At 43.9% G+C, this 122,713-nt stretch overlaps 1 protein-coding gene across 4 annotated transcripts; it reads left to right on the forward strand.

Annotated features, from left to right (window-relative positions):
- The first annotated feature begins 11,793 nt into the window (after nucleotides 1-11,793).
- IQSEC3 (IQ motif and Sec7 domain ArfGEF 3) lies at nucleotides 11,794-115,268 on the forward strand. 4 transcript variants are annotated; one of them, XM_021535076.2, is made up of 15 exons: nucleotides 11,794-12,345; nucleotides 58,270-58,350; nucleotides 76,760-77,048; nucleotides 83,086-84,164; nucleotides 88,336-88,497; nucleotides 98,096-98,218; nucleotides 98,866-99,032; nucleotides 101,118-101,257; nucleotides 102,036-102,161; nucleotides 103,241-103,340; nucleotides 105,381-105,542; nucleotides 106,261-106,353; nucleotides 106,795-106,838; nucleotides 106,922-107,001; nucleotides 109,035-109,149. In XM_021535076.2, exons 1-14 carry the CDS (start codon nucleotides 11,852-11,854, stop codon nucleotides 106,994-106,996), a joined length of 3,135 nt encoding a protein of 1,044 aa, XP_021390751.1. In that variant the 5' UTR covers nucleotides 11,794-11,851; the 3' UTR covers nucleotides 106,997-107,001; nucleotides 109,035-109,149. The 4 variants fall into 4 exon arrangements, with proteins under 4 accessions (XP_021390751.1, XP_021390750.1, XP_021390749.1 ...); XM_021535075.2 differs by having other exon boundaries at nucleotides 109,018-109,132; XM_021535074.2 differs by lacking the exon at nucleotides 106,922-107,001 and having other exon boundaries at nucleotides 109,018-115,268.
- Nucleotides 115,269-122,713: the final 7,445 nt, after the last annotated feature.

Consider the following 122,713-nt stretch of genomic DNA (forward strand, 5'->3'; position numbering starts at 1 on the left):
AATTAAACTCTGCTTTTTTTCCAAAGACATGCCCAAAACATTGCTTTCAGTGTATTTGGTAAATAATAAAACTTTCATAGTTTCAGGCTAAATTAGTTGCTATTTTTCTGTTGTAACCAACATTAGTTCTGTAACCTTTTTCTCCAAATATATGCAATAAAAGCAAAGGACTAGATTCATAGAACAGCCTAGGCATTACATTCAGAGATTTTTTCCCAGTTTCTACTCAAATGGAAATTTAGTGAAAACTCAAAATTCCTACCTGAAATATTTTCTTTCTGAATGAAAAGTGAAATACATGTTAAACATTTCCAATGAAATTGTTAGTTTTGTATTTCAATCTTTCAGATATTTAGTATTGCTCTTCAGTATTCACATCAAGCTTACTCTATGAGGCTATTATAATACTTCACATCAAACTTACTATATGAGGCTATTTTAATTCCTCTGTGCTGCAGGCCAAACGTCCTGGTGGTCTTTAAAATTATGCCATATTAACTGCCTTGTAATAGCTGTATGCCAAGGTGAGATGTTAGTTCCACAGGATTTTTCTCTAGAAACATGATTTTTTTTTTTTTTGCATTTGTGTTATAACATCAGATCCCTACTTAATTCTAAGACCTACAGATGTAATTTTTCTTTTCATTTACAAAGCAGTAGGATGCATATCTCCCACTTCAGCCTTTAATTCACGTACCATTTTAGAGTGATGTAAAGAGGCCAAAATAGTAGTGTGCAACACAAAATATATTTTAACAGCATTTTCTCATTGTTTCATAATAAAACCAGTGCATTTGTTTAGTAAGTACTTCTATTAGTATTTCTATTAGTATTTCATTTTTTAAAAAAGTAGTAGAGCTAAGCATCTATAGATTACTCCAGGCTTTAATTTTTTCCTGTTCCTGGGAAAAGACAAAGGGCTTAGGAAAAAAACCTCATTGTTTTAAATCTCAAAAGTATTCAGTGAGTGCATCCCAAATTCACAAATAACTTTTCATTCTTCAGTTTGACAAATAAACAATTTATAACTACATTCATTTTATCATGGCCTTCAGTTGTAGATGAGCACATCCACTAAAATGAGCCAGGAACCCAGGGTTTTCATTAGGAAGGCATGGCCACAGCCAAGCTCCTATACTCCCAGCTCAGGCTGAGCTTCAATCAACAACAAAAGACTTGTCCTCAGAACTACACAGAATGTGAGTATGACATTGAATTTCTCACTGAGTCCTGAGCATCAGGGTTGAGCCCAGAAATCCTGTAGGTTTGTGTGAGGAGGCCTGTTTGGTTTTATCCAAGTATTTTGCTGCCAAGCAGAGGTGCTGAGTTGGATTGCTGCAGACAGGCTGCATCCTGCCCTGCACAGTGAGACAGCACCTGTGTCCTCTGCCTGAAAAGCCTTGGGGCACTCCTGCCTTTGACACGGGTGCTTGTGGACGTGTCTGTGCATGGAGCAGGGACTTGACCTTTCTGGCATGCAGGGAAATAGGTAAGCCCAGAGATGGACAGGACAGGGCAGTGCAACAGCAAGAATCTGGATTGTAAGGAGGAGTCTAAGGGCTCAGGACCATCACAGAACAACTGCTACAGGGGAGAAAGAATATCTGAAAGGATCCAATCATATAAACATAAGGAAGAGAAGGATTTTTGAGTGTACCTCAAAATGAGTATGTAGGACTTATCAGAAGGAAAATAAAAATATAAACCAGCTACAAGAATATCCCTTAAAATTCAAATTGGTCTAGTAGTGGTGGCACTATATCCAGAGGACAGTTGGGGCAGCACCTACCTCTTAATATGCAACTGGATTTACAGCTGAGAGGTCCTGACTATATTTTGGGCTTAATTCACAGAATCACAGAATGGCTTGGATTTATAGGACCTCTGGAGATAATTTAGCCCAAATTCCCTACTAAAGCAGGTTGCACAGGATCACATCAAGCTGGGTTTTGAATATCTCTAGACGAGACTCCACAGTCTCTCTGGACATCCTGTACCACTGCTCTGTCACTCTCAAAGTAAGTAAGTTTTTCCCCATTTTCAGATAGAACTTCCTGTGTTTCTGTTCATCCCCTGTGCCTCTTATCCTGTTGCTGTGCACCTCTGAGGAGAGTGTGGCCCCATCCTCTTGACTGTATTCCTGACAGTCATGCAAATAGTGGCACAACATTCTACCTTGTCTTTTTCATTGCACAGTAGTCCATCTGGACCAGCACTAGCAATAGTTTTGCTCCTTTTCCTCTTTGGAAATACAGCCAGGACAGGCAGACTATCACATTAAGAGTTTTGTATTCTGCCTTTGAATATAGGCAACAGGACACACCATTACCTTCACAGAAGGGAAGGAAATGCAAAAAAAAATAATGCTAAGCCCAATATTGTTTCAGTCACATTTGGTATTTTACAGGCCTGATTTGTTCAGTTTGGTATAGTACTGTTTATGTCCTGAAATCTATGGTCTGAAATACAAGAATGTATATTATGGAAGAATCCCCCCTGCTGCAGAATCTCAGCCTCTCCATTTCCATTGTTGCCATTTCAGGACAACATGACAAACTAATGCCAGGTATGTATTAGGAACTAATGGTTTTATTTAGATCCTCCTGAAAATTAATTTTGGTCTTTTAAAACTGACTAGCTTCATTTCATAAGCAGAGTTAAAGAATAAATATAATATTTTTTGCATTATATCAAAACTCAGGCCATATCACTGAAGTGTTACCTGCCTCTGCAAGACTGGCAGAAGGAGATAAGTAGAAGTTGGCAGCTAATGCTTCAGCTAGACAGACTTTTGTGCTTGGCTTGAACGCACTGATTTGAAAATGAGGCCTCATGCACCTGCTTGCCTGGAGCAGCTTATAGGATTGGGGTCAGAACTGCGGCTACCAGGAAAGCCTCTTCCTCAACCCTGCCTCCAGTTTTTTCTTATCATTATCATGCTTATATCATGTTTAGCAAAACTAATGCAGCCTGATCTCTCTAAACTATGTCACATTAGTGGAAAAAAAAAACAATGCTTGTCTGCCCGCTCCTCATTCTTTTTATTTATTATTGTTGTTACTATTGGTTTTTTTTTTTAAATGATGACTCTGTGAGAATGCCAGATTTATTTTGGCAGATATGGCTACTAATTCATATCTGCTATCACTGAGAGACATGATCTGAATTTGTGATGTCTCTGTATTTACAATCCATTTGTTATCTTAATAAATATTTGTGATTTGTTTATCTGACACAGATGACATGTTTATTATTACAAATAAGCTTCTTGGTCATGATTCACATTGGTCTGTGTTATTTTGGACTGTTTTCATTTATCTGTAGGCAGCTCATTCTGTTTTATATGTCCTGTCACAGTTGGTTGTGCTTTGCCTTTTTTGTGCTGATCTCTGTAAAAAAAAAGCCCAAAATATCACAAAAAGTTAAAACCCAATGAGAATGTGTCCAAAATCATGACTCTATGACTACCATCCAGCAGTAATTTCAATGTGAAACAGAGTACAAACCTGAACAGATGGGAAGCTTTTAAACAAATCATAACAAATAGCTCTGACTCCTTTACGATCCAGACCTATACGTTCTTCAAATCTTACAGAATGGACTTCAACCCAACTTTCAAGTTTTGAGTTTTCCTTTTGACTGTACTCAGCATGTCTTTATAATGAATATTCAGCCATTCTCTTCAGCTTACTGAGAGCACTTTGTGCCTCTTTTTGCACATTTAATTTTCTTCCACAGCTTCCACACCAGTCTTGCCTGCAGACCAAACATCAGCCTTCCCCTTGCCTCAGTTCTGCCCAGCATCATGACTGACAGCCTTTGCATCCTCAGTCCCTGCATTCTGTCCCTTCCACTGGTCTCCCTGTGTGTCATGCTGCCCAATTCACATCAGTTTTTGTTCCTCATCATCCAGCCACTGTTACTACTTGTGGCTTCTTAGCCCTCCCTTCCTCTAGGGACAAGACCCTTTGTCCTTTGCCATTTCTTTGCTTCCCAAGGTGATCACTGCAGAGAGTGCTGCAGAGGGAATGAATAACTGAACTGTTATCTCTGCAATGGATGGAACAACAAAGCAGTGCTGCTGTGAGCTGTGGGGATTGTTTTCTTTATTTCATCTTTTAAAAATTACTGTAGTGTTGGTTTAGAAGATACTTCTGCTCACTATCTGAAAAGATCTGCTAGGCTGCTCTTACTTGAGAGGTGTACAAATAAGGTAGCCAGAAAATCAGTGGGGAATTTCACTCTGGACAAGGTAAATATTGTGAGTTTTCAGCTGCTTGCATTATCACCAAATTGGCTTCAACCATTGCTAAAATCTCATCAGTTTTGGAGAAATTCACAAGACTGAATGGCTTGCACCTTACGTTAAGCTAATGCATGCAACACAAAAGCTAGACTTGTGATCTGCCACCATTTGACCTATCTCCTGCTCTTTATGGGTCTCCCAAAACAGAGGGTTCTTTTGTGTCCTTTGCAAGAGGCAGAGGTTCTGCCCTGTGGAGTCAGTTGCAGCTGTGTGGATGGTGGTGGATGTCTGAAACAATTCTGCAGTGTTCCTCAAAGAAAAGTCTGGAGCAAGTTCTTTCAGTTTTGAGTTTTGTCAGTTCATATGCTCCTTGAAATTCTTTCAGACACCAAAATAGAACACAGAAATACTTGTCACCAGACAGCATGTCTGAGCAGAAAGGATCCTGTCTACAAGCAGATTGGAAGACAAAAGCTGACCTGAGCAAAAGCCTGACCCCATAAATAATGAGCAACAAGAGGCAGGAGCACATCTCAGCAGCGACCTCTTCAGCAAACATTTGGGCTGCCTCTAGTTAGACCATGCTCCATAGCAGGAAGTCTGAAAGATTACCTCAAAAGCCAAAAAACCCCAAAGACTCAAGGTTTTAGAAAACTGCATAATTTAAAGAGATCATTCAATTTATCTTGCTAAAAATAATATCATCGGGTGATTTGATCAGTCACCTTCAAGGAGAGAAAAAACTTTAGGACTAAGGAGCTCTTTACCCTCACAGAGAATGGCATAATTACTCTTGTCTGGAAAATAAAAAGAATAACTTAATATAAGAAAAGTATTCCAAGTTGTCAACTATGACAGAGATTAACTACAGTGACAAAATATAATGGAATGAGACAAATTCTCTACCTTTTACTATCTTTCTAGTAGTACCAGAAGCATTTCTGGAGATATATTTTTCTTAAACTCATATTCCAAGCTGCATGAGATTATACAGTATGTAGTACATCAGGCCAGATGCTTTATTGATTTGTCCTGGCCTTAATTTCCCTGAGAAGTCAGCATCTGCTTACCCCTGTTATGAAACCTGAGCACAGACAAACAAACCACACTGTCAAGGTGAAACAGGACTGCACTGAGGGTCTGTAACCAGAAAAGGTTCTTTCTGCTTCAGATGAGGATTGAGTAAAGGCAGGAAGAGTCCTCTGGTATCTTCTTCTTTAGTCCTGCAGCTAAAAGCCAGGTGTTATGGTCTGCACTTACCTTCTTTAAGCTGAATTCTGCAACAGTGTGAATTTTCTTGTGTTGAGGCTGTTGAATTGTTAACTCATACTGATAGCACAAAATTAGAAGCAAAGGGAAAATGTCTTCTATATACCGAACACCGAGAGTTGAAATGTGGTAGGGACAAATGCTGCTTCTTCTGTCAAATTTTTTTCTCTCTTCAGTTAAGAGCTAAGCTGATATAAATATTCTAAACAGCTGCTCATTAGAAAAATGCTGTATTGTAGCCTGAGCTGAAATGCATCCTGTTCATGAATGTTTTTTGTTCTCTTGACAGTATTTGATTTCTACCATTATAGAAAAAACTTCTAATAGAAGTATGAATTACACTTACCAGTATTCAATTTCTTTTTTTTTTTCATCTTTTTTTTTTCACTGTGTATCTTAAGCAAGGTCAGATCACATGAACTTGTCTCCTCTGATATTTGGAGGAGCCAGTCAGATAATATTGGGAGAATCAAGCTCATATTCAGGGTTGGTTCTTTTTTTTCATTTTACTGCAGTATTTACAAAAGACTGAACAATTGTCAGCTCAAACAAAAACCTGACTGACTGAAGAAAATGTCTCTGTGTAGCTTTTGCTCTCTAGAATTAATCAATTAAGTGATCAAAGCTTAATTTCATGAAAAACGTAGAAAATAATATAACATTTAGCAACTGAAAAGGGGAAGCACTGTATGAAGAGAGACCTCGATTCCTTTTATTTTGCAGTAAATAACAGAGGGCTGCAGTAGCACAGTTCAAATATAGTCAAGATTTTAAAATGTGTCAAAACCACACATCTCAACTAAGCTTACAATCCAGAACTTGTACTTTCTCCTGATGAGCAGCTGTTTTAAATACTTATATTGCACTTTAGCTGTAATCAACTGAAGAGGAAAAAAACCCAACCAAAACTGAAAGAAACTGAAGTATTTGCCCTTACTACCTCTCAGCTCTTTATGTTTAATTTATAAATTGGATGCTTCCCACTGCTTCTGGTTTTATGGTATCAATATGAATTAACAATTCCACAGCCACAACAGAAGACAGACAGAGATTTCACCTTGTTGCAGATGTCAGGACTGCAGACCACAACACTTACTTGGCTTTAGGTTCTGGACTAGAGGGTGCCAGAGAACCACTGCCACCTTTACTCAGTGTTCACTGGAAGCAGAGGAAACACGACTGTTGATTCCAAAGTTTTCTAATTACAGGCACTGAGCAGTGTCCTGTGTGATTGTGGGCAACACGCTTCTCTTGTGTTAGCTTCATTTTATCCATCTGTTTAACGGGTGTCAGCAGATAGAGACTTGGCTTGGACTCAGGATGGTGAAACATCTCATTGATCTGAATAGCTCTGGATGCAGCCTCAAGTGAAAGAAGCCTGTGTGAAAGAAGCATTCAGGAGAAGCAGTTTTATTTTCCTCTGCCATAAATTATGCATGAGAACATTATTATTGTCTTGATTCTATCCTCTATTTTGAAATTATTAATCTAATTCCTGCAGAATTCTTTTTGGTCTGCAGGCTGCTTGCAAGCAGTTGTGAAAATCTTTACTTGAGCAGCTGCTAACTTTCAAGTGAGACTGAAAATGCCCCCGTCTTCCCCCAGAAATCGGAATGAAAGATGGAAATACAGGACCATGATTCTTGCATCTCTTACCTCCCATCTTTTACTCTAGTTCTGTAGGGTTTTATATGGTTTGTGCTATGCTTCCTTGTATGTTCTCCTTAAGAACTTAGATCTGGTGAGAAATACCAGCTGTGGGGATTTCGCTTGCCTTTTTGACAGGAAGAAGGGGAGAAAATATTAGCTTAATTAAGGTGAGTTGGCCAACATTAAATGTGCCTTTCCTTAAGTATCAAGAACTTGATCTTAAACACCAATAATCTTTGTTGTATTCTGTGTCCTTGTACACACCTTCCTAAATTCTCTTTCTTCTCAAACAAAGACAGTAGAAATGCAGGTCTTAATAGAAGTATAAAAACCTTATCATAAGCTTATGATAATAAGTCCACAGAATCATAGCTGGGAACCTAAGCTCTATATCCTGCTTCTCCAACTGGAAGCGCTTTGGATACTGAATTACCAGGGGTAAGTTGTTACCTTGCAAGGCTAAGGCATGGAAGGTGGTGGAAATTGGGATCAAATGCAAGAAATGAGGAAAAGACTACCTGGGTTTGCTGTGATGACCTCCTGTCCAAGAGGAGATAAGAGTGTAACTGAGAAGGGAATGCCTCAAACAGCATTTCAAATGGAAAAACACAGGAAGTCTCTGTCAAAAAGGCTGGACTGATTTGTTCGCATCAAGTTTCAGTGAGGTGTTGAAAATTAAAGTGAGATTAGGACCTCTCAGAAAATGTTACAAGAACATTCTGCAGTGAAAAATTTTCTGCAGTTGAAACACTGCATGTATCATGTATGCTTATTAGTATACCTTTATTTATGGATTAATTTTACTCTGAGTTAAACAGCTAAAGACATATAAAATTAAATCATGTCATATTAGACCTTTCCATTAAATCCTGGGGCTTGACTCATTTGCAATTTATAATGCATGCTTATTTTAATTACTAATGCTGCACTTTATTTGTAATTGTCTGTGCAATGCCCAAGCACCTTGCTTGCTAAGTGGATAAGGAAGCTACTTTATTCCATAAGAACATAATTAATCCATTATTATTAATGATTATTTTTTCTGGAATGGAGTGAAAATAATCAGCACTTTGAAAAATACAATACCAAGGAATTATCTAAGGCAGAAGAATTTTAACAGAACTCAGGCTTTCCTTATCTTTGCCATTGCTTCCTTCCAGATAATATCTCTCCTAAGAGAGAAGCAGCAACATTTAATGACCTGAAGTTTGTGCTAAATGCCAAAGATGTTTGAAATCAGAGATCTGTTGCGTTGTGTGTGTGTGGTGTCATCATATGTTTCTCCCCCCTTGTCCCTCCTGCCGCATCCTCTCTCCCAGATTCCTGCATGGCCTTGGACAAATAATTTAACCACTCTGTGTCTGCATTTCCCTTTTTTTCTGATGGCTACAATCCTACCATTCACCTTCTACAGAACAGTACTTCACCAGTGTGCAGAGCTTTGCAAATTATGTATGCTAGGTATTGTGGCTGGATAAAAGAGAAGGCGTTTTCCAGCTATGGAGGATCTTTCTCACAGAGAGAAAGAAGACATTCAGTTTCTGGTGATGTGCTTGCAGATTCCTCCTGGATGAATACTCCATCTTTACTAAATTTTCTTATTACAGAGGATTATGTAACTCTATTTACTCTTGAAGTTTTGTAAGGAAATCCTTGCCTAGTCCTCCCTCACATTAGGCACAAAAGCATTCTGCTACGTTTCCTTTGGCACATGTTCTCTTTAGAAACCTGGAAGATCGGGGCTGGTTGTAAACTTTTTGTCCACCATTTACGACACCTGCACAGAAAACAGGTTTGTTTCTTGTTCTCCTACTGCTTGGTTTTACCTTTCCAACACATGGTCATAGGTCTCTGTTTAATTTATGACAAAGATTTATTAGTACAAATTAGGCTAATAAGGCTGGTCAAGCAAACTGAAGGTGCAGAAGCAGGGAGTGAATATATCAGGTTTGCTCTGTGCAGTAAAAGTCACATCTTCTGACAGGCATTGAAGTACCATGACACAAGACTTCCAAGCTGTTTTGCCCCAGCCTCAACCATCAAACAAGATTATTTTTTCTTTTTCATTAATATTTTCTTAATAATCCATGCCACATGACTGACTTTACCTAGATAGGCCAGTGTGATGTCTATGACCCTTATTTCTTCATCCCTTTTATCCAGCTGAGCTGCAAAGGAACATGATATCTACTGCAAAACCAGAACTCTGCACAGGGCTTGCCTTAAGATTTAAAACAGCCTCCTCTGTTCTACCAAACAAGCAATCTGTGCCTGAAATCTCTCCTACCAATACTGTGTGTGTGTGTGTGTGTGTGTGTGTGTGTGTGTGTGTGTGCGCGTGCACGTACATGTATGAGTGTGCACATAGCCACCCCTGTTTGTATCCCAGAATCTACCAATGCCTAAAGCCTGTTATTTCCACTGCTGTCCCTGGACTCTGTTCCTGTCAGGCAAGACAGAAATACTGCTGTTCAGTAGTGCCTTTGAAAGCACACAGCATGCCAGCACAATTTCTCAAATGATCACTTCCACTCTTCCCCAAATATAGCTTAGGTGTTTTCACCTCCTGTTTTCCTGTGTGTGCCTTTTTTCATTTATTCCCCTATAACCATCCCTCCCCTTGCTAAACAATACCAGTTTCCTCTCATAAAACATCAACAACACACTAGGCAATGAGATGGAGGAACATTTCCCATACAATTTTCCAATAAAATCATAACTGTGTCAGATTTGAATGCTCATATCCTTAGAGTTCACTCTGGGGTGTTCCCCCAACATACAGGAGAAATGTGGCAATGTTGGATGATACTCCAAATCCACCTCTAAGTGCTTGCAAGAGAACTGTGAATAGCAGTTCTGGTTTAGGAGAAGTCTGTGAACAGTTTCTAATCCTGGTGATTCTGTTTGCATCAGTTTACATTCCTAAGGCTATCTGTGAACAGAAGAGACTGGAAATACACCTTTCAGTTCATCTGAAACAGATTCTCTTTCACATTTCTTCTTTCCTTGCTTCATTAGATCCCTGCTACAGAGGAGGTCTTACTGATCTGAAAAGGCAAAATAAGAGTAGCTATACTACTTGTAGAGTATTTGTACTGTGAGTCAAATCTACTGGCATGCTTGTCTAAAACCTGACTGTTCTTGATGCCTCCTGGATCTTCTGCACTCACAATGATTGGATAGGATTTTACCCATCACAGAAGTAACTTCAAGGATCTACACAGAAATTACTGAAAGTAATTTTATTACCCTTAACCAGGTTATTGATTGATGAATGTAATAGAAAGCACAGTCTCTCAAACTCAAGGCTGCAGGTTGGCAAATACTTATGGGTGTGGATAAAGAAGGGCAGGAGAAGGTATTTCTTGAGAAATTAAGAAAAGTTGCATGGAGTCTAATAGCAATGGCCCTGCCCTACAGCTCTCACATCTACAGCAGCTACACCCCTAGCAAAACTCTGCAATAAGCCCTAGCTTTCTTCCACAGAACCTAAGGGACACAAAAAATTCCAAGCAAGTTCTTTAACATCAATTTTCCTCAGAAATCTCTCTGCTTCTGAGAGATTTAACCCAGCATTCAGGTTACACGAAGGACATTGAGGTGCTGGAGCAAGTCCAGAGAAGGGCAATGAAGCTGGTGAAGGGTCTGGAACTGAAGTAATGTGAGGAGTGTCTGAGGGAGATGGGGTGTTTAGCCTGGAGAGGAGGAGGCTCAGGGGAGACCTCATCACTCCCTAAAGCTCCCTGAAAGAAGGCTGTAGTGTGATGGGGATCAGGCTCTTCTCCCAGGAAACCAGTGACACGGCAAGGGGAAATGACCTCAAGTTGCTCCGGGGAGGTTGAGGTTGGATATTACAAAAAAATTTCTTCACTACAAGAGTAGTTAAGCATTGGCACAAGCTGCCCAGGGACGTTTGGAGGTCCCAAATACAAGCAGACATGGCTCTAAGTGCAATGGTTTTAGGGGGCATGGTGCTTTGCAGTCAAAGGCTGGACATCACGATCTTGGAGAGCATTTCCAACCTTAATGATCCTGCTTCTAATCAGGTGGGCTAAAAACAGGGACGTTATCAAACACGGCAGCCAAAACTCGACACAATTACTTAAGTCACGTCGGGAAAAAAAAAACCCAAAAGAAATCACCAAGCCGCCCCGGACAACGAAAGCACAGCAACGCCAGAGAGGGAGAAGGAGTAGACCGGGTTCTGGAGGGGCTGCGAAGGGCTCGCCCCGGCAGCGCAGCCAGGCGGCACCGGCAGCCGGGCGGGCAGGGGGCGGCGGCGGGAGCGCTGCCGAGGGACCGGCGGGACGGGACCGGCGGGACGGGACCCGGCACGGACAGGCCCGGCTCCCGGCACTCGGGGGCTCCGGGCACACGGCGGGCCCTGCTCCCGGCACTCGGGGGCTCCGGGCACACGGCGGGCCCTGCCCCCGGCACACGGCGAGCCCTGCCCCCGGCACACGGCGGCTGCCGGCACACGCACCGCCCCGCCTGCCGCCCGGTGCCTCCCGCGCGTGCGCGGCCCCTCCCGCCGCTCCCGCTCCTGCCCGTCCGCGGGAGCGCGCGGCCGCCGGCGGCGCGGGGGCGCGTGCCCGTGCCAGGCTCGCTCCCGCAACCCGCGCCGCTGTGGCCGGAGCGCCGGCGGGCGGGCGGGCGGGCGGCGGGGCCCGCGCCGGCGGCCGGGGTATGGAGAGCCTGCTGGAGAACCCGGTGCGCGCCGTGCTCTACCTGAAGGAGCTCACCGCCATCGTGCAGAACCAGCAGAGCCTCATCCATACCCAGCGCCAGCGCATCGACGAGCTGGAGCGGCGGCTGGACGAGCTGAGCACCGAGAACCGCAGCCTCCGCGGGCAGCAGCAGCAGCAGCAGCCGGCCCCCGCCGAGCCGCCGGCGGCCCCCTCCGAGCCGCCCCAGGGTCCGCCGCCCGAGCAGCCCCCGCCGCCGCCGGGCCAGTGCGACCCGCTTCAGCACCACCAACAGCTCCCGGCGCAGCCGCCGCCGCCCGCGGGCAAAGCGGCAGCGGCGGGGCCCGGCGGGCGCGCCGGCCACCAGCACCCCGCGGCGCAGCCCCACCAGCACCCCGCCGAGAAGGACGGCAGGGACAAGGGCTGCTGTGCCGCGCTGCTCCAGCACAAGACCCCCCAGGCCATCGGCAAAGGCGTCCTGAGCCGGAGAGCGGAGTAAGTGCGAAGGGGAGAGGGAGCGGGCAGGGGTGGCGGCTCTCTCCGGGCCCGCATCCAGCCGGGAACTGGGTTCTACCCCCCTGCAGCCTCGCAAGGAGGGAGAGGCAGTGTGTGGGTGGGTGGGGAATCCCTCCCTCGGTGCGTTCTCGTGGAGAGAAGGCAGAGCGCAAAGAGGAGCCAGGATGCTGCTTCCAAGACGCATCAGCCTCCCGGTTGACTGCGCTCATTCCTCGGGAGAAGTGTCTGTGGCCCGTTTGGAGCCCTTCGGGCAGCTCACCCGCGCTGCTCACACACGGCATCGTGCCCTCCTTGTCTGTCAGAAATAAATAAGTCCGTGATCGACGATGAGTGCGGTTTAGCCAGGCGCAGAGAAGCCTCGTAAAGCACAGCAGCGTTGTGGTCCCTTCTGCTTGCCTTAAGTTGCTGGTATCTGTCTAGAAAACCCCATCCTCCCTGGAGTGAGCTGGGGTTTTCCTGCCCTCACTGATGTAAGGGGTGCATTATTGCACGTGATGTATACAGATGCTGTACTTAGGTTTGACATTTATAGTTCTTATCAGCCTTGCACGTGGGTTTTTTTTTTTTTTGGTGGTTTATTTTTTAAGTTCTTTTTTTTTGTGTGTGTTTTTTTTTGTTGTTGTTATTGGTTTTTGGTGGTTTTTTTTTTTTTCGTGTATGGCATCTGACACCAATCCAGCTCTCCAAAAGGACAAAGAATTTTTTGCTGTTCTCTTGTCTTCAGTGAAGAAAGCTTGACTACTAGTACTGGATACTGAAATGTATTGTGTGTGCATGAATGTATAGTAAACAAGAATGAGCATTCCACCACTATAGGTGGAAAGGGCTACTACTGAAGAGCAACATTCTCCTGGATTATGTATTCAGTATATGCCATCAGTTCACCAGCTGGTAATTACAGCTGCAGTCAGTATTGTGATTTCCTTTGTTTAGGCACTTGGAAAACAGGGGAATGTTTTCTGGTTAACAGCCAGAGTTAGTAAAGTTAGAAGGAGAAGGAGCATACTTTCTGCTGTGGCTTCTTTTAGAGAAGAAAGAAACTAACATAAGTAGTAAAACTAGATCAAAGTCTTTCCTAGAATCGTCTCTATTGTCTTTGTTATCATGATGTCAAAACAATTGAAGTGCATAACACACAAGTACATATGAAGTACACAAATGAAGTACACAAGCCTAAAACGTCTTCCTTTTCTCTTTCGACAATTTAAATAAAGGGACTCTTCTCTCTCATGTTCGTTTTGAATACACAAGCAGAACTACAGCGTGGAGCTGGATTTTCCATAGCAGAGTTACACCATAACACCTTCTTATCACGTATCATGTGATTCTATGAAAATCAGTGAAGATATTGCTAATGAAAGAAATGCTATTAAAGGAATAGGTACGGTCAAGGCATGTTTGAATCCCAAAAAGCATATGCTTGCTTCTAAAATACTGCACCGTAGGACTCAATTTTTCAATCACAACTTAGAGGAAGTGAGTGGGCTCCTCAGAGTATTAATGCAGGTAGTAAGCCTTTGCAGGATCTGGCTCTTATTCATCATGAAATAGCTGAAGTTTAAAAAAAGAAGTGAGGCCAGATTCTGAACTCGTGCCAGCTGGTGTAAATCCAGAATAGCATGGTTTGAATCCCTCCAGTCAAACCACTAAGAAACCCAAATAAAAATGCATAATCAACCTCATTGTTTTTAAAGGAGTGACTCCCTGCAGTGAAGGCTCTGTAAGAAACATCATCTCAGCAAGGGCTTTCCTTGCTTCTGCACAGAGTTTCTAACATACGTCATTACACTGACTGAAGAATCAATTTCTCTGCATAAGACTAAATACTTTCTCCTTATCTGAGCTCTTTTTGCAGTGGGGTTTGACTGGGGGAAGAATCATAGGGCTTTTTTCTTCATGCCAAAAAGCACAAAGAGAAGTGCATTAAGAACAAAACTGATTGCTGATATATCATATGATGATCTTTCTGTTTCAGATAGATAGATAGAAGGTTGGATGGAGCCTTTTTTGTGGAAAGTCAGGGCTGCTGCTGGGGATAACAGAGCAATCCCTGCAGCGTTCTTTGCTCAGGAAGATTAAAATAGACTGCTTCTGTTTCCTTCTACAGCTTAGGCAACCCAAAACCTTTGTATAGAAAAGGAAATATGAGAGATGCCAGTCTACATTTCTCATTTCTGCAGGTTCTTTTTTTCCCCCCACTGATTGTGTATACTGAGTTCCATACTCTCCCATCTCTGACTGTTAGAGGGAAATCAAGGAGACTGCAAAATCTAACTTAAAGCCAGCTTGGATGGAAGGTGATGAGTCTTTCACCACGAATTGACAGGATGCCCAATATACCTTATGATTCAGCTCTCTAACCAGTGAATTGTATTTTTGCTTTTGTGCACAGCAGGGGACCTATATGTTAATACCTGAACAGACCAGGTATCTGCTCTCTCTTCCTTCTTCCCCTCCATGTCCAAACATGGTTTTCCCTGTTATAAACTCTGAAATTAAATGTCATCTAATTTTTTTCTTAGCCAAGAATAGAGGACTGACTGCTCACTACAGAAAATGGCCACTCTAAGTAGAACAAAAAGGATATTTAACATGTTGCGATACAGTGGCTAAAAGCAGGGGTTACAGCAGCACCCAGGCAGCACTGTCGTCTCTGCCCAAGCATGGAATTTCCTCTGCCTTCACAAAACAGGAGGTTCTGGCAATGTCTTTAAGTGTGGATGTGTGCTGGTCCTTCTCACCTCAGACACAGCCCATGAATTTTGCTCATTTTGAGTCAGGTTTGAGTTTTTTTGCAGCCCAGCTTACCTCAGGTTCTGGATAGAAGTGTAGAAGTGAAGACCTGAGCTTTTGGACATTCAGGTCAGCTAGAACAGTCTTCTGCAAGAGATGTTTTCTGCAAAAGAAGCATCTCTCTTATTTTAAAGAAAACTTCAGCCTTATTTTTGCTGTTCGTTTTTGTAAAAATGGACAACTTTTCTTTCTTTAAAGCTTAAAAAAAAAAAAAGAAACCCAACCCAAACCCAAACAAAACCAAGATTATCTCTGGAAATGGAAGAATTGCAGACCTATGCAGAGACCCCTAATTATTGCTGCATGTCTTTGTGTGGGAAAGGTTGTACTCAGCTTACCTATGAAAAGAGGGGAGGAAAAGGAGAAAGATTTTTGCAGAGATTTTCAGCAAGAATTAGGCTGATTATTATTCCATGGCATCTGTCTCTTTCTACCTTAGGAGGCTATTGCATAAGCACCTCACAGTTTTAAAAACAAAAAAATAAGGTCATTCGTCATGGAATGTTTTACTTCAAAAACACAGGTTGCTAAATTAGCATAGCTCAGATCACCCTTACTAGGCAGCCTCTTGTCTTTAGGGACCATCCCATAAATTTTTCATCCCTTCTTTATCAGAATACAACCTTCTTAGCCAATCCCCAGTACCCTTCACTGAGTATCAGGGAAATGCCACAGGGTTGAATTTAGCAGATTAAGTCTAAATGACCCAAATTCTGCTGTTTTTTATCAGAGAAACTCTCAGTAGGAGCTGTCTATGGAAGGACTTCTGTTCTGAGCCCAGGCATTAGAAAACTCACTCTGATAAATACAATTAGAATAATAGCTAATAATCTGTTATAGTTCCTTCCATCAAAAGACATGGCTGCAATTCACAAACATTCTGTATTAAAGTGGCATTAAAGTCTTCTTTTAACCATGTCATCAACAGTGAAAAGAAGACATAGAAACAGTCTTTGTCTAGCATGGCATAATGGATCTCAGTATTGTCTTTAAATTATTAGCCTGTGTTTGGTCTACAAGATAACTCCTCATGCCAAACAAAGTCCATGAACTCTTAGAAGAATTTTTCTACAGTCACATTTTCCCAGAGGTCTTAAAGCTCATTTTGGATTTGCAATAGACTGAAATTTATATTATTTTATTTTGTACTGAATTAGGATAAAATTTTTTATCTTAGTAAAGAGCCAAGTTTTAAAAGATGATGTTAAATTCACTTATTGCTCTTGTGTTCTGAGACTCTTTGCTGGTTTTTTGTTAATTTCAAAAGCTCAATTATGTAACTTTAAAATGAAGATATTGCATATGCAGAGGTGCTGGTTTCCATAATCTTTCTTTTTAACTATGCGTTGATGTACTATTCTGTGGATTATCTCCAGGGCAGAGACATTAGAAAAAATCCTACTGATTTCAACAGGAGCTAACAACAACTGTAAATATTATGGTTTACCATTAACATATTTTGCTATATTTGCGCATTGCACCAGCACAAAAAAAAACCTGCAGCAATTAAAAAAAAAAAAGATCAGAACAATTCCAAGTGGCTCGTGTACCCCAGATATCCATTCTTTTCACTTTGGGCACACAAGGAATGCTACTTCTGCCCTCTTCTTCTTAGCATCTCCGATTTCCTCCATCATATTGCAGGGTTTAACTCCCTTGAGCTTTCACACACCAGAAATAGTTGCATTGGTGCTGCCCTGGGTTCTGCAAATCCCTGCTAGCAATGTACTGTCTCAGCATCAGAAGTTCTTTGGAGTCGAGTGCTGTAAGCAGGTTTCAAATGATAGAGGTCTGCATTGGCACAGCTTCACAGATGCTAAAGTCCTGCTTAGATGATTTTGGCATAAAGAGCACACTGAGAGGAAAACAGAAAGTAGACTCTCCTTGACTACATCTAATTTAAAGATATATCCATAACTCTTCCATTGCAGTCAGCTAAGACATACTTTATAACACACATCTGCATTCTACCTACAGCAGGGCCTGTAAAATCCTGGGCAGAGGAATATGGAGTTAGTGATTCACGACAATATTTAAGAAATAATAGATGAAGTGAGAGATGGAAAAGGACTTCACTTAGGAAGAGTTCAGGATGAAGTTCTAGCTATAAAATTGCTGAGTAAGGACAGCACAAGGACTTCCACAGGGATAAGACTTCAGTAGGATGCTGTATAAAGTCCCAGCCAGAGCAATTGTCAAGGCTGAAATGTCTATTGTGGGAAATCTTCCTGGTGGGATGGGAGCATCAGGAAGTAATATCAAACAATATCTAGCAGTGCTTTGGACAGACACCTCCTCTCTATCTGTTTCCTGAACCTTTCCTGAACAGTTAGAGCTGTACCTGGAATAGCAAAGACTTGTACACATCATTTAGCAAGAGGAGCTGGAGCCTGAAAACAACACCAAAAAGCTACAATTTAAAATCCTTAAATAATAAGGGATGCAAATGATTTTTTATTTTTTAATTTTTTTAATAAGATGGTGATATTTTTATGTCACTCAGCTGTATGTTCTGTTGCAACCAGAACTGCTGTGGTGGCAAGGGTACCTTTCTTCCATATGCTTTGTATCGACCCACTTACTGTCATTTTCCAGGCAGATCCAAGTTAAGGCTCTGTGAGAAGACTTTAGGACCAAGGGACTCACATGGCAACACTGTTAGCATTCAAAATAATACACACGTGGCTGTTTGGAAAAGTATTAAGGGAAAAATGTCCCAGCTGAATAGGTGTTAACAATGCCCTTGAGGATTTCTGCCAGGGCCTCAGTGCCAGGTGACTCTTGGGTTGGCTGTCCCATTCTTTGCAGCAACTGGCACTTCCAGATCCTTCATTAAATGATGTGCACAGTTTAGGCATGGTTCAGACAGTTTATGCATGCAGCAGGTGGCTACTTATATGAGATAGACTGCACACATTCCCACCAACACCATATTTGAAATTATTTACACTTTTAGTCAGAATAAATCAGAGAAATCTCACCTCAGGATGCTCATCAAGTCCTTAGATAGTGCCAGAACAGAGCCTGTCAGCTGGAATTTGGGTCTTCTATTAATTATGACATCTACTTACTCATTAAAAAAAAAGTTCACATGATAAAATGATGTGCACTTCTGCAAGCTAAAATACCTCTACACAAATATATATATCTATTAGACTGTAGAAATTTCTTAGCCGTATTTTTTCCCTTTTGCCTTGGAATGCAAGTTGAAACAGGAAAAAAGATCTCCTGCCTCTCTTTCATAATCTTTCTGTACATAGGGTTTATTCATCTTCTACTTTCCTGTTATTTTCCCTATAAATGCCATTTTAGGTTGCTTGTTTTCTTCTTTCTTTCCTAGTTCAGCAGTGGTTTATTTCCTTTTTCCAGTCTCAGTTATGAAACCTTTTGTTTTTCTCCCTTAGGAAAATGTTATAGAAAGCCAGAAATAATTCTCTGTTTAAGAGATGGAAAATATTTTATTTGCTTTAGAATTACTTGTAGCCTGTGCTTGTTACTTGGTCCACATTCCATGGAACCACATAAAAAAAATAAGAAAAAAAAAAAAAAAAAGAAAAGAGTAATTTCTAAAGACAGAGTCTGAAATGTGACCATTTTCTCTTTTTTCTTAATTTTAAACATTATATATATATACACATTCCCTTTTTTATTCCCTCAGAGAGATGTACCTTGAAACAAACAGGTATTATTCTTGTATTCATCTATTCTGGAATATGTAATTTCATTTAGTTAAGCCCTAGGTGAGAAAATGATAGTCTTGGCTGTTGGATTTTTTCTGCCCTATGGCTCTATTTAAGATCACAGTTCAAGCATTGGACTAGCAGTCCTAAAATCAAACTTTAATGCCTCCTAAATTTATTTTTAACAGACTTGTGATGCTGGACTGACCCTTTCATCTCTGTGTCTTTTAAGATCTGTGACAAAGCAGTTGGAAATCTATTGTTATAGACAGGAGTGGGCAGGTAGATCAGGAACAATCCTTTTTCTAAATTCCAGCATAGGAAGCAGCCTAAAGCTCCTGTCCTTTCTTGCAATGTGTACTGCAAGGCAATATGTATATTTGCACATAAAAAAAGAGCATATTTGCATGAGCATTTGTCCACAGAAGTGCCTCAGAGCCAAGCTGAAACAGCACCTAGTTTCTGTGTTTTTTACATACAGAAAAGCAAATAATCTGCTGGAGGAAATCAGTGCATCTTTACTGATGTCAGTACAGCTGTGACAATTTATGTCACCTGAGGCTCTGTGCCAGATTTTGTGAATCTGTCCTCACACAGAAATACACATCCCTCCACTGGTGTAAATGAGTGCTGATAATAGCAATGGATAGCAATGTATAGAGATAACAGTGAACAATGAGAAAACCATTAAGCAGCATTCTCATTCTTCCTGTAATAGGTTTGTGATGTTCTCTTACAGTATTTTAATAGAAGGTGGTAGGAGTTTTGTTGCTCCAGGGTTATAAAGATATATTTGCTCTTTAGATAATGATTTTTTTTTTCCTTTTCTCTGTGCTATGTTTGCACAGCCTGCTTCTCACACAGGTATTATTGTATTATTTTATGCTTGTTGCTTATCTCTTATTTTCATGTGGTCTGAAGTTGCACTTTCTGAGAGAGATAGAAGTGGATCAATATCTTCCATGATTAATCACATCTAAGAGAGAACATTTTGATAAAATTGAAGTGATTTTAAATACAAAATTAAATCTTATCCTCCCTGCCCTCTTCTAGCTGAAAACAAGGGGATCTGTGATCTGCAGAACTAATAAAGCTTGGCCTCCAGAAGATTTGTGTCACAGTTACATTTTCTGATGCGTAACAAGATGAGAGTTCTGATCTAAGCTTCTCCTGGTATTGAGGCTTTTATAACATCTCGCTCCAACATGGAGACTTCTCTGTGGAGAAATGGCTTCAGTTCACTCAGCAGCCTTTTCCTCATAGAGAACCTACAAAGTTCTCTCTGTTACACCCTGCCAACTACTTTTATGGAACTTGCTAGAGGTTAGTATCTCTGAAATCACTGTAACTGACTGAAACTTGGTTGAAACTCTCTGTGGGATTTGCAGTTACAAAGCAGAAACCAGCATAGACACATACACAGAGAGAGAGAGAGAGACACGCATAGGAGGAAAAAAGGAAAATATTATATGATCACAGAAATCACATTTTGCTTAGGAACCCGGGGAATACAGACCAAGTCCTAGATGTTTTCTTGAATCAACGTATGTCAGATGGCTGAACAGTCCACTCCAGATCTGTGACCCTGTCTTGAAACTGGTGTTCTGTTTTAATAGCTGCTTAGAAGTCTTGGAATATTAAAGTTAATAAATAATTGGGAATTACTGTAGGAACTTATGGGACACACCAGTAGAGGTTTAACACCAGCAAATGGAGTCTGTTGCTCCTCCTGCCAACACTTGTATGGGCATGGGCTACTGCTGAGGAAGTTATTGCTAGAGAGCTCATATTTGCTGAAGCTCACTAAAGCATCTATGTCATTTTCAAGAGAAGTAGAAAATTGACACTGAAATTACTACAGATCTTAAGGAGGCTTGGGATTTTCTTCAGGTTTTGCTGTACTTTGGATGTTTCTTCAAATTCTGACCTTTTTATTAAAATTCAGGATATTGCTGTCAATCTGTTTGCCATGTTGGTTTCTAGGCACTCTTCTGAAGTGGTTCACATTATCTTGCTCCAGTGTGAGAATTGCTCTTACACTGTTTCTCCTTGAAACTCAACATCCAGCATCTTGGTATTGCAGTTCCTGTGTGGACCCTGCCTCCATGGAGCATCCTCCAATCTGCCTCCTGGAGCAGTGTTGTTTGGCCTTAAGGTTCTTCACAGACTTTTTAAGGGATAGCATTTTTGAAAAGAGAGGTATCTCTCCATATTTGTAGAGATTATTTCCTTTCTTTTTACCTCAGTTAAGGAACCAAGCTCAACCCTCTTTTCTTGATTCTTTCCCCTCCCTTGCAAGGAATCCTGATTCTTCCTCTTTTGGGCAGTTCAGCTCTTCAGTCACTTCAGAATTCTCACAGATGTCCTTGTCTTTAACTTGCTGGTTTTTAATTTGCAAATCCATTGCCTGTAAGGCACTGGTAAATTGCCTGTGTCTGCCTAGGTACTCACATGGCCCCCTTTACCATAGTAGCTGAGTGTCTGGATTTGTCCTGATATTTGCCCTGACACTGGATAACTAACCTTCATCTGAACTAGCAGAGAATCTGAGGAATCACCTACCTTTGCTCTGAGGATTCACAGAGTCCCATGCCAAAGACCTCTCTTCAAGTTATTTTCATCTATAACATTCTGTGCTTATAAGTCTACGTCCAGTTAAACTTCTGAAGTAGATAGACCGCATGGCTCAGTAATTCATGCTATTTTACAATCTAGGTAGGTCTAAGAGCCAGATTCTGTCACTACTTAAATGCAAATCTGCTTGGCTAAATTCACTTAACTAGGTGGCTTCAAATTGGAAGAGATGTGAGATAACATCATACACATATTCTGATGTTACAGGTGTTCTTGAGCTGACTTCTGTCCCACCACTGGAACTAGAGTTAGTTCTGCATACTGTCCGATTCTCTGCATACTTGCCATGGCATTCATTTGGGATGGCACAGCCAACTGCTGTAATGCTTCCCCCAAGAATTCTTTATTACTCATATGGGGACTGTGATGCCCATGTTAGCTTCAGGAACATCCAATGCTGTTCACTTGTTCCTGCTGAGAAAGGGGTGAGTTTCTCCTTTTTGCTAAACTGAACACAGAAATATTTTCAGCCTTAGACATGCTCTGACTGAAACTATTATACCACCTTTATCACCTCATTTATCATGGCTCCTACACAGCCATGTGTACAAGCTGATAGGGAATACCAGATTGTATCCTTGTTGGAAAAAAAGTGTTGGCAACGAGTTTGAGTCTCATACATTTAAAGGTATTTAGCCTCCAAAAATGAAGAAAGAATCTACTAGTTTTTAAGGCAGGGATTAGACTTCTGCCAAACTATTTGCTTTCAGCAAGTTATCTTACAGGCAGGCAGAAGAAAGGAAGTACTGTGGCAGGGGAAGAGGAGAAGAAGAGGATGTGAGGCATCTACAGTGTGTCTCTACTCTCTGCTAAGGGCAACCCTCAGGCTGCCTTTAAGTCTATATTAACCCAGTCCTCAAATCCCAAGCCCAGAAGCACAGCTGGAGCATTGCCTCAGGAGTACATCCCGGCGGTGTGCACATCTGCATGCTCCCTGAAGCCTCTGCAGCAGAGACAGGATATGCCATAATTTGGGCTTCAGCAGAGATTATCTGTGCAGGAGGTTATGAGGTGATGGAAGAGTGGACAGCAGTGAGGAGGAGTTACAAGGGTAAAGGCAGAAGACCCAGTGAAACTGTAGAAGCAGAAGGGCCAGGGGTCCCAGCAGAGGCTCCTATGAAGTTTTTGAATGCGTGGTTCATTTACACGTGCCACTGTAATGATGCTGGGGGAGGGAAGGAATGACAGGGGTTTATGTTCTATTTTTATGAAGCCTCTCACTCAGGAGAAATTAATAATAACAGCAAACACTAAACATTATCCTTAACAGGTACCAATTGGTTGAAGCCCAGTAAGCAACTCCTAGGCATAAGGAAGGAGGCCACTATTGAATGCCCAGAGTTTATGTGACTAGTTCTCATCACTGTGAGGTGATGAGAGTTTATCAGATCTCATAAAGCAGTGCAGTTTAACCTGGCTGGACAATGCTTGGAAGATCTCCCAGGAATACCCAGAGTGCTAAGAAAGGTCAGTAGAGTATGTCTGCAGATAGCACGACTTTTGGGATGTCTCTGCCTGCCATTAATACCTCTGTTTTTCAGGTTAAATGTTGGGGTCCCCTCACAAGATACACACACACAAAACAAAAGTGTTTTCCCTGTTCACGTGCCAGAGTAATTGTCCTCACACACCTCTCACTGTTTTGTCTCGTTGACAACAGGCCTCCTTTATTGTCTTCATCTTGTGAACTTGTTTTCTTTTGTGTGATGTAGATTTGAAATGCTGACAAATCCTCACTAAGCAATTTACATCCTGCTGCCTCAAGCACAAATGGTAATATAAAATAAAAGGAATCAAAGCCCATGAATTTGCTGCAGTTCTTTACAAGGCTTCATTGCAGTCTGCTATGGCCAATTTTCAGACCTAACACCAGAAACACTTGTATTTAAGAGATGAGCACAAATACACATTAATGTTACATTTTAAAGTGCTTTAGGAAATAATGCACTTGCTCACATGTGGAATATTGCTAGTAAATGGCCCTACCAATATCTAAAAGTGCATCAAGTAGAAAGCATGTAAGCACTGGTATACCTCTAACCATAGCAAGATCTTGTGGCAGGATGAATAATAGAAATACCATGCAAATGTACGTAATGATAATAGCAATAATAATAATGTCTCTTATGCATTACTATCTAGCAGTAGACCCTTCAGTTGTTACAAAGGCAGTTCTCATTTGACGGGGGGAATGAAGACATGGAAAAGGTTTTGCCAGAGTACATCTAACTAGTCAAAGCTGAGAGTAAAACCTGTGTCCCAGGGCTCTGATCTGTCAAGTAGGCAGAGTGCCTTGAAAGAAAGAGACAAACAGGACAAGAGGAGTTGAATGTTATGAGGTCACTTCTGTGGCATAAATAATATTGCTCTAAATAATGAAATCTGATTTAGTCCCTGGATAGCTTGATAACAGAAATAATTTTGGCCAGTTAAAGATCTGTAATTTGGCCAAAAGTCCTTAACAGACATTCATGATCAGTGTCAGTTATGTACACTAGAAAGAATGAGCAGTGGAGGCTGGAAACAAAACTGAGCATTGAATTTGAGAGGGAACTGAGACACGTGGTTTCAGGTTGGCGGGGCTGTGAATGTGTATTACATGCAAGTCCAGCAAGATTTCTTGCAGCTATGAACCATTTATGAGTTGCACAGAATGATGAGGGGTAGAGAAAAAATGTAGGTTAAGAATCTGTTGTCTGCTGTTTCTGTCTGCTTTGATGGCAGAAAACTTAGCAAGCACATGGAAGACACCAGAAATATTCCTCTCATGTAAGCCAAAGGAAAATCCTCTTACAGAGGCAGGCACTACATGCAGCCTGGGGAAGCAAAAAGTAATTATCACACACAGAAGTGCACGTTAATAAGTTGACAGAGTACCTTCTTCAAAAAACACTGCCTAGCAAGACACAGTTTCTTCCTCCCAGTGCTGTATTTCCTCTCCCCTGTTCTCCTATTAAGTATAGAGACATAGAGAGAGCTGCAGCCTTGTCCCCTCATCACCTGGCACAATCACAGCAGTACATGCAATCACCAAGTCAGGCAGACAAAGTCTTGTGCTGTCAGATCTTTTTTGCCTCTCCCAAGAAGAGCTCTGGTATGATGGATATATCTGGCATAATTGGGTTCTGGGCTGAATTTTAATGTTCACCAATAAGAGCATTTGTGTTTACTCATCCCTCCTGGTTGTAGTACAGGGTTTGATGGTAACAAGTCTCATTAGTTTATCCTGATTAGCTTTTACCCAGGGACATCACTTTGAAATGGATCCTCCATCCTGCCTGATTTTTTGTTCTATTCTGGGGCAGATCCAGTGGTTCACAAACCCAAGTGCTCTGTGGCACACTCTGGTGCATGGATGAGAGTGGGAACACTGAAGGAATTCTTACAGAACTTGCACCACAGTGAATGGGTGTGTTCAGTGTAGAACCTAGGCTGCATTTGTTAGCAGCACAGGTGGCAAGGGAGGTCTGCAATGAGGGTGAACATGCCTTCACGATGTGGATGTGCCTTGGATGTTTATGGAATTTCTTTCTCTTACCAGGAAGATTTGTGTTGGTTGGTTAGTTACTTTTTCCTCTCAGCTTGTACTGTAGGACAATACTGATTTCTTCAATTTGAAAAGACTTAGGATCTTGGAGTACCACAATCTCACTCTCTCTTCATTATCTTCCAGCTCTATTTATTTTATTTCTCCATTCTGGTGTTATTTCCTGCTGTTGAATTCCCTGAGGTGAGCACTAACCAGAGGCACAATTGGTAACTGTTCTCCGGGGATCCAGTGTGGCACTAGTTGGAGATATTTCACAAAAAAATAGTTAAAATAAGACTAATTTAATGACTTTTCTCTATTACCAATCCTTCTGTTAAAGTCACAAAAAAAGTTAGGACCTGAGTGCCGCCTTATAGTACAGTGGCTTTTGTAAAGATAGCAAGAATGATACTGACCTTCAGGAAAAGACCTTAGAGTCGCTCTACAAACTTCACTGGATTCTTCCACACAGCACCTCCAGTTTATTCTTACTGAGTTCACCTTTGTTCCTCTTCTTCACTTGCTATTTTAACCTCTTTTTGCCCCAAACCTGCGTTCTACAGCTCTGCTTTGAGAGCAGAGTGTGAGAGCTACACTGTAGTGGCTGTGTTTGAATATAGCAGGGCTGAGAACAAGGCTGTGAGGAAGGTTTCTGCTGCTCAGCTCGCAGACAGCTCTTGGGAGGACAAGGAGCATGGTATGCCAGCATGTTCTGAACAATAGGATAGGTAGGATGAAGAGGCATATGAATGATACACCTGTATCCTAATTGGAATATGTCTTCCTTCCCCTCTAGATATACGTCTCTGGCAGGCAAGTGAAGTCTGAAGGAATGAGGGTTTCAAAAGTACATAAACATATATAGTCACTCACTATTGTCTATGAATTGTCTAAGTGAGATGTGCTTTATGTCACCTCTACTCAGTTTTTATAGCTGGTGACCTGCATGGGTTTCAGAAACCCACTGAATTAACAAAATCATCAGTAAGGAAAGATGGAAGGGAATATTTGCCCAATGGTTTTTTAAAATAACTTCACATTTAATTATTTTATTTAGTGGTGCAGTGATGAATACAGAAAAAGTCAGCTCTTTTGGTCTGTGTTTTCTGCTTCAAAGAGTAAGTGAGCAATTCTAAACCTGGGACTAAAAATGCCACAGAGATAGCTTAGGAGAAACTCTGAGTAAGCAAAAAAGTCATGTTACAGGAATGAAAAACTAAGTAAAGCATTATAAGCAAGAGGAGCCAAGCTTGGGAAACTTCTGACAGAGCACAAAAAATCATGGGTGGGAGTTTTCAGTAGGCAAGAATGCAGACTGAGGAAGCAAAATGCTGTCTACCTGCCACCCATTTCCTGCCCAACACTGAAACAAAGAGCCACAGTTACATATGCAACTCAAATCAAACATAGCCTTCCTCAGTATCAACCTTCAGGCCACAGTCTGTGGAGCTAAATGATTCATCTTTTAGGAGTCCCTCTCTCTCACTTCTTTAGAAATCTTCCTTTGCCCCGCTATCCCTGAGCTGTTGTAGCAGATGTGCTGTGGCAGGTGCTGCAGGATGAGCAGCAGCCATGGCTTTGCTTTGGCACAAACTTCAGAGGTGTATTTATCAATGCTGCAATGGTGGATTCTCCTATTTAAAATGAAATAGTAGGTTGTCTACTACCACTACCCTCTGCTAGCTGGGGAGATATACTATGGCAGACCATAGAAATGGCTACCATCCCAGGAGGCTACCATGCATTTGAATTAAGATAAACTAAAGTGAGCTTAGTGGTGTTTATCTACCCTTTATTGTGGTATTTCTGTGGGTGACAAATCCAAGTTTGCTCAGCAAAGGTGCTGTGGAAATCCAGAACTACATTTGTGAGGTTGGGGTTGCTGGGCAGGACTGCGATGATTGTAAGAGGTCTGCATTTTAAGGAAGAGACATGAGGAACTGGAGGAAGTGATGCTGCAGGACTCAGATGAAAACTGAGTGTTGTGCAAAGGACTAGCAAATGCTGCATGTGGCAAGTTGGGTGAAGGAGAAAGACTGGAATAGCACGAGAAAGATCAGGACAGGGTTCTAATGCATCTATCCACACTGGAATAACAAGAAGTAACTTGTATATCTTTCTGCATGAGCAGCAGAACTATATGGATGTGTTGGGCTGGGTTAGCAGGATTTGAGGGTACTGGCAGCAATATGGGTGCTCAGGACTAAGCTAAAGCAGGTACTGCAGGTGAGAAGAAGATGCAGAGCTGCACGAAGGAAACCTGCCTGCACTCTACTTGCCACAGACAGTTGCTATTAATCTTTTGCTTCCCCAAGCACTGATATTCATATAAATTATGAAGGAAAAAGAGAAGTTCCACAAATGAAGAGGGAAAGACCCTGTAGCTTCATATTTATGGACTTAGATAAAAGAGAACTTGATAGGGATCTGGAAAAGTGACATCTCAATTTTATCCTGTCTATCACAATGATGAGTGCAAGCGTTGGCTGATTACTTGCTACTGACCCCTCTCTTTCCCTTGTCCTCTGTGAAGTTCTGTTTCTAAGGGGCTCCTTTTCACTGAACAGTTCAGGTTGTTCTTTGTCCTTACAGCCTTGTGATCTCTACTTTTACCAAGCCAGAAATTGCCTCATTTGCTGATAGGTATTCTAGTTAATAATAGCAAGTCCATGCACTGAGGATATTCCTGGCCTGCTTTGCAAGACAGAAATGCTGCTTCAATGGCACAATGCTGGCATACATGTGGGGATGCTTGCACCCATTTGTGTACCTGCAGGTTGCACACAGTCCATGCACCCCTGAGAACTTGGGATGTCCCATGACGCTCACCAGGCTGTATTTATAATGCTGGAAAGTGCATAACAGTTCCATAGCTGGCTGAAAATCTCCTGGGTAGAATGCCTTGCTGAATTTCCATGCACAGGATTTCTCTGTGTGTGTATGACTGTTTGGGGATTTGACAATGAAGAATCTAAACCAATTTTCTCAATCAGTCTTTTGATGTTGTCGTTTTAATTATTAATTACATAAGGATAGGTTTTTAAGACAAGATAGAAGAAGCTATCTCCCAAACAGCATTCAAACCAGTCTCCAAAATAAAGATTTTCCACAAAATAAACTATAGACCTAAAAAGAAAATAACTCATACATTTTGTCTATTTCCAGTGTCTTCCAGATGCTCAGTGTGACATTTATGTTCTGATACCTTGGCACAAATGAAGAGTAACCATGGAAGGCAATGAAGCCAATCCAGTGGAAGTCCACAGCCACGAACAGACAGAAGTGAGGAGAGAGCAGGGACCTTTAATGTTCTAGTGGACAGGCAAGAGGTTCAGATTTAATTAAACTTCTAGTAGCTGGATTGAGCAATTAATAGCAAAAGTTATTTCAGCCTTGGTAGAAGTACAGGCTGCATTACTAACTGAAAAACAGATCTTGAATAAGCAAACATGAAGAAGGGTAGCACTGTACCAGAAAAAGCTGTTGTCTGTGTGAGCACAATTAGCTGTAGTAATGGATGTGGCATGCATCCCAATGTCACAGCAGGTTTCGGTGCACTGCTGCATATTTCAGTGTTCATGCCCATCCTGGTTCTAGCACAAGTGAGACAAAGATCCATGACTAAATTTTTTTTTTTTAACTTGGTGTTATAACTTTTAGCCCAAACAGATTTTTATTTTCTAAACATGATAAGTATGGAGCCTTTCCCTATTTCCTCCTTTTTGTTTAATTCAGTCAAGGATACCAGACAATCACAAATAGGGATGTCAACAGACTTCTTTCCTTCAACACTCCAATACTTAAATAACAATACCTCAAAGAAATTCATCATCACCAAGATCTTCACAAAATGGAATGTAAGTTACCCTGCCTTTATCCCTCTTCCCCTACTTCTTCCCTGACACACACTGCTGCGAAGGGCCCCAGGTTCCTTTCAGTAAGGATCTGACACAAAAGAAGGTAAATTTGAATAAAAACTTTGAGAGGAAAGGAGATACAAAATTAAAAAGACAGTGTCATATGAAGGCATCCTTTATAAATGCTAAAGAAGCAAAAAGCAAAACACTTTATTATACCTTGCATTTCCCTGCCAATTATTTAGAGGGACACAGGAGAGCAACAGTCAGTCTGTTGTAATACATGCATACTTAATCAGTTGCCTCTGTTTAGCCTCCTCCTCCTTTAACAGACTGAGGGTCTTGGGACAGACAGCAAGCCTTCCCAAGGACAGATAATAAAGAGAACATTGATACAAGAACTTGTTAAGAAAAATTGGTTTCAGGAGAGTGATTTATGTAAAGGGTCTGGTAATCACCTGAGCCCCAATGCTGCCTGACAACAGTGGTTTTTATGAAGGAAGTTAAACACCAGAATCACTGCTGCATGGCCCTGTCCTTCAGAAGGCTGGCATCATTAAACAAAGCAAAGCAAAACAACAAACAGCTGGAAGAAGGAGATGAGGCAGTAGCTAACGCTATCGATTGCTACATTTCAGAGACACATGCTATCCATGCGGGAGCCACAAAGCTCCAGCACATTGTGCAACGTGACACTTAGTCATCCAAAGTTCTTGCTCCTGCATCAGACCAGCTTACTGCTTTGCATGTTGAGCAGCCCATTCTCAGACCCAGCATTGTTGTTTTGAGGAGAGCTGCAGGTGAGGTGGCGACTTTCCCATTCTCAAATGTGCGAGTATTGCTTGATCCCAGAGGTCCACAATTACCTCACAACTTATGGAATTTCAAGTGGAGCATATTAGTTGAGGAGCCTATGGATTTGTCTTTGAGGACCAGCCTCCAGATGCATTTGAATTTCAGTTTGGTAAGATTGTACAATTAAATTTTTTTCTTTATTCTTGTATTTTCCTGTATTCTCCATTTCCTTCCATTAATAACAATTCTATATCTTACCATTCATTTGAGTACTCCTTGGATTGATGTAAAACCCTAACTTTATTAGTTTCCCAGGCAGAATTGGGATACCCAAAACCCATTTTAACACCATCCACCTCTGGTACTTCCATCACACTGTTTCCTTTTTTTGTTTTGCTCCCTGAAGGTTTTTCTTCCTATGAATCTCCCATTGGTCAAAACCATCACATAGCTAGAAAGATAGAGACATTTCATCTGATGTCAAACAGTAAATGTGAGTGTCATTCCCTTGATCTTTTTGAGAAGCAGAGACTACCACAGTCTTTCTGAACCATCAGCAGCAAGAGAAAGGCTGAGGAAGGTGAAGGAAATGCTGGCATCTCCTAATTTCATCTTGATGCTTGGAGCTCTCAGTACCAGCTGTAAAAAAGTCACTGGCTCTAGTTCCTTGCAGAGAAAAGCAGCTGTGCTGTAGATGTCTAGTGGCAAAAATTCAAAGCACTTTCATTCTGTGTGCACTGCAGGCAGCAAAACCCTTTCCAACAAACTTGGAGCCTCCAGCAAAAAAGCAAAAGAAAAGAAGCCAGAACTAGAAAATGTCACAGAAAGAGAGCAAAAGAAAGCAAGAATATTGCACAAATCTTAATTACTGTAAAAATAAAGGGTGACAGCTCAAACTCAATGATCCTGGAAAGCAAACCAAGCTGTCCACAGGAGAGAGTGAGGAGTGAAAAACACAGATGAACTGAGGAACAGCAATAAAGAATGCAACAAATGCTTTGGGTTTAGAATCTCCCAGAAGACAAATGGAAGAAAGGCACAGACTTAAATATGCACAATCAAAATAATCCCTCCCCAGCCATAACACCTCAGCAGCCCACAGTTAAGGAACCTGTCTATTCCTAGATATCCACAGAATTTTGTTCAGGGCACTTTGCACATGAAAACATCAACCTGTTGATTTGGACTTAGCTGGATGGTCTGCATCTTTCACATCTATGCAGAGACTATGAAATATTGAGTAGTATATAAAAGAAAAACCCCAACCCCATAAAGGTTCAAAATACCATTACTCCTTCTCCACTTGCTAACTTCTCATTGACACCTCCTGGCCTCAGCTGGGGTTTAGCTTATAAAATTTGAGTCAGTCTAGTTGCAGATATACCTTCAGAGGTTTAAGAGTTCAGCTGTGGATTATGGAGCAGAGTGATAGGAAAGGTCACAAATAATTGTCTTTCCCATTTTAAGGATCACGACAAAATTTCAGGCTATGACACTGAACTGTTGAGTGAAGAACATCAAAGAATATCCTTCCAACCTCTAATATGTTACCCATTCTAGCTAGCCACTGTTAGATTTCCAGAATCAGTGTAATATAGAGCTGTAAACAGATATGAAAATTCAATTCACCCTTAGTCTCTTTGCTATTTAATATTCCTAAGGAAAATCAGGCATGCATTTCATTTCTTCATGGCCCTCAGCAGTACCCATCCTCATAGGTCATCCCCAGAGCATCCCTTTGATACAACCAGGCAACACCACCTACTCCAAGCATGCACTCAAGGTGCCCATTACCATTCCAATGGATTCTACTTCTCTTCCTCTATGATCCCAGATCTATGGTCTGCTAGAGCCTTTGGTTTGCACTTTACAGGGGCTCTTACACAGTAGTGCAATTACATTTCCCTGTGTTTCAAATAGTTGTGTGAACTTTATCAGGGCGATGCTTAGCATTCCTAGCTTGCACTGAAGCAGTAGATGAAGCAGTTAAGAAATCGTCTCCCTCTATACCCTGCCTTAGCAAGGTTTTTCAGAAGCACTATTCCCCTTAGAAAAAAGAGTTTTTGAATTAAGGCGTTTAGAGCATATGCAATTGGAAACAGTTCCATCAAATAATGGCTGTAGACTGGAATTCCCCTCTTGCCCTGAGGGACATAGTACTTTCTTTTCCCAACCCAGAAGAATATGAATTTCCATTTACAGAATCCTTTTTCTTTCTGAGCACTCAGACTGACCATTATTTGCCACTGAGACATAGCTTCCTCTGGGACAGAAGGCTGCAGTTCCCTGTAATCAGAATTGCCATTTATTCCACAAAATCTGTTGTACAGGTGTCAGGCTGGCGAACTGAAACCAGGTTGTTATTGGTGCCCTGGTGATTTTTGTTAACTAAATGGAGTTTGACAGAAGACTCCATGTTTAGACACACAAGCATGGAACAACAATAACAACAACAAAAATCCATTTAGTCTTACCAGGAGTTCAAGTAGCTTCAGCATTCCATCTTGCTGGGGGCACTGAGCCTTACAGCACTATGCCAAGGCTCAGGTGCAGTAGTGCCTCAGAAGGAAGGGTACCACTTATTGCAATATCCCCTTCAGTTTTTGTTGGAAGTCTTCAATCCAGAGGCATGCTCAGAATGACTCACTTGTAACAGCCAAGGAAGTTTCTTCACCTGTGGGCCTCCTGCATATAGCTAAACAGACATTTCCAACTCGATGAAGAAGGTCTAACAACTGCAGTAAAAACTTGACACAGTCTTTCTGCTTTGGACTCACTTTGAATATGACCTTGCTGTGAGTTTTGTCATTCTAAACACAAGGATCTTACTCCAGTTCTTTCCAAAGGAGAGAAGCATTTATTTGAACATGGCAAGGATACAACACAAGTAATGCCCAATCTTATCCCTAAAACATTTCTAAGTGCCAGTCTTGAACTAGCTGAGCCTCAATCTGTGCCTGTTTCCACATTTTTTTTAATATAAAGGCTCCTAATTTTACAGTTTCCACTGCACTGTGAAAGGAAACAAAGCTATCAAACACAAATTAAAGGGTAATTTCCCTTTTTCGAATCCAATCAACTGCAACAACAGCCAAAAGTGCACAAAGGCTAGTGCAAAGTGATGAAGAATCACAGAGAAGCTTATGGAGGTTTAAAAGCAGTAGAATGGCATGCTCTTGTGGGAGCTCACAAAATCCAGCCTGTACACTTGCTTTAGGACAGTGAAATAATTTTAAGGAAACCAGCCATATTTCAAGGAATATTGGTTTCTGAGAATTTGCTGCAGTCATGTGTGATATCTTTAGCTTACCTGCAAGCAGGGCAGCTCTTAGTTCCTATCCAAAATAGCTTATTGATCTGAGCATTTATTTGCAAAGAGAGTTCTGTTCAAAGGCAAAGAAACTGTCTTCTCAGGGGGCTCACAGTGGAGCAGCACAAGTCAGATTTGGAATCTGAACAGCAGTGTTCCCATCTGCTCTGAATGACTTTAAAATGCTCAGTCTTCCAAAGTCACCAGGACATTTCAGGTGCTCAGTTTTCATTAACACTCATGCAAAAAGAGCAGTTAGATCTTCCCAGAATTACTTAAAACCTTAAATAATCTTCCAGTATATTTTGCAAGAGAAAATATTTGGATATTCCTGGCTCAAAGCTCCTCCTCATACGGCTCTGCAGCATACTGACTGCCAGATCACACATAAGAGATGGGTAGGCATTCAGTGGCACTCCCTCTATTTTTCTCTCCCCACTACCTGCCTCATAAAGCACTTAGGGGGATTCCTGGGAGTATTTTAAAAGTTGCCTGTATTTCTTATTCCGAACAGCTGCTCTACCTTAATTTTATGCAATATGTTAGTAGTGCCACAGAGGAAAATTAATTCACTGCTTTCTTTGGCCAGCCATGTCCCTCACACTGGCTGAAGACTCAAGATCCTCAAGTTTAGCATCCAGGCATTAATTTTTATCTCCTTCACATCTTCTCCAGCAATCGGGTTTCTAACACCTCCCCATCCTCAACAGAAATGCAGTCACATTTGTATCCATGGTCACCACTACTGAAGGAGAAGTGTTATGCCCTGGATCAGTGAATAGTTTTCTAATGTCTTTCTCATATCTATGGCATGGTGTCACAGTTTGATGCTGACACAATGCCAGTGCATCCATGAAAATATCCTTCTCTCAAATGAGTGTTGTGAGATGTGACCAGAAACATAACAGAGCAGGCTCAAGCTTAAAAGTAAAGAAAAGAACTTTATTAACCCATAACTATAATAAAAGACACACAGAGAATTCAGAATGAAAACCTTCCAAAACATTCCTCCTCCCCCCACCCAATTTCCAACAAAACACAGTGAGACAAAACCATGGATTTCTGATTATCACCCATCAGATAATTAATTCTCAGTCCATCAAGGGAGAGAGGAGTCTCTCTTGCACCATAGACTCCCCCAGGAAACACAATTGTGACCTCTTTGTGTTTCCATGTCACTGTCATGGTTTGACACTGGCACAATGCCAGTGCCCCCATGAAAATGTGATCCCTCCCTTGAATGCTGTGAAGTGGAATCTAGAATAGAGCAAAGCAGGCCCAAGCTTAATAACAGGAAAAAAACTTTATTAAACTACCACTACAAAAGAAAAGAGAAAACTAAAGAAGGGGAAAAAAACCACACAAAGATCCAAATGAAAACCTTGCAAAACATTCCTCCCCCCCACCACCCAACTCCAACAAACCACAGTGAGACACAATCTGGACCCCAATCAGGTTTCCACCCTCCAGACAATCGATACTCAGTCCTTTGAGGGAACAGAGTCTCTCCTGTGCCACAGACCCCCCAAGAAACACAGCTCCACATCCTGTGTTTCCATGTCACACATGGCACCGCCCGGAGAAAAAGTTTGCCATGGTGACCCTTCTCCTTTCCATGCACAGTGCTCTCACCACCAATGCATGGAGGGTCAGACTGCCTTTAGGATTTTTCCTTTCAAGGATGCCCTGCCAAGAGGGGAGAAAACAACAGTTCAGTTTTTCATTGTTTGGGACCACAGTCCTCCCCATCTTCCCCTGGGGCCGAGGGCTCAAGAACAGAGATCTTCTTCTCTTCTCTTTCCTTTCCAGGGCAAGGGGGCACCACCACAAACCCCCTAACCTTTTCTCTGTTCACTCCACTTTTGTCTTTTTCCCAGCTGAAGCAGGTCTCTTGACTCACTGGCATCCTCCCAAAACACAGTCCCTCTTGAAGGAGAAGATTTGTTTCAGGTTGTGGCTAACATGGAAAAGTCCAGCCAAAAGCCACTCCTTGTCCCCCTCCCATCCAGAATTCCTCCTTCCAACATCCCATCCCAGGGTCCAAGGTGTCTCTCTTCCTCTCTTTCAAACCGAGGAGGGGAAAGGAAAATTCACAAGCCTTCATTTCTCAAGGAAGGGTTAAAAGTCCGAACTCCCAGGATGGCTCAATGCCTGGACATCCAGCAACTCCCACACAACTGGACACCTTGCAGCAGCTCCCCCCGCTCCTCCTTCCTTGCAGCTTTCTCTCTCCCTCTTGGGAGAGGAACTCTGGGGGGGGAAATGGAGACATCCCAGATTTCTTCCACCCTTCCATCTGCAGGGGCCAGCCCGATTCCAGTCCTTTCACCACCCTTCGGGCTTTCGGACTACCTTTCTCAGGCCATGGGGCCTCCCCTCTCCAACCCAGCTCATTGCTGGGCAGGGGAAGGTCTGCACTGCACGCTGACCGGAACCAAAAAGAGCGAGTTCCCCTGGGAATTCTGCTTTCAACCCCTCTGTGTTCTCAGAGGCGTGTCTACTTTCAATTGGTCAATATCTAAATTGACCTCTTCCTTCCGGAAAAAATTATCTTTCCGTGTCAAACCACGACAGTCACACATGGCACTGTCTGGAGAAAATCTGCCAGTGTGACATCTTCCTTCCATGTGCAGTGCTCTCACCACCATGCATGGACCGAAACTGCTCATAGGGCTCCTTTGAAGGATGCTTTGCCAAGTACCAAAGAACAAGAGTTTCTCATTTTGGGACATCATTCCTCCCCATTTTCTCCTCCCCTGGGGCAAGGGTCTCGAGAACGGAGATCTTCTTCTTCCCTGAAGACTGAGGGCACCACCACACCCTCCTCATCTTTCTCTGTTCACTCTACTCCTGCACATGCAACCACTGCAGCCGGTTACTCTCTTGGCTCAAATGATTGCATCTCCCTAAAATGCAGTCTGTGTTGCAGGAGAAATTGGTTTGGTCTATGGCTATACCAGAAAAGTCCAGCCAAGTCCATCATCTCCCACCTAGGATTTCTTCTTCTGACATCTCAGGTCCCAGGCTGTCTCTCTTCTCTTTCAGATCAAGGAGAATTAATGTTTCACAAAACTTCTCTATCCAAAAAGGGGTTAAAAGTCTTGGGCTCCCAGGATGACTGAAATCTCAGCTGCCCAGAATTCTCATGGCTGGGCACCTTCCCCCCACTTCTCTTTCTCCTCTGCCAGCGGGGTACTGCTGGCACATGATATCAAAATTCCAGGTGGCTTCAGGCTCTTTGTCTCTCTCTCTCCCTCTGGGGGTGGGGAACAAAGACATTTCTGTTCCTCTCCACCCTTCCATCCAGCCCAGTTCCAGACCCTTCACCCATGGCCTACCTCTCTAGGCCACATGGTTTCCCCTCCCACCTGACCAGAACCAGAGACAGTTCTGGGGGTTCTTGCTTTTAACTCCCCGTGTTCTCAGAGGCGTATCCATGCCTTCAGTGATCACACCAGGTGTCAATATTCAAATCTGACCACTGATTGGTTTGATCCCAAATTCCCAAGAAAACTCAAACCAGGACACATGGGAACAGACATAAGAATGACAGCAGATGGGATGGGTGTGGGACAGAAAGTGAGTGTCTTCACAGGCAGTTCTGAGCTGTACTAGCAGCCTTTTACAGGAAAGTAGACTTCATTTCTCAGGTGAGGTACATCCACTCTAAGCCAAGCTGGATCATGCTGCTGAATGAGGGAGAAAACACTGCATTCAGTTAGTGATGATGGGATTGTGCTACTGCAATAACAGCATCTCTAGTGGCTAGTCTCCAAGAAGATAAGTTAGAATTCAGAAATCCTTTCTACTGAGCACAAGCATAAGTTTTTGTAATCTCCCTCTGTCAACATTTGAGAATATTTATGGACCCTAAAACTGGCTAAGAAACCACCCACACATTTTCAATGTATGATAAGGTCTCATGAGAACCTGTATCTTTCAATAAAATGAGATGCTTTCGAATCAGCAAACTGGTTTTTGTTCCTAGATTGTTCATTGGAAGGCCATTATAAAAACCCAACATTTAAAAGTCTTTTAGTGTTCCTTCTGAGCCAAACAAGCACTTCTTGTCAGGAGGCTATTTGGATTCTAGCAATTTCTGACTAGTTGTTGCTTAATGAATTGTCATTTAGGCAATACCCTGAAAACTATGATTTTGTTTGCTTCACCCAGAAATGATAATGGGTCATGGGATCTTTGGAGCAAGCTGTCAGAAAGCAACTCAATAATTTTGCCTCTGATTGGACCCCTTAACAGAGCAAGGAAACTTCCTACTCATTACTCCAAGAATAGTAACAATGCCTTTTGAAAGAGGATTAGCAGAGTATTCAAGTGTGCCAATACTCCTCAACTCTGAAAGCTCCTCCACTGATGCCAAGCAGCAAGATTAGTCTGCAGGAGGAGGGAGCCTGCACAGCACTGATGTGGTGGTGTTCAGCATGGGTGATATAAGTTGCAATAGGGTGAAAACTCATAGTGATTCCATGTGAGCAAGCACAGCTATAGCAATTCCTACTGGCAGGCTCAGCAGAAGAATTCCCATCTGCAAAAGCTAGCAGATCCCTTGAATGTAAAACCAAAGACAGGGCAAAATGCTAGAACAACATGGAAGGAGGGAAAAAAATCTGCTTTCTGTTCTATGCACATGGTTCAGCTTGTTGCTTTCATGTTCCTTCCTCATACAGTGAGTTCCATGTAAAGGAATATGTGTTGAGATCAAGCACAGAAGAGAATAAACCTCATTATTTGAGGGCTGTATTTTGTTTTTGTGTGTTGTTTTACAAGGAGAAAATGTCTCAAATGTTTGTGTGGAAATTTGTTGGTATTTGTTCCTGTTGGCTGGATGAAATTTCCATTTTGCTTGCTCTCCATTTTATTTTTCTCTTTGCTTGCAGTAGCTTTTAGGGAGGATCAGTTAGTAAAAGAGATTTGGTGTTGCCTGTTAGGGCATGCTGCAACTTTTCAGTTTGATCATTTTATTATATCAACCCAAATTAAGTATATTACTTATGCTGCACTTCCTTCTTCTTGAGATACTTTCTGCCTGAATGGAAGCAGGCAAGGTGTAAGACATAATTTTTTATGATACCATGAAATAGACTCAAGTTCTAGACAAGCCCTTTATTTCTGGTTTTCTTTGAGCGTATGTGCCATCTGCTTTTTTTGCAGTATAGTAGAATAGAAGGAGAGCGTTTGGTTTAAGTAAACCTGGAAACTGGAAGAAATAATCCTACACATTCTCAGAGAGATCTTTTATCTCAATCAGGAAAAGGTTCTTTCTCCATAAGAAGACATTAGGGCCTCCTCTCCTCTCAACCTACAAGCAGACGTTTAACCTTGCGCTGCTGCAAGGCTTCCATGAGCTTTAGGGATGATTCCAACAGAATGGTATTGCTTGCTTTGTGTGCTGAGGAATCACTGGAGGTTCTTACTGCATTATTGAGGTTCTGTGTTGTCTTCTGGAAAGGAGGAGACTGGTTAAGTCAGTGAAACCGGCTGTTAGTAACAAGTGAGCAGCACAGGTCAGCTTCGTTCCTGTTCTTGTGGTCTATTAGTGAGGTGAACCATTTCATTCCAGCTCATTTTGTGTTGCCTTTGCTACTTGCAATGAATGGCTTGCTTTGCTCAGCCTGTAAGCCCAGGTTTGTGCTGCTCAGGTTCAAGGCTTTTCAATGGTTATGTGAGCTCATTTGCTATCCCACTGGCAGATTACATAGCATCTGCAGCCCTGTCAGAGCAAGAATAATGCCTAATCCACACAGACACAGCATAACACTTTTGAGACAGACATACTCTGCTTGAACCACAGTTTAGGTTATGTAGTACAGCACCAGGACTCAGATGTCATTCTTGTCGCAGAGAGGTGCCCAGTTCTATTCCCTGTGCTGACTACCCAGTAAAGTAACTTACTTTAGGGAGACCTTTAGGGGAACTACTGGGCAGAAGTGACTTGCACTCTGCTCTATGGGAAATTTCTTCCTTATTTAAAGAGTCTTTTTGGTCTGCAAAGTATCACAAATCAGGGCAGAGGAAGCAGTATGGGAGGGCTAGATTTGACAGCTACAAGGTTTATCAGTTAAGTGTAGTTTATTTCTTTCTTTTAGTCATCACACAGCTTTTTCACCCCCTGACTTGTTTAATTCTTTGTGCTGGTTTCTTTCTCTCCTGTGAAATGAATTCTTTTGGCTCCTGTTCAATATGGTATTAAGTGCCTACTTAATCCTTTGCAGTAGTTTAAGTTGCTGAATAGAGAGGAAGCTTGGGTTATTGCTTAGAAACCAGGACTGAGCTGTTAGAAAGGAAGGAACTTCATGCTACAGCCAGGTTTGTCATGTGACAGTGGGCAAATTACATTGCCCGGTTTCACTTCAGCATTCCTGCATGCAAAATGAAAGTTACTCATTCCCCTTGCAGGGGTAGCAGGAGGGGTCTGCCAGTGGGGTTTGCAGAGGGTTTTGAGAATGCTGTCTTTGAAGGGTGAACATTGTTGCTGCAGTGAGTGCTGGACACGTTTGACAGTACACTGGAGCAAAAAAATTAGTGGGACTGTGATTTGTAACAAAGAAAAGACAGTTTCTGAGACAGCTGACACTTCTGTACATAATTTTAATATATTTTAATTTAGACATAATACAAGGCGACACAACTTCAGAAGTTATAGTAGGGGCTGAATCAGGCAGATGTACTGGAACATTCCTAGTGCTGTCCCAAAGCCAGCACTGAGATGTGGAACTTGAGAGTCTCAGATGGAGAGAATCACATACTGTACTTAACGACTCCATTTTCTCTTTGAGGCAGTTTAGGTGGAGCAGTTTGACTTATAAACACTGTTGGGCGAGAGAATTCTCAGGAGGGCAGTTTTAAATTGCTTACACATAATTCCTGGTTTTCCAGTGGCTCAAAGCAACCAATATAGGTGACAAAACAACTTTCTCTCCCAACAGGTGGTAGATGGAGCCTGAAAAGAGGCAAGGCTTGTAAGAGAAAGGCCAAGAAAAAAAAAAAAAAAAAAAAAAAAAAGGCAGGAAGAGCTTGTTTCTTCTATCTGCTAAAGACTGATATTAATTTTGGTATTTTTTATGTTTTGATGATTATATCTGTAGAGATGCATGACACTCCAGATGCAATGGTACAATTTGCAAGTGAGAATACTAAGAAAAAGGTGTGGAGGCTTAAATTCAGATCCAGCTTAGCACTTTTTGCAGTTAAGTTTTTTGGATTTAGAGCTCATTTGGGGAGGGAGAGAAGCAGAGGTTCAAGTTCCCACTGATTCAGAGCAAAGGTTTTCCTCTCCAGTCACTCAGAATTAGGCAGAAGAGGAACACAGCTCACTCAGTCTTCCACATGCCATATCAACAATTGGAAAAGCCTGTAATGCAGGTCATTTATACAACCATCAGAGGTCTCATTTTGGCCTTCTGCACACACCTGAGAGGATGATGTAAGACAAGATACAAGATAACTAAACACAGAGATCATTCCTACTGTTCTTTTCCTTTCAAATGGAATTTAGCCCTGCTGAGAAGTTCAGAGTTGACATCACTATGGTCAGAGGTTTCCTGTTTACCTCAGAAAACAAGTATAGCACAGGCTGTGGGGGCTCAGGCTTGAATGGAGTGCCTCCGCAAATCATCATCACCTCTCACTAAAGGGATGCACCACAGGAGCACAGGGCTATGTTCCTGCATCCACCATCACTTCCTTCTTTCAAAGTGTCTTCAGTCCAAGAATCAAAGATCTTTCCAGACACTCCTAAATCATGTTCCTGCCACCCACAAGAGGTTCACTGATCTCAGTGAGGAAGGGGGCATGTACTTTTTTTTTTTTCCTGAAAGTGATGTACTCACCCACCTCTTGCTACTGTCAACTGTGCCTACTCTCAGCATCAACTTGAGACACAGTAAGTCAGGTAGGACTTGGTAATATGAGCACACAGACTGAAGAGAGATTAAGTGGGACAGTTGATACCTCTCTTGCTGTTGTTTAGTCTTTTTGTGGCTCATACTGGATGAGATTGGCTCAGTTTGTTGGGGAATTGTGTTAGTAACACCAAGGTTACGGGCTCAACTTCCATATGGGCCATTCACTTAAGAGTTAGACTCGATGATCCTTGTGGGTCCCTTCCAAGGATCAGTATTCTATGATCTGGAAATCAGTTTTCTGATTTCTGAAATCAGTATTCTGACTACTGAAAATTAATATTCTGAATGCTGGGATCAGTATTCTATGATCTGGAAATAAATATTATGTATTGTGGATTATATGTGAGCCATGGATTTTTCAGAATTGTATGCCTTTCACACATAATCTCTCTCTAAACCTATGCTCTAGAAATATTCAGGATAAAATCATTAGGGGCTCTTAAGATCAGGCTGTTGATTCTGCCACCCACAGTAAAATATCCCCATTTGAAAGTGTTTAGTTACAAATGTAAAAAGATTGAAGAGAGGGAGGACAACATAGGCATTGCTATGAGAGGTTGCTGTGCAAGAAGCCATATTGTTTATTGATTCTCCCACTTGCAATGGCAATAAATTACATTTCTCATGCTACAGACAGAAGAATAAGATCTGTTCATAAGTAAGAGCCTTCATTTGGATGCAGATAGCATTTGAGTCAGGACAACCCTTAAAAGCTGAATTGGCTGGGATTCACTGCATGAGACTTGAAATCAGATTATATACAAACTCAGTGGAAATATGGTTTTAGTGGGAGCTGGAGGAGATCCCAGATGAATAACAATCAGATTCCCTTTCAACCCGTGCTCTTGGACAGCTGCTTCTTTTGTATGTGCTGGGAAAGATTAAAAAGTTTGGAAACAGAATCCATATGCTCATCACAGTTCTGGAGCATTCTCTGTCCTTCTCACTGCACAGAGGTGCTGCTAGCAGTTTAGTAAGGCCGAGGTTTGGCATTCAGGAGTGTGATGTTAAAGGATTGTGTATAGCCAGCCAGGGTACATTCCATTTCAATCAAACCCTTTCTGCCTTGGAAAAACTTAAAGGACAAAGGATGATTAGATGTAGAATCGATGCCTACTCAAGCAAGTAGGTGGTCAAAGACACTGAAAGTTTTATTTACCCTTCTTTGGCTGGCATATTGACAGCAGTTAATTATATGTTTCCTCTGAAAAGAGTAAGAATTCCATAGAGGCCTCCAAACTCCTCGCTTAGATTTTGTACCTTGGACTCGACATTGAGGTCTCGCTTTGTGTCATGGGAAAATTCTCAATCCTCTGAAATCCTTACAGGTTTTTTGCTAATGGGAAATCTCTCAGTGCATGTATGTTCTTCTTACATTTTATTTATGGGATAACTTCTAATATGGTTAACCTTTGCTCCAAGCAGTGCCTTAACAATGGCACCTGAAACATGCAGTGAAGTCATGGCCAACAGATACACCCCCATGGCTGATACAGCAAAAAAACCCTAATTTTTTTTCTCTACTGATGCCTTTTATACAATTCAGCACTGCTTTGCAAAGAGACTTGAGCTGTCCTATGGCAATAATAACTACGAGATCTCAGTAAATGCTAAAAAAGCATGATCCATTCAAGTGCAGCCTAACCACAAGACTCCAATCTGTAATGCAACCTGTTCAACAAGATGGGAAATTCTGTCTCCATCTAATGGAGAGTGGGTCACTGTTTGGAAGTGAGCATGGGAATAGAATCCAAGTCCTGCTATCATAAGACGTAATGAGACAGACCCTTCTTAACTTATTTCAAGAACATAACTTTGGCAAGGAAAAATATTGCTATTCTAAGATCTTGCAGGTTCCAAAATAATATCCTGCTAGAACATTGTAACGTACTCTTTCACTGAGTCTCATCTGTGCTGCATCAGAAGTAGCAATATGATCTTCACTGCCTTAGTGGTATATTAATGTAGAGACACAAGAATAAAATTGTTATGACAGTGGTTGATCCTAGAGATAAAGGAATTAATGTACCTAGTTATCAGGACATAGAAACAGGGTCTGAAATGTCTTATGTATTCCAGTTATTCTGGCAAATTACTTGGGAAAAAAAATAGATGGTGGTCTTCAACAAGCCTAAAAGGGTCAGAAAATTAAATTGTTTTGCTCAAAGGTATAAAGCCAGATGACCCCAAGTTGGGTGGGAGTGTTAATCTGCTGGAGGGTATGAGGGCTCTGTAGAGGGATCTGGTCAGGCTGGATCAATGGGCCAAGACCAATGGTGTGAGGTTCAACAAGACAAAGTCCTTGCTGGGTCCTTGTGTAACAGCAACCCTCTGCAGTGCTACAAGCCAGAGGAAGAGTGGCTGGAAAAGCTGCCCATTGGAAAAGGTTCTGGGGGTGCTGGTCAACAGCGGTTGAACACTAGCCAATGTGTTCCCAGGTGGCCAAGAAGTTTATTTTTTATTAAAAACCTATTTTGATGAGGTTCTTATTCATGCAAGAAGCTTCACTGTCTCTTTTGTACAGCTCTGGGATCTCTTCATGTACTATACACTTTTTATGCCACACAACTGCTGCCAAAACTGGAATTTCCCCCATCACACAGGTTCCAAGGCTAAACTAGAATCTAGGCAGAATGTGTTCACCACAAGAATCAAGAGTTCAACAGCTCCAAGTGCTAAAGTAACCACAGATGCATATACAGCCACTGCTGTTGCCTTTTCCCAAGATGGGAAATACCATCACATCCCAGCATGCAGAATCTGGAACCATCACTGATGTAGCTTCACAGCTGAAGTGTGAAAGCATGAATAGCACTGCCAGCTTATGCTGAGCCTCATGGTGTCAGCTTATGCTACAGCCCTGCTGGCACCAGGGTACTGAAACAAACTTGTTAAATCTCAGTTGTTAGAGGAGATTGCCCAGCTGTAAATTCAAAAAGTTCAAAAAGTCTGCATCAGCCATCTTGTTTCAGGAGCAGAAGCATAATCAATCCCACAGCTTCTTGCTCTGAATTCTTGTAATTGTTTATGAAACTTACCTGAAATATCTCTGCATAAATCAGGCTCTTGCAATAGAGGAAAATCTCTTATGTTTCTATTTCCAGAACCACACCTTAGAGTTATTTTTTTTTCCTACAAATACAAAGGGCTTCAGCCATGGTGTGAAGTTCCAAACTTCATTGAGTAGAGAACAGTTGTGGCTTTGTATGTGAAATGCTTAGCAAGTTAAGAGCCCCCACAAGGCACAAGTCAGTTGGAATAAGGCACTACAGAGATATCCAGTAGTACAGTACCGCTCAGTAGCCCATTTAATTCCATGTGAACTCTACATATGGTTGCAGGTGCAGGCTGTATAGGTTTCTATAATCATCACTGACTGAAGCAGTGCTCCTTTGGCCAGGTATATGTACATGTCTTTGGCCAGATATATATCTGTATCTACATATCTATATCTGAATGTTAGCCAACATTGGTGTCTTATTCTGAGATAGGGCATGGATGAACAATTACTGTATATTAAAGGATAAAAAGAGATGCCTTCTCCATTTAGTGGTAATTTTTTCCCAGTTTTGCTGCACCAGAAGAGTATAAAATAATCCAACTCCTGTGACTAAGACCAACCTAAACTGTCATTGTCTTGATAAATTGACTTGACAGAACATTGTATGTCCTACTAGTCATAAATCTCAGAAATTATCGAACAGTTAAGATGGGCAAAGGAATCAACTTTCATACATTTTCCAAATCTTAGAACACCTCATTAATTCCATCTGTTCTTCTGCAACTTTAGCAAGGTCACAATTTTATGAAGCTGGGAAATCTCCTCTTAAGTAAAACCCAAGTATCTGTGATGGCAATGTGCTGAGCATTCAAGTTGCATCCTCTCGCCATTTGCCTTGGTGCCAAATGGTACTTTCCAGGGCAACTACTTATGCAAATACAGCTGCTCTTGGTGTCAGCCAGCTGCTGTGTCCACAGCCAGCCTCAAATACTGCCTGCTTTCCATATGTCAAAGCATGGTGGAAACATGTGGGTGTGTGTGGAAGGGAAATGGGCAAATTAAATTTCCTCTGAAGTAGTGGTGACTATTGCTATCTGTCCTTTGAGGCATTAGATTCAGCTCTGCAACTGGGCCTGCACTTTTCCTCTGCTCTTCTCTTTCCCATACCAGAAGCAACTCAGCTCTCCCATAATTACGGAACAACACCATTTAGCTTGGGTATGCCAGCAACCAGCCTATGTCCAGTTGGAAATTAGGCATTCCTAATTCTCCTTGTGGTCCTTCCCCATTAGGAAATCACTTTCAGTTATGAGGTCACTGATGCAGCAGGTCCAGATACTTGTCGGTGTAGTGGTAATTGTGTTTCCAGAGCCAAGGCCCCAAAACAGAGCTCTAAAGCCAAGCCCTGATCATCCTCACTACAGTCAATGGTTAGAGATTTGTATCAAGCCTCAACAGCAAAGCTGGGGCAGCTCAGCCCTTGGCAGCAGGACTTACTGCACAGAAGAACCTGAAAATCCTTGCTGAGTGTGCAGAATAATATCACCATTCACATTTAGTGCAGCAGCCCAATGTGGTAGGAATGAGCTTTTCAGCCTGTCTTTAATTGCTGGTGCAATTCACTGTCACACTGTGCTGGCATCAAGCGTGGAACGCAGAGATGCCTGTAGGGGCACAGATCTACAGGGGTACCAGCAGCACATCTGGCCATGCAATGCCAGCCAGAGACAGGTCTGCAGCACAGTGCTGCCAAGGGGCACAGAAAGCTCAGAGGTGAGCTATGGATGGAGCTAATTTGCATGTTTATGAGATTCTGCATTACTGAACAGCACTCCTTCATTTACTTTTGTTCATTCTCCTGTGCTAGGGACACTTTGATTTTAGCCTCTGGAAAATTCCAGGGTGTTGTAGATTGCAAGGCAAGATGCATTCAGTTGCTATTTGTTAGAGGTGTGGCAGTTATCTTCTCTTAATTGGTCAGTTTTTTTATCTCTTCCACAATCAATTCTCCCCCTGGGGAGACATCTGCTGTTAATGGCCTACTGAATGTCACTGCATGGCTGATGAAAGTGGCAGCATCCCATTGTGAGATGCTTTGCCCAGGGAGAGGAGCCAAGCATTCCCACCTGGATATAATCTTGAGTTTCTGGCTTTTTTTCTGCACTGGATTTCCCAGAAGAACAGCTGCCTCTTTCACTACAGGAAGACTACACCCTTTTCTACAGCATCACTGCTCCGACAAAACCACACCTGACACTCCAGGACGACTGCAGCCATAATTTCCAATTGGACTACTGCCAACCACCCAGGCCAACAGGATGTCAGGCTGTATTCTGACTCTGTCAATGTTGTTTTGGTTCACTGCATTGTTTATTTTATATTTTTATTTTCTTCCCTAATAAAGAACTGTTATTCCCGCTCCCATATTTTTGCCTGAGAGCCTCCCTTAATTTCAAATTTATAACAATTGGAGGGGGGGGTGGTCTACATTTTTTTTCCATTTCAGGGGAGGCTCCTGCCTTCCTAATCAGACACCTGTCTTTCCAAACCAAGACACAGGGCTTTATTCCTGTACTAAGGGGTTAAGCATGAGTGAGAAGCCAGTAAAAAGTGTAAGCTTGATTAAAAACAGATCAAATATTCAGTCATAATAAAAATCCTTTTAATGAGTCCAATTCTGATACATTCAAAAGGTAAAAATAATTTGTTCTTACTGAGAAAGAGACGTAAATTCCGTTTATATTGCACAGTCCCAGTAATTATGAAAGGGGTTGCCAATTCCACAAACACAAGCCTTTCACTTGTTTTTAGTATTCATACATATTGGCCCAAAATAGGAGAGAAGAAAAAAGGTGTTTTCTCTGCTAGCAGAGCATTCAGGCAGAGTGCTGGTTCTGTATCTCTTCAGAAGGACCATATACTCATTGGTATGAGGCTGACAAACTATAATTATTATATGAAATACTGGAGGGGATTTGGAGAATGCTTATCAGTGTAATTAAATGTGAGCTTTTGTGAGCTATTTCCATTTTATATAGTTATATATTAACATATTATATGAACAAAGGTCTTTTGCATAGTACAAAACAGAAGAGGTATGAAAAGATGTTTTAAACTGCAGATCTCTATCAGCATGCATTTGCTGACATGTAATTATTCCATTACATATATAACCTTTAAAAAAATTATGATATTGTAGTTGGAAGTGAGGGATGTTGTCTTGGAAAAGGTCAGAAGTTATCTTGGAAAAATAGTTTTTATTAAGAAATTATTTGACACAGTTTCTGTTTATGGTAATTATTTAACTGAAATTATTTCAGGAACATACACAAACTCCCCCTCACACATGCTTTGGATTTTTAGCAGCTTCCTAGTTGTGATATCTGAAGTATAGTTTTGGCTACAACTTATGAAACCTCTGCTCACTGCAGTGAGTGCTGTGTGTGTCACTAGAGGATCCCCTCCACAAGATCAGATGTGTACACACACACAGAGTATCAGACTGCTCTTTATAGAGTAGGTGCTTTTCCTGAGTGCCACTCTCAGCTTGTTAGCAAGCCAAAGAAAATGATGTTGTGGCTTGTCTAGCACAAAAAGTCATCAATTGTTTCTACCACTGACAGAGGATCTGAGGAGTCTGAAGGCGCACATTGGATTGCATAGCCCAACATACAGTGTTTCCTCCTCCCATGGCCACTTTGGCCTTCCTTTTTGAGCTTACAGGCACCAATCCAACTAGCAGGCAGCCATGCCAATTTAAATGGAGTGAATGGACTACCAATTGACATGTGATTCAACAATATTTCAGGAGATGGAGGTCTGCAGTCCCTCTAGCAGCTAATGACAAACTCTCTTCTCCCCAGGAAGTTTTTTCCTGAAAATCGATTATCAAGTACTATCATCTCCTTCATCCCTGTTCCTACTGTCCCTTAGGAAAGAATAGCAAGAAAAGAAACTTCTGAGTGAATCACTTCCACTGGGCACATAGGAGAGGGAATATGAGAAGCATCCCCCATAAACCAAAAGAGTATTTAATCAACAAATAATTCTGTAAGAGACCAACACAGCAACATCAGAGATACGAGTACCCCTCTAGAGAGAGTTAGCTAGCTTTTCCCAGGCCATCCAAATGTCCCAAATTGGACTATTTTGTTCTATCCAATTTAAGCACTATTTCCAAATTGCTTCAGGCTGCTTTTTTTCATGAAGGCACTGCATGTGTACACAATACATTACATTTAATTGCTTTAAGGATCCAACTTTATACAGTAGATATTTGATCTTAAGTTTCCTCCTATGGACAATTTCTCTCATCTAGACTGGCTCTGGTTATAACAGAATTTGTACACAGATAAACTGAGAGTGAGTTGATCCTCCTTAGTTCACCTTGTTATTTAATCCTATCAGAGGTGAAGCATCAAGAGCCACAAAACTGCACAAAGTAATGCCCTAGCTAGCATGAGAAATGCTGAAAGTGGGTCCAAAACCTGGCCCCAGACTTTGCTTCTGGCTGTCACAAGGAGATATCAGTCAGACTGGATCCAGAAGCCAGTATGGACACTCTCCCTGCAGTTGATTCTTAAGCACATCCCATTCTCTTTCCCACTCCTGCCCATTTCCAGTATGTAGGAAAACCTGGCACTTAGCCCAACCATGCCTGGTAGACTTAACAAATGGATGAGATTTTCTTCAGGTGTTTCTGGGTAACTAAATGGACTTATAAGCAGCAATTTTCGTTGAATACAGTGACACGTGACATCTTTATGTCAAGTAACCTGTCACAAAAAGAAAACTGTGTTTAGGTCCATGGCAGAGGAACAGATCCTGCTGAGCCCTAATATGCAGCCACAGTTCATTTTCACCATTTACCAGACACATTTACCCAAGCCCAACACTGCCATCTTACATTGGTAGCATGTACACCATACACCACTACGTGCTCAGACCCTTTTTGTACACATCCACATGTCTACTGGTCATGTTCTTTGTACTGAAATTGGTACAAAGCACCACAATTTCTTTTTAAAATCCATGCACCCATCTGCCAGTCATGCCACATTTTTCCCCAAGAATTTTGTCCTGGGTTGTAAGATAAGCTTGTATTCTCTTTGCCATCTGTTGAAGGCAAACCTGTTGGGCAGGTTTGTTATCTTTTCCAAGAACCGGTTTTGCTCCTAAGAGGTAATGGTTTGTTAGTGGGCCATTGACTGATTCAATGCAGGGCTGGTAACGTAACACCATCCTATTGTGAGATGTTCCACCCAGAGGGGGAAGCCAAGCACTCTTTTATTGGATATAAGGGGGTACCTTTTTGGGGACAGAGCAGCTCTTTACTTTGGGGGATTGCCAGAGAAGCAGCTCTCTTCGGCGGCACTCGCAGCGAAGCAGCCAGCGCGCGCTGAGGCGACAGCGGCGGAGCTCGGAGGCAACCCCGGCACAGAGGAAGACCGGCCCCACTGCCACCAGATCTTCAGAGGAAAACTATACCCTTCTAAAGATCACCACTGCAGCTGCAGTTCATCAGCCACTGCAAGGGGAGCAATCGTCCCAGCAGGACTGCCACTGGCACCCCGAATCCTCAGGTTGTGGACTTTTTTCACTGGTTTTGTTTGTACCGATTGCATTTGCCTTTTTAAATTGTTGTCTAGTTTTTCTCCTAGTAAAGAATTGTTACTCCCATTTCCATATCTTTGCCTGAGAACCTTTTGATTTAAAACTCCTAGTAATTCGGAGGGAGGGGGTTTACCTTCTCCATTGCACAGGAGGCTTTAGCCCTCCTTCGCAGACTCCTGTGTTGTCGAACCAAGACAAATTTCTTCAAGGTAAAAGTGAAGATGAGCAGAAGAAATCCCTGCCGCTTACATGGACGTAAGCAGAGAAACCAACTGTTCAGGAAGATACGGCATTAATCTCCCCAGCCCTAGAAGCAGATGGTGATAAATGAATGGCACATTTGACATATTGGTTGTAGTCACCCAATGCGTTAACCAAAAAGAGATCAGATCACAGCAGCATTGGCTCAGACCCTCTTCCTCCAACACAGGAAATTCCATTAACCCAGCACAGTACTTTGTGCTTATCCTTCCAAGCTGTTCTGTTCTGAAAACTCCACAATGGCTCAGAGACACACATTTGTGTCAGTGTCACATTGGATTGTCACTTTCCAAACAGTAGTGTATGCATATGGTATTTTATACTAGCAAGGACAATTTCTTTTAAGATACTTTACAGGGTCTCTAAAATCGAGTGAGAAACTGTAAATACTCTAGCAATGGGAATCCCATCTTCATCCCATCCCCAAGTACTAAAAAAAGAAATTTATAGGAATGCTATGCAAAGGATGTATGATTTTAAATGAATTTTTGTAACAAAAAAAGAAGATGATGATTAAGCAGGTGCTAATTAAGTTTTAGAGGATGAGTGCTGATCTTTCAATAACCAAATATATAAACATAATGGAATAAGACATTTTCTCCAATACTTATGAGATGATCAAAGCAAGCCAAGTTCCAGACTACAAAACATATTTGATTTTTCATTTTTGGCAGGCAAGTAGAGAGAATAGATGCTCCTCTCAAGTTCTCCCGTCTTCCTCCCTCCTAGCATGACTTTGAGTGGTGGAGATAAGGAAGAACAGCTTTGAGAATTCTGAAGAGCTGTACAATGATAGGCACTCAGGTGGACTGAAAGAGGGGCTGCCGAGCATCCTGACTAGGCTGGGCATGTCTGTGTATGTCGTACATTTATCCATTGTGCTGCCACTGCACAGTGGGGTTCCTTCATCAGTTTGTTTTTGTTAGGCAGGACTGTGTTCTGGAATTTAGACAGCATCAAGACACATCTTCATTTTTGTCATGCCATTAACTAGATATGGAAGCCTGTGGAGGGTTATAGGCAGAACTAGACAGGCACTGGTCTGAAATAGTTATGAAAATGCTTCATTCCTGAATCCCAGCAACACTCAGGTTGGGATTGTAGTAGTTGCTGGGAATGTAAAATAAAATTATAGTGATGCCTAAATATTTTAAACTTTTTATATTTTTCATATATTTGTAGCTTTGTAGATTGCTAATGCATGGCTGTAGCTCCTATAATTTTTACTACCTTTTTCCCCTACATTATGGAACAATAAGTTAACCTTCTAACTACATTCCTGAAATACTATGTAGTCTTATTCCAAGAAGAGAACCAACTACAAGGACATTCTGTTTTCTAACCAGAATCTGGAAAGCCAAAATAAAGTGGGGCAAAGAAGCTCCTGGACTGATTCCAAAGAGGCAGTACCCAAGGAAATATTACCTAACCAACTACTCTCCTAATTGGACAATATATGATAGGTATACTAATCAACTAACCTGATAAAAATGGTAGAGTTACTGTGCCATGTGCAGGTTTTGCCATACTGCGTACCTGAAGGCTTTCAATTAAAGGTTTGCTTTTATATTATCATTCTAACATTGTTTGGGAAGCTTTGTTCTATTTCCAGGCAACAATAGATTAGGACTTGTTGCACCCCTACACTTCTTGGTTACTAAGGCCCATGCCCCTTAACACAGAATTTTCTCAGTCAGTTACTTTTGTGGTTCTGGCTTATATAACTGTTTTTCTGAGATAGCCAACATCAAATGTTCAAGAGGAAAGAATAAAAAAAGAGCTATGGGCTTTCTAATGCTGGTAAGTTTGAGTCCTACACATTTGCTTTGGGAAGGATCTGCATTAAGTACTCTAATAGGATAATCTTAAAAATGCCCAGTTCCCCTTATCAAATTCTTGCTGTCAACAATGTCCCATAAGAATGAGAAGGCCATCAACTTTACAGGAACTTAATGAACTTAAATTCCAGAAATTACTTTTAATTTCTTTTTAATAATGTATGTTTCCTTATAATATGAAGCTTGCCCATACTAAACTGCCTTCAAAACACTAGTCTAATGCCCTGCAATTGAGATGAGCCATTAAGACAGCTAGAAAATATTGTGGTATTCTGCAGTAAAGAGTGAAGAAGTGGGGAGAAGCAGATAGTTGTAAGACAGTACTCTGTGAAACAGTGCCTTTTTGAGATCTCATTTCAACTCTCAGTATCAGATTGACTGCAGTCAAAAATAGATCTATCACAGGAGGGAGGTGATAGAAGGAGTAAGGTCTGCAGCTAACCTTAGCTAGGTTTTGTCACAGCTCCATTGGTAGGTAGAAGTAGCATTGAGCTACATTTTGGGAGAGTCAGAGGACTGCAAATGGCCTTTCATTAACTTAGCATTGCTAAAAATTTCCAGTTTGTGGTTCTCCAGTGCTCATCTTATGAAAATTAACAGCCAGTAAACTTTATCTGAGATGACTTCAGTTCTTCTTTGATTCTTTCTGCTTTTAATCTTCCCCTCCTAGGCCATGATTTTCTGCAACTCCATCTGTTCTCTTGGCAGCTATCTGAAAAAAGATAAGATAGAGACAAGTGGCAAAAGACTCCAGGAAAGCTGAGATATCCAGCACTAAAACCAATGACTTTTGGTCAAAGTCTCTTGCTTTTCTTCAAACGGTGGAGTTTTAAAGAGAAACCAGAAAGGCTGCATGTGTTGGATTAGTTATTTACTGATGGAACATTGATTGATTCAGTATTGTCAGATTTCTAAGAGCTGCAGTGTGCTTGGGCCAAGGGCAAGGCTGCTGGATATGCAAGCCAGTAGGGCTCAAGGATCAGAATCCAGGCACTGGTAGGTATGGGCAGTGGGGTAACCCAGTAATCTCCATTTATGGAGCATGGCAATCCTACATAACTTACAGAGCAGTGGGATGGATGCAGGGGTGTTGCACCTGAGAACAATTTTCAGTCTGTCTTGTTTTGGCATTTCTTGTAGTCTAAAATCATTCATGCAGAAAAACACAGAGCTTCTCTTTATCTTTGGGAACAGGCCACACAGGATATATGTTTAATTAAAGCTGACTGCTGGAGAGCAGGGAGCACAACCATTTTCCATATGCTGTCTGGGGGTTTGCTTTTGTGGGGGTGCAGGAGAACAAAAAGAAGTAAGGTTTGTTTACCATAATACAGCTCTCAGCAGATGGGTGTCTCTATTTCAAGGCAGCTCTGATCAGTGCTAAACTAGTGGGCACTGATGCTTAGGGGGCAGCACTGACTGAGCAGAAAGCCCCAGGCACTTGTCCAAAAGGAAGATAGAGGATTAAGGGAATTTTAGGAAAGTTTTCTCCATTTGGCCCTGTGATGTGCAAGCTACAGAGACTTTCAGTTTTTTGGACCTCTATCATTGTTCCCTCTACAATACCAGTTTTTAAGAAGGAGAAAAAAAGCATATCTCCTTGGGATCCACAGATGAAAGACCAAGGCAGCATGAGTCATGGAGCCCCTTTGCTGCACAGTCCAACTTTCTAAGAAGCCAGAAAGGTGAGCTGACTCCTGAGCTCACTAGACAGCTTGTGTTAGCCAGGAGGTTTGGCACAAGCCTCTCTAAAGCTCATCACAGAGCAGGAATTGCTGTGGCTGGACAGTTCATTCACAGATACCCCTATCAAGGCTGCAGGCAGCTGGCTGCATGACACCTCTTGTCAGGAGCAATGTTAAAGACAACTGAATAAAATTCAGTCAGCTGTTTTCTCTCAGAGGAGAGAGGGCTAATGTTTCAATTGACAGCATGGGTAACTTCTTGGCCAAGCTATCTCTGCATTTAAGATAGGTCTGGACTGTCAAATCCTTGCCTCTGGAGCTTGCATCCCAGCGATATGGAGCAAGACACTGACAGGCTCAGGCTGTTCTCAGTCCTCCCTTTGCATCTGTGCTTACCCTTTTCCTCTGCTGCTCCTCCACACACTGGTCTCCGTGCTGGCAGCAATTACCCCAGCATGCCTCCTTCTCCTCTTCCTGGGCCCCTTCCTCTTTTGTGCCACCCAGCTCACCCAGAACACTTTTTCTTCTTGCTGGTTTTTTCTTCCAAGCTTTCATCAGTATACAGCCCAAGAGATAATAATTTGTTTATTTTTAAAGCAATACTTTGGAAAATAACTGTTCAACAGTATCCTCATAGATGGGGAGAAATCATCTCCACAATCACCTGCCTGATCAGCCTATGATAGTGTGTGCTTAATTTCAGTCTCTGCAACAGTTTGAGGGAGGCAAAGTAGAGGATGTACGGAAAAACGGTAGGCAAAAAAGGCCCTGAATCCACCCTCTTAATTGGTTGACCACTGCCACCTACCAGAAGTATTTAAAACGAAACAAAATTACAGATCCACACTCCAAAGTAATGAGGTTACATTGCCTCTCTCCCTGTTTTTCAAAGGCTAAAACAAGACTCATGCTTTCTGAGGTTTTAACTCCTCAGAGGCCACATGTTCAAGTTATGTAGCCTTTCTGGCTTATGAAGTAAGATTTGTTTTAAAACACAACAAAAAGCATAGAAAGGAAAAGAAAAAAACAACAAACCAGCATCAAAAGTATTATCCTGACTTATGCAGATAGTAAGCATCTCAAGGCTCACTTCAAACCTCAAACTTGCAAAAGCCGACAACACCACAGGGTGATAAAATCCAGGTAGCACCAGACACTCCAACACTGGCAGGCCCTCTTAAATCACAGCAACAAAAATAACATCTTATCTGAAGACTTCACAGCATTAGGAAAACAGTTGCTTTCCTGGAGCACTTCCTTGAGGCTTAGAAGTGGCAGTGAGGCTCTAGGACACTTGCCTTTTCCACCCAGATGAGAGCTGCTTTGTCCTAATAACAATTAAGAACACAACTTCTTAAGGTGGGAAAGGGTCAGCTTCTTCCACAGGTTAACCCTCTCCCTGTTCCTGTCTGAGTGCTATGATGAAAAAGTGAGGGCTTGGGCTTGAAAAATACCAGATATGAGCAGGATCAAGAGATGGAAAGAAAGAAAAAAATTAACAGGAGTAGTCCCCAAGGTGGAACCCAGTCCCTGTGGTGTATGCCTGGGGATCACAAAAGAGAAAGAGAAGGAAGTGGTAGAAGAAGAGTGCAAACAGCCCCAGAGCTCCAAATTCTCCTGGGCATTTGATGAACTTGGATTTAATAGGAAGAATAAGATACCCTTCCCTGCTTCCAGTCATTCAGGAAGAGCTTTTGGTACAGTCTTGGAATACCCATTTGCTTCCAGTCACAGGAAGAGCTTTTGGTACAGTCTTAGAATACCCTTTTGCATCTCATATATTTACCTCCATCAGGCAGTATCTGCTCCTCACCACCTCCCTGGTGGGTTCCCCATGACAGTCATCTCCCCTGGAGTGGGACTTAAGGATCCCAAAAGGCCTGGAGGCAGATTTCTGCCTTTGAGCATGATCAGCATCTGGTGATGGTAAGGGGCACAACTATTGCAGAGATCTTAGGATCTCAGAGGTTCAAGACAACTCTGCTTTGGGCAGAAAACACTCAACGCTGGTGTTGAGCACACATAAGAAATCGTGAGAATAACGGTCAAGAGCTGACTGCAGCTGCAATGCTCAGTGTGCCCACTCTGATAAGGATCTGAGAGATGTTTTTTTCTTAAAATGCCCAAAGGTGACTGAGCCTAAAATCCTGAAACTTCACACCACTCTTCCTTTCCCAGTTTCCCTTTTACTTTTCTTTATGTTTCTACCGTGATAATTAACAAGGCATTTCATCTATGTACAAGCTTCCATTTCTCAGTTTTTCATCCATCCTTGTTCCTTCTTCTTTTTCCCTATGTTTTCCCTCCCTTTTGTTTGCTTTCTTCGTGTATAGTATTGTAGTTGTGCATCTGCTGTTTGAACAAAAGCAGAGAACAGTGTAGTTCATTTAGGGAAATGCTTGAATTAGAAATGGCTGAAATGTGGGGCGTCTATTTTTTAAAAGATTCTCTTTGGTAGTTGTTGAAGGCTCTGGAGCACAAGTCTTACGAGAAGCAACTGAGAGCACTGAAGAAAAGGAGGCTGAGTGACCTTATCACTCATCACAACTCTCTGAAAGGAGGGTGCAGCCAGGTGGGGGTTGGTCACTTCTCCTCAGTAACAAGACAAGAGGAAATGGCCTGAAGTTACACCACGGGAGGTTTAGTTTGGTTATCAGGAAAAATTTCTTCACTGAAGTGCTGGTCAGGCATTGGATCAGGCTTCCCAGGGAAGTGGTGAAGTTACCATCCCTGAAGGTAAAAGACATGTAGATGTGATGCTAAGGGACATGGTTTAGTGGTGGGCTTGGCTGTGTTGGATTAATGGTTGGCCTGAATGATCCCAAGGGTCTTTTCAATATAAATGATTGATTGTAAGTGATAGGATGTAGGAGCTGGAGTATTTGTGTGAGCCTGCTTGAATATAGACTCAAATATGATCCCAGCACTTGTCCAGTCTCTCACACTCTCACTGTCAGCATTGGAGGGGAAGCAGGCTACAGTCACTGTGGAAAGAATTCACCATCACTGCGAGGCTTCATCTCCTGCTGCCTTCTCCTACCGCAAGTGAAGCTCTGCTCGTGGCAGTGTTCGTTGCACGGAGACCTTATTATTACCCTTCACCCCCTTCTCAGGTGCCTTAGGGAAACCCCAGGACCCCAAGCCCTTTTTCCCTCCAAGGGAGCCTCTCACAGCCCTCACAGGAGCCAGGCTGTGGCTGCCCAGTGCTGCAGTTTCTCTGGCCCTGCTCTGGATGTTTTGGCCCACGATAGGCACACATTATATACCTGCTGGGACACCCCGCAGCTCCTGCCACTGCAGCAGCCAGAGGCCCTGCAAGGCCTCCCTGGCGGTCACTTGCCCAAGGTAAGAAATGCCTTAGTCACGATGACTGGACCAAAGAAGCCCCTCTTCCGCCTTTGGACCCTCGTTATCTCTCTGTAATAGGTCACATTCACCTCGACCCTGGCTATTGCACAATGTCCAACACCCCGGTACCCCGTATCAACCCCCATTTCTGCCCAGTTCGGCACAAGAGCTTCACAGGAGCTGCCAATAAAGACACTGCTGTCTTTACAGACTTCTCCTCTCTCTTCCCTGTGTCTGCCAAGGCACTTAGTGAGCAAAGAACTGAATTCACCAAAGAGCTGAAATAACTTCAGAGCTGCTCACTAAGCTTGCCCACAGTAGGGAAGCTTGCCTGAGGGACCTGGACAGGCTGAGCCCATCAGCCCAGCGCTCTCCGGGACACCTACACCGCGCTCCCCTGCCCGCCCGGCGGCTCCGGGCAGCGGGAGAGGACCCGCCGGGCCCCGCGTGCTGCCTGGCTGTACGTACACACACTAGTAAAAAACTGCCCTTAGTCCTCTTCCCACGTCTTTGGCTGAAAGCCCCTCAAGTTCAAAGTCAGAATAATTCAGAGAGAAGGGGGTCACGTTCTCCATTCCAATGGAGGCTCCCACCTTCTGTGGCAGACACTTGTCTTTCCAAGGCACACTGACTACAGAACTGACCAAAACCTCCACTGAAACTGATGTATGGAGGATACGGAGAATAAAAAGTGGCAACCACTTGGTAACTGAACACCAAACCAATGAAGATCCCAGACCCCAATAATGCTGTTGATTTAGACTGTTGCATGAGGTATGGGGAGTTTAGCTCATGAGGGTATAATTGTTCAGGGATTTCTTTGTTTGACATCCCTCTTTTGAGGCATCAAGCTCAAGACACCAATACCATAATTGATTTCTTGCAATAAACCTATCTAATGGAAATGAGAGCCCAATGTCTAAAATTTCTGCAACACTAGGATTTCCAACTTTGGATGAAATATTTTGTCTTTTTTATCTGATAAACACATTTTTAGTGTTTTGTTTTCCTGTTTTGCTCAAGTTGATTACTTGTTTTGCTTATCTCTTCTATGGTTTCTTTCTCTTGTCATGTTCTCAGTCCTCCTACTTGTGCTTGTCCTGTCAGTTCTCTGCTACTATTCCTGGTAATGCCCAGTAGTGATCTGCTAAGGTCACTTCTGTGCTCTAGGGAGGCTTCACAATAAATGTCTGCTGAGGTAATTTAGCCACTGGTAAGAAAAAAAATCAGCTACTTCACAATATGTAGGAAATATATAAAAGAAAACACATTTAAGGACATGTTTCTGTCCCAAAAGAAATAGAATTAAAGACAGACAAAATTTTTCATGAGATGTATGGGATTGTGAAACAAATACTGTGAGAAGGAAAACTTTTGGTTAGTGCATTTTTGCCCCATTCTCCACAGGCTGACATCAGCAGCAGAACAGGTAAGGTAAGGGAATAGAACTGTTAGCCCCCTTCTCTCTGCTCCACTCCCCCTTGGAGTAAAAACTGTTCATGTAATAATTAGACTACTCTTTCACCATCACTGGGAGTCACTGTCCCCTTGGAACAGCTCTAAAAATAGCATTTTCCCTTGAACTTTCTGCCAAGTGACATGAACACTGACCCACTGTGGTTTGTTTTTTCTTACAGGAATGAAACTGTTTTACACCAGTTCTGTTGTCCAGCAGCTGACACAGAGCAGAAGCCTTCATCTCCAGACTCCTCACCAAGGTGGGAAATTGGTGTCAGCAAGACCTTTTTTTTTCTACTTCCTTATCATCCATCACTGATCTTCCTGCCCCAGACAAAACTCACATATTATACATGACAATCCTCCTCCATCTGCCCCTACATCCCATGTTCCCAGCATTGCTGCCCTCTTTTCCCTCCCAGAGATTATTATTCATACTGTTGTGTAATTGCCTGCAAACCCTCCCTGATCTCCACTCACACACACACAAAATCTTTTTTCAGCCTCTCTTCAAACATCCACTTCCGTTGACCCACATTCATGCTTGTACCTCTTACTGTATGTGACACTGACACACACATACTTCACTCTTCTCCTTCAAATTGTTTGTCTCACACTATGAGGTTCCTGGACACACACACTGTAACATTTAAAGTACAGCAAAAGTCACCCAAAAAACTCAGGGTTCTGTCACACACACTGAGACGGGGTGTCAAATGCGTCAAATGATGTGAGCTTGCCAGTGAAGAATAACTATTGACATGTACTATTAACTATCATCAGCTTGTATCCAGTCCAGTCAGATGTGGGGACACCAGCAGTTCTCAGCTCTTCCCCATCAGTGTAAGATGTCAGTGCCAAGACCAAGGGGTCCAAAGAGCTTCAGAGGTACTCAAGATGCATATTCTTCATTTAGCTTCCACACTTGGCCTTGTCCCTGTCTTCTTGCCATCTTCTTCCCCTCTAACGACTTCCCACCCTTACCTCTTACAGACCTACTCTGTTTTCCCAGGCCTCATTACCCTTCTGACAACAGCAAGGAGCTTTAAAGATTTCTCTCATTACACTGCTAGACTTTTACCTCTGACCTTTGGCAGCTAGTGTTACTAGCACTAGCAGAGCTCTGAACAGAACTGGGCAGCTGAATTGCAGTAGTGAGGCTACTGCATTTTTATAATTACATTTGTCTTGTTCTACTCACTGGAGCAGACTGTGGTTTCTGATTTCCTTCCAAGAAAAAGTGTGAGTGCTGGACAACAGACATGTGAAGAGTGAAGAGAACAGAGATGGATGGGTGGGTGTGCTCATAAGTAGGGTTTGGCCACACTTGGAGACAGGGTAAAGAAGAACCTCTCTTGCCCATTTGTGTATGAAGATGGAAGGGTTAACCCTCACGATCAGTCTGTGCTGAGGGCATTCAGGCACTGGTGAAGTTTACATGGCAGCCCTGTCATGGCAGATGGGGAGATGCTGGCAAAGAAAAGGAGACAGCAGAGGAGAAGACCATGGATATTTCTGTGGTAGGGAAAGCCAACTCTCCTTTACATTTCCGGAGTGAGAGAGTTTTGTTGAAGTGCTCTAGTTTATCTAGAACTAAGGATCAGTTTTGCCATAGTGTTCTGTCTTTATACCCTCATCCATGACCCTGCCTCATTCTTGTGCCAGCCTCCATCTTATTTCTGATCAGATCCCTTCTTCTAGAATGTTCTTATTCTACAAAGCTGCCAGTCATACAGTCTAAAGCTCTAGGATCATTTTTGTCATGTTCTTTATCAGGCCTTCCTTTTGTCCTCCTGACTCCCAAAGGCCCTGCCTATCCCTTGAGCCTGAGTTTGCCTGCCCCTGCTTTTGCAGGGATTTGACAGGTAAATTGAAGAAGGAGTGAACACCTGTTTCAGTAATTTAACAGCTTTGGCAAGTTGCATCTGAAGATGAGTCTGAGCCAGGAAATCCTGAATTGGGGATGAGTGAAAATGACCCCTGTAGCCTATCGCATTTGGGCATCTCCTACTGATCTATGCCTGTCCATTTGATGCCTTTTGTAGCTTGCTGCACACTGCAGATCTCATGCATTCCTTACTTTTTTTCCCCAGGCTTTCTTGTGTCCTTGCCATTTCTAATGCCTCCAGATCCCAACAGCAGTCCTGAATCTATCTGTGTGTGACACAATATTCTATGCAGAAATAAAGATGTTTGCCACCATGGCTATTTAAAGGTGAGAAACAGGCAGAGAGTTATTAAACTCACTATTTAGCTTTATGCTAGCCATAACACATCTCCTAGTCTCTGCCAGGTCTTACAGTCAGCCATGGGCTTCCTTCATGTCCAAAGTTATATATATATAGTGAGGAAGACAAAAGAATGTCAGAGAGGGAAAAATATAGAGTCAGCATGGAGCTGATATCCATACGATGTTCTGGAATGGCTCAGTAGGCTTCTAGGAGAAGCACATAATATAATTTACAGAGTCTGTCACCCTGTTCAAATAATGAATAAGTTCCCCATTGAACCAAGGCAGGACAAAAGTCAGTCAAGACTGAAATATGTGGGTCAGACAGCGTGAATAGGCAATCACTTCCTGGGTGAGCCAAGCATATCCCTAAAGGAGCTTGTCAGGGCTCCTGGTGAGAGAAACTGGTACATAGGGGCTCCCTGTGCAGCTCTTCCATGTCCCACTGAATGAACAGCCAGTCACAAGTGGTGCTGCTGTGAATTCTGATAAACCAGCTCGGGTTTATTCTCTCTTCTCCCCTTCTGATGGTTTCCCTAAATGAGATAAATCCTGTCAGAACTGATGCCACTAATAACCATCAGCCATCTAGTTTTAATTAGAGTTTGCTTCATTAATGTCCCAACTCCTCTCAGCACAGCAGATTAAATAATGTACTTGCAGCTCATTTACACAAACCCCCAAACTGCAAGACTGAGCTGCAATCCTTTAATTAAACAGCCCAGCTGATCCCTACCGCTGCCTTGGCTCATCAGTCTAAGCCGATTAAAGAGAATAGGGACTAATACAGAACATAAAAAGGCAAGTGTCTCTCAGCCCTTCAAGGGACTTGGAGACTCCAGTGGTGATCAGCTGCTTCTCCTTCCCCTAGCAGGAACTGTACCTCAGCCCACATCCCTTCTTTTTAGGACCTGCAAGAACAGGTCTGTTTTCAGCAGAAGCCCAGACTCATCTTGTGGGACAGGAGTCCTTTGAGAGACTGAGGAAAAACACAGCAGACAAGGAGAAAGAGGGACATCAAAACAGTGAGATGAGTGGATGTCTGACTGCAGGAGAGACCAGCAGGAGTGGCCATACAACTCAAGAGAGGGACAGGAGGAGAAGAAAATGCAGGGAATAACAGTTGGAGGTTGAATGCCAGGAACAATCTTGGACAATTTTGTCTCTGCTTGTGGTTTGTGATGGTCATTGTTGTTCTTTTGTGGTCTTCCCTAACATTTCTCTGTAAGATTTCTCACTCTTTCTTTGCTGCCAGCTAAAAATGCCTTGGCTTCACATGGATGGGAGTGATTACGAACATGTCAGCATCTAACTACTCAACAGAAGCCAACTCAATGAGGTGTTTGAGATTATTCCCACTCATCTTGTTCAGTTTTGCTTCAGTGACTGCCACAAGCAGAGCTAGCCCCCTTCTCTCCTCCCGAGTGTGAATTCCTTGTGGGGAAGTTGCGTTTCCATGAGTTTAGCAATGCAAATTTCCCACCTGGCTGCTTAGCTGGGTTGTACCAGCAATTAGCAAAACTGGTGCTGTAGGCCATGAATATTAAGAGACAGATTTGATCCCAGTTTCTGCCAAAAAGCTCAAAGCCAAAGTACTGGATGAGGTGATGGCAGCAGCAGGCAGATTTCTGTTCCTGAGCTCTAAGGGCTTTCCCAAATCAAAGGACAGTATAAATCCTTCACCATTGTTTCCACTGAACTTGTATACCACCGGCTTTATGATCGCAAGGCATCTTGCAGGTTGGGTTTCCATTGGGGATGCCAAATATCTGGTTGAGTGACATGAAGAAATTCCAGGGATGGCAGTAGGAGCTAACCCTGCTCCTTTACTGAGGTGCTGATTAGACTCTAATTTAGCCAAACCCTGTAATTTCATAAAGCAACAGCTCTTTTTCTCTCTGGCTTTTGCCTATTAATGGCAGGGTTTCATTCTAGGGACTTGAATAGCCTAGTAATTGCATTTCCCACTTCTCCCAGTCACATAGATTGAAAACTGGCATCCCAGAACAATGACCTTAAAATGTGTCCAGCAGCAGCCCAGTTCTAACGGGATTACAGACCGTTTTCCTTTGTGAGAGGTAATAGGGCTGAGATTAGAAAGATTTGTTTCTATTAGAGTAATGAGAGGAAATTATGGAGTCACAATTGGCGGGAACAGTATATTCATTCAGTTGCCTTTCATAGGCTTTTCGGAGTCTGCCTCTGTGGTGCTGAATAGGAAATCAGCAGAAAATCACCTCTCCTCCTGTGATGGGAAAAGTTCTACAGAAAACTTTAAGCATCAGGGGCATGTCTGATTTGGCAGTGGACTTGGGAATTAGCACTGGAGTGCTGAAGCATTGTGGAAGAAGTGCAGATGAGACCTGACCTGCATTCAAGGCAAATGAGAGAGTTCTCTCAGGAAAAGAGAGCAAACTTCTGGAAGGGCTTGGCTGTGTACTTGGAAGAAGGGCTAGGATCTGAAACATCTTTGGAAAAGCTGTCTCTGTTCATATTTTCCACACCTTCCAACAGGGAGACTTCTGCTTAGATCAGGATTAAAACTTGATTAGTGCCACTAATTTACAACGTTTACTTCATGATTGTGGACCAATTAAACTATAACTCAATATAGTTTAAACTCTGAACCCCTGTGGACAAATTTCTAAAGTGTCTGCTGGACTGGTTACCATAACAGATTGGCTGCTTCCTGGCACCAGTTAGTGGTAAGGAGATACGTGAACCATTGGCTACTTCTCCAAGCCAGCCTTCCTTGCATTTCTGGACAAATTCCTTTTTTCCTTGGTTGTGACTTACCAAAGTATTGAAGTGGAAATATGAATTCCACCATTCTTGCTGAAGGAAGCCCTTGATACTGGTTGATCCATTTTTATATGTGGGAGACTGACAAGTGGATGGGCAGATTTTGGACAGTTTGTTCAAACCAAACCTTCAAACATCTTTCTTGATAGCTCTCTGAGCAGCATGAATATGCTGCACCTTCAGCAGCACATGCTTAAAGCCCAAAATCTGATTTCATTTACTTCTGGACAACTCTGTCTCTGACTCTTTGTGTCTCTACCTGAACTCTCTGTTTCCACTGAACAGGCATTTGTTCTTTGTCCTGTGAAGTCGTGTTGGAAGATGTTGGCACAAAGGAGCCATGAATTTTATCCACTGCACAGTCACAGCATCACGTCCCTCTTTGACTCCTCACTGCTGTAGCCCAGGAGCATCTCTCCTTCTGCTACAGCTCTCACTTTGCCCTTGGGTTCTCTAACAGGTCCTCCTGAGAAATTCCCATGACCTTGTTTGGGTTGTGATTGCTATGTCCCTTAAGGCTGAGGCCCATAAAGTTGTGGAGAACTGAACCACTCACCAACTGGATGCTTACTCTGGATATTACTGAAGTACCTTGATAAACAGATGGACAGTGACTCTTTAAGCATTGCAGTTGAACAACTGAACTACTCAACATTTTATCCGTACTTGTGAAAGACTGACCTTGCCTGACAGGACAAATGCAAATCCAGTTCATGAAATGGGAAATTATAATTTCTGATTTAGGATTGCTGACAGGATATTGTATACAGAATCTGGAGGTCAGTGCTTCATCTCAGCTCATAGCTGTTCCATGGCTTTGGCTCCAGCGTGAAGCATGATGATGATTCTAGTCTGTATCAAATCAGTTTTATAATCTTCCACTTAAAGAAGCCTAACAACTCTGCCTAATTGGTCCCCAGCTGGCAGTGTCAAGTTCATGTTCCTACAATTAGTGCACCATGGAGGCTGAATTCTTCTCTGATTCTTAATGAAGAAGACTCCAGGTCAATCTTAACAGGATGTGGACATGCCAGTGCAAAGCAAGCTTCTACATTCATGGTCTTGTGTACTCTAAGGACAAATGACCATACACAAAGCTCATAGTCTGGCTTCTTTCACTCCCCCAAAGTCCTCCAGAGCACTGCTTTTGAAAACACCCATAAGTTGGAGAAACATTTTTGCTTTGCTAACACATCCTGTTTGTGCTTCTCACTTCTTTTTCCTGTTGAGGTCATAGGCACAAAGAGAAGATTTTTTTAATTTTTTTTATTTCTTAACAGCTTCTCTCTTATTCTTCCATCCCTGTAGACTTAATAATCCTGTTGCAGATAGTACCACTGGAGACTGCAGGAAGCTGCAAACAGGCAGAGATGTGTCAACAAAGTTCACATAAATATTCCCCCAGCTTACAGTTTTCAGAGTTTTGATTTCAGTCTGACACAAAGATGGGGCCAAGAGTAATATCTAGACCCAGATTTGAACTTTTCCTAACCTTGGGAGTGAGCAGATTCCTCACTTTCTATGGGTGTTTTGTACAGTGAGAACTAGCAGCTTCAGTTGTTTTGCAGGAGCCTAAGTCAAGAGTCACAAAGATGTTTAGTTGTGGGACTCAGATTCAGTCAAAGAAATAAACTGAGAGTTTCCAGCCAGACAAAAAGCTGGGAAAGAGCTGGAGAAGAAAGTAAATAATTCTTTATCTCTCTTGTTTTTCACATTGTTTATAGTTAAGTTCTATCACTGTGTGTCAAGCACTCTGCACCAATGCTCTGGGTTGTTTTCACTCCAGAACCAATGGAGCTGGTCCTCACAAAGCTCTGTATAAAAAAGCAGTGTATTTTGAATAAACCGGAGTCTTACTCTCACATGCAGCCTTCTGGTAGTCTTCTCATTCCCATCCTGCCTTGACAGTGACATTTAGTGAATGTAGATTTAGGGCAAATATGGAAAACTTTAGAATTATATACAAAAAAATATTTTAGAAAACATCCTTAACATCATAGTTACCAACAACCTCGGGAATCTCTTGCAGGAAGGTATAGTTGGGAAATCTTCTGGTACTATTACCTGGGAGGAATGGCTCTTTCTGGAAGCATCCAAAGAAACAGGAAGTCAGTTTCAGATGCATTGTCTCAGTCCTGCAAGGGAGCTCCACCAAGATATTTTGGCACTCTCTCCCAAAATATCTGTATTTCCCTGTTCCCCTCCAACAGCTGGTGCAACTACTTTCAAGCAAGTGTGGAGAACATGAGGGTGAAGAAGTAAAGTGAGGAATAGATTGTCTCTTCAACAAGAAAAAAAATATTTCTGGTAGAAGCTGGAGCAACATTGGCTGCTTTGCTTGCCACTATCAACATCTTTCTTCAGGAAGGTGAAAGATGCTAGGAGAAAGAGGCTGAAGAAAACACACTTGAAGTATCCTATTTTGAAACTGCGAAGATGCTAATCAGACACATTTTCTGAGAGCCTGAAGCTGTATCCAGCCATTGCCTGGACACAAGTTCTTCCAGCTCTTTATTTTCCCCTGTTGCTTACGTGGGTCCTGCCCTAGAGGAATTTAGACTTGGATTCAAGTGCTTTTCTCCCACATGAGCCAGTACTTGCTGTTTCTTTGGCCATGATAATATGTGTGCAATGGGATCAATCATAGCAACTTTACAGCTGTGGGAGCCACATTCCGCAGCTGTGGAGATCAGTTAGTGGCATTAATACTAGGCAATTCACTCTGGCTTGCAGATGAACCTCATGTTCTCTCTCCTATACTGCAAAGAATTTTTTTGTCCATACCATGGCAACTTTTTGGTACCAGGGGAATGCAATATAAACACCTGCTCTATCCTGTGTTTTCTGAGTGATAATGCTGCAGGTATGCATGGGAAGAAGCTGTGTCAGCCTTGGAAATCACCCTGTATCTAACACTAGAAAATGGGCACAGATGCTTTGTAAGGTAACAGCAAACGGACTATGGTGGAGCTCACACCATTCATCCTAATCTTCTGCTAATATCATCTGACCTGATCTGCATCAGTCAAGATGCACCCATCCCCAAAATTGAGCCATTCCAGACCTTTGGTACACCAAGGTGTGCTCTGTTGAACTTGACAGGTGTTTTCTGTGGACCCTCTGTCCACATGCTTGTTAATGGCTTTCAAGACAGAGACAGATAGGGCAAAGAGATGGAAAAAAGAGTCAAGGAGAAAAAAAAAATGGAGAGAGACTTATCTCAACAAATGTAACAGTGCTACAGTAATAAAAATAGATGGTAAACATACTATACAGAGAAGAAGAATAACAGGAGAGAAGGAGCAGGAAAGCAGAAAGATAAAAAATAGTGTGAAAGAAAGAAGGATAAAAAATAGTGTGAAAGAAAATATGAGCAGAAGACAAATGAACAAGACCCTTGGCTGGAATAATCCTGTTCATGCCAGCATTCTTTGGCTGTGACACAATGAGACTGTGGCTTTTTATTACACATTTCCTTGTAGTGTGATGCAAATCCAAAGGCCTTTGTCTTTTTGGTGCTATGCAACACTAACTCAGCTTCTGTGAAGGTTCATCTTCTGGTCACCCCTATCGAACAGGCCCTGTGCTTGGATACACTAAGCTCTCCCTTTGGAAAAACATCTCTGTGCACTAGAACTTCTTCTCCTTCATGTAGCCCTGGCAGATTTTAACATGCTTCAGGAAGAACTGAAGAGTCTGAAATGCTAAAGAGAAGCACACAGTACAGCTGCTCAGGCCACTTTGAATTTGCAAACAGAAGTAGATAGCTGAGGGAGTGCATGCAAACAAGTTGGGAGGTATTTTGAACTGTTGTCTCACCTGTTCAAAAACTGCAGAAGAGCTGGAGACTAGTCCATCTTCTGTGAGAAAACATCATCCTGAAGAAAAGCGTCATAAACAGGATCTGAGTTCAGTGAGATTTTTCTTGTGAGACTGTGAAACCTAATTCTGGCCAAACCACTTGGAAGTGTGTTCCACTATCTTTTAACAACTTCTGCTTGGCACATAGATTCTTTAGCCACACACAGATTGTACCATCATCCCACTGGAAACTAGTTGCCTGGTGATTAGAGCTGTGTGTCACCTTTGTTGTGTCCCACACTGGTGTGGTGCTGCTTTCCTGTAAGCAGGTTATGATGCTGTTATTGTTGTCTGTGTGTCTGGGTTGACTGCAATCTCTCTCATTCCCTCTTTTGCATAAAGAGGGAAGATGGGGATAGTATACACTACTAGTGCTTTTTTCCACATGCCTCCAGAGGTCATTGGCAAAATATAACCAATTCTTGTAATTTCCCAGAATGCACTGATGTGAGAGAATAAGTGGAGATGCACAAACCAGAATGGTGCAGAATGGTGTTGTGAAAAATATTACTGTGCTGTGGCAGCTTAACTGGAGCAGATAAGGATTATACAGAATGTCCTAAAATTGAGCATAATGGGCTAGATCCTCCACTGAGGAAGGTGCAATCCACAGGAATAAAGCCATTTTTAACAACAGCCAGGATACTGCTCAAAAATACAGTAGGATTGGTTGAGTCTAGGCAAACTTCATGGATTTTTTATGATATTGCCCCAAAAGTTCCATGTCTGAATACAGAGAATAGGGGTAGGAATAATTTCCATTCCTCATAGGTAAGAAAAGTTGAGGTGCCATAGGGAAACATGAGCCTGTGTCACCAAATGTGTAAGTAGCTAAGTCATCCTGTTTTCCAAATGGGAATTTTAAAAAATATAGAAAAAGAAATGGGGCCTCAGGGAAGAAATGTGACATGAAGTGGATCAGATTGTAAGGAAGTAGCAGAGACAAAATAGGTTAAAACCTTGGAAAATAGAGCTTTGTGCCTACTGCATAAGGCTGTGGGGGTGATCACTGCATTGGGGAAAGGAGGAAGGAATGCTAACCATGCTGTTTCTATCTTGGTCTTCAGCCAAAGGTCAATGCAAACCTCTAGATATGAACACAGTGGCAAAGTTAAAATCTGGATTAAGCTGATGAATGCTGTTTGCATTGTCTGTACTGGGGGGGATGGTGATTTATGGCTGTGTTCCTCTTTATGTTGAGGAGAACAAGGCTTCTTTCTGTTTGGTTTGACCTTCTACTGGAATGCAGTAATCACAAGAGATGAAATAGCTGAGATACTTGAGAATAGAAACAAAATTTATCTGAGTTACACCAAGATCTACCTGGGAAGTGGTTCACTCTTTGCCTTGATAAATCAATTACCCTGGTTCCTTAGGAAGGAGCCCAGAGGTACAGTCCCACCTACAGACCACCACAGCAGGTAGAAGACTACAGAAGCCCTTGCCCAGGTCTATAAATGTCAAGAGCCATGTCCCTCACCCAGCTCATTGCTGTATTGAGAGAGCAATGGGTTTAGGGATATGCAAGCTTTCCTTGCCTTGTAGAGCCTCTGCTGTCTCCCAGCCCTGAATTCATCTCATTTTAGCAGTGAAATTCTATCTTCTGCATGATTGCACCGGCAGGCTTTTGTCGTGATGTTCAAACCTGCCTCAGGGATGAGAAGCCAAGAGGTCTGACTCAAAGTGGCAGAAAGACTGCTGCTGAGAAGCCAAATTTCTCTTTCCTGGGGTGCTGAGCGGGCAGTAACACTAACGCAGGGTGCCATCTGTTTTTTCTTTTTCTAAAAGGTCATGTTTACCAAACATTGCAGAAGCAAGAGAGGTCTGGGGTTAAAATAAAAGTAATTAAACCCTATAGAAGAGGACCTCCTATGCCTTCAGTGTCCACTTGGTGCTCTTCACACCTCAGTGAAGCACAAGTGCCCTGTTCAAAGCAGTCACAAGTAACCTTGTCTGCAGTGCCAGGCTGTGGGACTTGTCTCTAACCTGCAGAGACAGCACAGCAACCAGCCCGGGGTGCCAAGCCTCAAGGTGTGACAGGCAGCTCAGAAAGGGACTCCATTTCCTAAGCTAAGCCTTGTGCTCTGCAGCTGGTGAAACAGGAGGCATGGATGGGAAGAGGAAAGAGTGGTATGCCAGAGAGGTGGCCCAAGGGCCATTCTGAGGCATCATCCAAACACATGTAAGAACTATAAGGAAAAAAACTATGACAGCCACCCACACCACCCAGAACAGCCAGCCTTGCACCATGAACACCACTTCTCATAAAGTGAGAGAGCCTTAGTTATTCCAAGCCACCCTCTGGAGGAGCCTGCCTGTCCTCTTGGAAGAGCATTAGATCTCCGGTAGATGAAATTTGTCATGGAGAATCAGGCCCTCAGACTTGTGGCCAGCCCAGTCTGACACCTGGACAATCATCTTTGCACCAGGATGGCAAGGGGTGCTTCAGAAACATTTAGTTCCTGTAGTGCTGTTCTGTAGCAAAATGCACAACAACACAACAATGTGGGAATTACACAGCATGTGGGGATCAAGTTTAAAGACTAAATCTGAAATGAAGGCTCTGACTTTAGCATGTTGGTCCCTGTGGGACAGGAGGGTCTTGCTAGTATTATTGCATTCTCTGTCTGCTTAATGTACATCTCACCAAAAAAACTTCAAGTGATGCTGAGAAGATATTGCCTGGTTCAGTCTGTGCTAAAGGATGTTAAATTTAATTGATTTCTAATATATTTACTGTACTGTCAAATATATTTACAAACTATCAAATCTATATTACAGGTGTGTGTGCCAGACCTTTTATGAAATAAGTAATATATTCTGGGATGGGTAATGTTCTTGGCTAATTACGATTACCAGTTTTGGTAATGGTAATTACGAGTTTTACCTCCTGGGTAAAATTAGTGTGAGGAGATGACTTGATGCCACTGCTTTGCAAGGTGTTATTTGAATGTAGACAAAATCAGAATCTTGTTCCTGTATTTGTCTTTGCTGGGGGCGACTGCCTGAGAAAGCTGCAGCTTGGCTGGCAGGGGATGATTTGCCAAGATCAAGTTCCAAGTTCCTTGCCTTTCTGGCAGGGGAGACTTTTGCCTTCCATCAGTTTCAGCAGGCTCCCGGAGAGCATTGCCTCCAAATCACCCTAAAACTTGAATTTATAAGCAAATCAGAAGGAATTCTTTTGCACTCAGGCCCCCTGCATGTCAGAAATCTCTGAACCTTGAAAAGATCCCATAATATATTACAAAGCCTGTCTCACCCTTTCTTTTTTTCATTGAATTCTGATGAACCCATTCACCACATGTCATGGGTATCCTCAGGGAACCCTGAAGTGAAATAAACTGAAAAGGCACTTTGGACCATGATAAGTCAGCAGTTGGTTTTTTCTTGTTGGTTTTTTTGGGGTTTTTCTCTGAGCAGGGAAGCTTAGGAAAGACAGAGGAAGCACAGAGTCTTGCAGACTTGGGTTCTGGACTCCATTCTGCTGGCGTTAGCTAGTGAACTCTTTCTAATTCTCTATATGGTACTTTGTAAGATTTATTTTATTCTGATATCTCTGAAGCTTTGAAGTCTCATATAAGTCTAAGGCCATGAGAGGCAATTAATCACCATTAATCACTTACAGAAATTTAAGAACAGTATGTATACTATAACCAACCAATCCTCATAAGGAGCATTGTGAAATGGATGCATAAAATTCGTGGTCTTTTACAACTAGTCCAGGTAGTCTTTGCCTCAGTTATAGGTCACAATCCTGCTCACTGACCTTCAATACTATGAAGAAGGCATTTGGTAAGTTATATATGGGAAACAGAAATATGGTCTTCTCCTGGAGTGACAGAGACAAAAAAAAAAAGAGCTAAGATCAGCCTCTGCAGTACTTTTGTAACACCTCACAGCCCTAGCTTCCTTCTGTATGATTACCTAGACCTTTTTGCATAACCATTGTACCTGGCAACAAGAACATTCTTTTCTTCAGTGACTGGTTTCTTAAACCACCCACCAAATCCAGAGGAAGGACTGCTGTTTGCTGTTACTCTGTTATTGCTCTTATTTATCTGCAAATTTTTTTCTTGTTGGAAAAGGAGAGAAGGCACAAAGAGATGAGTTTTGTGTGATGACCACATGGGAGCTCTGTAGCCCTGGAGTGATCAGTGAGAGAGCTCAGTTTTAATTTCTTACAGGACTAACATTATTGTCCTTGAGAAGAGTAGCTCTTCTTGTCCTTGAGCCCTGTTTAGTCACCCAGCCACCCTGCAAACACTTTTCTGAGAGATCTGAAAATTCTTCTCAGATCATGAACTGATCCGGGTATTTGACAGTGGTGCAATGGAACGTAATGTCTGGAGCATCCAACTTGTGTGTTCCTTCCTGCAGGTCTGTCTTGAAATGGCCTTGAGATGTTTGAGGGGAAGGGGCTGTGTGTTGTTTCTCAAGTCATGAAATATGGGAATGTCCAAGCCTGACAGTCAAGATCCAGTAGATAACCATGGTTCATCTCCACAGTTGTCAATTAGAAGCACACATCCATTCCCAGCTGGAAACATGTATTTCCAGAAGCAAGGAGGTGATGAAGAATATGCAAGGAAGTGCAACATCCTGATGCTGTAGCAAATGCCAAGCAATCGTATCTCTCCCAGGACAGACAGTGACACAACAGCTCTGTGCAGACATGTGGAGTTGATATGGCTAGAAATGAGCATATCACTTTTCTGGCTTGATAATTTTGTGTCATTGATTTGGTCTTTATGCTTCCATAAGAGCAAGGAGAGAGAAAAAAGGAAATAATAAAAAAAACTCACTATCATAACATTTTCCTCCATCTTCTCCCTTCATCCTTCCCTTATTCTAATCCTGATATAAAATCTTCCCAAGAAACTTGCACATAAAAGCTAAGTATCAGAAGTCTGACTTACTTATGCTAAATAAAAATATTTATGGATGCCAGCTGAATTGTCTTAGTGAGAACTTTTTTACCATCCTGCCTTCTTGAAACAAGCACTGGGATTCAGCTCACAACCCTGATATCCCTGTTTTGAAATGCTAGACTGGGGATAGTACTTTATACAAGCTCTGAGTCAGATTGTCTGTAGTAACCATTTCTGTTAACAAACCTGTCTGCAGCAGGCATATACAAGTCAACTGTGCAAATGAACAGGACATACCTGAAACATGATAGATGTTTTTCACAGCAGATAGAATATATTTGTAACAGTGACTATGCTCGTTATGGGTCATAAAAATTCATGTAGGAACATCTAGGAAAAAGAGAACAGCTGAATTTGTAGTTTTCCTTTTTACCTGATTACAAGTGATTTACATTAATATTGCAACTTTAAATCAAACAGAATTCAAAGAAATTACAAACCTTCTCTACCTGATTGCATGACTGTAAAAGCTGTGAATAATGGTGGCATATGATACTTGAGGACAACAAGTAAAGAACACTTACTACAGCTGAAACTGCAGGGGTGATGCTGGGATTCAAATTAAATTGACCTAGTTGGCGTTTGGCTGGGACTTTAGGATTCACACCTTAGACTCTGCATGAGACTTTTAATTATTACAGGTGGTTAGATCAATTTTCTCACCCAAGAAGCAGTATGGGCAATAGCTCCATTCTCTTTCTTCATCCCACTGCCAGGGAGCCTGATTGCTCACTGACCAAGGGAACACGAATTAATCCCCCTAATTTGCTTAATAACATTTTTTTTTTTCCCCAGAGATCTTGCATGCTATACTTTCTATCCTCCCCTCCTTACTTTCATTACTGTTCGTTTTTTTGTTACTGTGACCATAGTAGCTCTTGAGTCTTCTTTTTTTAAAAAAACCCTGTGTCCTACCAATGCAAATCAACTGTGTCACTCAGGACAGAGGAAAAACATCAAGCTTGTTAAGTTTTTATTTATTTCACTGTGGCAGCAGTTTTGATCTTTAGCAGTGTATTTTATTTCTTTTTTGCATCTTCATCAGTCATTGCTACTAGAAAATCAAGAATAGGCCTTCGCAAAACACTTCCTCAGAAACAGGTTCAAGATGAGAGTAAACCTGGGAGAACTACCAGTTTGGTTAGTGGAACCATAGGGTTGTAATGGTAACATTCAGGTCAGTCTTCACCCCTTTTTTTCCACTGCTTAAAAGTCATTGAAGTTTACTGCTGAAGCTGAAATTTCCAAGGTTTGTTCAAAGATTAAGTAAGTCTGCTTTTTTTTTCCCAGATTTTTTCACACTAAGAGAACTTAAAAATAGTTCAGTAGTCCAGCCATTTTTATGACTTTTTTTCCCCACAACAGAACATGTAGAAACTATTCCCACTTCAGCAGGAGTGTTTGCTATTGTCTCCTGGATAGCACCACAGTCAAACCAGCATGGGGTTAAAAATTTTATATTTAGCATAAAAACATCTAGCTGGAAAATGTCTTTGAGTCTTCCAATGGAATCTGATTTTGAATTTGACTGAATTTTGACCCTGAGGAAATTCCATGCATAAGCACAATCCATTCTGTATGGCTGTGTCCACTGGGCTCAGAGCATGCATGGAGGAGGAAGGCAAGGTTAATATGTCTGTATGCTTAGCTGATGTCCTTACCACAGCACAGAGTCTTTAGGGGCCTCAGTAATGCCCTGGGGGAGCAGTGCTGAGGTGGATGGTGCTTCTCACACATCTGTGGCTGAATAGTCCTTCCAGTCTTAGGGCCCTCCTGTGTCTTGAAGCATAACTTAAATGCCTAATGAGGTTAAAGGAGGCTTCTTGAGCAATTTGGGTTGGTCCAACACCGTGTGCCTCATTGGCCAGGGTGAGAATTGGGTGTGGAGAGGGTACCTAGGGTCAGACAAGGCCCAGTAATTAGTACGTCTGTGGTGGTGTGGTTAATCCAAGGTCAAGTTAAGGAATCAGTCTTCAGGGTCCAGATCATGTGTGTCCATGGCCATATAAAGGGAAAAGCTCCAGCAGGGCTGGAGACCAGCACTCTTACAGCGTTGCTGGAACACGAATTGATGGGTCCAGCTGGGGAGAGAGCCTGGGGAACCTTAATGCCTGGAAATACTTAAGAGCTGCCTGAAAAAGGCCCAGATTAACTTTATCTGCTTCTGACAATGGCCCTTCTTTGAGCAGGGAATTGGAGGAGACACCTCCAGCCTTCCCAGTCTAGGTTAGTCTGATTCTACAAAGCCTGCTGATTTTACTCTTATATTGCCAGTGGATGCAGGATATCCTGTGAATGTTACTCACTCAGGCTCTACACTGTGTGTAACAGAAGACCAAGCAGAGAGATGCACCCACAAGAGCTCCTCCTTACAGAGCAGCAGGACTGAGTGCTGCAAACTTACACGTGCTCCATGTTCTACCCAGACCAACCAGTGGAGTCCTCAGGAGAACAGAGCTAAGCACATATGCCAGTGTTTAGAGGACCATCATGTCAGGGAATATTTGCTAGCATTTAGAGTCCATTCAGGCCCCAAGGGAAGTCAGGGGAAGGCAAACTCTCCATCTGATGGCCTCAGGCCCTGACCTGCCCCAAAGAAGTTCTGTGTAGCACACTGGGTACTGTGGCCTTGGCTCAGCTGAGCAATTTGGAGTGTGTGTCTTGCTGAATGAGAGCTTATGCATCTAGCTGAAATGGCTGTATAGGGCACAGTCCAGATCCCACTGAAATGCTTGGGAAGGCTTTGCCATGCATTTCAATGAAAATGTGATCAAATCTATTTTACCTGTTTTTCCCTTAGGCTGAGTATAAATTGCTGCTTTGCTGGTTAAAATCAGAATGAACAGTACAGGGGCTGCCTGTATAAATATGTTACAGTATACAGTATGCAGTATAAAAATGTTACAGTGAGATATGTAAGGAAAAAGTCCTTCAGTAAGATTCCCTGCAATGTGGATAGACATAGAAGAGAAAGAATTAAAAATAAAGAGTTAAAAATATCTTCAGGTGTAGGAAAAAATGTAGCATCAGGGATAGAACAATGCAAACTTTGATAAGGTGTTCAACCTAAAAGAACAGTTTTATGCTTCATTTTAATGTATTTCCTGACTGATGATTATGAAAATATGCCATTTTGATACTCTTTGACAAAGTTGGTTATATAGCACTTATGTATGAGCATTTACGTAAGTTCTGTGAATTTATTTTTTAAGTCTAACTGGTGACTATAGACGTGTGTATAAAAGAAGAAGCTTTCTAAATTTAAATCCTTCATCTTTCTTAATTCTGAAGTTGTGGTAGTGTCTTGCATATCAGATTTGGAGCCGTCTTAGAAACTGGGAATATTTCTAAATTTGATTTTTAATCTAGTGAACAGAAAAGCTGCCATTGGAGAGAATAAACTTCCTTTTAAAGTACTAGTAAGTGTGCAAAAGTGCTCAGAGGCTTAGGAGGCAGTCTATTTACAGCTAGAAGATTTGGACTCTTAAGGGCATATAGCACTTTTGAAAATGAGAGTTAAATGCTTCTAAGTAATTTGGACACTACATAAAATCATATCTAATTTCCCTTTTTTTGCAGTGACATCAATACCAATCATAAAATTATTTATTATCTAGTTGATAGCAGAACTGGTTTTATGTGGAGCAAATCCAAGAGAAAGAGATATGTTTCAGAAGTTAATTTAAAAATTAAATAGCATTTAAGTATGGGAGGCAATACACATCCTTAGTTTCAGTGAAATTAAATGCATTGCTTCTGTAGTAATTATATCCAAACTGGATATTGTTCTCAGCTGAATACTCATCCTTTGGAAATCAGTGGAACTATGTCTGATGGACTTGGTGCAGTAGCAGCCAGAGTCTATGTAGGCTTGCACACCCTTGGAAATCATAAAATATTCCTCAGTAGCCACAAGAAGGAGGCTAAGAAACACTCTCATGGTTCAAACAGAGCCCCAGAACAACAAAACCTTGTTTGGAATTGGATGATTTTGGAATATACTTGGCAAGAGGGGTTAAGTACAGACTGCCTCATCACTTCAATGGATCAGATATATGCTAATCCCATCCTGCCTGGAGCAAGATGTTCCATCTCTTAGGGTGCACTGTTGTCAGGCCCTGGTTTCACACAGCTGCTACTGTGGCTGACAGGAGAAAAGAGAACTTTCCTTTCTCCACAAGATCTCAGTGGCAGTTTGTGGGTGAGAAAGAGGCAGTTTCTTTCATGGAAGCTCTGCAGTCTGCTATGGCTGTATTGGAGACACTCTCTAAAGGGTCAGGATCTCAGGGCTGGCTGGCTCTGTCAGGCCCCTTTATATTCTCAGATCCCCATGAATTTCTCTGGAAACTCAGCAACATTCAGCTGCCCCTGCCCCATTTCCCACATGCCCATAGGAACTCCAAGGGAAAACTGGTTCCTTGGGATCCAGGCTCTATGCCAGATGTGACTTGGGATGTGCAGAGATGCTAAACAGTAGGCAGCAAGTGCACAGGGGTGATTGCCAGCTGCTCCAAAGGGCAGGAGAGGTGTCCACAGGCCATGACACTCTCCTTGGCTCTCCACCTCCTCCAACTGCAGCACCTGGAACAGAGGCAACCAGGCAGTTTGAGGAGTCAGAGGATTGGTTCATACAGGGGTGCCTGCCCTTAGAGAGAGAGGCATCAGAGCTTTGGCTGGATCAACCTCCAATCCTGATCCATCACTGGAGGAAACCCCTGACAGCCCAGGCTCCCTAGACATTTAAAACGCAGCTCAGGGAACAAGTATAGAGAACAGCAATAAACATGATCGTAAATCAAATATAATATAAACAAATAAAAAAAGCAAAACGTTGCGTTTTGTTCACAGTGACGATCCCAGCGGTTCCACAAGCAAGAAAGCCGGGTGTGAAACGGAGGATCCGAAGGAGGCCGGCAGACAGAGTGGCCAGGAAGGCAGGTCCGACACCCTGACGCTAAAAGCCCAGCATGCGGAGCTCCAAGAAGAGCAGGCAGCGGGGTGTTCCCCTCTGGTGCAGAAGGCGAGCCTCCACCACACGGGCTCCCCAGTGAGAGTGCAGCGCAGCAAAGGGGCGGCCTCGTGTTCCCATGCAGCTGCCTCCGATTATGAGCTCTCCCTTGACCTAAAGAATAAACAGGTACCAAGGCTTCCTCCTCAGGCTGTGGGAGAAGGGGATGGGGCGGGTGGGACTGCATTTGCACTGTGGTGGAATGACTTTCAGCAAGTACAGTAGCCTTTTGTTTACCTAGAGCTTTTGCCCTGCCTAGCTGGCCCTTTGGGTACATGAGGCTGATAGAGGAAGTAGATTCCCTACCTGTGACTGAGTCACCCTTTCACACAAACCTGCTGGCATCTGCTCCTCGTTGCCTGGATTCAGTGGTCCAAAATGGACCTAGAAACCCAGTTGTGAGTGTAGGCTTAGAGATGGGTTGCAGGCAGCCAAGAGCAGCAGCATCCAAGGGTAGTGCCTTGTTCACAAGTGTACAGTGTCAGTAGGGCTCCCAGCAACTGGTTGTTCCAAATTACCTCCCTCATGGGTGAGTCTCCAAGAACCAACTTGCCATCTTGGATCATGCAGGGCAGGCTCCAGCACACTTCTGCATTAGCATGAGCTTTCAAGAGGAAGTGGGGTTTATTCAATGAATGTCTTGCACAGCATCTACCACGATGTTTGTTCACTGCTGCCGCCACTGCCCTCAGTCCAGAGAGGATCCTGAAGAGATAGGCAAGATTACCAGGCTAAGAGAACATTATTCAGTCCTAGAAGTTGCAAGCCTTGTGTTATATGCCTGAGGCTACAGCCTCAGCTCCAGAGCACAAGCATGCCCATCCCTAGCTGCATGTCCTGATGGACTCCCAGCAGGAGACAGTGGGACAGGGGCTAATAGCAGCTGGCCTCCTCCTTCACAGGTGGAATGTGTCCCCTCCCTCCTCATCTCTGCAAATTACAGTCCAGGAGAGCTGTTGTGCAAAACAGAACCTAAAGCATAATTTGTGCCTTTTCCTTGGGAAGGCAGCTCAATCAGAGGCTGTAGGATATGCAGACCCTGCAGTCTGTGAGGAGAGGAGGACAACTGACAAGGGGGAGAGTTCAGTGGAAGCTGTGCTATTGCAGCTGAAGGGTCTCAGCTAATGAGGTTTCCAGAGAAGAAGCTGCTACTTCTGGGACATCTCTCTACCACCTCCCTCAAGGCACAGATGCTGTCCTTAAACATACATGTCAGATCAATGACCCAATAGATTTCTGAGCAAGAGACACCTTTGCTCTCCAGCTCTGTCTTTCTCAAAATACTGTATACTTAGACAGAATTCTTGCTTCACACCAGGAAAAAAATAAGAGAGACTAATTAACTGACTTCACAAGCTAACATGACATATCTTCTTGACTGCTATGTATGTTCTTAGATTCCTCAATATCCTACAGCTGCTCTGGTTTGTCCTGGGGACTGTCTGTCCTGTGTTATTTTAGCTTTAAGGCCATGTTGCCATATCATTGTTCTCGCAGCAGAGGCCAAATCTGCCCTGGATGCCTGTGAACAAGAGAAACATGTTCAGCTGATTGTTCATTAATGTCTGGTGCCTCAGAACTGACCTTGCAGGGACTGAACCTATCTCCTTGGTGAAACCACCTTTCTCACAGCAAAAGGGCCTTACAATTTGTGTGCCTTTCCAGATGCATGGATGTCTTCAGTGCATTGCCTTCAGCTCTGGAAGGGGTATTTTCAGGCAGTGAGGAGTACTAATTTTTCCACTGTAGTATGTGTTTCTATAGGTATTCCTATCAATTTACGCATCAAGTAGTTTTCTTAAATGGGAATAACAGTGATAGGACCTGCACAGCGCTGTCCCAGTAGGACTTGTAATACAGGAATAGAACTCACAGTAAGAGAAAAAGGTGCAAGGAGACATTTTTAGTCTCATTGCACAATTGAAGTCACATTTACCTTTTGAGAGATGACTGTTAATAAGGAAGAAGGGTAAAGTGCAGCCTCCTCTGCAAGACTTAGACAGTTATTGCCCCTCAGCATCATCCTAGAGAGCTGGTGAGTGGCTTCATGGCTCTCCTTGTTCCCTACCCCATGAAACAGAGAATTCTAACAGTGCACAGAGCAGAAGTACTCTATGCTGGGAGGATGGAACAGAGACTCAAGTACTAAAGTTACCCTGTGCTTAGACTCTATTGTAATGTTGGGAAAATGTAGGGGACCACAGGAAAGAGAAGCATGCTTTCAGTCATACATACTCTTGGGCTTTGCTGAAGGGCTGCAAGTGTCCCACAGATGGAGGAAAACACTCCATTTACAAATATCCCTTATAGCAATGTCCTTCCATTATGAGAGGCTGGAGGGAGGGAGAAGCATTAAGAATGAGTGACATGTATGCTTTGTATGTCTTTTTCTAATTTTTTTTACAATGCATACATTGCCTTGAGTGACTCAGATTCTGTCCCTGAGCCTGATTCTTTTCTGGTCATAACATGGTGGCCCATCATCATGCTCAGTGGCAACTTGGGTAGAAAACCAGTGCTAACTGAGAATAAGATCAGGCCACGGTCTCTCCTGGCAGATTTATAAATTTATGCCTATGGGCACCAAAGACATGGCGTGTGCACCTCAAATGCTTGGCCATATCCTGGCTTGCCTTTTGGCTTGCCTTGACCTTGTTAAATCTCCCTTCATATGCAATCCCTCATTGCAGTGGGTATTTCACAGCCATTTTTAATTCAGCCACAGTTGCTCAGAATGAGTGTTCATACTGAGGCCCAGAAATGTATTAAGCTAATTATTCTTTGAAATCCCCTCTGATCCCCCTCCTGCTTTTCCCTTCCTTTGGCGCCGGCTGTCAGATCATTCCCCAGAGAAGAACAGCTTTAAGTAGGCAATTATTTGTAATTCATGGGGTTTATTAGGAGCGAGAGAAGGCCAATCATGTCTGGCCTTTCTCAGCTCTCAGATGGGAGCACAAGGTTCCTCCAACCATCCAGACTTACATCTCCATTACCTGTGACTGCTGTGGTGCTAACAGATGCCCTCTCCTCCTCTGGAGAGGAAGATATAGGCTACAGGTTTGTGAAATCCTTAATACCTTTGGACTATCAGTTAGCTTGATCTGACAGCAAATTAGTATGTCTCAGACATCAATAAGCAGCAAATGTCTGGGCTACAGCAAAAAAGAGACAGAGACCCACTGCTACCAAACAAAGGTGGGGAGGACACTTCTCTCTATGGAAATGCTGCATATAGCTCTGCCAGTCTTGTCAAGAATCCCTTGGAACAGTCCCTGTCCCTGTTATGCCTGCTGAAAGATAGTGTAGGATTCCCTTTGTTTTGGACAGTGCTAGTTGGCAGTGGATCACATGCAGAACCCAGGTTTGCACCTCTGGTATGAGCTAGAAAACAGACTAGATGAGGAGGAGTCTAGGAGTCCTCTCACTTCAGATCTTGTTCTGCTCCTTAATGCCTTAGTCCTTTGGAAGGACTGAGATTATGGACTGCAAAAAGCTGGTGATGTTTTTTATCAAGGTACTGACAGCTTGCTCTGTTCCTTTGGACTTTCAGAAGGATCTCTCCTCACTAGCTATTAAAGTCTGACATTTTTTGCACTGTCCTTGCATAAGATAAACTGGCCTTTTACTTCAGATCAGCAATGGCATCTTGTCTTTGCCTCTAATCAGATCAGAGCATATGAATCTCATGTTTTCAGAATGGCTGTCACCTCCTTGGAAATCTCAGATAATTGAAAGGTTCTTGCTTCTGCTTTATTTTGCATTTACTGTTATTCTCTCCCTCTCATTTGTTCCTCATTCCCTCCTAACACGATTAGCTCTACATTTTCATTAACCAGATAATTATATTAAGCGCTCACAGTCAGTTGTCAGTAATAACTGTCTGGGTTGGGACTTTGCAGGTTACTGGTGTAATTTACATTTATTCACATGAGCCTTCCTCGTGAAGGAATGGGCCAAGGGATAGTTCAGTCTCTTTCCAGGCAGGCCAACTTTAAAGACATGTGTCAGGAGTGCTGGTTTTATGGTGGGATTTAAGATGCCCTTGTTTATCCAAAAGGCCTGCTGCCAGGCCTTGTGGTAAATGATACTGTACCCACAATTATTGGGGGGGGGGGGGGGGGTGTGATTTTTAGCAATATTTATGCATACCATTTCTGGGTGAGCAGCAGTGAAAGTATTAGGCAAATGTTCTTTAATTTGGGGGTAAACAGAGCTCTGAGCCACCTTCCTCTGCAACTGTGGTGGCCAACCCCATCACTAAGAATATTGCTGGTGCTGAGCTTTGATGTTCGCCTTGGTCAGACTGTGAGCTCAAGGGCAAGGCAGACAGAAAACAGAGGCCTACCTGATGTTTGAGCATAAGGCAAAGGTCCCTGCTTCATGTCCAGAGAGAGAAATATGAATGGATGTGCTCCCCATCCCACTCTTCCATAAATGTCAGCCTCCCAGTACTTGCTCCACAGCCAGGATCCCAGTGCAGGCACAAAATGGCTGGGCTTGGATTGTTCCTCTCTGTCTCTCATCTCCCAAGGTCACATTATCTTCATCTACTTTCCAATACTAACTAGAGGAGTTAGTATTGGAAAGTGTCAAGAGGTCATTTACACTTCTCCTAGCTGTCAGACCAGGTCTTTACGTGTACCTACATCACTCACTGATGGTTTTATCTGTATCTTATGTCATGTTATGAAAAAGAATAAAGAAACAGGTGACATGACATGACTCTGTGAGCTGAGGCTCATGCCTCAGTCTCACTTTGACTGCAAAAGCAATTTGCACTTAGATCTTCTGGAGCTCAGCCTTTCAAACTGTGAGTACTGGGCCAGCAAGGGAGGTGAGGGACAAGTGGTATGTCTGGGAATGAGGATGCAGTCAGTAAAACTCGTCCTTTGGTTCTGCTAACGAGCTTACATTCACTACATGGCTGATGCAATTTGTCTGCTAATTCAGGGCTGACTTCACCAGCACTCTCAGTCCTGCCTTTCATCTTTTTTTTTTGTTTGTTTTTCTGCATGTGTGCAGACACATATTATTGCTACAGTCTGCACTTGCACTCTGCCCTGTGACATGTCAGTGATAGCTAATAGTTCAGCCTAAACCTCGGTTAAGGTGGTTTGAGTTCATTCTCCTTTTTTTTTTTTTAACCTCATCCTCCACCTTCTTCACACCATCCCACTTGTCCTCTGTCAGTCACTCATTGGAACCAAATCATCTGTCATTCCCCTGAAACTTTTTAGTGAAAACCCAGCTGCAGAGGAAGAGTTGGGGGATTACCAGGAAGTTTAAATTCTAGAGTACAGGAACAGCCATACATACCTGTTTGCTGAAGCCAGTTGAGATGGTGTGTGTTGATGTATTTACATGTTTGTCGTTACAAGCTCAGGTAAATCCTTCTTCTACTTTTTTATTATCTTGTCTTAACATTTAAAATTCAGACTTTTTAACCTTTCAAAATGGAGAGTCTTTCTTTTTCTGGGTATTTTTATTTTCATTGCTAGCTGGCACCTGAAAAACTCAGATATCAAAAAGGAAGACACTTTGAGATTCAGAGTACTTTTTAAAACACACAACTCAGAAGAAACCCAGCTTCCACCAACTTATATGGACGTTTATATTTCTCACTAACTGCTAGATCAAGACAACATTCTCTGCATTTAAAAATGAAATTTTCTTCCTTTTTTCTGAATAACTTCTCCTTTAGCTGAGAGTATTTCCTAAGGTTGTTAAGGAGGGGAGAAACATTAGTAACACTCTGAGACAAGAGATAATACTTGACATTACCAGAGCACTGCTGAGCAGGAAGACATATTGCTGGAATGTTGCATTTTCAGCTATGAACTTGCCCTAAAGGCCCTCAGAAGTGAGTCTGCAAGGGAAGGGCACCTGATGGCTCCAGATTTTATGACTGGCAGTCTAGGAAGAGGCAGGATCCCGTTACAGCTGTGAGGAAGCTCATGGTGCTGATGATTTAGCCAGTCATGCTGAAATGGGAACCTTCTGTTGAAATCAGGGGCATGGCATTGCAGGGAAAAGTTAATTCAGTGTCACAAGTTCCTTTGACAGTCATTGAAGACTAATCAGAGTAGAATGTACATTGTAGTGGAGCAATCAGAAGCCATCAGGAGGCAATTAGCAAAAACTAACGTATCTGTTCTCTGTTTTTCAGATCGAAATGCTAGAACACAAATACGGTGGCCACCTGGTGTCTCGCAGGGCAGCTTGTACCATCCAGACCGCATTCCGGCAGTACCAGCTCAGCAAGAACTTTGAGAAGATCCGCAACTCCCTGCTGGAGAGCCGCATGCCACGCCGCATCTCCCTGAGGAAAGTCCGCGTCCAGAACTCAGAGAGTTTCTCCGCGGAGAAAGCCCTGGTGGAGGGCTACAACTTCGTAGGCATCCCACTGGTGAGGTCCCCATCCTTGCCAGCCACTATCAGTGGGGCGCTAACTGAGTTGGAGGACTCCTTCACAGAACAAGTTCAGTCCCTGGCGAAATCCATCGATGATGCCCTCAGCACCTGGAGCCTGAAGACCATGTGCTCCCTGCAAGATGGGGGCTCGTACCAGATCAGGGAGACCTTCAGTGCTAGCTCCATGCAGCCAAACCAAGACTTAGAGGCTGAGCTACAGGATCAGGAGAAGGAAGAAGGTCTCCTGCCAGATACTCTACCGAAGAGCAGCAGCACTCTCATGATGGCTTTTCGAGATGTCACCGTTCAGATCGACAACAAGAACATCTCTGTCTCGTCATCTACCTCGGTGTCCATGGCAAACTGTCTCAGCAGCAGCAACCAGGCTGGGCTCTCTCCAGCTACCAAGGCTGAAGAAAGCCCAGGAGAAGGGGAGGGAGAAGCCAGTGAACTACTGTCTGCCCCAGAGAGCTTGCCTGAGAACAGCCTCACTTCCACTGAGGTGGATGTCAGTGCTAATGGCACAGGAGACAGCATTGCTGAGCCGGATCAGATGGCAGTGCAGAAGCTCCAGTTTGATGCAAGCAATGAGGCGGGACAAAGCAAAAGCTTGGAGTCTGAGAATGCAGACAACTCAGAGCAGCTGAGCAGCAGCAGCACCTCCACCTCGGCCAAATCAGCCTCTGAGGTGTCCTCAAAAGAAGCCCTGCAGGCCATGATCCTCAGTCTCCCGAGGTACCACTGCGAGAACCCAGCCAGCTGCAAGTCCCCCACACTTTCCACAGACACCATGAGGAAACGCCTTTACCGCATTGGACTGAACCTCTTTAATATGTAAGTGACTCTTCCTCTATTTCCCAGCCAATGTTATTCCTCACAGGAACAGATGATGGCAGGCTCTTGGTCTAGATCCATCTCCAGGGAAGGCTGTTCGTATTCAAGGGCATGACTATCTGGGTGTGCAGTGCACAACACAGGTTGGCTTCCCAGAAGCTCTTTCCCTAAATTCTCCCCAGTACTGTCCTTCTCTTTTGCCTAACAGAGGAACAAGCCCATGAGTAGTGCCCATGCTCTCACAATTCACTGAACCTTTAGTTCCAGTTGCTGTCCATTTGGCATCCACCAGCTGAGCCTGGGATCAATCTGCTCCACTCGGTTGCAAAGGAACAAACATAGCTAGGACTGTAAATCCAGCCCTGGTTACTTAACATGGGGCAATTCCAAGAGAGAGAGAGAGAGAGAGACAGAGATACAGCTGAGCTTAGCTATCCCATTATGAGTCATAATGATAAAATTACATCTCTGGCTGGCATTCTCCTTCAGATACTTGGGTAGATTTTCACCTGGAAGACCAGGTTTAGTCACCTGTCTCTCATATATCTGAGTTTGATATCCTACGAGAAGGTTGTAGGTGTGAAAGCAAAAGCAGAGCAGAGGTTACCATGCAAAGAGGTTAACTCAGGGAGTCACACATAGATAGGCAGAAAGCAGCTGAGCTCCCTTAAGACTTGGATTTGCTCATTGCCTTTTGATAAGACTTTTCTCATCTAAGCAAGCCATGAGAAGTACTGGGTTTTGCTTTATCATCATGCTCTCATATCTCTGTCTTCATTTCCATTTGAGTCCCCTAATAATGAGGATGTAATGTAACCATACTAGGAGAAAGTTTTTCCACACGTTACCATGGGCATTTTAGTCAAAGCAAGGACTGATCATTATGCAGTCCTAGGCAGAAGTTTTTCACAGACAACAGGGCAATGCACAGGATTTATATATTTGTACCATGAAAGCTGTGTACTCTGGGAGGCAGGGACCAGGAAGAGAGGTTTTTAGGGTTGGTCCCAGAGAACACCCAGAAGTGAAGTGACGTTACGTCAGACAGATTTGGGACTATTACAGAACTGAGAGGGACATATTTCCACTTCTAAGTACAGGTTGGAGGATAGGAGTGAGGAAAATAACTTGTTAGCTCTGGGGAATTATGTTCTTTTTCAAATCTCTGAGCAGTATCTAGGGGACATGTGGCTTCCCCTTGTGGCTTCTTATCCAAGGGGCTGGGAGGGCCACTAAGCTTTCTGCAGTTATTTGGTTGTTGCTTTCCCTGTCCATTTCCAGGAAGAAGAAATTTTACAATTGTGGGGTTCAAGATGTGGGCACTGATCCGTAGGACATGGAGCTGAGGCTGTGTGTGCATGTGTGCACATCCTTTTTCCTGGCTTTCCCTGGAGCAGGAGCTGAAAGGCTACAGTTTCTAGTGGAAACTGCCACAGTCTCTCTGGCCATGCCTTGCATTTTTGGAAGGTAGTGCTGTGGCTTGGAGCAGGCCTCTAGAAACACATCAATGCAGTGGCACTTTCCCCATCCCTGCTGCACTGTGAGGGGGTGAAATCCCTGGAATGGTGAGTGCTTCATTATGCAGCACTGCTGTAATAGCTCAGTGTGTGTGGGCAGCTGGCTGCGTGGGCAGTGGGAAAGACAGCAGGACATGAGGAATCCCGCAGCATTTGCTGGCTCTGCTTAGCACCCCTGCAACACCAAAAATGAATAACAGGGACCAGGCTCAGGAGAGAGAGGAGTAGAATTGTCTGCTGCACCTCTGGATAAAAGCTGCATGCTGCACTCCATGGGATACATCTGCAGGTATTCAGTGACAGAGATGCTGTATTGCTATCAGGATTTTGTACAGAACAAATTGAATCCTGGGAAAAACTGATGAAAGGCTGCTGTTAGTGAAAGAATTTTTGACTTATAGTCTAGACAGTGCAGGAGGGCTGTCACAGCTGGACTGTTTTATCTTGCATCCTTTAATAGCGTTGTGTCTACCATCTCTACTGAAAACTGCACATCCATGTTAGTGTGTGCATTTTTTCTGGCCATATTAAACTCTCAGCTCCTCTGGAGTGGATCCAAAGTCAGTCCAGTGACTTTGGAGTCACACAGGTGTAACTGAGTTCATCCTCGTGTTGTGAATGCCATACTGTCCCCTGCCAAATACCAAAGTATGCAGGTGGATGTGCATTTTATGAATCTCTTGGTGCTTAGTTTGCCTTGTGTCTCAACCTTACCACTTTTGCACTTAGCAGGAACTTTACCTGTACCCTTCAGTGGTGAACCAGTAGGTCTGTGTGATAATAAAGAAGGTGCATTGTTACTTTTTCCTGAAGAAAGCCTGAGGTTTTCAGTATCAGATCTTGCACCTCTCCTATGTATAAATTTAATGGGCTGATTGTTCTTGCAGCCCTCTGCCCAGCGATGCCACACTGCCCAAGCTATTTTCTTTTGACATTACAGAGTAAGCAGAACTATTTCAAGCCCATCTACTTTTTACATGTCCGTGAGGCCCCTGTAAGGAACAGGCCATTCTGCTGAATGCAGCTCCCCTTATAGCTAGACATATGTTGCTCACCCACATACTTCACCACCTGACAATGTCACAGTCTGTGCCTGTGCATATCATGCATTCACGTGCTCTGAAATCTCATCCTATTCTTTTCTCACCCCAGGAGACTGTCTGAGCAAACTCACTCCTTGAGCCTTGACAAAGAACCCTGATTTGGATTAATGATGGAAGGATTACATTATTCAATGAAGTCACCCTCTTACCTCTCTCCACTCACCAGCTCAGAGAACCAAAGAAATGTGGCAATCTTCCTGCCATTGCAGTGATTCACCTCAGCACAATGCATCATGACAGAGATCCTTCAGTGGCACAGACTGAAAAAGAAGAGGAAAACTTCCTGCACAATACACATATATTGTTTGTTCTTGTCTGAGTTGTGAGACAGGCACCACATAGGCTCACAGCCACTCTTGGGGTACACAGGGGCTTATAAACCAGGACAGAAAGATGGGGACAGATGTTTTATCAGGGCCTCTGGCAATAGAAACTGGGGTAATGCTGTTAAACTGAAGGAGGGCCAGTTTAGATAGATGTAAGGAAGAAGATTTTTACAATGAAGGTGGTGAAACACTGGTACAGATTGTCCAGAGAGGTGGTGGATGCCTCGTCCCTGGAGATATACAATATCAGGTTGGAGGGTTCTCTGAGCAACCTTATCTAGTTGAAAATGTCCCCACTCACTGCAGGAGGGTTGGAGTACATGGCCTTTAAAGGTCACTCCCAACCCAAACCACTCTGCTTCTGTAAGAGCTGTGTGTGCAGGCACAGGCACATTAAGAAGAAGAAAATCACTCCCAGAGCTAGGCAATCAGGCCCACTCAGCACCAGACCTGTTCTCAGAGAGATGCTCACAGCCATAGAGGGAGAAAAGCCCTCTGTCTGGGAGCTGCACACTGCTCCCTCCCTTCTTCTGACAAAGCATTCTCTGGGTGCCTTCTCTCACACACAAAGATTTTTGCCTGAGGGCATGAATCAATAGAGATGGGAACTGAAACACAGCCAAGGGTGGGGGAAGTAGAGCAGAGATAAACAAATCTGAGTATGGGATTTCTGTTTAGGCAGCCAACATCAAGCTCAGGTGAGAAAGGTAAAAATGTATCACTCTACAATGAACGTTGAAAATGTATGAAAAACAAAATTATTTGTTTAACAGAAAAAGTGTCCACTTTTGGTTATGCCCCTTGGAGCCTTGAGCCTCGTTTGCCCATAGACCATGGCAGCATTTTCTCCTAAGTTTCTTCACAGAGGGAAGAGCCTCTGACTCGAGCAGATGGATGGCAGAAGAGTCACTAATGAGGCGTGGTACAATGCAGTAGGATTCATTGTGGCAGCGGGATGCCACTTGTGGTTACCAGGTGACAGCAGGTGCTGCAAGTGACACAGCAGGTCCTATGACATCTTTTTGTCCTCAGCAGCAGCTAGAGGGGCACACAGCAAGTCACTTTTCCTAACCCAAATCGCTCCTGTTCCTCACACATACATGAAGGCATCGGAGTCCAGGCACATAGCAAGGGCTGCATTGATGCAAGTCATGGGGTGAGCCAGAGGCAACAATGCCTCCAAGAGCTCATGCAAACTCATAATATCTCTGTCCTTGCCTTCCAGAAACCCAGACAAAGGGATCCAGTTCCTGATCTCCCGAGGCTTCATCCCAGACACCCCCATTGGGGTGGCACACTTTTTGCTGCAGCGGAAAGGCCTCAGCCGCCAGATGATTGGGGAATTCCTGGGCAACAGCAAGAAGCAGTTCAACAGGGATGTTCTGGAGTAAGTGTGGAAATCTTTTCCCCTCCTCCCTCCACTCTAAAGGAGTTTCCAGCCCACTCTGCCCCTGGCTGCACCAGCAAGCACTCCATGCCCCTTTGCCCCCATTCTTTAGGAACTCCACCATTGCTACTCCCTATCTGGCATCCCTCAACACATTTCTCAGTTATGTGTGTCACTCTTCATATCATCAATTCTTTCATTTCAGTCCTTCCTCAGGAGGCCTGAGTTCACCTAGCAGGGGCTCAGTGCTGTCAGGTGGCAGAACAAGTGATGCTGGCTGTTTTGGGGGCTGGGAAACTCTTTGGCTGATGTCTCATCCCATCCATGTAAAGTACCTCTGATGCCTTCTGGGAAGTACTAAGAGAGACAGAGGAGGAAAAATATATGCTTCTTCCTGTGAGACCAGCAGGGAGAAGTGAATGCTGGCTACATACTCAGTTCTCTTTCTGCCCATGTTGGAAATTGGTGGCCCTTTGAGTTTGTCCAACTGCATTATGAGGATAATTACAAGGTCCTATTTGTGATGATGAGTCCTGCATATGAAAACATGCTACTAAGGGCTTGTTGTGGCCACAGCAGCCATGCAGCACTGAGAAACATCCCCACTCAAAAATCTCCAACAAGCTGAACTTCCCCTTTTCAGAACAAAATCTGAGGTTTCCTTCTGTTCAGTGGCTGCCTTTGCTGGATTGTTACCTTCAATTCTCTCCTTTGCTGGATTGTTACCTTCAATTCTCTCACTGTGAGCCTCTCCTGGTCACAAGCGACGCATCTCTCAGCCTGCAAATCTCTCCTCTTTCAAGTAGAGTTCATTCAGAGACCCATTTACCCATTTCAAGGCATGACCAGCACTCAGCTGCGTCTTTCTTTCATTATGCAAAAGCACAGCTCTTAGTGAGATCTGCCTTTCCATTAGGCTGGAAGTCTTTTGCACTGGGTCTTTTAGTACATTCTTCCATTTTCCAAAATGTTCTCTATTTCCCTTGAATTTTGCAGTGGTTTCTCTTGAACTAAACCATAAAGAAGCTCCAAATGCCATCCACATACCACTTCTACTCCAGAGAAGGACTGGAGGATGCCAAAGTTCAAGACCCAAATCTAGGCCTAGATTTTAAAATTAATTCCAGCTGCAATTGCTGCTTCTTATTGCTGCAGGTACCTACCTGACCTTTGGGCCATCTCTTTTGTTAATATACTGTAGAAGTATTGATTTGTCCAGCAGCAAGACACATGTGCTGTCCAGTCTCTTCACACTGAGAACTGCAATTAAAAGTAATTGCTTCTTTTTCTCCAGTAAGCATTTTGTGGGCTGCTTCCCCTCACAGATAATCTGCTCAAGTCCAAACCTAGCCTCTGCACGCACCTGGAAATATTGCAACAACAGTAGGCTGACACTTCCATTTAATCGTAAACTTGGCATCATCCCTGCAAATGACCATGTTCCTCTGCCTCACATGGGACTACAAACTCAGTGCTAGCAGCTCCTGGGAACAGTGCCTATTGCAAAGCCTGGTGTCAGCCTCCCAACCTCAGTGCCCAGGATCTTCTACACTAGGGTTGCCTGTCTTGTTTCTGCATGAGGCATGGGGGCCATTGGAGCAGGTGGCCCTACTCCATCATGCTCATTATTCGAAGTTTCCACTGCCCCTGTCATGGTAACACTCCAAATACTCAGGGAAGGAGTGACCTTGCCCATCCTATTAACATCTGTAGAAAACAAGGCTCAAAGATGGGGACCGAGATATTGAGGCTGTGTGTACATGTGTGTACATCTTGGGCAGGGACTGTGTGTCCTTGAGCATGTATCAAACAACTGGGTCTGAGTTCAGGGTTCCAACCTGTGTCTGATCTCGCCAGGCAACATGATATGCTTGCACTAACAATCTGTGCTGCCATCCCCTCTTCACAATGAACGCCTGATTCATCTTCCATAAAGGCAAAGATAAAAGTGGACCTAAAATATATGTAGAATATTCTAAAACAGGAAAAAAAACCAAACATGAACATTCAGCTGGTTGTAGCTGTGTCATTTGAAGGTACTTTCTTCCTGTGCCAGTTCACTGCTTGGGGGTATGCTTGAGCATAGTTGGTGGGTTTTGCAAGCAAATTTTTCATCAGCTGCTTGTGAGAGCTGGATGGGCAATGGCTGCACACCCAACAGTGTGCCATGCATGGAAATAAGGCATTGAAAGGAGAACTCATGGCCCAGAATTATAATCCTGGATATTTTTCCTGTCCATGCTGCAGGAAAAAGAAGGCTGGCAGTGTAGTCTAGTGTGCTGGCATTTCCAGTGCACTGTATCTAAGGGCTGGTCACAACTTACGAGCTGTTTCTATGGGAGCAAGAGGCAGATCAAAGATCTTTTGGCATTTTAGAACTGTCTAAGACCTTGCCTGGTTCTCATTCCCCATCCAACTCCCATCAAACTAGCTCAGAAACAGTGACACGGGTTGGGAGAATAGACTCTGCAAGGGCTGTCTTGCTGTCCCCACATCCACCCACACTTAGAAATGTTAAGGTACATGATATTCCCTGGAGAGCATGCAGCAGACAGGAGAGTTCATACAGAAGCTTTTGCATGATTTGCCCAATACCACAGTAATTTTTGTGGCCCAAATGGGCAGAAGAAGAACAGGCACTTTGTCCTGCTGAGGTCAAATGCCCAGGCAGGGTGGCCATAAGCAGGCAGTAGTGCTTGGACAGGTTCTGATTACCTGCAGTGAGGAAGCCTGTATGCAGGTAGAGATGTCTGTGCTCTTTTACATCCCAAATATGACCTGGAGCCTCCTCTACCTCCGAAAAGTAATTTAAATCATTGATGCTACTTACTGTGTTAGTTTAGCTTTTGCTTGATGTGAAAACTTATGTTGCAATTGTGTATTGTAAGCAATGTTTCTATTGCATCCAGGTTGAATTAACTCAGCTGCATGAATAAATAATAGGACAGCTTTTGAAACATCTGCAAAAGTGTCAGCCTCCCTTGTGCATTTGAGGCAGGGAAGAGCTGCCCAGGTTACAAACTCCAGACTCAGCTGTAATGTCCAGACATAACTCTGCAGAGTTCTCTTGGCTTCTGCAGATACTGAAGCTGCGCTGGCTGACAGTGAAGCTGGTTCGTGCTGTCAGGAGTGCAGAGTGGCATTTGGCACTGTGCAGATGATCCCACTTCACTGCCACCAGTAAATGTAAAACTTCAGAGAACTGCTATGCTGGTTGCAAAGCCTTTTATGTAAAAGGGAAGGGGTTTAGGTGAAGTAAGCAGTTTATGAGCATTGAGCACTTTGGTGTGCTATTTTGCCTTCCCACTCTTCATGCCCAGCACCTAAATGCTCTGAAATTATAATCTCACTTCCATCTTCCTGCTCTTATCTTTCAACCTTTAACTGATTTTCTTGGAACTCAAAAATGGTGTCTGGATAATTCACAAGTAGTTCTACATGATAGCCAGAGGAACAACAGAGAGAGCAGGAGATTTTCAACAGTTTCTGACTATAATTGACGCACACACATTGATAACTGAACCACTCAGGTCTGCCTCTTTAGGAAGATGCAGTATGTAATTTTCTTGTATAGAAAAGATTTCAGTCTTTAAAACTAGGATTTCTCTCATTTGTTGTTGGCCACCACCAAGTTTAGTGTCTTCTAGAAATTTATGAATTCCTTTTATCAATGGAGAGAGAGAGGGCCCTCAAGACTGTTGTTTTCCTCAGTGTACTTGTTTAGTCTGGATTGCAGCTTTTAGGCATTTTGTGTTGCAGGGCATAAATCCCACTTGTAACCTATTTTAAGCATCTCACAAAATAACCATTCACTATTATCAGCATCCAGAAGAATCTAAGAAGATCCAGTAAGGTCCAAGAATCTCCTTCTACTGGCTGTCCTGCAGCTAGCGAGAGGGAATCACTGGAGACCTGCCCCAGGGTTTCAGTGTCTACCAGTCCAGGGGAGGTAGCCTGACCCATTAAAGGACCCATGTGGTACTGAACAGTTTTAATCAAATCTATTTGTCAAGTACTGCAGAAAAATAATTCTGTTTCTTTGGAAAAGTCGGGTCCAAGGCATTAACACATAGTTTTAATATAAGACACATCATCATTCTTGCATCCTTTCTTAATTCTGTGTTTATTTGTTGCTTTTATTCTCCTTTCTTCATACTTTCCTTCACTTTAATCCATTCTACACCTCCCCCTGTTCCTGACTCAGGAATTACTTCCATTCATAGTTCATCCATGAACAAGATAATGTGAGTGATTTAATGAATGGAGTCAGCTGTGCTGATACTGGATGGCTTTTGTTCAGCTTGAGGGATTTGGAAGTGCAGATGTGGCTGTCCTGGTCCACTTGTTGTCAGAGGAGAAATGGGCAGAGATTCCAGCAGAGGAGACATTGTGTTGAGTTGGGGGCTGGTTGGTTAAGAGTAGAAGTTGCTGTTGGAGAAACTCTCCCTGGGGTTGAGCAGGTCTCCTGTCTGTCAAGCCTGTGTTGTCTTCTCCCTCTGTCATGGAAGGTCAGGGAGAGAAAAGCTGCTCTTGGTACATGCAGAGCTGGGACCCCAGCAAAGGGACTGCCTCTTAGAGAAGGCTTAGGTTCCTCTTGGACAGACAGAATGGACTTGTCAGGTTAACCCAAACTAGCCTTCTTCCCCCTTCTTACTGAGAATGCTACAGAGGATCAGTAGGGGACTTTCATCACAGGAGCGTTAGATAAGGATGGGATGGAAACAGGACAGCAGGAAGAACGTGTTAGGCAGTTCTGACCTCCAGCTGAAAGCAAGGCTGCAGCACACACCAAATGTGAGGAAGAACAGCCTTCCCATGCCAGGCCTGTACAGGCTGAATGTGCAGCTGGAGTCTGCCTAGTACCCAGGGAAACTCAGGAAGGAACAGATTGCCAAGTAAGTAGCCATGTGGGCTACCAACAACCATGGGAGGGTGAGTAGGCATGACAGCCCAGGGGAAAAATAGGCAATACACCAATCCTGTAGCATTCTCCAGAAAGGGAAGACTAGTGTGGGCAGTAGTCTCCATTGTAGAGACTGTCCTTCCCAAGGGGATGGGGAGGGCAGGATTGGGACACACACCTGTGCCCACTGGTGCATGGAATCGGGGATTCCTCCTAACTTTTCTTTCTGTTCAGTTCACATGTTCAGGGCAGTCTTCTTCCAGGGAACTGAGCTCTTCTACAATTCACGCAAATCCTGATTCACCTTCAGAAAGCTTTTAGAGTCAGGGAGGCTGATAAAAGGGATGGTTTTCATTAATATCTTTGTGCCTTGTGATTTTAAACTTTCCACCTGGCTGCCTCCCCCCTTGCTCCCTCCCTGAGTGGAAGGCTGCAGGTTCATTACAGATGCTTTTAGTTGCATCCCAGCTCCTGCTGCATTGTCACCTGAGTGGAAAAGCTGGAAAATAGGTCATTACACTTGGGTGAGCAGATCCCAGCCCCACATGTTACAGCTGCTTCCTGTCTTCACTGAACCCTTTTGCCACAGATTCTTTCACCATGATTAGTCCTGTGCTAAATCCTTGCAGCTCTTCTGCCATTATGTCCACCCACTTTTAGGGGGCTCTTTTCCCTCTAGCCTAGGAGGCTACAACAGAGACAACAGCTAGGAGCCCACTCTTTGGTCCTGGAACCTGGTGTGGAATTCTCTGCTTCTTGTTGTGAGATGCCTCAGCACAGATCAAACTCCTCACGCACACAGGTGGCCCAAGATTCCTCTACCCCCACCCTCTTGTTCGTGAGACAGGGAGACAGAGTTTTTGCTGCTGACTCCAACAATACGATCCAAATATCCAAAGTCATATCCTTGCAGATAGGGGACTAAATGAATCTCTGGATGCACTGTGAGATCAATTTGTGTGGCTTGTTGTAAGTTTGTGGGCAGGAAGGAGTTGGAACATGAGATTTTATAAGGTGATTACTGTGTCCCTGTATCATAATCTCTCAAGCCTCCTGGAATAAGCATCTCACAGGTGTCCAGCCGTTTGTGGGAGGATGAACTCAGCACTGGTTTTGGCATGTGCACATAAGTTTTTGTTTTATTCCTTGGACGCAGAGAGCCACCCGCTGTCATATCCTTTGTCAGCTTCCATGGTCTCTAGCTCAGAAAGAAAAGACCTCCTTGGTCTGGTTTCATGAAGAAAAGTTGTGCTATATTTCAGGGGATGTCTGACACAGTTACCAGAGTACATTTGGAAAGTTAATGTGAGTCTGTGCAGGAATCTGAAGTCAGGGAAGGTTGCAAAACTTCCAGCTGTCTAGAAGAGGAGGAGGAACATGGCAGACCCATAGCACAAGGCTGTTTGGCTCTTTGAATGGATTTTGCTGTGTCAAATTTGCACACAAAAGTAACAGACAAGTCTGATCCATCTTTCTTTCTGCCTAACAGCAGAAATAGCAGATTGGTACCTGATGGCTCCTCCAGGAGTTGCTCTTCATACCTTTGGCACAGGATTTGTCAGATAAATCAAATCCAAGCACAGGCTGACTTTGCTCAAATCAAGCATTAATCATAAACTGTCCTTTCTGCCTGGTCAACTTTTCTTAGTAAGCAGTACAAGGGACATTGTTCTTTGGACTGAGAGACAAATGGAAGATACTCACAGGACTTAGAATTTACAAAGTAAACCTGCATCAGTCAGTCTGTGAGAGAAACTCTCATAGGAGAATCCAAGCATAACTCAAGTAGCAATGCCTGTTTGAGTTTGAAAAGAGCTATGAACAGCTGCCTTGTCCTACTTGTCCTAATGAAGGCTCGATGTTTTCTGTATTAAGGGCATTGACTTTATTACTTGAGATTTGTACAAAGGGGAGGGTATTTTAGGGCAGCCTGTGTGGAGGGTGAAAGACTGATCAAAGAGGGAAGGAGTAAGCAAAAGACAGATGATTTAATGCTGGTGGATTGGGGCTACTAGGGTGACCTTAGCGGGTGTCCCTGGGGCATGCAATGACTCAGTGTTCACATGTCTGGAAGCAAACAATAGCAGCAAAATCACCAGGGTCAGTGCTGAGAAATGCTTGCACACTGGAAAGGATTAAGAAATAATAACAAAAGCCCAAGTGCAGAGGTGATTGCAGCTGTGAACACAATAACGAGTAACAAGAGGAAAACTTTTTACTATCAATGATAAATTCCAAGAAGCAGAATGCCTTGATGTTAACCCAAGGGACTGAGTATAAGTATGAGAAAAATAAAAATAAATAAGGAAAGATGCAGTGAAGGAAGTTTTTCTTATTACCAAATGTTTCTGCAGTCCACCCTTTTGGACAGATAAAAAAATATTTCATAGAAGATTTCCTATGAGAGCAGTCCCTTTGATTCTCTTCCCTTGCTCCCTATTTGTTTCTGAATTTCGATTATATGGACTTTATGCAGAGAAAGAGCTCACAATTGCTAGCTGAGGTTGTAACAAGTCCAGCCTAAGATACAAAGCACTTTATGTTCAGTCAGAGCTCTTGGTAAGTTATTCTGTGGCTGTCATCCCAGTTAAATGATGATAACTCCTGAATCAAGGCAATGGAGGAATGCAGAGATGTTTCTGAGCATTTGAACTCTGTCTCTCACCCATTTGAGGAATTGAGCAACAGCTTTTTATTCTAGCAAGGCTAGAATAAAAATCATGGCACTCAACAGCTTAGTTCACAAACCACTTTCCACCAACCCACAGCTAACTGCAGCACTTAGAAGTGACCGACAGACACACCCCCAGTTTATCTCAGAAAAGAAGAAACTGGTAACAGCATATCCCTTTATTAGTAGAGGTTTATTTGGCAAAAATTTCCTGATAATCCTAGGAAACAGAAGGATCCAGAAGAGAGCTAATGCCCTCCCCCTCTTTTTTTTCCTTATACCACTCCTCATAAAATCCCAGACAACCTGTCTGGGGGAAAACCTCCTCCCTAATAACCTTAAATTAGGGATCAGTTTATCCTTTACCACATGACAAAGCAACCCAAACACAATACAAAGAATTCAATAAAGGGGTTAAGGGGCTAATAGAAGTAGCATCCAAGGTAAAAAGCAGCAGAAAATATGAAGCTCTTGAATTTTTAATGCACTTCTAATGTCAAGGTGGTCCCATTAGCAAATTAGTAACTTTGTATTTAAGGAAGGTGGGATTTTGGCACCTATGATTTTCTTCCTCTGTCAGACAGTATTTCAGTTTTGAAAATTTATTTTTGGGAAAGAATAATGTCAAATCCAGTGGAAAATAGACTAATTCAATGTCTGTCTTTGTTAGAATAACTAGTTTTCTAGACAGGGGATGTGCAGAGGATAAATCTAGACTTCAGCAAAGCTTTGGACATGAGAAATTTTTGTTGAGAGTGGAAGAGAGAGAAATTAGCAGAGGAATCATAAACAGAGGAGCAAATTGGCTGATACAGACATTAGTGCCTACATACTCTGCTGAAATGGAAAATTGGGCCTAAGGGACATTATGAACAGGGGTTTCTTTTGATTAATGCTTGCAGTAATGACCTGAGCACAAAAGGTAGGAATATGCTAACAGAATTTGCTGAAGCCACATGAGAAAGGTGTTGTCATTACAAGTGACTGAAGTATCATGCAGTAAGAATAAGAACAAGTAGATTATTTGGCTAATACAGGGAGCAAGTACTGTAGTGGTAGGTTTTGGAGACTAACAACAAAGCCTTTATAAGATGAGAATGCTTTAGTGGGAAATAAGAGAGATATCTTGGGGTATTCTTTGGGTATCTAAATTGGCCATGAAGTTCCAGTGGGCAGTGAATCATGCTGAAATGCAAAGTGACACCAGATAAGCAGATAATGTTACACGTTATTTCCATACAACAGCCTCTATTTCCTATTTTCTCTGAGCTGATTCTGGTCCTATTGATATTGATACAGGTGTCTAAATACCTATGTCAGTGTAGATGTCTATATATCTATATAGATACAGGTAAGTATCAATACATATATATATATATATCCCCATACTTTGTATATGCACATGTGAATGTATATGCTGTCTGTGGTGTGATATGTATCTATGATGGTGTATAAATATGGGTATTCTCAGTTCAGTCAGATAGAAATGAGAGTTTCTAACCAGGCTAGAGCCTGGGAAAGAGTTGCAAAGGAATGTAAATAATTCTCTATCTCTCTTGTTGTTCACATTGTTTATAGATATGTTCTGCCACTGTGCATCATTCACTGCACACCAATGGGTAAGATGTTTTTACTTTAAGACCAATGAAATTAGTCTGCACGATGCTCTCTATAAAAGAGCGATGTATTTGAAATAAAGCAGTGAGTGCTCACATCATCTAGCCTTCTGAACTGGAGTTCTTTCATTCCCGTCCTGCCTCAACAGCGACATATAAATACACACACACACACATATATAAATATATAGTAAAGCACAAGAATTGCTCACCAGCTGTAGAATGCTGGAGTCGCTTGAGTGAAATCACTGCCCATGGTAAGCAGAATCCAGGAAGTCATAATGATGCCTCAGGGCCCTTCCCATGGGATTTCCCTTGGGGACTGGGCCTCAGTACCATAGTGGAGGAGCCTGCCTGGCATCATCCAGTGGAGCATGTTCTGATGAAGGCTGTGTCCCCCTCTCACAGCTGTGTGGTGGACGAGATGGACTTCTCAGGCATGGAGCTGGACGAAGCCCTGCGGAAATTCCAGGCCCACATCCGTGTACAGGGGGAGGCGCAGAAGGTGGAGCGGCTCATCGAGGCTTTCAGGTAAGAGAAGGAGCCCTGCAGCCCCAGTGTGCAGCCAGGGGAAGCAGGGAACACAACACACCCAAGGCAAAAGAACAGCGGTCATGGAGAAAATGCCCACAGACTTCCCTTCCACAAGGGCATCATGGAGGGGCTCCTGAAGGATGGAGTCCTCTGTGCCACTGCTAGGTCACAGCTGTGGCCTTGTCAGATGTTCAGTGGCATGAAGGGTACCAGGGGCCAGAGTGAGGCCAGTCCTGATATGGCTTCCAGCAAGGGATTCCCTGTTCATTGGTGACTCACAGGAAGAGAAGCAGAGGGGTTTGCAGGGCTGCTTGGCTCTCCCTTGGTGCATCCAAAGGAATGCTTGGCAAGGCAGGCTGGAGCAGACCCCTCCTGTATTACACGTATGTACTGACACACTCTGAGGAGTCCACTCCAGTCTCACTTGCTTTTTTGGTTCCTGAGAACAGGAAGGCTGAAGTTTCAGTGGCATACTTCAGCCATTGGTGGGGAAATTTGCCTTCAGAGAGTAGCGGGTTCCTTCTCTCATGTGTGAGAGGTGAAGTGAAAGGAATATGATCTGCTTGTGGTAAAGCCATTGCCAAGCTGGAGCAGAGGCTTCCTCCCATGTTCCTTGCTAAGTGTGTGCATCCCTCCTGCTGCAGCCAAAGGTACTGCATGTGTAACCCAGATGTAGTCCAGCAGTTTCACAACCCGGACACCATCTTCATCTTGGCCTTTGCAATCATCCTCCTCAACACAGACATGTACAGCCCCAACATCAAGCCTGACAGGAAGATGATGCTGGAGGACTTCATTCGCAATCTGAGAGGTGAGGATTCTGCCTTGATTTTCCTTTTTTGCCCACTTGCTTTTCTAAATTTTGCCTAGATGAAGGCAGGAAAAACCTAGTGGAACTGCCTTTCTCCAGGTCTTGTGCTGCTTCCCTGTGAGCCAGAAATGGAAGGCCCTTTGAGATACCTTCTAGGCTGCTGGGGAAGGGAAATTCTAATTAACTTTGTTTTCTGCAGAAAGCCGTCCAGCCTTCTCAGAAACCAATCATTTTCCTTTGAGAGATGGCTTCATCTTTTAAGATATCTCATTGCTCGGAGACAGTCCATTGTATTACATTTTCTTATTGTTCAGCTCCATCCTTCATTGACCCTGCTGGGTTGTGCTAAACAATCCCTACTTGCTGCTTTGAATATAGGAACACATTTTCCTTTTATTCAGGCTAAATATTCCCCTTCTCAACTGCCTGCAATTACTTACAGTAACTGTAGGCGTGACAGAGTTCATTAATACATTACTTCTTTGCAATTTCTGATACATCAGTTCCCCAAATCAATTTTCTTCTATTTTCAAGGTCAGTCCTTTCCATCCTGGTAATATCTTGCTAAAAGCACTTTTTCAGATGTGGTCACAACATACTCATATATGGAGCTACCGCCTTGTTCTTATTTTCAGATCTACTAACTCAGCTCAGTATTGTTTGGCCTTTTTGACATCATGTCTAGACAAATTATTGTCTAATTTGCCAGCCATATTCATTCCTAGGTCGTCCTAGGTCAGCCATTTTCCAAGTTTCTCTTACTGCACATCTGCAATTCATATAAAGCTCCCTCAACATTTTTCCAACATAAATTCCTGTCTTGTCTGAAGATTTTGCACTTTACTGGGTTCTTTTGGCTTGTTTCTTTGTCCTGATTGCTGTTCAGAAAGTGTCATCTCAGTCTCCCACACCTTCCACAATTTGTCACCTGATTCAGACTGGTATAATGTGACACTGAGGCCCTCTTTCAAGTTAATTCCACAGATAATGAATGGGTCTGCTACCTGCCATCACCCCCTTTAGTATTACAATTGGCAGCACTAACAAAAGAGAGGTGTTTTTTTAATGTTAGCTTACATTAAGAGTTCCCTTAAAACTGTCAGTTCACACTGCAATTAATTAAATCAGCATGAAGGTCACTCACCTCCATTGTGCAACACACCACAACTCAGTAGAGCAAGTGAATGTCACCCTATCACAGATAAGGAGAGACAGTTCAATCCAGACTCACCTACAGGCCAGCAGCTTCAGCAGCCTGTGCTTGACATGTTATTTGGGATACATTTGGAAGGATGTAGGTAAGGGAGCAGAACATCTCAATGCCTTTCCATTTCTCAGCAGGTCCTCACCTGCATAACTCAGGATAGTACATCTCAGACCAGAGAGCTGGAGGGAATGCAGAGAAAATCAATATAAAATGACTGGAGGAATTCAGTTTGGAGGAAGGACTGGAAACTTGGTTTTCAGTGTTTGGCTCAGGGAAGGGTGAAAAAAACCATTTCTGCAAGCCTCTGAAGGGCCAGACAGCAAAATATGGAGAATTATCTAAGGAGATGTAAAAGAGGAAAGGGGAAGGGTCAAGGCTAAAATACCACAAACAGAATAGCAGGAAAGTATTATTCCTAGGAGACAACACAGAGGAAAATGGTAGAGGCCAGCAAGCAGACAAGGAGAGATGATGCTTGCCTTGGCAGGAAAAGCCGCTGAATCCCATCATAGGCCTTCTCCACATATAGCACTTCTGATGATACAAAATCAATGCAGGGGTTACTGCTGCGTGGCCCAAGATATATGAATGTGAAATTGTGGCTATAAAACCTTAGGAAACACATGGAAAGGAGCCACCATGCAGAGCAATGGAATTATGAAATCCACTGCATTGGCCTTAGGGATGTCAGTCTCTCCTGCTGGTGTATTAGATGCATTAGAGAAACAAAGAAGACAGCCTAAAGTGAAGTATTGCTATTCCCCTTCAGCCTTCCCAGCACTGCACAGTGCAGAGGCAGTAGTGACCTGCCAGGGACCACTGGTTCTTCCCTTGTCTTCTCTCTGGCTGGCCTGCCCAACATTTTCTGTGTTTGGCAGGGGTGGACGACGGTGCTGACATCCCTCGGGAGCTGGTGGTGGGGATCTATGAGAGGATCCAGCAGAAAGAGCTAAAATCTAATGAGGACCATGTAACTTATGTCACTAAAGTGGAGAAGTCCATCGTTGGAATGAAAACGGTGAGCATCCATAAACCTGCTGGCACCCACTCAGCCCCTCTGTCCCCCACCTCTCTCCCTGCCCTCTCTTCTGTGTTTTTCCACTATGCCTTTCTTCTCTTGCGTAATACTTTCCTTGCTTGTCTCTACAGATGTACTCCTTTTTCTCCAAACTCTTTATTTCCTGCTATCTCATTCTTTCCTAATTTTGAGGCATCTCCTTGGCCAGAGTTTATAGTATCTAGTGCTGTAATTGTTTGCCCATGAATTTTACTGTATGTCCTGGCTGGCTCAACTGATAGGTCTGCAGTGTTTCAAACTTTCAGGCCTTTTAAGGGTGTAGGAAGTGAAAGGCAAAGTGATAGAAAATAATTTTACCTGTCTGTCTCTAATGAGTTCCCTAAAAATTGTTGGGATTAAGAGATCCCCAAAGTACAGACACCTTCTTTGGCAGTAACCAATCTGTAGGGCAAGAACATACATACTGTTTATCCAAAATAAAGCAAGAGGATTTCTCAAAGCTCAGAAAACCTGCAGATGTCCAGTGGGGTGAGAAAGGATGAGCGGTGACCCAAGGATTGGAAGCCAGAGAGAGAATGTGTGAGCAAGAAGGTTGCAAAGGCTTTCTCTGTTACTGCACTAGCAGGAAAATTGGTGGTAAGGAGCGGTGGTGAGGAGGTGATTTGTCTGGGCAGAGGGGTGGAATTGTGTCACTGGCCAGGGTTGTGCAGTCTGAGTTGGGGGAGACCCACAGTGGCCCCTTCTTCAGCCCCTGCATGCCCTTGTGTGCTCTCTGCAGGTCCTGTCGGTGCCCCACCGCCGGCTGGTGTGCTGCAGCCGCCTGTTTGAAGTGACCGATGTGAACAAAGTGCAGAAGCAGGCAGCTCACCAAAGGGAAGTCTTCCTCTTCAATGACCTGCTGGTGGTGAGTGTGCTTTGGCAATTAGGCACTGCAGTAATAAAACCTGCCCTGGTTTCTGTAAGGACATCTGAAACCAGTCCACAACATCCATTTTCCCTCTGTTCTAAGGACAGCTCCCAGTTCATCAACCTTGTGAGACACAGCTCTGTACCCTTCACTGTTAAAAACCTACAGTAAACCCTTGAAAAAACAAACTGTCACATCCCACAGCCATCCAAGCAAAGTTACTGCTCTCTCTCATGCCTTTGCCAGCAGGGTGGTTCATTTCATGAAAGGGAGGATCATTTCTTTGTTTGTACTACAGTAGACAGAGCCCTCTCATGCCCTTTAAATCTTTCCTGCCAGACACTTTAAAATCACTGCCTCCTAACATGGAAAAGGATGTAGCAGACTACATAGTACTTACCAAACCAAATGTGTACAGTATTTTTGAAAGTGTCCTGCTCCAGCAATGGAATTATGCAGGTACAGGAGAGCAGAGTTACACTGAGACTGGAAGGAGGCAAAACAAAATGGAAGTTTGCTGAATTTAATGGTGAAGTAAAACTGTGGTGGCAGTAGATGCAAGGCTAAACCTAAAACCTTTTGCAGAAGGAGAGGATAAAAGAGCTTTACCCAGCTATTCCTCTGCAGCCATTTGCACAGTTATCAACTTGAGGAGAGTGTCTGCCCCTTGCTATGCCTCTACTCCATGGGATAAACCAGGTCCACAAGAACTAGTGCTGAGGTACAAGGGCAGCAGAGCATTCTCATACACTCTTGCTCCCAGCTCTAAGGTATTTATGACAGGCTTCCCTTTGCCTTTTGATCTGTCCCTTGGTGAAGAGAATTACCCTTTCAAAGTCAACATGTGGTAATCAAGCACCTCTGGGAGAGAGCTGAGTGAGCCCAGGGAGATGCCTACAGGATTCCAGAAGTGTTGTAACAAGTGCAGCATTCCAGGCAGCTCTCCAGCAAAGAGCCAGTCATTCAGCAAACATTGCTCCCATGTACACTTAACAGAACTTTTTTGCTTTGAGCAGTTTGCATCGTCCTTGCCTCACTGTTCCCCAGCACCAATGATGCTTCTCTCCCTCCAACAGATCCTCAAGCTTTGCCCGAAGAAGAAAAGCTCCTCAACATACACATTTTGCAAGTCAGTCGGCCTGCTAGGGATGCAGTTCCATCTCTTTGAGAATGAGTGTAAGTCCACTGCTCCTGGGTTTCCTGGAGGGGTTTGGCAGGGAAAAGGAGAAGGAGGGAGGGGCATGTGTGACTTTGCAGTAGGAGAGAGATTCTGTCAAAGTTAAAAGTGGAGGAGAGAAAACTGAGACTTGTGCCAAGGAGATGACTCTTTAGGTATACTGTGCTGAGAAGAAGCTCCTGGTACCCCTCCTAGGTCTGAGCATCTGCAGAAGGGCCTCATTGAAGGATCTGGCTTGTTATGGTGGCAGGGACAACACCAGTGGTGAAGACGGGGGGAAACAATCCCCATATACATCCTACTGAGCTCCCAGAAGCCAACTGTTGGTGCAGAATCTTGTTGACAGAACTGCTGCTGCCAGCTTTAGCCCCTCTCCCATCATGGCCAAAGTCACAACCCCCACTGCTGCCTTTGATGCTGACAGAGTGCTGCTGCCACCTCCCTGCACAGTGCCATGCTGTGCTGAGAGCTTCCCAAGGCAGAGGCAGAGCCCTTGGAAAAATACCCACCAAAGCATGGCGGGAGGCCAGCCCTAGTCAGCCTGACCTTGATGGTCTGGGAATATAGCCATGATGTGTCATGACTGGGGCTGGTTGTGCCGTGCAGGAGTTCCAGAAACAGGCAGGCTTCCTGCTGGCACAGGCAGAGGAGCAGCACAGCAGTCCCAGGCAAGCATGGCTGATGCCCCTGGGATCACAATGCTCTCCATTGTGAACACATGGAGAATATGCTGCAAGGAAGGCAAAATGTAGCATCAGTGTGGCTATACTAAGCCTTTTCTCTCCCTCCTCTACTGGCAGCATGAGTCACTCTCCCAACACCCTACTCTGCAGCATGCAGAGGCTCCCACATCCTTGTGAACTCAAGGGCCATTCATACCTGAGCATCCCCAGGAGGCACCATCAGAGCTGGAATCAGCTTTTAGGGGTAGCATGACTATCCTGGGAGTGTCCAAATCTTCTGGCAAAGGTGCCCTTTTGTGTATCCCCTGCAAAGACAGTAAAACAAATGTCACGAAGATCTTGTGATCTGAACAGGTGAGAGAGACACAAGGCAGGAAAAGAGCTTGGCATGCAAACAGGGGGAGCAGAGGGCTGGCTGAAAATAACAGGTAAGGCTTTGGCTTGTTTGGGAAAGACTGATAAAGGAAGGCTAATAAAGAAAGGCTAATAAGGGAAGGCTAGTAAAGGAAGGAAAGCAGGACAGGGAAAGACAGAAATTAAATTTAGAGGAATGTGAAAGAAAACGAGGAAAGGGATTGAAACCACCAGCCATTGAGCAAATGATAGAGGAAGTCTAGTCAAAAGTGTGGCAAGTTCTCTGCATTCTCATGTTCTCTTGGCTGAATCTCCAGTCATCACCTCCTTGCACACAAACCTGATCTTCAAAACATTTGCTGTTTATTTTCACTCTCTGGGCATGGTCTTTCATTTACATTCCTGTGTGTTTTGCCTGTGAGGAGTACTAAGCAGAGACCTACAAATACACATCTTTCCCTTTACCACTCTCACTGCAGAGTGCAATGAGCTCCCCACCCACACTGTGCCAACACTCCTCCTGTGTTCTCTGCAGATGAAAGGAGAATCTGGGGGCAAGTCCTGCCACTGTGAATGCAATGGCTCTGACCCCAGAAGACAATCTCTCCTGCTGCATCTCCCACAGGAGAAAAAGTGTAGTTTGCCTCATAAACACTGTTTATTCTTCCAAAGATTGAGAAAGGCTTTACAGTCTTACCTCTGTGCTCAGTTTCCTAGGCCCAGTGCTGCACTAGAAGTAACTAAGAACTAGAGTTCTCTGGTTTTGGCAGCACTGTGGTGCTGGTGACACTTGCCTTGCTGCTGCAGCTTGGTCCTTCTGTTCTCTTGGAGGGCTGCAGTGCTGCAGGTTCCCACAGTTGGCAGTGTGACAAACTCTGGGTGTGCAATTCCACTGGACTCATGCTGAAAACTCTCTGTCCTTCAGATGTACCAAAACAGCCAACTACTCCAGCAAGAATGCCTAACAGCTCTTTATTTTGTTGGCACTTTTTTTTTTTTCAGATTACCCCCATGGCATTACACTGGTGACTCCAGTTTCAGGCTCAGAGAAAAAACAGGTACTACACTTCTGTGCTCTGGGTGCTGAGGAAATGCAGAAGTTTGTGGAAGACCTGAAAGAGTCAATAGCAGAAGTGACAGAACTGGAACAGATACGAATTGAATGTAAGGGTCTCTCATACAATTCACATTCCAATGCCATCACACTGCATGTGACTACAAGGCAAAAAGGATAAAGGAAGTCTTCAGGAACAGGGGCCAAAAGGATGAGCAGCACAGTCTGCACAGGATGTTCCTGGGTTCAGTGACAGGGTGGAAAAGCACTCTGACCACTGGCCAGCAGGAAAAATGGAAGGACTCAACTACTTACTATGCTTATGAAACAGGGAGGCAGATACAGCAGCCTGGAATAGGGAAGCTTAAACTGTCACACCCAGAAGATTCTTTTCTGTGCCATACTCCTTTGGCTATGCAAATATGACCTGTAAATACCTGGGATAGATCTTGTACCTTTAACAGAGTTGTCCTGAGGGCAAGCAGTCTGTCACTCCACGGCCTCATACAGACAAGATGTCCATGGAGCCTTTCTATGTACAGACTGATGAGCCAAAGTAGCTCAGCTGCAGTGGTCCCCATCTCATTGCAGCAGTAGCCAATGCTGTGTAAATGTAGGTCATATGTAGAAGGTCCTATAGATACCTAAGTTTTTTCACATATCAAATCCTCTCCATTTTCTGTTTTTTCTTTTCTCTCCCTTCTTGACACTCACTTGTGATTTCCTTGCATTTATTCTCCTTGCTGACTTCCCATTTTGTTCCTTCAATATGCTGGTGACCTTCCCTCCATCCCTCCCCTCATTTATTTCCACATATCTGTTTTGCAGGGGAACTGGAGAAACAGCAAGGGACAAAAAATCTCTCCTTAAGGACCAATGGAGCCCAGATGGAACTGCAGTCTAAGCAAGGCTCTCCAACAGGTAAAAGGACACCCAGCACCCAACTTTTTTGGTCTAGAAGTGCTGCCTTTGCAAATATGTTCTCGCTGGTTCCTGCGAGAATAACTGCAAAAAGAAGTGTTCAGTTTTGTGCTCTTTAGCTTTGGCCTAATAGTGGAAATACAAGAGCATATACATTCTTCAAATACCCTAGGAAAACCCTTGAAGTTTCATTACCCATTCTGTAGCTGTAATACCTGGTAAAGAGCTGTTACTGATAGAGCATGGGTAACTTCTGAAGAACCTGGCCCAATTTTCTTCCCTGAGCTGATAAAACTTACCCCACTAAGCAGCTAACAGGTTGCAAGAGGGTCTAGATTGGCCTTGCACCTCTCCTTTTAAGTCTCCAGTCCACAGTATGAGGGCCAGCTCTTGACTAGAGGGGCAGATCTCATGAGTGAGATATTTTGTTTTATTTCAAAGGCAAGAAGGATTTGGGGGAGAAGGTCTTGGACAGCACAGTGGAGGTAAGTAGAGTGCAGAGCAGCTGAGGTAAGTAATTCTCTCTCACTTCAGCACTTCTCACATTCTCTGTTGTTTCTTTTCTCAGGTTTTAATCAATGCCTCCCCAGCCAGACTGACAATTTTACCAATTTCCAGAGATACAATTAAAAGTTACTGCTAGGACGGGTAATACAACTTTCAAATCCAAACTAAACTTCAAAGCATTTTCAATCCGTTTCTATAACTGTAACATCCTTCACGGACCAAGCTCCCAAACGCTGTAGACTAACCCACCCCACTGCTTCTGGGGAGACTGAAAACCCCACCAAGGACTTCCCTGACATGCTAACTCCATGCAGCATCACATGCAAATTCCCCACAGCCCAGCTTTCCTGCACTATCTCTGCAGCTCTGTCTCTCCATCCCGCTGAAGGGGATTAAGCATGGCCTTTGTACACCAGACTTTCCTTAGAGCTTCACCTTCCTAGGGAGGGAGCTTGGCTGTCCTGTGTACATCTTTCTTTGCCTGTTTCTTCACATATACCCATACTCTCACTGCCTGTGAGGAAACAGGAAAAGGCAATCTTCACGCTAAAATCTTATCAACTACTTCCTACTCTCTCTCTATCTGAAATATTTCCATTGTCCTGAACCTTTCATTTTCCAGGGTAGTTCTTTCCCCTCTTGTCAATATATATTCACTTAAAGAATTCAGCTTCTATGTGGGGAGTAGGTGCTGCTTCTTTTCCCTGGAGAGCGCCCTATTTCGCTGCAGATACCCCTTCTGGGAAAGGTGCCTCTGCCAGCCAGTTTCCTATTCCTGTTGGGAGAAGTGTCTCCCCGTGTAGAATGGCTTCCATGTATCCTAATGTCATTGGCACTTCATGGCCCAGCAAACAGTTTTTCCTCTGGGATGTTCCATCACCTGTATAAATACTGACACACTATTATGTCCTGCTGTGCAGTGAGTCTGACCAACATCCATATCTGGATAGGGACAGACAGCTCATCCTTGTTCCAGCACGGTGGGGAGCTTGGTCACTTCACAGCTTCTCCTTCCCAGCTGCTGACTCTGCCAGACCCTCAGGGCAGCCCCACTGTCCCACCTGTACCCTGCCTGGCTGGAAGTTCCATGCCAACCTGCGAGCACTTGTTTCCTCCCCAGGGCTTGTCACTTGACTGACATGCTGTTTTAAGCCAGCAACTTAGCTCTGGTTTGGGGTCTCCATCAGCCCATGTCCTTGCCAGGAGGAACTATAACCTCATCCATCATCATTTGAGAAGCTGCACTTCTCAAATGCTGCACTTCTCCTGCTAGAGACCTCCTGTCCAGGCCAGTTCGTCCTTTTCAGACTGGTCTCAGCGAGCTCCTTTATTTGATTCCATTATAAGCATCTTGATGTGGAAACCCTGATGACCTCTGGCCTCCCCTCCTGCTTTCAGCTGACCGAGTATTTCTCTGCCAGTAGAGGAGCATTTCCATTTCTCTGAGATTATCTAATCTGCTGCCATTTCATCATGAATTTCTTTTATCATTGTATGAGATAGATGGGCATTTTTTGTTTCTTTTTATTTTTTGAAAATCATTTCCTTTCACTGACAAACCATCAAATGGATCAGAGGGAGCTGCCTTATGCTAGACTGTGTCAGGTTTCTGCTTTTTCCTTTGTAAACAGATTAGCCAGTCATATGGTGTACCTTCCTACTTAGAAAGTCAGGGAACTGGGAAAGACTTGGGTTTCTCTGTCACTCTCTATCTCAGATTCAGCTTCTATCATTTTGCTGAAACATATAGCCTCGATTATCTGAAACCTTGTGGTTTGGTCCCCCTCTTCTTTTTGCTGGGGACAAAGTCATGACCTCGAGGTCTGTTCATTTCCATGAGAACTCACGGACACTTCCACTCTGAGAATTGATTTGTGTTCCCTGTGCTGTTTGGATAATCCAAGTTGCATTGCATTTGGGAACGCCGGCTCTGCTGCCTTTGACCTGATGTAAAGGACAGGGACACTTAGGCTGGATGTGGACAAAGGGGCTGCTGAGGGGGACTGTGCAGCCAGGGTCATGCCTATTCTGTTTTTTTGAAGGAGGGAGGGATGAATGCATGTGAGGTCGTTTGGTGGGGGGGGTTCAGGGCAGCCAGAGCAGCGGATGGGAAAAGTCTTGTAACATTTAATGCTTCTTTGGCTGTTTCTAAACTAGGTGTCAATTCACAACAGGCTTCAAACGTACCAGCACAACTCCGCCCTGGGGCCCGAGAGTGGAATGCAGCCCAGCATGCGTCTTAACATGCCAAGGGAGCAGCTGGAGACAGCACTGGCGCCCTCACACCCCGCCTCGGCGGGGACACTTGTACAGTGCCAGCAGATTGTCAAAGTCATTGTCTTGGACAAGCCGTGCCTCGCTCGGATGGAGCCGGCCCTCAACCAGACTCTGACACGCTACGTCACCTCCGACGCCTGCACCTCCAGCCCCTGGCGGGGTGTGGGCAGTGGGCTCCCTGGGACCCCCATGAAGCTGGTCCATCAGCCCCCCCTGCCACCTCCACCCCCTCCCTACAACCACCCCCACCAGTATTGCCCCCCCAGCTCGCTGCTTCAGAGGCGCAGGTATTCCAGTGGCTCACGCAGCCTCGTGTAGCCATACCACCAGCACCAAACAGCACAGACTTCCTCGCTTCCCTTCCCCACCACCTCCCAGGGATCCTTTCTGCCTATAGAGATCTAGTTTGTGATTTATTTTTTAGTAAAACAACAACAAAAGAAAAAAAAATCCAACTGACCTAACTCTTACCCTTGTCTACCCTCAAGATGATGCTATTTGTGAGGAGCCATCTCTAGAAACTGCCAACCTACATGCTCACACATCCTCACAACCTGCCAGCCCAGCTGGCTTCTGCGCTCGTGTCGTCCCCATGTAGCACTTTGCTGCCCTGTTCCTCTTGATGACCTGCTGCTTTCTAGGCACCGTGTCTTCCATTTCCTACTCCTCAGCTTTCTTTCCTGCCTTGCATTTATCTGGCCATAGGTTTGTACCCACCCTGAAATTTTGCCAGCCTCACAGAGAAATGGACTCACCTGTGCCATACCTTGGGGCATTCCTGGGGGTGGAGTTTGCCCTGCCACTATCACTGCCACCTGCTAAGCTGGAGTGAGAACTTGCACCACTTGCCACGCTGCATCCTCATCGCTCTCCAAGTATTATCCTTGCAGCAGCCGGCTCCAAATGAAGGAGTGCACGACTGGAAGAGAGCTTGAGAGGAGGAGAGACTGTCCTAAGCTGCAGTACAAGTACACAAAGATGGCCTCACTGAACACCAAAACTTTTTCTGTTATGTTGGAGCATTGTGCCAGAGAGCTCTGATGAGACCTAGCAGACCTCACCACATGTAAATACACTGTATGGTAGCGTATGTATGCGCATGCTTACTAAGGAAACACCAAGCAGTTCTGAGGGAGCTGAAGGGAGGGTTTCATCCAGGGATCTTCCTGGAATGGATGTGTACTTTTCCAAAGAGACAGCACCAAGAGGTGCCCTCCCACCTCAACACACACACACACACATACATACACAGGAGATTGTCTTCTCTAAAACATACTCACCTCTGCTTTCCTTCTTCTGGCTGGTTTTGTGTTTCCTGCCCAGGTGCATTTCTGTATTCTGAAAGCAAAGCTGAGTGTTATGTTCACCTTTTAGGGTGGGTATTCCATTCACTTGGGCTCTTCTACCCAAGGGAAGGAAGAGGGAAGGAACTTCTTTTGGAGACCACTCATGTGAAGTCCCCTCTGTATTTCTTGCCTGTATCTCTTACCCCTATATTCTTATTTCCATCAGCCCTTCCTATAGGAAAGCTACCCAGATACCAGACTCCAAGGCCTCTTTTCTCTCCCTCTCTATCCCAAGCTTCAAAGTGAGAGGAGGGGCAGATCCTGAGATAGAGATGACAGCTCAGATCCTCTGCTTTATTTGGGACATTGATGTGAAGGAAGACAGCATTAAAAATGGGCTCTGGATATATTTTTAGAAAAAAAATCTCTTTGTGCAGTAGGGAGGGGAAGGTATTAATTAGCTTAAAGGCTTTGGTCTCACTCATTCTAGCTCCCTTCGAGGTTTAAGAAGATCAACTTTAGGATTCTAAAATAGGACAGAATGCCTTTTAGGGCCTTTATTTTTATTTTATGAGGGAAAGCCAGAAATGCTCTTCCTTCCTGTGCAAGGCTGAGACATGAGCACTGGGTGCTGATGATGTAGTGGTAGGGTAAGGAATGGCAGCAGTTGTTGACAGTGGTGGAGATGTGCAAAATGTCAGGAAAAAGGGGACAGCAAAGACAGATGCAGAAAACTTTTTTGAACCTTGTGGGGTAAAAACCACACAGCAATTTCCTTGGGGATTGTGCCAGTGTGCTGATCTCTGGGGCCATTGCCAGTGACAAAAGCCACAATGCATCAGGGACAGGTTTGGCTCCCCTGGATGCTTGATGGCTGTGCTGGAATGTTCAGGGAAAGAGTTCATAAATGTGACCTGGGCAGAAGCCCAGCTGGAGTTAGGGAAAAAGACAGGGGCTGGAGTGATGGGTCTCCTGCACTTATCCAGCCTTCCAGGGCAGGAGCCTACTCACTTCCAGGTCCCCCTCTGTCTGAGCATGACCCATGGACCCAGCAGTGCCAAGAGATCTGACTTGTTTGCTTAGCTGGGAGCCAGGCTGCTACTTCTATCTGCAATAGCAAATGTACCGACTGGGAGCCCACAGGCAGAGCCTCAGGGAAGACTGCAGAAGCAGATGACAGAAAAGATTGTAAGAAAACCCTGAATAGAAGCCTAGTCTCCCTCCAGACCAGAGAAGCTTACTCCTAGCCAGCCCCCCAGGGCAGTCTGGGTGCTCCGCATCCTGAACTGGGTGCTGGGAGAGGTCCTCACCCCTATCCAGGGCTCAGACCCTCACCCCCCAGCCAGCTGTGAGGCACAGCTGGGCTGGTCTGCTGCTGACTTCCTTCAAGGTGACACCCTGCTGCCTCACAGCAGCCAGAACCTCATCTGAGCTGCCCATAGCTTCCCAAGAAGCATGTGTGGCATCTGCCATTTTCAGTCATGCAGTGTGTAGCTGCTGATGTTTTTGATCACTGCTGCAGTGGAATGGGTGTCCAGGAAGCACTGGCACTGTTCTCCCTTCCCAGTACTTATTTCACTGTCTGATAGGAATAGCAGTACTAGTTTGGGGTTTTTTTCCAGAGTGCAGTGAGCCAACAAAGCTCTGAGTGTGTGTTAAAATAAATAAATTAGATTTTACTTGACATTTAACACAAAATGACAACAGCAAAAAATTTTAAGATACGTGAGGAAAGAATTTTTTTAGATAAAATATTTATAACAATGCCTATTTAGTTCCTACACAAGATGTTTGCTGCTTTAATAATTGATTGGGAGAGCTACAAGGATCTAAAGAGGAAATAAGGAAACTGCTTGAGACTCCCTTCTCCATGCTGGATGAAGGGCAGAAGTGAGTGAACTGAAGTGCTGAGGTACCTGAGGCAAAGTATTCTCTCAGGGCAAGCTGTTTCTGTTTCCCTGACCTTGCAAAGGCTACTGCTGGCCTTGAGCTTTGGACAGAGAAGCAAATGTAGATAGCTCTTGTTGTCTTCTAGCCTGCTGGCTACCACATCTGCTGTTTGGTTTAGCTGGAGAGGCACATACCTACTCTGTTCCAGGTTGTCATGGAAAAGGTTGGTCAAAAATCCACTGTGGAGCCGAGCCCTTCGGACTTCACTTCAAAATACAGATTTTATTATTCTTTTTCTTTGAAGGTTGGTCTTGAAGGATGACAAGCACTTTAAAACATATCTGCACCTCGTCTGATCTATTGTATTGTCTGCTCATGCAGTCCTCCCACATGCCAGCAAGACACACAGACTGACAGCTGTGAGCAGATACCCTTGCACACAGACTGACAGGGAGCAGGCTAGAAGGGCATCTCAGCGACAACCTAATGAAGGACAAAATGTGTACCACAGCCCACCTGGAGGGACCAGCCCAAAGAAAAATCACCAGCTCTTGACAGCAGGGATTCTGATAATGAACCTAGCACAATCTTTAAGGTGGAGGAGTCAGGCAGGGAGCTGCTGCAGGGATTAGCTCAACCCAAACAAACCAGTGTCTTTTTGCTGCCAATTTCATGACCTTCTATATTAAAAAGGAGCAAGGGGGAGAGAGAAAACAGAAACCTAGTGTTCTGCAGTGAGTGTTGGGTAGTCAGTGGCCGAATGAGAAGGTGGCTTTGCTGAACGATAGGAGAGACTGAGCTGTGTTACATCAGGCTCTATACTGATGCTTGCTCATGCTGGTGCAGGCTCAGTGAAATGAATCTCTTTGCACTTGAAGCAAAGGAATGGGAAAATGTGATGGGAGAATTGAGCCTTGAAAACAATTTGGGTTTAATGCAGGGCTTTTCTGCTGCCATAGTAATTTTTAATGCCATAGTCTTGGCTGCTGGGTTAGCAACACTTAGTGCTTTCACAAGGCTTTCAAAGCATCCCGCTGTTCACATTTTCTCTCCTTCCTGTAGATGAAAGGTGAGGGTATGGTCCACAACTCCAATTTCATCAATACTCATACTGAAAGGTACCACCAGATTTGGATGCATTTGAGGGCCTCCAAGCCAAAAGGGTTTGAGTTTTGCTACCTGTTTCTCAGAAGGCTCAACCTGCAACTATGTGCGCATGTTTCAGAGGTTTCCAAAACCAATCTGAGCCCTAAACCAAGGATGCTGCTGCTTGGCAGAGTCTCTGCTTTGAAATGCAAGTTGCTGAGCAAACTCCCCCCGTGTCCCACTCCACCAGCTGCCTCACTGTGCTAGTGTAGGCTCCAGGGACTGCCGGCAGTGTTTTGTGAGCTAGAGCTGTCCTTGTCCTGCCCTCTCGTTCGCAGCCATGCCTGGGACAGCAGCTTTGATGTCACCCAGCTCTTCAACACTAGTCACAACCCCATCTGAATATGTCTTTTTAAAAATCTAATAACAGAAGTGTTACCTATGCGTAAGCTTTTGAAAGCACCTGTCTGTCTGTACCTGTCTCCTGCTGTAAATATCATCAACAAAAGCTTCCTTTGGGAAAAGTGGTGTGGTCACACCTAGCAAAGAGTCCAAACGGCTAATATTTTGTAACAAAAATAACAAAAATAGATCAGAGGTATTTTATCTGTTCAATCAATAGAGTTTTAGAAATTATATTGAGATAATGTCACTTGTGTTCCAATGTCTTCATTGCCTCAGCCCCCACCCTGGGCATCCCTGGGCTCCAGCAGCGTGCGCAGGCGCACAACCATGCACCAAGGGGTGCTCCCAGGAGAGCTGAGCATCCTGGACTCCTGCTGGCCTCAGGGGCAGCCTGCTCCAGCTACTGCTGCTTTCTTGTGAAAGCAGCAGGAGCTAGCTCAGTGCTCAGGCTCTCTGAGGATCAGATCCAGAGGAAAACAGGAAGCAATAAACTTGTTCAGGAGGTAGCAACTTAACTGTGAAATTCACCCCTGCAAGGAGGTGGAGAGGAAGACGGTGAGGGGAAAGGCAGAGCCCTCCTGTGGCACAGCTCATTGCTGTCCATCTCGCTGGATGCTCTCGGCTGTGCAGGCTGCACCTCTGGGGAGGGAGGCCCTTGCAGAGCAATCGCTGCTGCCTGTACGCTGCAGGATGTGTGGCCACACAGGAACCTGTGCACCAGAGAGCAGCACATGCCATGGGGTAGTGCTCACACCACCTGCCAACACACTGGACTACACTCAGAGAGCATGTGGGCACCTCTACAGAACGTGCTGGACAAAACTGTGAGGCATAAGCACCATGTAGTGCCTGAGCAGGACAGCTCTGCTGGCCACAGCATCATCATCACAGCACATCTCACCAGCCACGCAGGGTCAGGCTTGGTGAACATTTGGATGGGAGACACGTAAGGAAAATTACATTTCCTGTGCAGATCAGATATAAGTGCATATTTACACAAAGCATAACCCCAAGGTTAATGAAACTGACCTTTGAGAGAGAATCAAGCACGTGCACACAAAGCGAGCTCTCTGCAATGAGTGGGGGAAGGCAAGCTACATCTCTGCAGCTGGATCCAATAGATGCTGGATTCAGATTGCACATGCCAAAAAAAACCCTGTCTATAGGCTGCAAATCCTTTGCTGGTTTCAAAGAATCCCTTGGATCCCTAGGCCCACAATGAAATACTCGGGAGTATAAACCCCCCCAGAAACAGACAGGCTATTTCCCAGGGATTCAGTGGCTTCCATTTATGTTTTTGTGTGCCATGGATATATTACAAATCAGCCCATCCCTAACAGGCATTTTCTAAGATATTTTGAAAGAGAAGATTATTAAAGTTCCTGGCTGATGTTCAGATCACAGACCTGGCTGTAAAGTAAAGATGAAAGCAATAAAACCAGATTGTCTATATGTGAAATACTCCTCACTTGCTCCAATGTACAGATACTATTATTAATCGGAAGATGGCAAGTGTCTCTGGGAAGGATACTATGTAAACATCTATAGGTAGTGCTGATATAAAGGATTACAACCCAAAAAGAAAATAACACAATTTTCACAGTGCATCCGTACCCTGTTATATCTATACAGAATCCATTATGTGCAATAACTGACACACAGTGTGGTTGAATTGATCAAAATACACCATTCTTTTCCACAGAGAATCTTGAGATGCAATTTTTCTCTGAAACTTTTCAGATGGACCTTTAATTAAGCACATTCCTCAAATGCTTTGCTGTAAGTGGGCTCTATCCATGTCTGTCAAGCAAAATGCAGACTCACGACTGAACTCAGCACTTCACAGCCTCCTGCATCCTGCTTTGAAGGTGCTGTTTCAGGTGTCAGAGACCCATGCCAATACCTGCAGAGAGAGGGGAGTCCTCCAGGAGTGTGGTGGCAGGAAGGTCACCACAGACCCAGAGCTGCCATGTGCCTGCAGTGTCACTGTTGTGTGAAGGTCATTATGGGTCCCTGTACATCTCATCTGGGGTACTCTGGGAAGATTGTGCTGAAAAGGGGTGCCTGGGGCACAGCTGATCAGAGTCAGGCTCCATCCTTCCCCACAGACTGAGGCTTCTTGTCTTCACCAGCTGCTGGAGAAGAGGTGCCCCTCTGTAAAGTCACTGCCCAAATTCTTAATTCAACAACCTGGAGTGATGCACATGCACCTGCCTGACCTGGAAAAGGAGGCTGAAAATAAGCAGGTGCCTCAAGGATGATGATGCATGGTTATCAGGGCTGTGGGATTTAACCAGTTTAGGAGCTCTGTCATACATGGTGGGTCTTGAAGCAATTTTTCTGCAGCTAATGAATGCAACTGAGGTTAAAAGCTGGCTCAGGAGCTGTTTTCTGTCTTAAACTATGTTTTCTATCTTAAATCCATGAGCTGGGAATGTTCTTAGGTATGTAGGGCTGGAGCAAATTTTATACAGCATCCATACTCCAGCCTAGGGATCTTACAGTGTGGCACAGTTATCAATGAATTTTTTGAAAACAAGAATCCTGTCTTCCTAATCCTTCCTCCTCATTAAGGGTAGGGTGTCCCAAACAATATCAAGTTCATTTAAAATAACAAACAAAAAACAAACAACACAGGGAACAGAAGAATCTTCTTCCACAGTGTACAACCAAGGCTGTAGGAGTAAAAAACATTTAGAGTGATATACCCCTGTCCTGATATCATATGTACCCCTTTCTATTCCCTCCCATTATGGAAGGCTTGACTTTTCAGTACATTTTCTTTATCTTGTGGATTAATCCCAGCCAGCAGCTAAGTACCTTGCAGCTGCTCGCTCTCTTCCCCTTCCGCCCTTGGTGGAATAGGGATGAGATCAGAAAAAGGTAAAACTTACAGGTTGAGATAAGAATTGTTTAATAACAACAACAACAACAATAATAATAATAATGAAAATGAGGGAAAGGTGCACAGTGCAGTTGTTCACCACCTACCGACCAATGCCCAGCCCATCCCCTAGCAATGATCAGCAGCTCCCAGCCAGCTCCCCCCAGTTTATGTATGGGACATGAAATGCTACAGTACGGAATATCCCTTTGGCCCATTCAGGTCAGCTGTCCTGGCCACGCTCCCTCCCAGCTTCTTGTGCCTCTCCTCACTTGCAGAGAATGGGACCCTTAATTTAGGGTAAATATCACTTAGCAATAACTAAAACATCAGGGTGTTATCAACATTATTCTCATCCTAATCCAAATGACAGCACTCTATGAGCCACATGAAGCAGGGGAGAATGATCTTCCCTTTCTAAAAGGAAAGGAAAGAACCCATCACCTGGGATCTGACCTCAGCCTTCAGCCTCATCTCACAGCTTCTGTCATTCCTAGTGAAAAGGACAACCCATCCAGCAGCTCAGGACATGCAGCCAGGAAAGAAATGTGCAAGGGAAAAGCCAGAGCCCTATTTAAATAGCTTGTTCAAAGATAAAACCCCAGCCATCTGTCAGCTTGCCCTAGAAGAGGCACGGCTATAATAATTAGCAGAGGCAAAGGCTGCAGAGATACCAGTGAGAAAAACAGCAGTTTGCTACCATTTTACACAGGTCTGTCATGCATGCAGTGAGAAGAAGGAGAGTTAAATACAAAAGAAGAAAGATCAGTGTATTTCTACAATGGAGACACTGCTGGCAGTGTGGGACAAAAGCTTTCCAAGGGCTGCAGGATGCTTTGGGCTGGTGCAATTTGGCAGGCATCCCAAGAGCAGATGCTGCCACAGAGGATCAGTAGCAGCTGATCTCAGTCAGGTCCCGAGGCTCTGCCTTGCAGAGGAGTCCCCACAGCTGGAGAGTCATCCTGGGGTCTATAGTGCTGCCAGAGATGGGGCAGTCCCACGTGGCTGGGTGCACATAATCCCCAGGCAATGGCTGGGATGCTGTCAGAGGGGGCTGGGCTGCCACATCTCTCACCATGGCTGTGCTGCCCACCCAGATAGCTCCCATTTAAACAGTGCTGGTAACATAGACCTGCCCTCCATTCCCAAAGGAAGAGCCCTTTCTTTGGGAAAAAGCATCTTTTCAGATCTCAAGACATCTGGAAACCCCTGTAAATCCATCAGCACAACCTGACGGTGGCATCTAGAGCTTGGATGCACTCCCTGGTGCCAAGGTGAGTGCCTTGGTGGGATATCCCCTGTACCCTGGGCTTGCAGAGGCCCCTGCACACACACTCGCTCTCCCTGCAGAAATGCTGCTACCAGAGCCACTTCCACAGCCTGGAGCACCCTAGTGCCACTGAGCCTCGGCTGCCAACGCCCAAGCAGTTGCGGTGACTGGGGCTGTGACAGCTGCTCTGTCACCACCTCCCGCAGGAGCATCACGCTGCAGTTCCCCTCACAGAGCTGAAAAGCCGCTTTAAAATAAGAATCTTGGATTATAACTCCCTTCATTTTCAGTAAGTGAGGAGAGGGGACAGAGATGTCGGCTCTCTCTCCCCCCTGCAGGACCATGTGCTTCAAAAACACAGCAAAGCATTTGTGTCAAGGGCTGGGCAGGCAGCAACCCAGAGCAGCTGCTTGGCCAGGACATTGCAGCACCATCCGGAGGGTAGGGACGAGCAAACGGGAATGTTGTCTCTCTCCAACCAGGCACGGTCATCCCCCTCCTTCTCTTGCCCTCCTTCATACCTAGGAGTTATTTTTAGAGGCGTGTCAGTCAGCTCTGGCATGTGCTGGAGGGGGATGCGCAGAAAAGAGTGTGGCAGGAGCACTCAGACAGGAGCAAATTGTGTCCAAAAGGCACATGGGCTCCCTGAGGATGGGCAGAGAGCAGGGCAGGGAGCTGGCACTGCCTGTGTGCCGAGACAGGGGGCACAGGTGCCACCATGTCCTGCCCTTGTCACCCTGGGGCCAATCGGGGGGCTGATGTACCCCCAGGTCTGTGTAAGGGACTCTGGAGCCACTGAGCAGGGCAGTGCTCTTTGGATGGATGGCAAGGGATGAGTTTACATGATAGAACCTTTTATCTGGAAAGATATGGAGCAGTTTTTTTCTGGATCTGGGTCAGCAGCGTCAGCACAAAACTAGCGGGTGCTTTTCTTTGTGGGGTCAGTGCAGGGATATTTGTATTTTCCTGAACAGCATGATGCAATTCAAACTGGCCAAGAATCTTTTCCAAGCTGTGCAGCCTTCAAAGGGAGAAAAACATCCATCTGTACCACCATGCCCTGCTCTGCCAGTGGGTCCTGGGCTTGTGGGAGATGCAGTGATCAGGCAGCAGTGCCCCCCAGCAGTCTACCTGCCCCTGTGTTCTGGCTATGGGACCCTCAGGGGCCAGCCTGCTCCCCATATCATTACAGCAGTGATTCAGACAAGTCCCTTCCTGATGAATTGTTTTTTAATCTGGAAGCAGAAGCACCTTGCCTGGCCAGGATAAATCCCTCCATGACCACTCTGCACAGGGCTGCAGCTGTGGGGGTGAGCGCTGCTTGTTCCTGAGAGCTGTGGTGGGGACATGTGCCACCCCACGAGGGCCTGTGGCTGGTCCCTGGGGCCGCAGTGAAAGCTGGTGCCATTTTCTTGGCAGCACAGTGGCATCATGCCAGGCTGTCAGGAGGCATCTTCATCAGCATCGTGGCTGTCAGGTATTGGCGCAGGGAGCACTAACCTCTCCTGAGCATCTCCAGGCATGGACACTTCCCGACTGACAGCATCACAGGGATGATGGACACACACTTGTCAGGAGCCCCACACAGCTGCCTCAGGCAGGGCTGCAGTGGGGATGGTGGGATGCACCCCATCCTCTGCTGTGTTTTATGGGTACACCATGTGGCCTCCAGCCCAGCAGACACCCAGAGATGAGCACTACACCTCAAGGTCTCAGCTGCTGAGGAAGGCAGGCAGTGCTTGGTGAAAGCTGGTAGCCCTCAGTACAAGCCAAACCACAGTGGATATATCCCATGAGTGATGCAGACCCCATCCCCATTTAGCCAACATCACCAAATGCAACCAGGATCCTCCTGTCCCAAGAGAAGCCCCCTGGAAGAGGCAATGGATAAGGACAAATTGCTCATCCAGAATGACACCAGCTTTAAGGGCACCCCTGATGCACAACACAACTCTCAACACACCATTTAATAGAACTGTGGAGAGACTACCAGCTGCACAGTGGCTGGCCAGCCAAAGCCTTCCAGTGCCACACAGCACCATTTCCTGTCATGGACATGGCACAAGTCTTTTATAACCAGCTGCCAGCTGTTGGAGCACATCTGCTAGAATGGCAGCAGAAAGAGCTCCCCTCTCCCAGGGGAGAGGATCACACCTGGGTCTCCAGGGGAAGCAGCTCTTGAGCAGTGCCTGAACAATCCTGCCTTTCCCATGGCCTGTGTCACCCCCTGCTGCAGCAGAGGATGGGGGCAGTGGCATTTATTTTATATTTTGCAGGCCTCAGGAAAAAGAGGATTTGGGAGGGATTTGAACACAGGTCCCTAAATAGCTTCTTAGAATTAAGAGATTTCATAAAGGATTATTTCAAGCTGCTGCCTATGGTGTGGGGGAGAGGCTGGCAGGTGCTGGGGAGGTGAGGGGACAGAGAAAAGGTAGGAGAGCTGTAGCTGGGCACAGGGGACCACAACCCCCTTCTGAACTACAGCAGTGAGGAGAGGGGAGCAATCTACACCCTGGCTATGCATCCTCTCTTCTGGGTGAGCCAGAAGGAATGAGGAGCAGAGTGGTGGTCAGCAAATGTGGTGCACCCTAGGAACAGGACAAAAGCAGCTCTTACAGTCAATTAACAGATATGGCTGCTTTGACAGACCCGCCCACAGTGGCATTTCAGAGGTGTGGGATGAGCTTAAGGGGGTCCATCAACACCCCTGACTTCTCACTAGATGGAAAACCTGTGCGGGGAGGTGGGAAAGTTCTTCTAGCACTAAGGATGGGATGAGTCTGCAATTCTGGAGAAGGGGATCAGTCCATCAGACAGAGCTTGACTAAGGGCAAATTCCTACCTACAAGGTTATGCATGCCAAACTTCACAGATCCAAATATTCATGGTGGAAATAACATAGTGCAAAAAACAGGAAAGGCCATAAAATCTTTCAGAACAGGCACAGCTTTGTGCACACTTGGGGAATGTGGGTTGAAATGTCTTTCTAGTAATACCAGGAGAAAGTATTCCTTGGCACAGCATTTTCTGGTGCAAAGAGGAAGAGAAATACCTGGAATTTCATTATAATTTTGATATTGGGATGGAAATTGGTTCTTAGGGACTGGATCCTGTGAAAAGGTGGGGCTCTCTGTGGGATCCTGAGCTCCAGCTTTCAGGAGAAGTGCTGAGCATGCACACAACATGAGGCTAAGCCACAGGCATGCAGGAAGAAGCACTAAGTTGGAAGGAGAGCACGTGAGAGAAACAGGGAAGAGAGGCTGGTGATAATAGATAGAAATGAGGAAAGAATAGAAAGCAGAAGAGAAAGGAGGGAGAGTTTCAATTTTACAGTACCGGAACTAAGAAAGCAGGAAGAAGAAAGCTGAGGTAGATAATTTCCACTTGACAAATGATAACAGGGAATGACTGAGGCAAGAGAAACAAAGGAGCAGGGCAGGAGGGAGAAAGCAAAGGAGGAGGTCACAAGCAGAAAACTGAGCAAATTGTTAAAGCTCATCAAATATTGTTATTATGAGCAGCCCCTGCTGCTACATCTGGAACAATGTGCCACAGGTAAGGCCACAAGTCAGATGCCGGAGCTAAAATCCTAGCAAACAGGAATTGGGAGTTTAGAGATTTCCTTGGCAACCAGGGAAAGAATTTTGTTTTCTGGACCCTTCCTTCCCTACTCCCATGGAAGAAACAACCTTTGAACAGCTCTGCAAGCAATCAAGCTCTTTGGCCAAGACACAAAAAAATTACCACTTAACACTGATTTGTTCTTCCTCAGTCCTGAGCTGCCCAATAAAGTTGGAAGAAACAAAGTCTTCCATGGTTTTATGGCCTCACTCAAAAATTGAGTCCATTGCCCATCACCCACCTGTGCAACCCTCAGTCTGCATTTGAGGGAAGGGATGATATGGGACCTGGATGCACAGGCAAAAGCAGGTCTCTAGTAAGGGTAATTACTGCAAAGTTTAGAGCTTAAATACATTTTTTGTGCACAGATGTTCCTCTCTAAGGAAATATATGTTTATAAAGAGTGGCTTCCTTATTGCCCCGGTTCATAAAAATAGGTGAAATTGGAATAGAAATGTTCAGATACAGTAGCACAGACAATTAAAGGACAGGGAAAGATGACATGTCTGTAACTGGCTGTGATTAATAGTGACGTGCTATGATTGCAGCTTTCAGTGTTTGGCTTTTGGCTTTACAAGACTAAGCCTATCAACTCAGCATTTCCTCATGTCTATTTAACAGCTGCAATTTTTTTGACACAAACACTGTAACAATTACAGGTGGGAAGGGTGTGATCTCAGCTCAGGGTGTTGGGGACCACAAAAACATGCGCGTAATGCCCAGCAGCCATGACTGCTGAGAATCACATATACAAATACAGATTGGTTACACATCTGAAGCAACAGTAATTGAAGATGCACCGATGAGTTGGCAGGGGACCCACTCCCAAAGCTTTCACCAGAAAACTTTCTTCCTTCTGTTCCTGATCCATAGGCTGGAAGATTGGCAGAAAAGTAGGTTGGCCTCATGCTCTGGTGTGTCACAGGGACAAGCAGCACAGGGTCAACCTGCAGCAACTACTATTGGAGAGCAAGAGAATTGTGCAAAGGCTCATCACTTACCTGTCACCTGCAGTAGGATGCCTGGGGACTGCAGTGTGTCACCTCTGAGACCAGACTCTTTGGTAGGAAAGATGGGTGGGACGTATTTTTTCTTGAATGCTCATTTATGAATTTGTTGATTCTGATCTAGAGC

The sequence above is a fragment of the Lonchura striata genome, chromosome 5 (genome assembly GCF_046129695.1).
Source record: "Lonchura striata isolate bLonStr1 chromosome 5, bLonStr1.mat, whole genome shotgun sequence".
Taxonomy (NCBI): Eukaryota; Metazoa; Chordata; class Aves; order Passeriformes; family Estrildidae; genus Lonchura; species Lonchura striata.

Coding starts and splice junctions, on each gene's coding strand:
- IQSEC3 (XM_021535074.2), top strand. CDS start 11,852: ATGGAGAGCCTGCTGGAGAACCCGGTGCGCGCCGTGCTCTACCTGAAG. Junction 12,346..58,269: donor GTCCTGAGCCGGAGAGCGGA/GTAAGTGCGAAG, acceptor TTTTTCTTACAG/GAATGAAACTGTTTTACACC. Junction 58,351..76,759: donor TCTCCAGACTCCTCACCAAG/GTGGGAAATTGG, acceptor TTTTGTTCACAG/TGACGATCCCAGCGGTTCCA.